Source organism: Benincasa hispida, chromosome 2, assembly GCF_027475165.1.
Source record: "Benincasa hispida cultivar pf3 chromosome 2, pf3_genome.v1.1, whole genome shotgun sequence".
NCBI lineage: Eukaryota > Viridiplantae > Streptophyta > Magnoliopsida > Cucurbitales > Cucurbitaceae > Benincasa > Benincasa hispida.
Genome location: NC_143479.1, coordinates 6,890,615 through 6,991,762, shown reverse-complemented (window position 1 = coordinate 6,991,762; position 101,148 = coordinate 6,890,615). Strand labels below are relative to the sequence as shown.

General features: G+C 32.0%; 4 protein-coding genes, 1 long non-coding RNA gene and 1 pseudogene across 13 annotated transcripts; 4 read left to right on the top strand and 2 right to left on the bottom strand.

Moving 5' to 3' along the window:
* Positions 1-5,323: 5,323 nt before the first annotated feature.
* LOC120071426 (putative xyloglucan 6-xylosyltransferase 5 pseudogene) lies at positions 5,324-7,627 on the top strand (annotated as a pseudogene). The gene has a single exon (XR_016527797.1). The product of XR_016527797.1 is annotated as a putative xyloglucan 6-xylosyltransferase 5 pseudogene (transcript).
* A 7,304-nt stretch (positions 7,628-14,931) lies between these two features.
* On the top strand, positions 14,932-24,639 carry LOC120070862 (zinc finger (C3HC4-type RING finger) family protein). Of its 3 annotated transcripts, none has more exons than XM_039022755.2 (18): positions 14,932-15,332; positions 16,379-16,480; positions 16,674-16,756; positions 16,859-16,943; positions 17,025-17,111; positions 18,588-18,649; positions 18,817-19,010; positions 19,150-19,210; positions 19,589-19,766; positions 20,382-20,420; positions 20,544-20,605; positions 20,690-20,726; positions 21,458-21,507; positions 21,744-21,813; positions 22,215-22,290; positions 23,657-23,736; positions 23,821-23,889; positions 24,275-24,639. In XM_039022755.2, the coding sequence occupies exons 1-18, from the start codon at positions 15,264-15,266 to the stop codon at positions 24,332-24,334; spliced, it is 1,464 nt and encodes a 487-aa protein (XP_038878683.1). In that variant the 5' UTR covers positions 14,932-15,263; the 3' UTR covers positions 24,335-24,639. The 3 variants fall into 3 exon arrangements, with proteins under 3 accessions (XP_038878683.1, XP_090166692.1, XP_090166693.1); XM_090310566.1 differs by having other exon boundaries at positions 14,977-15,332; positions 23,639-23,736; XM_090310567.1 differs by lacking the exons at positions 23,657-23,736; positions 23,821-23,889; positions 24,275-24,639 and adding an exon at positions 22,534-23,160 and having other exon boundaries at positions 14,980-15,332.
* Positions 24,640-26,290: 1,651 nt separating this feature from the next.
* Positions 26,291-33,078, top strand: LOC120071221 (Protein kinase superfamily protein). Of its 2 annotated transcripts, none has more exons than XM_039023352.2 (4): positions 26,291-27,642; positions 28,856-29,290; positions 30,803-31,447; positions 32,376-33,078. In XM_039023352.2, the coding sequence occupies exons 1-4, from the start codon at positions 26,476-26,478 to the stop codon at positions 32,757-32,759; spliced, it is 2,631 nt and encodes an 876-aa protein (XP_038879280.2). In that variant the 5' UTR covers positions 26,291-26,475; the 3' UTR covers positions 32,760-33,078. The 2 variants fall into 2 exon arrangements, with proteins under 2 accessions (XP_038879280.2, XP_090166690.1); XM_090310564.1 differs by having other exon boundaries at positions 26,328-27,642; positions 32,371-32,414.
* Positions 33,079-43,358: 10,280 nt separating this feature from the next.
* On the top strand, positions 43,359-43,715 carry LOC120071218 (uncharacterized). The gene has a single exon (XM_039023347.2). It carries the CDS (start codon positions 43,359-43,361, stop codon positions 43,713-43,715), a length of 357 nt encoding a protein of 118 aa, XP_038879275.2.
* A 1,160-nt stretch (positions 43,716-44,875) lies between these two features.
* LOC120071217 (actin binding protein) lies at positions 44,876-63,245 on the bottom strand. Of its 5 annotated transcripts, none has more exons than XR_016527491.1 (17): positions 62,637-63,245; positions 60,624-61,327; positions 60,326-60,547; positions 57,118-60,251; positions 56,851-56,971; positions 53,810-53,881; positions 52,880-52,978; positions 52,656-52,697; positions 52,218-52,306; positions 52,075-52,125; positions 51,897-51,978; positions 48,732-48,826; positions 47,770-47,841; positions 47,235-47,351; positions 46,491-46,559; positions 46,329-46,395; positions 44,876-45,855 (listed from the first exon to the last, which is right to left on the bottom strand). XR_016527491.1 is itself a non-coding variant. In XM_090310561.1 (17 exons), the coding sequence occupies exons 1-17, from the start codon at positions 62,707-62,709 to the stop codon at positions 45,704-45,706; spliced, it is 5,253 nt and encodes a 1,750-aa protein (XP_090166687.1). In that variant the 5' UTR covers positions 62,710-63,245; the 3' UTR covers positions 44,876-45,703. The 5 variants fall into 5 exon arrangements, 3 of the variants coding, with proteins under 3 accessions (XP_090166687.1, XP_090166688.1, XP_090166689.1); XM_090310561.1 differs by having other exon boundaries at positions 52,226-52,306; XM_090310562.1 differs by having other exon boundaries at positions 46,329-46,390; positions 52,226-52,306.
* A 16,333-nt stretch (positions 63,246-79,578) lies between these two features.
* Positions 79,579-81,076, bottom strand: LOC120071927 (uncharacterized). Its single transcript, XR_005480377.2, has 3 exons — positions 80,885-81,076; positions 80,098-80,571; positions 79,579-79,719 (listed from the first exon to the last, which is right to left on the bottom strand). It is a non-coding gene; the product is annotated as an uncharacterized LOC120071927 (long non-coding RNA).
* Between the last annotated feature and the right edge of the window lie 20,072 nt (positions 81,077-101,148).

Here is a 101,148-nt window from a genome sequence, read left to right as displayed (position 1 = left end):
ACCCCTTATAAGTTGTAGGCAGGAAAAAAGCCTAGTATTACACATTTTCACATCTGGAGTTGTCCAGCTAAGACTACGCCTTACATGCCTAACAAAAGAAAATTGGACTCAATAACTATTTAGATGCTATTTTATTGGGTATTATGAGTGCTCTCGGAGTTTCAAGTTTGTGATCCCACTTCTAGATCATTGGTTGGGATGAAAAATGCTAGATTCCTTGAGGATGTTGTGTTTGGGGGGTAAGATAACATAAGAAAAGTTGTCTTTGAAGAGGAATTAGTTTCTTTTTCTAATGTGGTTATAAATGATGTTCATGCTCAAATTTCTTACTTCATTATTGAGCCAATTATATAACAAGATAACATTGAAGTTCCTGTTGTTGAACCCGAAGTTCGAACTCAACAACTTCAAGAAGTGCCACTAAGGAGATCCACTAGAGAAAGAAGAAGTGCAATTTCAGATGATTATATTATATTTCTTTAAGAACATCAAGATGATGTTGGTGTAATGGAAAATAATCCAATCAACTTTCGACAAGCTCAAATTCTAGCTCTCAAAAATGGATAAGTGCTATGGAAGAGAAAATAAAATCCATGAAAGACAATGATGTTTGGGAACTTGTTGAATTGTCATCAGGAATGAAACCCATAGGTTGTAAAGAGATATCTAAAACCAAAAGGGATTCACATGGTAATATCAAAAGATACAAGGCTCGTCTTATTGCAAAAGGTGTTACTCAAAAGAAAGACATTGATTACAAAGAGACTTTTCTCCAGTTTCATCAAAATACTCTTTCAAGGTAATCATGGCACCGATAGCTTTCTTTGATTTAGAACTACACCAGATGATCTAAAAATTGACGAGAAGGTTTATATGGTGCAACCAGAAAACTTTGTGTCTGATAATTCAAAGTCAATGTTGTGTAAATTGAAGAAATTCATCTACGGTCTCAAGCAAGTCTTTCGTTAATGTTATCACAAATTCCATGAAGTGATAACCTCCTTTGGTTTTGAGGTGACTACAGTGGAAGATTATGTATATCACAAGTTCAGTGGGAGTAAGTCAATCTTGTTGGTTTATATAAACATGCAACGGAAGAAAATAGGATCATTAAGCATTCTAATTCCTCAATTTTGACATTAAAATAAGCATGTTCATGGGGTATCAAGAGGGTTTCATTACATACCTTTGAAGATCCTCTTCAAACTCGAAATGCGGTTGCAATCTTCTCCAATTCTTGTTGTGGACCACTACTAGATCTTCCCTACTATTCTCTAGGAGCCTTAGATTGAGTTGTAAGACTCAAAACATGCTTGAATTTAAGGAATTGGAGGAAAGGTTTTCTAGTTTTTCAGCTTGTTGAATAACAACTTCTTCAACCTTAAAAAACTCAGCAATTCAGCAATTGTCTCAGCTTTTTCATTCAATCAAAAGTGGTTTTATTATATGACTCTTATGCAAATTGATTACTTCAAGTGATTCCAGCTACTCCTTGAATTTGGAAGTGGAATTATGTATAAGAAGGTGACTAACCTTCTTGCTTGAAAGTGAGAAAATCTCACATTTGGATTTTCCCATTTTTCAATATTCTTTTTCTAAAAAAATTTTGAATTGATTTTCAAAATCATTTTTTTTTTCTAATTTTAATTCTTTAATTAAAATTAAATTTTATTAATTTTACAAAAACTAATTCATTTATCAATTTTTCGAATAAAATTAATAATTAATAATTAATTAAACAATTTAATTAATTCTATTGATTTTATATAAGATATTAAATTAATTTTTCATCAAATCCATCACCATGAATCCCTATTCATGAAATTAATATTTAAATCATATTTATATATTAATTGATTCACTAATTACGTTTAATTTCAAAATTAAATGTGTAATTATATCACATATAATTATTAATTCCCTTGATTCGAATTTGAACGTTTCAAATCAACTTATCACGCTATTCTAAGGCTAATCCATTTGTGAGTTAGTAGGGGACCTAATGAGCCTACAGATCATGGACTCCAACGATCCAAGATTAATTGGCTAAATTCTTTACAACGAATTAACCCTCATTTGTTAACTACCGGGTCACTCCACTAAAGCCCAGTAGTTGCACTCTCGTCACTGTAGATATATTTTTTCTACTTGATATAACCATAATTAATAAGTTAACCCTTCACAGGTTGTTCATAATAACAGTTAGGTCAAAATGTTGTTTACCCCCAAGATTACATCTTGTTCCTTAAGTTCTACTGATCCTCTAATGAACAATTTGTTTATGATCCAATCAACAAACAGAACCTCTCTCAGACCAATGAGAGGGTAAGGACCCTTGTTCAAGATCCGAAGCCAACAAGGGAACAACCTCTCTACTATCTCTAAAAGTGGATAGGAATGAATTTCTTCTTGCACCCTGTGTCCCTAGGTATCTACCTAGTCTTACCCCTGAAATGGGAGGCTTATTGAGTCGGCGTTGTTGAGCCAACCCTCACCTATGCAAATCTAAGGATAATCCCGAATAAAAGGAGTTCATAGTTAGCTCAGGATTAAGTTACCTAGGTCATCGCTATGAAATATTCAGTCTTAGACAGTAAACAGCGTTATAAAGTAAGAGTGACTTATTTCTTGGTATAATCTTATACAAACTCATTGCATAGGATGCCCCCACTTCTCATGTCACCACATGAACGGATCAGGATCACTTCGTTTGTAGCACTTTACAACTCCTTGTAACAACTACCGAGTGAACCGCATCCAATAGTGTTACTAGAATAAGGCATCCAACCTTATTTGTATACTATAGATCATTGTGACTATTTACTCAAACATGATCCATTTTTATATCTCTACATAAAGTTCAAGTACTCATATAATAGTCATGGAGCTTTTAGTTTATTGGATTTATTTCTAAAGCGAAATAAACAATTCATATATTCAATAACAACTTTATCGATTTACAGAATGAGTTTATTGTTTAGAAATCACGAGTTTTAGAACATAAAACCCAATAATTAAGAGATTTCTCAAAAAGAATTTTGAGATGAAGGATCTTGGTGATGTTTCTTTTGTATTAGGAATTGAAATACTACGAGATCGTTCTCAAGGTATTATGAGATAGTCACAAAAGAACTACATTGAAAAGATTTTGGGTAGATTTGCATGAAAGATTGTGCACCAGGAGATACCCCAGTCGCTAAAGGTGATAAATTTCATTTAGGTCAATGCCCCAAGACCATACTCAAGACTAAGGAGATGTAGAAGATTCCCTATGCATCGGTTGTTGAAAGTCTAATGTACGCTCAAGTATGTACGCATCTAGATCTTGCGTTTATAGTTGGAGTGTTAGGCAGATATTTAAGCAACCCAGTGATGGATCATTGGAAAACAGCCAAACGGGTTATGAGGTATTTACAAAGAACAAAAGATTATATGTTCACTTATCGAAGATCATAAGTATTAAAGATTATTGGGTATTCTGATTCCAATTATGTTGGATGTCAGGACACTTTGTGATCCACTTCAGGCTATAACTTCATATTGGCTGGAGGAGTTGTATCTTAGAAAAGTGTTAAACAAACACTTATGGCTTCTTCTACCATGGTTGCGGAGTTTATAGCATGTTATAAGGCGTCCAATCATGGAATATGGTTGCGAAATTTTGTCACTGGGCTTGCGGATAGTGGTTGGCATAGAAAGATCACTAAAATTATTTTGTGACAATAAATCGGCAGTGACATATTCCAATAACAACAGAAACGATACAAAGTCAAAGCATGGGACGTGAAATTTTTGGTTGTTAAAGAAAGAGTTCATAATGGTCAAATTTTGATAGAACACATAGAAACAAACTCTATGGTGGCAGATCCATTGACTAAAGGTTTACCACCTAAAGTTTTTCATGAGTATGTTGTTCATATGGGTGTTATTCACTTTTCTGATTCTATGGTTTAGTGGGAGTTTGTTATCAAGGATGTTCTTTGACTTTATTTTGTTTATTTTCTATATAGAATAAAATTGATGGTTTATGCCTGATTATCTGAACTTGTTTTTATCATGTATGTGGTTTAGCAACAGTGGTTTAGCATAAAGTTTTTAATAATGATCTCACTAAGGAATTTTGACCAATTGGAAATAGGCATAATCTAGATTACTTTGCATGTAGTTTCCATGCTATCCATCCATTCTTGATCTGTCATTGAATGTATTGGAATTGGTGATCAAGGAATGCTTAGTTACAAGGGTAGTGACGAAACTTGCCTTGATTTTGTGTTAATACAGGAGATTGACCAGATTGGACTAAAAGGGAATTCTATTATTGAAATAACTTGTTTATACGCGCTTAAGGTTTATGTGATTTAATTATATTAGGTACATAGATATACTCCAAATGGGAGACTGTTAGACGTACTTCAATAATAATAATACGTTTAATTAAAGTATGAGTTATGTATGTGGATTAATAATTTATCATATTGGATTATTTGATTAGATCGAGCCATATTATTTAATCTAATTAATTAAGGCCCTAGATTCCTAATTGAGTATGGACGTAATGGATAGAAGTTCATTCCTAGTTAATTAGGGTTTAATAGTAACATAATTGAACTAGTATATAAAGAGACGTTAAGGCTATGGTCCACGATATACCAAAACAATAAGCACTCAATTTTTCTTGAATCTCATCTAGAGAGAGATCCCACTAAGGACATTCAGAATTTTTGTTGAGAAAGACTATAGTATCTTAAAGTCATCGTCATCATGAAGCTATCATCAATCTCAATGGAATCCAATATGTTATTTATTCTTGACAATTTGGCATGAATGATCATAAGGTTTATCTATTCAATATAGATCTAAAGTAATTATGCTAACAAATAGTTCAATTAGGTTTTCATTAAACCCTAATTAACTAGGAATGAACTTCTATCTATTAAGTCCATACTCAATTAGGAATCTAAAACCTTAATTAAATAGATCAAACTTAAACTAATAAAATAACTCAATGTGATAAAATACTAAACTACATACATAATCCATACTTTAAGTTAAAATGAAACAAGTCTAATAAATTTTTTTATATGACTTTATAAACTAATAATAGTAATTTTTATTTAAAGAATATTGTCCGAAAAAAATCATTTAAAGAATAATAATGAGCCACCAACTAACGATAAAAAGTAATGGTAAGATTAATAGAAAGTACTGAACTAATTTGACGTTTGGAAGTATAATTAAAGCTAAAATAGCAAAAAATATATATATAAATATATATATATATTGTAAATAATATATGGGAAAAAATGGATATCCTGGCAGGGTAGAAATTTTTCCTAAATTAAAAAAAGAAAAAAATCCCAATAATTATTACAAACAATGGATCCAATACAAATCAGACAAATGCACATGATACTTACACAAAATCCTTTATTTTTAACTTTATTTTTTCCATTTTTTTCCATAACATTAAACATCGAATCATTCAAAGAAGGGCCTTCAATCCAGAGACAGTCGGTGCTGTTTGCTGAGATAACTCTCTTCTTCCTTTCTTAGCTGTTCCTCAACCATTACCCCAATGAATTGACCATCATTAGCCATTAGTCTATATCCAATACCATTACTGCTCTATTCTTCTCCCTCCATGGTTGTTTGTTTTTCAGTTTCTTCCCATTTTGGGCTCCATCTCTTCGATCTCCGATCTTGCTGACATTATTGAATTGAAGGTGGGAGGAAGAAAGGTGGAGAGAGCTGTTGGATAGAGGGAAATAACCCATTTCCCTCATCACCCATTAGCTCCAAATCCTTGTAAGAGGGTAGAGAAAGAAGAAGTGACTATTTACATCTTTTTTGTATACCAGTGTTGAAACTTTGTAGAGAGAAAAGGGAGAAGAAACATGGGACTAGACAATATCTCAGCTCAGAAGAGAACCGGCAGTGGAGGAAATAGTTTACCCACCACTGCTGCCACCGCCAACGGCAGGAGAAACCGTTCCTTCCCCGGAATTCCCCGTGGCCGTCAGATCCAGAAGACTTTCAATAATATCAAGATCACCATACTCTGTGGTTTCGTCACCATCCTTGTTCTTCGTGGCACCATCGGTATCGGCAACCTTGGTAGCTCTGAGGCTGACGCTGTAAACCAGAATATCATCGAAGAAACCAACCGGATCCTCGCTGAGATTCGATCTGACGGCGACCCCAACGACCCGGATGATCTTGCCGAGACCCAAATCAACCCTAATGTCACTTACACGCTAGGACCTAAGATTGCGAACTGGAATCAGGAACGAAAGGTTTGGCTCGATCAGAACCCGGAATTTCCTAATTTTGTTAATAAAAGAGCTAGGATCTTGCTTGTTACTGGTTCTCCCCCAAAACCCTGCGACAACCCAATTGGGGATCATTATTTGTTGAAAGCAATCAAGAATAAGATTGACTATTGCAGGCTTCACGGGATTGAAATCGTGTACAATTTGGCTCATTTAGATAAGGAACTTGCTGGGTATTGGGCCAAGTTGCCGTTGATCCGGCGATTGATGCTGTCCCATCCTGAAGTTGAGTGGATTTGGTGGATGGACAGCGATGCATTATTTACTGATATGGTGTTTGAGATTCCTCTGGAAAAATATGATAACTATAATTTGGTCGTTCACGGGTACCCTGATTTGATGTTCAACCAAAAGTCCTGGATTGCACTCAATACAGGAAGCTTTTTGTTTAGGAATTGTCAGTGGTCTTTGGATTTGCTGGATGCTTGGGCTCCAATGGGACCAAAGGGTCCTATTAGAGAAGAGGCTGGGAAGATCTTGACTGCAAACTTGAAGGGAAGGCCAGCATTTGAGGCTGATGATCAGTCAGCTTTGATATATTTATTGCTTTCTCAGAAAGATCAATGGATGGATAAGGTGTTTCTTGAAAATTCATACTATTTGCATGGTTACTGGGCTGGATTAGTCGATAGGTATGAGGAAATGATTGAGAAGTATCACCCTGGATTGGGCGATGAAAGGTGGCCATTCGTGACACATTTTGTCGGTTGCAAACCTTGTGGTAGCTACGGAGACTATCCTGTTGAAAGGTGTTTGAGTAGCATGGAGAGGGCTTTCAATTTTGCTGACAATCAAGTTCTCAAGCTGTATGGCTTTCGCCATAGGGGCCTTTTGAGCCCCAAGATTAAGCGGATCAGGAATGAGACAGCCACTCCATTGGAGTCAGTTGATCAAAATGATATTCGGCGGCATGTTCTGCATCGAAGCAATGCTCCTCCCACCAAGTGAGCAAATCACCTCCTTGTGTGATTTACCTGTAGGTGATGGTGTTATACATCAATTCGTGGCAGATAAAGGCTGGTAACAGTTCATACCCAAGTGCGTCTTTCTTCTCTTGTCGTTCTGATACTGCTTTTGAGGAGGATAGAGTATAATTCTTTCATTAACTTAAAAAGACAGTGTTTCAGTAATGAGTATAGGTACTTTATTTCCCTCTCTTCACTGTTCTTTTTTTTACGTTTGATCTTTTTTTGAGGAGTTGAAACGTTACTATTCTTGCTATGTATTTAGACTTGATCATATTGATATCAATATTATGCATTCAAATCTAGGTCAGAACTTTGATATTACTGAGAAAAGCTGGTCAGCATATTATAATTCCCAAGAAAGAATCGTATGGCTTTGATAGTTGAAGTTCTAATAGCTGATACTTTGTTTAACTATTACCTAGTAATGATGTAAGGATATGGATTTGTAGCTACTATTTAGAGTATGTTTAGAGTTATTTTGAAATGGTTAAAATCACTTATGAACGTACTAAGATTGCTTTTGATTGATTAAAGGCATGTTTCATAGTGATTTCGAACATGACTAAAGTGACTTTAACCCTTACAAAATCACTCTCAAACATGTTCTAAGGTCTTAGGTTCCTACGAGAATGATGTTGGATATGAAATTTTTGTTCTTCCCATTGATTTCTGATATTGGGGAACTGCAATCTTTGTATATGGTTTTGCAATGTTTGATCTAAATGATGGACCCTGGCACAAGTTTGGTTACTATGGTTGTAAATCTTAGCTAGTACATTGGTGTGAATTCTGGAAATCCAATTTGATGATTGGTTTTGGATGAGATGCGAGAAAATTTCCCCCCTGAATCCTAGTGCAGAACTTGGATATGATAACAGAAGATTCACTTTGCAATTAACCTTGGCTTTCATAGGATAAAACAGCATCTCTGGTGAATCCTTTCTAAGGAGGGTATGTTTCAAACCAACCGAAACCACTAGTGCTGGACCTTCTGCACTTTCTTGTGGGAAAAAACTGGATATCTGACGTGTTGTATATGTCAATTTTTCAAGGCTTGCAGTTCCTCAGCTAAAAGACCCGGGATTGCATTTGTCTGTGTTTTAGAGAACTGTGGAACAAGGTTATTGTGCGTTAAGGGTTTGTTGGTTTTTTGATGTTTTATATTCGTTTGGTCTTATTTCTCTTTACTACAGTCCATTCATGTAGTTCGACTTCTTTTCGTTGGTTTTTTTTATCCCGTGTATTCTTGCATCCTTTTGCAATGAAAGTCAAGTTTTCTCACTAAACAAAAATGGAAAAAACTTAGGATCAAAATCAACAATATTTTTGAGCCAGAACTTAGATCAAACACAAATTTCCTTTAGTTTCCAACTACCAAACACAATCTTTGTGTCACAAAATCATCTGCCAAAGTAAGCTCACCCACACTCAAAAGAATATCTGCAGAAGTCCTACATTATTTTTTAGCCTGCTTTACACAGTATCTATCAAGGTGATTGAAATAGAGTATCCATTACCTCAATGTGAACAAAATCCAAAGTTCAGATCATATCCATATATCTAGAAAAATACAGGGAACAAAATCCATAGCCTAAAAGTGGGAAGATGGAGCATAAAACTCTCCTGCATGGTGTGGCCCGTTCACTTATTTATTTTCCCTCGACAGTAGGATTAGGTGACAAGTGATCGAACTTTCAACTTTAGCTAAGGTGGTAGATGTATTATCTAGTGAAGTACGTGTGGGATTGGTACGTCTCAACCCCATTTGGAACACATTTTGATATAACATTGAAATACAAGCTTTTGAAATGTCAAACAAAGCCTAGGCTGCAACTGGAGAAAGGCCTGAGTATGAGATATTGATAGAGGAAAGCTGATATGATAGGGTAAGGGCGTAGGCATTTGGGGCGGCAAGTCATATCCCAATTGGCATTAGCAGCTTGTTTATTATAACATTTGGCTGAATGTGGATGAGAAAGATAGCATATAATGGAATCCCAAGGGGCAGGTTTCGGCGGCATCAGTGATGTGGCTTCCCTCCGGACCCCGCTGCTGCCCGCTCTGCCAACCGAAGGCATATTAGGCGGCAACTACGTTTCTTTGAAACAAAACAAACCTTTCTTCTTATTTCTTTACTACTTTTTATATTCTTGCTTTTTGTTTATCATTTTCGTCGTTATGTTTTATTCAAAAGATTTGGAAATTGATTGATGATAGTTGAATTATGCCAAGAAAGAAAATAATCTTATCTTTTATTATGTATTTTTAAATGCCTAATCTTAATCTTTGTGCACAACCAATACAAAAAGTCCCTACTAACATTTTGTTCATAATTTTGTGAAAATATATTCACCTACTGATTTTTATAAAACTTAACTTTTGGAGGATTAAATTTAAAATTCCTTGTAGGTACAAGGACTAAATCTAAGATTGTTAAATCTAAGATTGTGAAAAGTATAGAGACTAAAATTGAATAATTGAAATTACATGGACTAAAATGAAATATGACTCAAATGTACTAATAAAATATAGGGAATTTTTCACCTGTAGAAAAAATGTCAAACTATTTACATAAATAGCAAAAAAAAATACTAGTATACATTAATGGACTTCTATTAGCATCTATCAGTAAAAGACTTTTATCCGTTTCTATCATTGATAGACATTGATATACTTCTATCAGCTCCTATCAAAGAAGATTGAAAGTTTGTTATTTTGTATAAATAGTTTTCTTTATTTTTTTATTTTTGAATTTTTTTTTAAAATATACGTAATTGGTTGTTGAAACTTTTTTTTTTAGAAAGTTATTTTAATTATAGTTGAAGTGTTCTATCTAACCTCACGTGTGTCTTCTGCAAATAATTTCCAAGTTTCAATAAAAAAAAATATATGAAGAGGGAAGTAATTCAATATTTTCACTTAGTTTGATATTACAAGCACTATATCAGTTAAACTATACTCATGTTACATTTTATTTTAATTAAAAAATATTGTACATATCATTTATAACATCATTTACATAATTAATATTTACATATTCATGTAATTTACACGAATGATGTTTGCAAATGAATTTTATGTATGCATTTTAATTTTTACGCATAACTTGTCATATCAATTTTTATATTTTTAAGAGAAGTTTCTCATTGTGTTTTTTGGACATCAAAGTTAAAGTGACTAAAATAATTTTTTTAAAAGTCTAGAAATATAATTGAAATGTATTTCATTTCATCAATATATATTTTGTACGATTTAGCTTAGTTAAAATTCAGTTAAATTGTAAATTTAATCCCTATAATTTTGAGAAAGTTGGAATTTAGTTTTTATGATATAAAAGTAAAATTAATTTTATAAACTCCTTATAATTAGTTCAAGTAGTAGATACTATTTATAAGAATTTTATTCAACTATAAATAAATAAAACTCAACAGAAAAAAGGAAAGAAAAGAAAAAAGAAAAGGAAAAAAGGACTGTTGTCCTATTGGAGAGTTTTTTTTAAAAAAAAAAAAATTATTGGAGAAGGTGAGGAGTTTAAATAATTAAATGCAGTTTGGATGATGAATTTGAGCAAACACATGTTGGATCGGCTACTCAAAGTAGATCATATGACGATTGACTACAAAATCTTGTATCAATGTAGTGTTATGCCGGATACAAATGCCTAAGTCAAGATCTTATCAAAGTAGCATCGATTGTCGAATATGGATAGTGTTAACATATTTCATTACGACGTATTCTTCTATTTATAGGTTTTTCTTATTACAATAATGTCAGAAGTATATCGTATATCGACTATAATCATCTAAAAGATAAGTACATATATGGAGACTCTTAATTAGTCTAAGTGGTTACCGCATAAAGATTTTTGGACTTAATTAAGTTCAAATTAATTTTTATCTAGTTAGATTTACTTGACAACAAAATATAATCACTCATTCTCCTTTACATGTTAAATTATAAATTTAGTGTTTATATTCATAATTGTATTTGATCTATAATTTTTAATAAAAGCACAACTTGCCTGATTTTTCTTTTTAAACATAATTGTAATAATGATGTTTGAGTTTTTTTTAGAAAGGATGAATTAGATGATAATCAAAAGAGGCCCTAATGCCACTGAGCTTTGAGTTATGATTATGTTATATACATGTTGGCTAATTTATCATTATATATAGCAATTAACTTTTACTTTAGCATAGGCTCACGTGCTTACAAAAATAGACTTGTTTTTTTTTTTTTTGGACTTATTTGTAATTTCTCTCTCCAAATATATTTATGTTATCTTATTCATTTAGATACATATAGATTCAGTACATGTTTTTTTTTTTTTGAAATCGTGTACTCATTTACGATTTAGCAACTCCATATTTGTAAATAAAAAAAAAAAAGAAAAAAAAAACTGTCTTATTTTTGTCATTAGTTGTTAAAATAATATTATTTTTTAAAAAAAATCCTTTCCCATTATTGTTTCCTTTTGTCCTGCGAGATATTTTTTTAAAAATATTATTTAGCTAATAAACCACATAAATTATGTAGAATAAAATGGTAGAAAATTGGTTAGTTTAGTTGATATTAGTTTGTCAAATTGAAATTAATCCATGCTTGATTAAGGGACCTTCATTATAACTAAATTGATTTTGGTATATGTCTTCGATCAAAAAGTAAAATGTTTAAATCTTTCCACTCTCCATATTGTAACTATAAAAGGTTGTGTGAGGTGTTGAGTTGAGATAAGATATATGAAATTCATATGTCTGTGGAGTTTACATGTCGTTTGGGGTACATAGTTAGTTGGTTTGAGTTTATATGTCTATGTTTGGGGTTTGCATAATTTAGTTCATATGCTTGGGTTTATCGTACAATTTGTTGAACTCTAAATAATCTACTTTTATTGTTACTATTTTCATCTTGAAACTTTTTTAGTTAATAATTATATCTATCTTTGTTTGAATGAAGTACGGGTGGTAATTTTTTTTTCTCATTGAAAGCTTTTCTTTCTTTCTTTCTTTCCTTTTTTCTTTTTTCTTTTTTCTTTTTTCTTTTTTTAATGAATAACAATCGATTCACTATATTTCTTGTAGAAATATGGATAAATAAAACGATAAATCAAAGATAAATTAAAACTTATGATTCCTAATTTTTCTCAATGAGTTTCACCATTAACTTATTCTTTTTATTCTTCTTCCTATTGTTGCTCCATACTTTTGCTCTGTCATGTTTTTTTTTAATTTAATATCCCTTATCATCTTAGTAGTAAATGAAATGCCACCACATTTATTCAACAATTTTACTTTCAATTATTCCAAATTTGGAGAATCAATAAATAACAAATATCTATTTTTCACTAATTTTTGCTAGAAAATTTCCAAGAAAAAAGTATCCATTTTGTGTTTTTTTTTTTTTAAATATATCTTATATACTTCAACTACATACATACTTTTCCAAATATTCTTAACACTCATTTGATATGTGAATTCAATTAAATACAGTATATTTTACAAATTTCTACGTATAAATATTGCACTCAATGTTGACAAAACACTGTTATTTACATAATCAATAACCCTACAACATAATTTAGTGGTCACCAGTCTTATAACACTCAGAAGTGGTTGTCAAATTTTCGTTGGAATTTATAGTCAGAGATGGTTGTCAAAGCTTGAAGTTGGTCGCATGAAAGTGGTATGGGAGTTGGTTGCCTAAATTTGTCATTAGAAATAGTTGTCGAAGTCCAAAGTTGGTCGTCGAGGTTGCTCACTCGAAGGTGGTTATCAAAGTTGATCATCGAATGTGATTTTCATTAGAGTCTATAATTGAAGGTGGTTTTCAAACTTGGTCGTTGGAGTTTGTTGTCAGAGGTGGTTGTCGGAGCCTGAAATTGGTCATCGAAGTTGGTCACACGAAGATGGTCGTCAGAGTTGGGTTACCGGATGTGTCATTAAAGGTGGTTGCTAGAGCCTGAAATTGGTCGTTGGAGTTGGTCGCGTAAAGGTGGTAGACGAAATGGGTCGTCAGAGTTGTCATCAGAGGAGGTTGTTGGAGCCTAGAATTGGTCGTCGGAGTTTGTCATCAGAGGTGGTTGTCGGAGCTTGGAGTTGGTCACTGGAGTTGTCATCATAGGTGCTTGTCATCGCCTGGAGTTAGTTCCCGAAGTGTGACAAATAGTCGCCATAAGTGGCCGTAGGTGAAGCCGTTTAAAACATTGGAAGAAGATAGAGTTTGGGTGAGTTAGTAAAATATACCAACATTTAAAGTTGGTTGGCCAAACATTAAGTTGGTATATCATACCAACTCGACTCAACTCATGTTGATGAGTCGACCACCCCTAAATATAATATATAATAAGTAATTTAGATTTAATTACCTATTTGTTTATTTTATTACAAGGTTGCAATCCATTTTGGCCACGTTTACCACACTGAAAACATAATAGATCAATGGGAATAGAAAAAGTGGACCTTATTTGATTACTTTTGGTATTGTTTACTCGTGTTTTGCATCTGTATTGACAAATAGGCACCACATCCAAATTTGTAATGAAATAGCGCAGTCTGATTGATAAATAAAAAGTATTAAATCTGATTGTACCTAAGAATTATGTCCTATCTAGAGATGTCCAATTTTCCCATGGGGACGGGTTTCCTGATTAAGTGGGGGAGGGAGTGGGGAAAAAAAAATCTCCGTGAGCTAAACGGGGACGGGGATGGGGAATGCATTCCTCGTCCCTGTCCCAATGAGTTTTTACATATTTATTTAATATAGTTATCTAATGTTATGTTATTATTATTATTATATAAATATTACATTTAAATTTCAAATTTGATTATTTATTAGGAATGCATTTCAATATATTTGATTATTTATTATGAAAGATAATGAGTAATTTATCTTTAAATTCAAATTGTCACGTTAAACTAACAATAATAAACAATTTAGCGATAACGTTAATTATTTAATTAAATTTTGCTCACGTTAAATATTTAAATTAATTGGTTTTTTACAAAAAAACAAAATAATGGGAAAAAAATTCCCGCGAGGAACCCGATCCCCGTGGAGAATTTCATGGGGATGGGGATGAGGAATGGCATCTCCGGCCTCGATCCGTCCGTGGACATCTCTAGTCCTATCATTACCGTTATTACTATAGTTACTATTACGGTTACCATTATTGTTACCGTTATAGTTGAAAATTATCAATTTTGATATATTTACTATTACCATTATCGCTTGACTCGTAGAGGTAAAGGTAATATTAACAATAAATTTGACAAAATTTATAATTTTAAGTAAATGCGATAAAAATCAATCTAATTACGTTAGCGATTCAAATTTATTACAATTGATCTATCATCAAAATTTCATTACGATTACACAAATTTTTATTACGGTTTAGTAATCGTAGCCTTAATTCTATAATTGTGATCAAACCTTATCCATTAAATATCGAGAGTATTCTTTCAACTTTTATAGTTTTGAAAAAAGAAAAACAAAAAATGCAATAAAGTTTTGATCATTAACTTTGGTCATAATTTTCCTTTTTTTAATTTTTTTTTTTTTTGGTCATAAAGTTGACAGAAGCTTCTCCACATCTTAGATCTGTCAGTATACAAATGGCTAAAAAATTGGGCAATTTCATCCAACGGCCCTATTTAACGCTGTCTGAACCAATCTCTATACTCGCAGCTTTTAATTTCATTACACAAACTTAATTATGATTTGAGGAAAATAAAATAACAAAATACCTAAAAATATTTCAGCCCTTAAAAAATTCGTCTCTCTTCTCACAGAGAGGGAAAAAGAGAGAGAAAAACACGTAGTAGAATCTGGTCCTTGTGTGGACGAAGGATTCAGGGACGAACACGATGGTCATTGCAACTTGCTCTTAAACTCTCTCTATCTTTTGGCTTCAAATCTCTTCTCTGGCGTTGAATTTCGTCTCAGAGAAGAGTTGAAGCCTGTTTCTGCAATGGCTATGCCCGAGCCTTCGTCCAGTTTGCCCATGGATTCTCTCGGCGACATCGATGACTACATTTGGGTTAGTTGCTTTTTGGTTATTGCTCTTTCTTCTTCTTTCACTGTCTATGCTTTAGTATTGCTGATTAAATGTGTTTGAAGAGCGAGGCGCTGAGTCTTTGAGGTTTTTTTTTTTTTTTTTGCGCTACATGCATATTTTCTTGTTTGCTGCGAAATTGAGGTGGAAGCTGAACTATTTCTGTGTTGTCTTATTGTTTAATGCTCGGCGAGTGAGAAACAGGCGGCGGGAAATTTGAAGGATGTATCTGGACTGTTTTCTTGTTTGCTGGATCAATTGTCTTATTCTTTAAGCTGAAAACTTCAACTTCATTAAAGAAAGAAAAAAAAGACGATTATTTTTCATTTTTTTCTATCTCGGTTTAATTGAATGTCTAATCGTTTCGTTTAAAGTGTATGCTATCTGTGAAGAGTGTATTGGGGAAAAAGAAAAAAGTGAATTCAAGCTTGACTTGGAAAGAACTAGCAAACAAGTTCATTCCTAGTTGTTTTATTAGAACTCAAGGAGACAGTTGTATAACCTGTAGGTCATGTTCAACTTTCAACTAGTAGTTGATTTATATTTTTTATATTTTTAAGCAAATCATTCATCGTTTATTAACTGTTTGATTGACAATGAATTGAGGGAAAAGGGAAAGAGAGAAAAAAAAGTTCGGGTCATAAAGTTGTCTACCATAAACTTGTTTCAATGTGAAAGAAATTGTAGGATATATCATACATATGAAAGCTATCAATCGCTCAACATTGAGCTTGATAATTATTAGAAAGAATGAAATGGTGAAACATTAGATTTAACGGCTAATGTAGATTTTATGGCTAGCTTCCTTGACCCAACAAGTTCATGACGGCTGATGCCTGCAATTTTCGGTCAAAGAAGATAGGATTTAAGCCAGCTGCTGAATGAATGATCGAAAAGCTGAAAAATTATAACAATTATCTTCTTTTAAGTATTATACTGGAAATGAGAACTGAAGGCTAACAACAATTCTTTTCTGTTGATGATTTAATGCGTGTCTTGGAATGTGATTGGTGGCTGTCAATTTAATGCAGGCGAATGAAGGAGAGGGTTCATTTCCATGGGACATGTTCAGTCATGTTTTTGAATTCGTACAAAATGGGAATCGAGCATTTAAAGATAATCACTTTGAAGAGGTGAATTTCTTGGCTTCGTGCTTAGTCTTCATACTCTAAGAGAGTAATTTTTATCTTCAAAGCATGAATTAAACTATCAAGTTCCACATATGAGCACCATGCCATAAAGCAGGGCATTGTGTTGTCTATATTGCTTGATCAGTTTTTTATTCTCAGCATCTGAAAATAATATAGAAGTTTATTTTTGGTTTAGGCAATCAAATATTACTCGAGAGCTAATAACATCAAACCAGGAGATCCAGTTATTCTCAACAATAGAAGTGCTGCGTATATCAGGTTTTATTTATTTATTTATAGTGGTTAAGTTTATTGTAACGGATGTATTTTTATCATTCTTCAATATCATTCATTCATTATATCTTTGATACCAACAAGCAGGATTAGTCAATTCCTGAAAGACAGACCACCAGCTGCTTCCGAATATCGACCATTGAATGGGTTGGATCCTACAGTACACGCTGAGGTAATTCTATTGGTTAATTGCTTTTCATTCACTTTTATTTTGAACATTGCTTGCTTTGTTAACTTTTCAACAATGTTTCAGCTTGCACTAAAAGATGCTGAGAAGCTGATGGACCTATGCGGTAAATCAGTGAAACCATATATTCTGAAGGCTAATGCTCTCATTCTCGTAAGAATATCTAATCATTTGAAACCTCTAAAGAAAGATTTACGTAACTTCCAAACCAAAACAACCGAAGGAAAATTTTCAATTGACATATCAATATTTCTGTGAATAGGAGGCACAATATGTTTTTTCTAGAATATCATGGAAATATTAACTACATGTTGAGTATGTCACAACATGGTGAGGAATAAATAGAAAAAAATAATTATTAAAAGAGAATAAGGGGAAAATCTACTAAAACAAACATCTAAAAGGAATAAAGTACTTGGAAAGAAAATTAAAATGGGGAAAATTTCTACTACTATGAGGCCGACAAACTTGTCAACATTTTTGTTTGTAAATTGCATATATGCATTTATTCAGTCCCATCCATGAAGTTTGTTGCAAGTGGAACTCACCCACAGTCTCAGTTTTTTTTTCTTTTTTTTTTTTGCCTGAACAGTCTCAGAATAGTTGATATAGCTTTTTTCCAGCATCTCTCTCTATGCCCTACAATTTTTTATTTTTTTTTAATTCTTCATTCTCTAATTTGATCTCTTTGAATGTGTGTGTGTGTGCATGTTTAAGCATGATGTATATGTATATTTGCATGTATCTGTCTCCTCTCTCTATCTCCCTTCCACCCCATTTTCTTTATTCTGAATTTTCTCTCTCCTTGATTTATCATGTAATCTATCTCTCCTTGATTTATCATGTAATCTATCTTTCTAATATGGACATGAGTATGAAAAGTCTATGTTAGGTACCCGCTCCCCTGCAATCAAAAATACCCAACAACAAGCCAAAATATCCAAAACAAAGTACCACAGGTCGTTTATTGATCTCAAGAGCAGAAAGAAGTCTGATTACAAGACTGAGAAACAACAGCAAAAGGACCTAATCTGAAAAACAATAATGGAAATACTTGCAAGAGAAGAAAGATGCATCTAGCCAAATTCGAGAGGGTTGGGACTCTCCTCTAAAAGCCTCGCTTTGCTTTTTGCCCAAAAAGATACCCCTCCCCCTCAATCCCAACATTCCTTATATGGTAAAACAGTGGTCCCCTCCCCTAACTAATTCTCACGTCCCACTTCCTCTACAGGTAGAATGTTAGGGGAATTCCCTTTTTTGCGCTTCCTTTGGTATGTATGAATCACCGATGGTCTGACAGTCTACTAGTTTGTTGAAGTAACCGTTGAAGTCTCATCAATCAATTCAAATGATTTTTATAAAATTTCAAAATTTCGGAGCATATTCCCTCAAATTTTTTATTTAGATCTACGTAAATTAAAGACCTCTATATTTTCATCAACATTTGATTCTTTGAACAAAATTCACTAGATCTTTATAATAAAAGTAGAACAGATTAACTTCAACAATTATCTCTCTTTAGCCTCTCTCTCTTTCTCTCTCTCTCTCTATATATATATTTATTTATTATTATTTTTTTAATTTTTCAAAACTACGTTGAATGATTATAATTTCATTTTGATTATGCAGCTAGAAAAATATGACATGGCAAAGGATATTATTCTTTCTGGCCTTCAAATTGACCCTCTAAGGTAATATATTCTTGTTTTTATATAGAAATGTACATATAATTTCATTTTAATTATGATGCAAAAATGAAGAGCATCCAAATGTTGTAGCACATATAGAAATGTATGTCATTTGATTGGAAGTCCTTTTTTGTGAAATATTTTTCCCGTTTGTTTCTTGTAATATGTAGCAATCCTCTTCAGGCTTCTCTTCAGAGATTGGAGAGAATAGCTGCTAGTATGATGGGAAGGGGACGCCATGGGCTACCAGATCGCAGTGATGACTTTGATTGCACCCTTTGTCTTAAGCTTCTTTATGAACCCATCACAACTCCTTGTGGGCATTCTTTCTGCCGTTCTTGCTTATTTCAGTCGATGGATCGTGGTTGGTGGTTTTTGTTTCCTTTTCTTTATTGACATTTCAATTTCTATAGATGACATATGTTTTTCATTTTATTATTATTATTTATTTTTGGGGTGTAAGATCTTAGAATCATCTTTCTGATGATTGTATTAAAATATAGGTAATAAATGTCCGTTGTGCAGAACAGTTCTTTTTATCAGTTCAAGAACATGTGCAATCAGGTAAGCTGCTTATCTAACAGTAGTAATCAGAGCACGGTATTGCAGTCCAAGAAGCAGCCACGCCTGGTTTCTTTCTACCCATAAAATATGTGCTTTTGTTATGGAAAATGACTAAAACATGAATAGAAGTCCTTAGATAAACTTAGCTGTTGTTATTGACTGTTGGACATAAAGATTGCTAGGCTCGATGTGCACATGCAGGCTCCAGCCTTCTTATAGGTGCACATGTATGCTTCTTGTTTGTAGTGATACTATATGCAGATTAGTGTAGTGAAGATGAAAATATCTCATGTTTAAGTCTAAACATTATGGTATTAATTTGTTATCTGGTTCGGTTGATCTCTCTTTTTTGCATGACATTCAGTTGGTTTTTACCAGTGTTACACTGAGCAACATTATACAGAAGAATTTTCCAGAGGAATATGCTGAAAGGAAGTTAGAACATGATGGTTTGACAAACGCTGGTGTTGATTTAATGCCTCTTTTTGTCATGGATGTTGTTATCCCATGTCAGAAATTTCCACTTCACATATTTGAACCGCGCTACAGACTTATGGTGAGTTGGTCTATGATTTTTATTTTGATATCTTAAACAGAATTGCCTGCTTAAAATTTTCTCCACGAGCCTTTAGATATGTGCCAAGGTGCTTTTGTGAACTAGTCAGCTCTTTTGGTACCGCAGGTTCAAGCAAATAATTTGCATGGTGATTGCTAGAAGATATGTGTTTCTATCCAAGATAATGAACACCATAAAGTTCTTCTCTATGCATGTAGTTGTTATCCTTCAGGGTGCGGCTGTTGTCTCTACTTGTGTTTTTGTTTTTAGGATAGATAAATAAGCCTTTTGAACTTATTTCTCTTTTTATCCTGAAACATGCCGTATAAACTTATTTCTTGTGATGATCTTGATATCAATACTTCCATGAGACCTTCGTGCATCTACTGACTTTACAAACTTTATCTCTTCTTCTCTCTCATGAAAGTTTCGAACTCACTCTTTTTTCTCTGATGAATATTTCCTTTCCTCTAAAAGGGTCTCTCTGGCCATAAATTTCTCTTTTCTTTGTGAGTTTGTTTTTCTTTAAATTAGCAATCATGCAGGTTCCGTATTTCTATTTCTTATGTTTATCCTATTGAATTATTTAAGCCAATTCCGTTAACTAAATAACAGGTCAGAAGAGTAATGGAAGGCAATCATCGTATGGGAATGGTAAAAACTGTTATTTTATTTTATTTCTTCAAGATTTTCCTGATTATCTTCTTACCTTAAGGCATAATAAATTTCTTAAAGTATTGACTTTTACTTTTGTTGGCTTATATGTTCGTCATCTAGGTTATTGTGGATTCTACAACTGGTTCTATTGCTGATTTTGCATGTGAAGTGGAAATTACGGAGTAGGTGTCAGTCATATACTTTGGGTCCTCGTATCCCTTACTTGAAAGAGAGCATCACTTATTGATTTTGTTTTTCCTTATCAGGTGTGAGCCACTTGCGGACGGACGTTTTTATCTAGAGGTTAGGCATCTATTGTTATGTGATTTTATCTTTGTTTCCGTAACCTTGGTGGCTGAACCAATATGGTGTACTAGACACTCTCTTTTAACATTACTATCAGTTATTTCTATAAATTTATAGGGGATATCCATGACATATGTCTTTCAAATGCTAAATTAAATATTTATTTTTGATTTGTTGTGGCCGAAGATGTAACCATAAGAACTACCTTTCATACTTTCACCATGTGATTTAGCTATTTTTCTTGTACCTATGCAAAATTTATAATTTAATTGTAAGGAGCGGCTTTGTTATGGATGGTCGAGAGTCATGTGGCTTTGAGATTGAGTAGTGAAAATTTTATACGGTGTTGATAACAGTTTCTCATGCCTTAATTACAGCATTCTGATTCGCCCCACTTAGAAGTCAATAAGTCATACTACTGCGAATTGGCTGGATTATTATCCTACCATTTTCCATTAAGAAGAAATCCTACTATTTTTCTACTCAAATCTTGTAAACATAACCTGACGATGACATAATCATCATGTAATATCTATGTGCACAATTTTGATGAAGTAATTAGACTCCTTTCAGAAATTCACCCTGAAAGGAGTAAGGATGCCACAATTTCAAGTTATACTTTCTTCCTGCTGGTTGTCTCTATAGAAGCATACATGTTCAATGAATACAATTGGTCCGGTTGTGTTTTCTAATGCTTATGGTATATTTGCTTGCAAAAACTTGTGCAGATTGAAAGTCGTCGAAGATTTCGCATTATTCGATCTTGGGACCAAGATGGGTTAGTTTGCATCACTTTGATTTTTTTTGCTCATGCTTGAATATGGTTTTCTGATTTACCTCTTGTTTCTGTACCTCGAACCCCCCACCCCCCCAAGAAAAAAAAAAAAAAAGAGAGAAGAAAAAGGTCTCTCGTTGGAAAAATAAAATATGCTAGCTAGAAGCCAAAAAAGGCAAAGAAGTTATGGAAAATTTCCAGTTTTAGTAACATGTTTTTTTTTTTACTGCTTCATCCAGGTATCGAGTGGCAGAGATTGAATGGGTCAATGACATAATTCCCCCAGAAGGGACAACAGAGCGAGAAGAAGTAAATTACTGAAAGTTTGGCTTTTCCATTTGCTTTATGTGTTTCTTTTTGCATCAAATACTTTTTATTAACAAAGAAGCCAGATGTTGAGCTCACGGCTGTATGCCCAGGATCTTAATATTCCATAACGAGCAGGTTGCCATTTTTAACCCATAGTAATTTATCTGGCATGAATCTGGCATTTTGAAAAGCTAAATTATAGGGATATGATGTAAAGTGCAATTAATTGTCTTTCCATGATCAAACTAGGTATTTATTTACTAAACTCAGTATGTCTGGTACATAGGGTTTTATATTTATGTACGTCTTTGACTAAAATGATTTTTATGTGTTCTACCTGCTTTCCCCTTCTTTGTTGATTCCTCACTCGCAAAGTCTTATATCTGTATGCCTCTTTGCAGCTGCAGGAAATGACAAATAACGCAGCAGAGTATGCTCAATCATGGCTAAGGAGGGCAAAAGAAGCATCTAGACGAGGTATGTGAGATGATATTCGATTAGGATATAAAATAATCGATGACTTTAGTAATTGTGCTACAACATTTGGATGCTCTTCATTTTTGCATCTTGAACCTCAGAAAATTTCCAATTGATCTTTAATACCAATAATTGGACAACTGTCTATCAATTTGATTCTCATTTGGCCTAACATAACTTGTCGGAAATTTTTGAGTAACTTTCACATTGAATTGATCTATCCCACATCGGTTGGCATTCAAGTTGAAGGTCACATGTTCGAGACTCCCTAGGTGTACGAGTGGATATTTTTCTGGAGAAGAGAATGGTATGAGACGTAACTTGGACCTCGGATCATCGGATGGACCAATTGGGAGTCTTTTCTCCTACTTGTTCATGCAATCAGTTAAGGTTGTAACTTAGACATGGGCCCAAATAGAGTGGGCTTGAATAGAAAACCTTTATATTTGAGCTCTCTCGTATTAGCCGTTGCTTTTGAAAGAAATGGTTTATTTGGTTAACAATGTCAAGGTAAAGAAAAATTGAAGGAAAAGCTCTCATCCCTGTACTGTGTAAGACTCTTACATACTGTTCCTACCCAAAATCAAGAATTCTCACCATGTTATTAGGAGTGGTTCCTCGAGAGGCTTGCCTGCCTTGGAAATTTTGGCATCCCTTTAGGAAGTTAACTACCATTGCAGCTAAAAGTCAATGTTAGGACATGACTTTCAATGTGGATGACACATCATAGATACATGAAAGTTCGCCAAAAGTCGGGTACATTTACATGTGAAAGACAGATGAAAAGGAGATGTAATTGTTTCTTAGCACTAAGAATGCTAATTTCTAATTTTTATAAATAATAGAATATGAACATGATCTTAGCACTAATTTCTGTAATATGAACGCTAATTTCTTAGCACTAAGTCACACGATTTAGTTATTTAGTATGTTCTTTTTTCCATACATGTACCTGCCAACAGTACTTGTATTTTCTTTACTTTCAAAAAGATCAGTTTACTCCAAATTCATCTTATCTTCTGATGGTTCCCATCTTTCTCGCTGTCTCAACCAACATGATAATTATGATTTCGTCAGTGGTTAAAGCTTGTGAAGAACCCGGGTACCAGCTCCACTTTTACGAATTCAAAAATAGAAAACTTTTCTGCTTGTTTATCAGAGGATATTGCATTTTGCGCAAGTGATTCCACATACTTTTGTGATGCACTGTAAATTTTTTGTTTGATTCAGTGGTCTTTCCCTTGCCTTCTCACATACATGATAGCATGCCAAAATAAACGATTAGGACGAATCTGATCTCCTTTTTTTCCCTTCATGCACTCTTTTTCTTGCAATAAAATTTGGCCAGTAATGGGATTTTTGACAGATCCGATAAAACATGATCGACTTTTTAATGTGGAAGCAATGATGCCATCATCACGAGATCCTGAACGGTTTAGCTTCTGGGTAGCTTTTCCATCCACTCTCTCATCAAATTTATTCATGGACTTTCACATTCTTAAAGCTGATTGTAATCTCTTACTGATGCAGCTTGCTACCCTTTCAAATCGGAGGCCCCTGGAAAGATTGGAACTTCTACGACTGACAGATACAAGAGAGGTACCTAAACTCCATTTGCCGAAATAGAAACTGCAAGTTCTGACCTCGCCAGGTCAAAAAAATTTTAGGACTAGTTTGAAATGACTTTCAAAATGCTTAGAAATCTGTTGTTAAGTGCAAAAAAAATGCTTTTTAAACTCAAATGTCATTTCAAACAAATCCCTAACGGTACACTAGTGAGATAAGAGAACATTTTGATTGGCGTTGGAACAGCTGAATCTATCCTTTGAGTAGCAAATTCAACACCTTTCTTAACCCCCTAACTGTTCTCGACCTTCTTTCTTGGTGTTTTGTAGTTCGCCGAAACATCATTAATCTAAACTCTTGATTCTTTTGGTGACCTTCGCTCTATTTTAATGGCTATCATTTTGGTATTGACGTGCAGAGGATAAGGCGTGGACTTGTATATCTCAAAGCAGAAGAACAGAGCTGTCAGATGCAGTGAGTTGTAATATATGTTGGTCAAAGTTTCTGCAGATTATGATTGACCATTAAGAAGTTGACATCTCAAACTCAACATTCTTTGGTTCATATCAATACACATATTTATCATATCATAAAATTCTTCTCGAAGAAAATTGTTGTCACAATATGTATTAATGTACCACTATTTATTTGAAGCTTTTATGAGAATCTAATCGTTCCTCTATCTCCGAACACTAGATAAAGGGGGAGCTTGTTGTAATTCTAAGTCAATTCACAGGAACATTCAAAACAACAGAATATATATAGTATTTATCTTCTTTTAAATTTGTCAATGCCAGCTACTTTTTTTTCCTCTTGTAATTAATTAGGGTATTATAGAATGTGATAAAAACACTACTTCTATTTGAATATAATTTTTTTGCACTTTTTATATATATATATATATGTATGTATGTATATATATGTATGTATGTATATATATGTATATATATGTATGTATGTATTTATTTACTTATCGCAATATTTATATATAGCATCAGGGTTTTTCTCTAAAGGAGGTATTATATTGGCATACACATTCAAAAATTATAATAATGTTGTTGAATAAAGAGGACTTTTGAAGGAGTTGGTGTTATTTGTTAGTGTTGTGCATTATCATAACTTTACTTGTGCTATTGCTAATATATATATACCAATAAATATAAATTTGGTATCTTTGGTTTTAAAAAAAAGCAAGAGACTTGGGAGAGTTTTATCAAATTATATACATAATTTAATTATAAATTAGGGAATATCAAATTATAGGGATAATTTAATTATAAATTAGGGAATAATTTTTAAATATTTTCAAATTATAGGGACTAAATTGTAATTTAATCTATTTTATATAAAGAAAAAGTTGACTTAAAAGTTTTTTCAAATTACATTTAGAAAAAGACTATTGATTGGATAATGACCCTTAGAGTTAGTTGGTAGTTATTCCAATTTCCAACAGAAAAAAGAGAAATCCTGGGGCCCACCGCACTACTTGGTTTTTTCTTATTTTATCTTTTACTTCTTAGCATCTGTCTTTCCTCCCGTTTATCCATTTCTTTTTTTAATTATTTCTTTTGTATTAACTTTGTCGTTTTATAACTTTATTTCAAGTAGTATTTATCTTTGGTGAAGTAAAAGTTAAATCGATCAAAACTATATATATATATATATATATATATATATCGAATTTCGTCTATTTTTTAATCACAAATGATACATGATAAATCTTTTTTTAAAAAAGAATCTTTCTAATGAAAGAAGATGTAGGAAAATTATTACACCAATTATTGCTAAAAAAAATTTATATACACCAACTAAATAAATTTGTACAAAAAATTGTAATTATTACGAAGACAAATGTTAATTTATAAATGAAAAAGTACTATTGAGACCAAAATTAACACACAACTAATACTTAAATATAATAGTAATGATAGGAAGAAGGAGGCTAAACTATCATTTTCGGTCCTCATATCATGAGTTTATTCGATTTTAGTTCATATATTTTCAATTTTCCAATTTTAATTCTCGTACTTTCAATAAATCTTAAATTTGAATTCTCAAAATTAATTTTTCAAAATGGACATTATAATAATCCAAGAAAATCAAATGTGTGGATATATTTTTAAAATCTATAGTAAAAATGTTATAAATAATTTTTTAATCAACAACAAATTAGATTGGAGACTAAATTTAGGATTTATTCAAAATTACAAGGACTAAAATTGGATAATTACAAATAAAGGGACTAAAATTAAATAAAATTAAAACTTTAAGGGCCAATATAATATTTTAACTAATAATAATAATAATAAAAGATGATTAAAAATAAATAAATGAAAGGAAGGAAGAATAATATGGATGTGCATGAGAGGTTTGCACGTAGTTCACTTACTTGCCTCCAACAAACTCCAAAGCTATGGCTAATGGGTGTCGTCTCTATGTAACGCTCTTTCTTTCCTTCCTTCCTCTGTTTCTCTGCAACTCTTTCCTTTCCATTTTTCTACCTTCCGATTCCCATGCCTATGTCCCCTCCGCCCCCACCGCCGCCGCCGCCACCACCACTCCCACTCTTACTCTAACCATAAAAGAAAAATTCTCCCCCCTCCACTTCCGGCGGTGCCCATGGGAGGAGAACTTTCTAGGGCTCCAAACCCTCGAATCCCTTTCTCCTCCCTCCTCCTCCTCCTCCTCTCCCTCTCCGCCGCTCTCTCCGCCGCCAAAAACCCCTCATTATTCCCTCCCTTCTCCCCTCGCGACGCTTATTTAATCGACTGCGGCTCCCCGTCCCAAACCCGTCTCGACGACGGCCGGATTTTCAAATCCGATCGCGAATCCACTTCTCTCCTTTCCACCGAAGAAGACATTCAAACCTCCGTCGATTCCATTCCCTCAAACGCCGCCGTTTCTCCTCTCTCTTCTTGGTCATTGCCTTTATTTCAATCCGCCAGAATTTTCCCAGGCGATTCCACCTACACTTTCTTCATTTCTCAACCCGGCCGCCATTGGATCCGCCTCTACTTTTACCCTCTTCCTCACCCTAATTACAATCTCTCCGATTCCGCTTTCACCGTCACCACCGATACCTTTGTTCTCCTCCATGATTTCTCAATCAAACCCAATCCCAAAATCGTATTCAAAGAATACCTAATCAACATTACAACCGATCGATTCTCCCTCCGATTCAAACCCAAGAAGAATTCCTTCGCCTTCGTAAACGCCATTGAAATCGTCTCCGCCCCAGATCCTCTGTTATCCGATTCCGCCAACTCTGTTTCTCCGGTGGGATTTTTCAACGGATTGTCGAGTATTGCTCTGCAAATTTGCTACCGGATAAATGTGGGAGGCCCTGAACTTGTTCCTAAAAACGATACACTGTCAAGAACATGGGAAACGGATGATGCTTACAACAAATTTCCACAGGGTTCTAAGAATGTTTCTGTGGCTTTGGACTCCATTAGATACCCTGGAAATGAAATGACACCATTGATTGCTCCGAATTGGGTTTATGCAACTGCAGAGGATCTGCAAGATCCTAAAACGACGCAAGTAAATTTCAACATGAGTTGGAGTTTCAATGTGGAACCGAGTTACTCGTATTTGATCAGACTCCATTTCTGTGATATTGTGAGCAAAGTTCTTAATAATTTGTACTTCAATGTCTACATCAATGGGTTGATGGGTATTGCAGATCTTGATCTCTCTCAGCTCACTGGTGATCTTTCCACTCCTTACTATAGAGACCTTGTTCTCAATGCCTCTGACATCAAGAACAACACCATCATGATTCAGGTTTTTCCTCTTGTTCAGTAATTTTTTGGTTTTTGAAAATTAGCTTATTAAAACTCCTCTTACTACTTTGATGAGTATAAATCTCTCTTTGATAACAATTATAACGCTAATAATTGTTTCTTTGTTTTGTTCTCGTTGAAAACTATGATTAAGAAAGGTTAGTTGTTTGTACATCCCACCAAATTCTCCAATCATAATTTATTACTAGATAAATTCCTTCTTTTTTTAAAGAAATATTTTAATTCTTTTTGTGTGTGACGAAGGTAGAATGCATAAATATTAGTTCATATTGGGTTATTGTTCTTCTTATTGTGGATTGATTTTTTTTTTTAAGTTAATTGAATTATTAGTCAAATTCTAAAATTAAAAACTACTTTTTTTTTTCAGTTTTCAAAACTTTGTTTTTAAAAACATTGATAAAAATTAGGTAATAGAACGAGAAATTTAGAGGTATAATATAGACTTAATTTTTAAAAACTAAAAACTAAACCAACACTAAAAGGGAGATTGATTTTTTGGTTTTTAGTTTTTGAAAGAAAGTCTATAAACATCTCTTTTACCTTTAAATTTTTATTTTGTTAGGTGCTTTTTACTATTATTTTCAAAAACTTAAACACTAATCCAAAAGTAAAAATATTACTAGAATTTTTCATTGATATGCCATATTGCTTTTTCAAAACTAAAAAAAAAAAAAAAAAAAAAAAAAAAAAAAAAAAAAAAAAAAAAAAGAAAAAAAAAAGTAGTTTTTAAAAACTTATTTTTGGAATTTAAATTTTGGTGGGAATTTGGTTTTTTTTACTTGAAAAAGATGCAAATCGTTATAACAAATCAAGAATAAAGACACTTAATTTTCAAAAACAAAAAATAAAAAATGAAATAGTTATTAACATGGCTTAAGTTCTTAAAAAAAACTTAAAGAAAGATGAAAACCATGATCAAGAAATAATGAGAAAACCAACCTAGTTTTTAAAAACCAAATGGTTATTAAATGGGGTCTAAGCTTTTTAAAAATTGTTTTTGCTTTTAGAATTTGACCAAGAATACGAATATATTTCGAAAACAGAAAACTAAAAACGAAATATTTAGGCCCGTTTGATAATCATTTGATTTTTGAAAATTAAGTCTATAAACACTATTTTCACTTCTAAATTTCTTCATTTATTATCTAGTTATTGGCATTGATATGGGTAAAATAAAACACATAAACACACAGGTTGGTCCATCAAATTTGGATTCAGGGCTTCAAGATGCAATCCTGAATGGAGTGGAAATCATGAAGATGAGTAATGATGCACAAAGCTTGGATGGTCTGTTTTCAGTGGATGGGACATACATGGGAGGTTCAAGATTTGGCACAATGAAGATTGTTGCTGCTGTGGGTCTTGGAATGGGAGCCATTTCCATTGTATTTGTTGTCATAATATTCTTGAGATGGCAGAAAAGGCCTAATGGATGGGACAAGAGAAACAGTTTCTCATCATGGCTTCTTCCTTTGAATACTTCAAATCACACTGCCAGTTTCTTCTCTTCAAAAAGCAGCTCCAGAAGATCATCCACCGTTTTTAGCTCCCGAAGGAGCAAGGCTGCCTTCTCTGCCATTTACTCCAATGTCGGTCTCGGCCGTTTCTTCTCCCTCAATGAGTTACAGGTAATATTCTCCAACATAACTCAATTACGTACCTAAAAAAACTTCTACTATTACAATACTATGAATTGTTTTTCACTTTTAAGATTCGTATTTGACGATCATGTTATTTGTATAGTACTAGAAAATTTTTTACTAGTTTAAAACATATTTCTCAATCTAGAGACTAAATATTTTAATCTCTATCACAACGATATTGTTGGACTTATACATTTTGTCTCTAAACTTGCTTTTAAGATAGTATCTGTTTAGTCTATCTACTTTGAAAAGTTTTAATAGACTTCAATCTAAAATTTTTATACTAAACCATTTTTATAACAAATGAGGTTTCAATTTGTTGTCTCATAGATTTTTGTTTTTAATCTATCTATTTAAAAAGAATGATGTGATGCGTTAATTTTATAAACATGTTGTCCGACATAAAAAGAAAAATGTTGTAAATTTTGTCTCTTAAATTTTTAAGGAGGTTTATTTAGTCTATCTACCTTAATAAGTTTGAATGGACTTTATAACAAGTGATGTATTCAAATTTTTGTAATTTTGTTTCTAATTTATCTATGTAAAACTTATGTGATGTACTCACTATATTATGCATGGTTTATGTGATAGTGGTAATTTTATATAAATTGAAAGTGTGTTTGAGTAGGTATAAATTTAAAAATTTAGAGATTAAATAGATGCAATCTTAAAAAGAAAATTTTCATTCGGACTAAATAGTTATAATCTTAAAAACTTTAGATTTATTAGAAGCTTTTACAATGATTTGATTATCCATACAATCTTTAAATTTCAAAAATCAAATTTACATTTCCATTTGATAAATATTTTATTTGGAATTTTTACTTGTTTTCTCTCGATTTTTCTGTCATTATTTTCACTTTTATTAAATAATCTATGAATTCTCAATCCAAATCTAGAAACAAAAACTATTTTTTTTAGGTTTCAAAAGTTGCTTGATTTTTTAAAACATTTGTAAAGTTTATTAGCTTAATTTTCAAAAATCAAATTATTAGCAAGCGTGCTTAAAATACTTATTTTTCAATATATATATATATATATATTTTAAAAAAATAACTCTAAACTTTAACATTTGTTTGGAACAAATATTCCTAATCTTTTCAAATTTATAATATTATCCTTATCCTTTTATAACTATTTCAAATTGGTAGAAATCATAAAAATTGAGACTTAAAATGGTAACGAAATTAAGTTTGGAAAAGAATATGTTCACTAATCATTTTCACTCCAAACTCAATTTTTCATCTAAGATTGATATAAAAGTCAAATCATAATCATCGAAACATAGCTCAACTGATATATATATGGATGTATTAGTGACTAAAATATCTATTATGTTATGGTTGTAAATTTTCTACCTCTATTGTTGGTACTAAAAAAGAAGGGTTAAATCATAGTCTAAATTCGTAATCTAAGGTTTATAAGTTAAAATATTTAGAAAGATTGGTAGTTTCCGTTGATATATTAAGCAACAGAATTGAATGTGTTGGGTTACAGGCTGCTACGCAGAATTTCGAGGAGAAAGCAGTGATCGGCGTCGGTGGATTCGGCAAAGTCTACGTCGGAGCGTTAGAAGATGGAACCAAAGTGGCGATTAAACGTGGAAACCCTAGTTCTGATCAAGGCATTAACGAGTTCAGAACTGAGATCGAAATGCTCTCTAAACTCCGCCATCGCCATCTCGTTTCTCTAATCGGTTACTGCGACGAGCAATCCGAGATGATTCTGGTTTACGAATACATGGCCAATGGCCCATTTCGAGACCATTTGTATGGCTCTAATCTCCCTCCTTTGTCCTGGAAACAGAGGCTCGAAATCTGCATCGGCGCTGCCCGTGGCCTTCACTATCTCCACACTGGTGCGGCTCAGGGCATAATCCATCGTGATGTCAAGACCACTAACATTCTTCTTGATGAAAATTTTGTCGCCAAAGTTGCTGATTTTGGGCTTTCTAAAGCTGCCCCATCCTTGGAACAGACCCATGTGAGCACTGCAGTCAAAGGAAGTTTTGGTTATCTTGATCCTGAGTACTTTAGACGACAACAACTCACTGAGAAATCCGATGTTTACTCATTTGGGGTTGTTCTTTTTGAGGTTCTATGTGCAAGACAAGTCATTAATCCCACATTGCCGCGTGAGCAGGTTCTTAATCTAACTCTTCTTCCACCCCAACCCTAAAGTTTAAGCTGATAGGTTACATGAATTCATAATTGTTAAGACTCTATGTACAAAAATTTAAGTTGATAGGTTACATGAATTCATAATTGTTAGACTCTATGTACAATTTGAAAATTAGTACAAACCTAACCTAACCATGAATCTATGGACATCAATATTCTCAAACTTTTGGTCTCTCGCATGTTTGTCATAGGGTTGCTAGTGATATGATCGCCTTTTCAGGAGAATGAGTGTTTTTTATGGTTGGCTGGGGTGAGTGCTGTTCTTTGTTTCCTGTGATATTTCGGGGTAGAGAGTTGTTAGATATCATATTTCTCTTTGGGATTCGATCTTGAACACTTTTTATAGCTATTCTATAAGTTCTATTACGTATAGTTGGAATCCTTTCCTTTAGAGGGATTCCTCTATCTCTTGTATGTGCTTGGTTTTTTGTATGCCTTGTGTTTTTTTTTCTTCTTTTTTTTTTTTTTTTTTTTATTAAATAAAGTCGTTATTTCTATAAAATATATATATATTAATTAGGGGGAAAATAATTTTCAAGATGCTTAGGATTTGCTTTGGATTTAGATTAAGTTTAGAGGACGAGCTGCGAGACCCAAGTTTAATGGGAGAAACTAAGAGGCTTGACTAGTAGGTAAACTATTTTAAGTCTCTACACGATTATCCTTAATTTGCCAACCTATATCTTCACCTCAAATACAGTTTTCTCAAACTAGACCTCTAATTTAAACTTTAGGCTTATTAATCATAAGCCGAATGTTGAATATGTGCCATAAACGCCTTCTATAGAGTTTGAATATAGGACCTTTTGTTTTAATACCATTTTGAGTTGTTGGACTTGAAAGTCATAGCTCACAGTATATTTAATCATTTATTCGTATTCTTAGCGCAGGTAAATTTGGCAGAGTGGGCAATGCAGAATTACAGAAAAGGAAAGCTAGAGAAGATAATTGATCCTCAAATTAGCAGCTCAATTGTAGAGGGGTCACTGAAGAAATTTGTAGAAGCAGCAGAGAAATGCTTGGCTGAATATGGGGTTGATAGGCCAAGCATGGGAGATGTTCTATGGAATTTAGAATACGCTTTGCAGCTACAAGAGGCAGTGTCAGAACTCGAGGACCCTGACGAAGACAAATGTGAAGGCCTTGTGGCTTTGGACACACCAAATGACAATGAACCAAAAGGAGGTACAAGTGCTTCTGTAAGTGATGATACTTCTGAAGTTTCAGTTAGTGCTCCTTTGTTTTCAGAAGTTCAAAATTTTCAAGGAAGATGATGGATTTTTACTTGGGAGTTGTTAAATTTTAACAAACACCCTCTTCACTGATACATTCTCAGCTTGAGAAGTTGGTCAGAATTAGAGTCTTGACCACCTAAAATGCCAGTTGACTGCCAAATCAAGAATTTGAAGTTTATACATCTTGTTGTGTAGATTTTTATCACTGTTTTTTCTTTGTTTCTTAATTTATTTTAATTTGTTTTCAATCAAGTTTGAATCTTCTGCCACTTTCTGATCCTCCTCTGTGTATATTTATCTTCTGTTGTCTCAGTTCATAAAGATTCCTAGAAGGTAATATCAGTATCATTTTTTCATCCTTGTTTCTTGAATATATGCCATCAAGTTTCAATACGGAGACACGGCCTTACTTGAACAGGATTTGTTCTATAGATTGTATAACTGTGTCCTTGAGTTCTAAATTTCAATACAAGACGTATTGTCTGGAGGAAAATTATATATTTCATTATAAAAGACGATGAAATGTGAATTCCCTTTTCCTTTTTTTTTTTTAATTGCTTTTTGTCCCAACTAATATTTTGGTGCAGAAAGCCACCAAATTAGGCAAAACCTGGGAAAATCTTGCTCTCATTCAGGCATGCCACAACATGTAAAGAATTTGGTGGGTGTTGGATTCATAGGTAATGGCTCCAAATTACTTTGTAAGTTATTGGATCTTGCATACCTTAGTAGGATAATGACTCCATTGCATTTTATGAAACGCAACCTTGTGTTTCCTTTCTTCTCAATTCTGTTATTACATATACCCTAAATTGAGCTTTTGCTATTGGGCTGGACCATCTTGTAATTGATGCCCAAAATTGGATTACTTGTCTAATCAGAGTTTTGAGATTGTAGCAAGAGTTTAGAGAATTGGAAGGAAGTTTGAAGGATTTTTTTTTCCCTACCACTACTGACTGATTGAGGGATTTGAATCATACACCTCGTGGTTATTTATACACTCGTATGCTAATTGAGCTATGTTTCCGTTAACAAATAAAGTTGGAGTTGAAGTTACTTCCAATGAAGTTATAATAGGGTATTTATAAGAAGAATGACCAATAGTTTCACTTTTACTTTTAGGATGAGAGTAAAATTGAGTTTTCGTAATCTTAAATAAGTTAGGATTTGATCTTATTGGTCACATCACCATTTTGTTAGATAATCAATGGAAAAGTGTCGTGGAGGTCGAAATATTTCCAAACTCAAATCTCAGAAGTTAAAATGTTGATATGAAAAACTCATGGACTAAATTGTTATCAAACTTTCTCAAAAATCAAAAGTATTATTTTTTCTAAATTTTTTTCAATCTAGCACTTTACGTTTTAATATTCTTCAATGATAAACTTACATGTCACGAATATTGATACTTAGTATGTCTAAAAATTAGTTGGGAAAATTTACAATTCTTTAATTGAATTTCTCAGTTGGTAGGAATTCATTTTTTTTTTCTTTTAGGTGTCGAATTCCTCTAAATTTTTACCATTAGGTAATCTAATTTCTCTTCAAATTTTCTTAAAGTATGGCATAAACATCGTGTAAACTTTATCATCAACTAATTTTAAGATTTCACTTATTTGAAGGGTATAGTTGAAAAATATTAAAATACAAGGGACTGAATTGAAACTTTTTAAATAAATATACATCAAATTGAGAAAATACTCCAACAGTGTATATATATGTATATATATATATATATATATATATATAATAATTGAAAACATAACATTTAAAAAAAGAAAGAAAATAAAACTTATCAATTATTTCATTGATTTGAAAACACTGTTTTTTATTTTCGTTTGAAAACACTTTCTGTAGCAATTATTGATTTATATAATTTTTATTTTTTTGCGATGATTGATTTATATAATTGAAGATTCAATTAATTGTTAATTTAAAAATTATAGCTACCATTGATTGAAATATGTATTTAAAATTTTAAATTTGTTTCCACGCTATCCACCTCTCTTCTGTTTATTTATTTATTTATTTTTCTAAGCTTTTATTATGCTATAATAGACTACTAGCAGTGGATTCAAAATTTTATAGAATGCTTGCGTATTCATTACTAGTCTAGTTCTGGAAATTAGTTCAGCATGGAAAAATATTACACACCTTTAATAAAGATTATTTTAATTGATTTATGAATAAAGTTTTTATTTGTAATCCATACAAAATACCGAAGTAAATTTGTTTTTTTTTTAAAAAAAAAAAATGCTACAAGTTAATTTCAAGTTTTTTTTACAAACATCAACAAGGGAACTAAACTATTAAGGGCGGTTTGTTCTTTGGAAATGTAGATATCTGGAATTTTACATGTCTGTAGATGTCTGACATCTTTAGATTACCATATTTATTTTGTAGAAGTATTTTTACAGATACTTGGGAATATTTTGATAACTGCATTTGTTTCGTAGGATTTCGTAGGATTTCTATTCGGTAATGTCTTAAATTTACATAAAGTTCAAAAAATACCCTTACGACTATTTATTAATTTATATTTAATATGATATAATTTGAATTTATATAATATTTTTGCTTTTATCTATTTGAATTTCTTTTAAAATTAATACAATTTATATTATTTTTATATGTTATTTTTCACAACAAAATAATGTATCATAATTTAGAATTTGTATAAAAATAAATATAAATTTGAATATATTGCTAAAAAAATAGTAAGAATTACGATATAATTAAAAATATATGATATACAAGTTGACAGTATTTCTTTTAATTATATAATACAAATGAAGATTAATATATGTATGTAAAATGAAATAAAAAAGAATGACAAAAATATAAAATGGGGATGCCCTCAACTCGGGAATCTGAAAAACTCGTGTTTCAGAAGGGCATCTAAAACTCATGCCCTCCATTCTTGCATTTTAGGATATCCAGAAATCTTCAGATGTTGAGGCATCTTACAATACCTTACAACAAACAAAATAATTTAGATGTTCACTTCATGAAAATCTAAGATACCCCGAAATGAATTGTCCCTGGAGAGTTTGTAAACCCCTATAAATAGCCAAGGAAATTCATGAAGGAAAATTTTCACCCAAATGTTCGAGTGCTTTAAATGTGGTGTTTTTCTTTTTAGTTTACTTAGGGAAAATAGATTAAGCTAAAACGTTGTTTAGAATGAAGAATATTAACAAACTTCATAGTTACTGATATACTTGCATCTCAATTTACTTTTTTTTTTGGGTAATAATATCAATTCGTTGAATAGGTTGCATTAGATAAAATTGAGAGTAAAAGAGATCAAAATAATAAAAGTGAGATTATTTAGATTAGGTTCTAGTGTATTCACATAATAATAATAATAATAACAATAAATATAAGTTTTGAAGTCAAACAAGGTATTAAATTCTTTTTAGTCAACGGTATAAAATAAGCAACGGAATTAATACGAAATGATAAGTTTTGAAACTTACTGCCTGTTGAGTTGACTAAAAAAAATGTTTTTCAAAAAAAGTAATTTTTATTTAAATTCTTAAAAAATAGTTTAAAGTAATTTTTAAAATGTTTCAAAAGTTATTTTAGGTGATTATTACTTAATTAAATTTTCATAATAATTTATTTTTAAAATCAAATACTTGAAAAATTAAAGCAAATGCATTCCTAATTTAAATCATCAAAACTCAAAATATTGTAATTATAATACTTAAAAAATAGTATAAAATAGTAGCTCTTTTCTCATTGCAATGCTTAAAAATACGAGAGATCTCTAAGATAGATTATAACATTATGTGACCATTTTGTTTTTTACTTTTTTCTAAATTAAGTCTATAAATACTCTTTTCACAACTAAATTTCTTACTTTGTCATCTACCATTTACCAATATTTTCTAAAATCAAATCAAATTTTATATACTAAAAAAAGTTGTTTTAAATACTTATTTTTGTGTTTTGAACTTGTATAAGAACTCAACTCTTTTACTTCTTAAATATGTAAACTAATGTAAAATTGAGGTACTTAATTTTTAAAATTCAAATGGTTATCCAAAGTTATATTCGATAATATGTTAAACAGATTAGTTCAATAATCAAAATTGAGAATATTAATTTTTAAATTTACAATAATTGATATAAAAATTTAATTAATTCATTCAATATATAGAAGGAGGAATAATTAGTTCCTTTAATTATGGTAAGAAATGGAAGGAAAAGTTATTATTTGTTTTTTTTTTTAATTTCTTTCATAGGCTCTTTGATGTTATTTACTTGTGAGTTATGAGCAATTTAAATTATAATCATTGATACGAGTGAATTTGAACATATTGATCAAAGGTGAGAAAAAGACCAACAAGATAAGTTGGAGATAAAGTGATTGATCAAATAAGTCCTAACTTATGTAAGATAAGAAACTTCATCTCATCCTAATCTTAAAGGGTCGTTTGGTTAGAGGATTTTTGTTTTCTACTTGGGAATTGGCTCGGACATACAAAACTCATATTTGTTTCATAGTTTTCAACACTTTTCCTGAAAATAAGCTCCCAGACATCCCCATTTACCATAGACAAGAGTTTTTTATTTCCTTCCACAATTGTGGGTATTGCACTGATGGGTTTAGAAAAAAGAAAAAAAAAAAAAGCAACAGGAAAAACGATTTAGGCTTTTGCAAACAAAATAGTCTGGCCTGAATAGACAAATACCACTTACTTCTTTCAGCTGGAAATTGATTCTATGTGCTAAAAGTACAATCCTCGTGAAGAAGAATCTTCACCATACACGTTGATGACCCTGATTAACTTTGAGCACTCACAGAAAAGAAAGAACTTTAATGACTAACAAAATCTTTCTTTCATGTAGAAAAAACCGAGAGAAGAAAAAGAAGAACAAAGCAAAATGCTGCCGAAATTCTACAAGATTGTTGAGGAGTTGAAGAATATGAGCAAGAAGATGAAGAAGATGAAAAGGAGAAGAAGGAACACCAAAGATTTACGTGGTTCGGCCAAACTTAACCTACATCCACGGAGAGAAGTTGATTATTGGAGCTACAAGGGTTATACACAGATAAGTTTCTGTCTATTTATTCTCTAGTTGTAATTTTTCTCTCTTAAGTGTACAAGTATGATTATAAAAAATATTTATAGACAGTCTTGTATAACTGAATCAACAACCTTTGAAGTTGTTTTTCACTGCTTTAATAACAATGGGTTTCCTCTTTTCCTCTCTCCATATGTTATTTCATTATATATATATATATATATAAAAATTGATATATAGTTAATTAATTAATTAGGGAACTTTTTAAATATAAAAAAAATATTTAAAAATATTTATACTTTATAGCAAAAGATTCTAAAAGTGCTTATACTTTTGCTATAAAGTGTAAATATTTCTTGGATTTTTTTATTTATAAAAATTTTCCTAATTATATTAATATTCATCGAACAAAATTAATATAAAATTTATTTTAATAAATCGATAATAATCTATAAAAATATTTACTTAATTTATTTTTACAATAAAATTATATTAAATAAATGCTAATTAATTAATTAGCTAACGATGTCTTGAATATATTTAATTAATAAATCATGATTAGTTAAATTTAGTTACTAAAATATTTATTATTTGATAATAATAATTGATTAATTATTGTTTTTTTTATAATCAAGCAATTGTTTGTAGAGATCAATTTTAACTTGATCTTTCATTATAAACATATAATTATTATTGATTATTTATAATCAGTTAATTGTTTATTGTGCTTAATTTTTTTTATTTCGTTCATTATTAACATATCATATTTATAAAAAAAAAATTTAGTATTCTTTATTAATATTATTTTTATTAACATATCATATTTTTCTCTCATTTCTTACTTTATATATTGTTTATTAAAATTAAGATTACTAATGTTGAACTTATTAACTATACAAATATTAAGTATTAATAATTAATACGAAATTAAGATATTTTTAAAATAAATTACTCAATTTTTAAATATTTATAATTAAAATTATCATTGATTCTTAATTAATTAACTTTTTATCGATATATTGAATGATATTTATTTTTTAGTTAATTAATCTACTATAATTATATAAGATTGTCATGTTTAATTTCGTAAATTAAATACAAACATAGTCACATTTGATTCCTAAACATAATTTTTTTTTCATAAAATTCTATTTTTTATGCACAACCAAACACAGTCACATTTGATTCCTAAACACCCTATTTCAGGCATCATATTCTCAAGTATTCTTTTAAAACTTTGAACCAAACGACCCTAAGAGGAAAAGGATAAATTGTACTTATAAATATATTATTATAACTTCATTAGAGTGAACTTCATGACTTTTTTCTTTACTTTGCATATCTTTTTCTAAAAAATTATAAATTTACAATTATTGCCACGTGAAGATAAAATAGATATCAACCATCATAAATATATATGGTTTATTTTCAAATATAGAAAAAATAGACCAAAATATTTATAAATATAGCAAAATTTCACTGTCTATTTACGATAGACTGCAATAAACCACGAAGACTACTATTGTATCTATGATAGATGCAGATAGTAGTCAATTCAGTCAATCGTAAATAAACTGTAATATTTTGGTATTATTTATAAATATTTTCATATATATTAATATGTTGACAAAATTTTTAATTAAAACAATAATAATCGTGGATAATGTTTAATTTATTTCGTTAATATTTTATTTGATATCAATATTTTTTTATTTTAACAATTTATTTGTATTAAGCAATAATAAAACATTACATAAATTAAACATTTTAATACAGGATTTATTGGAGCAACAATCATTAAAGTAAAATAAAACTACATCAATTAAAAAGTTTGCTTTTCTTTTTATTAGTAGAAGATAGATCAATTGTATTTAAATATGTTATACTATAAAAATATTTTATTTAAATTAACATTAAATAGAAAAGTTTACTTTTGAAAAATATACTAAAATTAGTCCTTTTGCTTTGGAAAACTCATTCCGTTTCCATTCTTATACTTTCGAAATATCAAAATTTAGATTTAGTTTGAGATTTTTGTAGCTTCTAAAATAATTGCATGTAATTGGGTTTTTAGAAAAATCAACTGTGTCAAATGAAGTGAAACAATATTTGATAAATTTTAATTTTAAATTCCAAAATATTAGTTACGATATTTGATAAATTAATTCTACATTGGTGGAATTTAGTTATATGAATCAAAATAGACTTATTATTTCAATTATCTTCATATTAGTTAATTAAGTTATAATAAAGCATTGAGTTCTTTTAAGTTTCTTTTTTCTTTATCGAAATTGATTAAATAATTATTATTATTTTCGTGCAAGAAAATATGTCTCATAGTGGAACGACTAATAAAGGAAAAAATCATAATAAACTAGCCCTAGAGATTAAATATAAAATTTATTGAAAATATAGGGATCAACTAATATTTTGACAATAATAAAAAGTTAGCGTGACCTACATAATAAAGAATATGAGAATGAGTTTTATTACTTATTTCGAAGATCCCCATTTTTTTAAGGAGCGATTCTTAAATTGTATTACAATTCCAAAACATCATCATAAAAATTAAAAAGTTTTATTCTAATTCCTTTTTCTTATTTGTGAAAAGTAAATGAATTCTTAAAAAGTATACCTATAAAGAAAGTAGTAAAGTGAAGTATGACAATAACAATAATATACCAAAATTGTTGTAAAATCAAACAATATGTACACAAATTAGCCCTAGGGGTTGGGTTGTCCCATGTTTGGTAATCAACTATATCCATAAAAAATTATGTAATTAAATTAAGCAAAATAAAAATATACCTAACTTCTTTTTTTTTTTTTTTTTTTTTTTTTTTTTTTAAATTTTAAAATTTGTCCTTTTGATAAGGTGAGATCTAAATCTACCATCCACCATCGGAACATAGGTCAAAAGCGTTTTCTACCAAATTAACTTTTGCATCTTCCATCATCACCCTCTTAATTATTCCCCTTTTTAACGAATAAAATAGTTATTCAACAATGTCTTTCATTTATTCCTCTGTCATTACATTACGATCTTTTATCGAATCTCTATTTCTCTTTCATTGTTCGGACCTGTTTGGAATGACTAGAGAAAAATGTATTTTTCGAAAAAAAAATCAATTTTATTTAAACTCTTTTGATAAAAAGGAGTTAAAATGCAATTTGAGAGTATTTCAAAAGCTAACTTAAGTGGGTGTCAAAAGTTTTAGTTTTTTTCTAAGATGACTTGTTTTCAAAATTAAACAATTAAAAAGTTATACCAATTATGTCATTCATCTTATTTGGTCGGAAGAAATGATTCATCGAAATATTAAATATGCAAGAGCCTCCTAAAAAACTAGTCTTTCAACCTTAATTAACCAAACATATTAGTTTCAGTTCCACGATAGAAAATAACAAAAAAAAGAAAAAGAAAAAGAAAAAAAAGAAATACAGTACAATTTAGCTAAAGTATTATTGATTTTTTTTTTCATATAGATTAAATCATATAAGGTTATAATTTTAAAATTTATGCATCTTTGATAATGAATATAAGTTATATTAAAAGAAATAAATATAAACAAAGGGAAGGAATCTTCCACTTTCTTGGAGTTTAGCTATAGTCTTGGCTCCATTTATCGAATCACTTTAATAAATGGATAGAGTCGATGGCTTCTTCTCTTTTTTTCTTTTTTTTAATATAAATTATTTTTCTGAAGATAGGATTTTGATGGCTTTATTCAATAATTTTTTCAATGTATTTCTGTTGGGATCCACTTTATTGATGATGGCTGCGATCTGGCTTTCAGTTAAATTTATGTTTAATTACTTCATTCAAATTAACATCTAATTAATATTTGAATTTTTGAATCTTCCCAATCCTGTTTAATTAAATCTTATTTTATCCACATTTTTTATAATGATTTACATCTTTTTATAAGTATAATGGTTGAATTCTTTGTCAAACTTCAAAAACAAAAACACATTTTCCAAAGTTTTTTTTTTAATTCTAAAAATTTGCTTGATTTTTTAAATCATTGGTGAAAAGTAGTGTCCATATACTTAATTTTCAAAAACAAAAATTATTACCAAATTAGATCTAAGAAAACAGTTGCAATTCATATTTAAAACCCACAAAATCTCACCAAAGCCACCTAAAAAAAAAGTTATTCTTGTCACAAAATCTCACCAAATTAGCCAACAAAATTATCATACAAATTTTTTTAAATGAATAAAGAATAATAGAAGAAGACAATAAGAAAATTTGCTCAATTTTAGTGGAAAATTCTCTACTTCTATTTTATTCTTACATTTTGCTCTTATTTATCAAATTATGCATAAATGGTCTTAAAATAAAAATCGATCTAAATTATTTGCTCATGAAAGCATAGGACTCAATTTATCTAGCTTAAAGTTTGGTGGATAAATTAATTTTCCCCCTTAAAAAATAATTTTTTTTTTTAAAAAAAAAACAAGATTCATAGACGAAATTAAATAGCCTCTAATTTTCATAATTAACGATAATGACATTGATGATGACTTGTGTTATGGGTCATGGTTGATTGATAGATGAAGCATTAGGTAATCAATCTCTCTCTTTATCCCTTGGTTTCAAAGTCCTCCCAAATCATAATTATTAAAAATTATTTATTTTTATTTATAAAAAAAAAAAGGTTGCGTAAAACTATTATAAACAAATGGGAGAAAAAGAGTGGATTAGAAGCAATTCAAAAGAAGGAACTCAAAATTGAATCATCAAGCAAAGAGGATGAACTGAAAGCCAATTCTCAAGCCTAAAGGAAATTCCAAAAAGCTAACTTTTTTTCTCCTTCCCCTGTTGCTTGTTTAGGTATGGAAGAATCAACATCTTCTTCATATGCTAAATAATGCACAATCACAAATCACTTAATTAATTAAACCCATTTCATTCCCAATCCCAAATCCCAAAACCCATTTCTTCTTTGATTCAATTCAATGGAGGAACCCAAAAAGCTCATCAGATCATCAATTTACAGTTTCCTTCAGAATTATCAGTTCTTCACCTCCATTGCAGCTGTTCTTGCATTTCCTTATGCCATTTCTCTTCTTCTTTCACAAACTCTTCTTCTTTCTTCTTCTTCTTCTTCTTCTTCTTCTTCTCTTCTTTCATTTACTTTTGATCATTTGAGAACTCTTTTTGGTGCTGCTGGAATCCCCATTTCTTCAAAATTCTTCTCAATTTTCATTCTAAAACTCTCTCAAACCATTGCTTCTTCCATCTATTCTCTGCCATTTTCTCTCACTTTCCTTTTGATTTCAAAAGCTTGTGTAATTCAAGCTCTCAATCACCAAAAACCCAATTTGGTGCCTTCATTTTCTTCCATTCCATCCCTTTTTAATCCCCTGTTCTTGACCCATCTCTGCAATTTGTTCATATTCATCTCTGCAAATTCAACAGTGTTTTTTATGCTATTTTTCGCCTTCAATTTTCTCGAGGAATTTGGGTATTTTTCCCCCAATTGCCTTCTGTTGGTTTCTGTTCTTGGGGCTTTTCTGTATTCAACTGCAATTGCCAAAGCCATCATAATTTGCAATTTAGCATCGGTTTTGTCGGCCATGGAGAGAAAAGGAGGATTCATGGCGATTCTTAAAGCTTGTGTTTTGATTCAGGGGAGAAGCGCCACGGCGCTATTGGTGGCTCTTCCTTTTAATCTGGGAATGGCAGCCATTGAAGCTCTGTTTCAGTACAGAATAGTTCGAGTTTACCATTCCAGAGGAAAATTGGGGTCTTCCATGGTGGTGGAAGGAATGTTCGTTGCTTATTTGTACTCTGTTTTTGTTGTCCTCGACGCCATTGTTAACACCCTGTTCTTCAAAAGTTGCAGAGTGGGATCTCGAATGGGTGTGGAAGGCAAAAGCTCTTTTAGCTTTTGGATTGCTGAGAAGGAGAATGAAGATTTCCCCCATTTGAAGGGATTTGAAGAACTTCCATGAGAGAAAATTGAATTGAAACAGAGACTCTCTTGTTAATTTTTACTCTGGGGAGTCGGGAACAACTCATGAGCTTGAACAAACAAAGGGAAGGGAATGGGAAAGAAAACTGCAAAAGAACTATGATTTGTTTAGTTGCTTAGAATCTGCCAACGATCAACTTTTTAGCCATTTCTGAGCTCTGCATTCAAATTACTGTTTCTTTCAAGTTGTAAATAATCGAATCCTTCAGGTCATTGGGAGAGGTTTATTCATCTATCTGGGTTAAGTTCTCTTTTATCTTTTCTTTAGTGTTCTTGGGTTTACTCACTCGTTTGTTTATATTCAAAGATCGTCATGCTTTAAGAAATTATGTAATAACTACAACTCGTATATATTCTTATTCCGTATTCCCTTCTAATACTGAGTGTTCAGAGAGAGAATTTTAATCATACATCATCTTATTTCATAAACCACATAATGCTTAAATACTACAAATATGAGAAATTTCCTAATTGATAAGTATTCTATTCCAGCACGGTCATAATACTCTTAAAACGTTACTATAATGGCAAAAAATGAATTACGTGTATGAAAAAATTTTCATTTGAAAAAGTGCTACAAAATCCACTAAAATTATCATTAACCACAACATAACATGTACATATTTTTCGAGGCGGGGTCAGAGACCTGTTTTGGGTCCCCAGTTTGCCCCACCCCGATTAGGGCGGATACCGTGGGAACCCGACCCTACAGGGGTTTTTACCAACCCTAGATATATCATTTTTTTTTTTTCATAGAACACATCATTCTTAAATGCTTCTTACTGAAGCACCAGAAATTTTTCAGTTAATGACTTGAATAATGGACTGCAAGTACTCCATTCACGAAATGGCCAGTCACAATATTCTTGGAATGTTAGAAAAAAATCATAAAAGCAAGTGCTACAAAATCCACCAAAATTTTCAATCACTTGAACCGATTCTTAATAATGAGCTCTGGTGGACAATCCTTGTCTCAAATTTTCCACTACAGACAATCAAGGAATAAAAGCAAGTCACATCATGCATGTCTGCCTACAAGTTGCTCCCATTATGGTAATGGTGGGAACAAAATCAGGACAAAAAATGGATGAATGAGTCTTCACTTTTTATGTCGAGGAATAAAAATGAAAGAAACAAAGAGATTTCAAACGTGGCCTATATTTTCGATTTTTATGTTACAATTACAGTGGTGGGGGAACCCGTCTTTCTAATTACTCTGAATCTGCTCTATACAACACCTGCTATGACGGGTTTGAGTCAAAAAATCTACAAATAAAAGGGAGAAAAAGGAAAAATCTATTTTCATGTTACATCATCAAACAAAAGAACAAATTTTACATTCTAATGTATGGAATGGTTAGAGAGGCTCTGTACACGGTTTCATGCTACGGCTGGACTTGGAGGATGCAATTCCGACGCATTTGTTCTCTGCCCAAAAAATTTTATGCCAAATGCATACGTTGTCAAAGCCGAAACCAAATCACCTACTTTTAATCAAAACACTGATCTAGGACTGAAAATACTCTTCTGAAAAACTCTGCCGGAGGAGCGAAACCCATAATCAGAATTGCAGCTACCAGCATAGAGAATACCTTTGCTTGGCGAAGGTAAGTCAGTCAGCACCCAATATTATCTCCATGATTGATTGATCTGTCTATTCAAGAGGGAAACATTTGTTGAGTTGGGGCGTGATTTTGTTGGGGTTCAAGTAGTAGCCGGTCAGATATGTACAAATAAACAAGCTGGCCAACTCAAGAGTTCTGCAGGCATATCAATAATGAACAGACCATTGTGTTTCATATCCACATTCATCGAGGGCTTTCGCACTGCAGAACGTATCTCAATAGGATGCGCTTCGAAGCTGGTCACACGGCATGTTTCCCCTTGGCCGCAAGGTGACAACTGAGTCGCCAATATAGGACGAGAGCTCAATCTTCTCCCATGCTAAGGAGAACTCACGTATATCACCTATTTCACACTCTTCTTCGTAAGGCTAATTCCTTTGGCATTCTCCATTTCGGCTTCCTTCTCGGCCTTTTTCTTTTCCAATTCGGCCTGTTTGCAGTTTTCTTCGTGGGCTTTCCGAAATAATCTCACGAAGTTCAATAGTGTCACTGTAACTGCAGCCCAAATGGTGTAGAATTAACCATGTAAATATCACAAACAGCAAGAATATTTTTTTTTTTTTTTTGGTCTAAAATACACACAACCCCCCAAACATTATATTGCTGTCCGATAGAAACAGTTTGAGGTTCATAACAAGGACATGCATGTATTGTCGCAAATTCATGTTCATGATTCGACACCTCTCCTTCCAACTAGATGGGGGGAGGGAATGGGAAAACTAAAAAACATTGCATAACAAAACAAATAAAAGCCCTGTTTACAATATTTCCTAGCCAAAGAGTCTTGACCAAACACAAAGTGAACCAGCTTTTCAAGAGAGAAAAGTTAACTATAAGTACGCATGATGATAATTATGAGAGAACAATAATTTGGAAGAACTGAGGCTTAACTCGATTCAAGTATGTCAAACATATAAACATGTAGAAAGAAAGAAGATGATAGCACGACCATAAGGATCATAGCGTACCCTGCTCAAATGGACAACGAGCCGGATCCTCACCAAAATATAGTGCAAGTGCATCTGCATTTCTACCCTGTCCACCAAAGGATAGAATAAAAAATAAGATCACTTTCTTTTCCTCAAATCATTCAATGACACTCAAAATAGTAGTGGGATATAGAAAATTACCACAGTAGAGTATAGATTTGTCACCGATGCCACCTCTGTCTCAGCACTAGCAATAAATCCTTTCAGCGTCTAATTATAAGACAAGTACGGAAAAAAATTGTTGTTAGGGTGCAATATTTTTCTTGGCTAAGATTCAAGTTTTAGCACGATATTGATTTTGCTAATTTAAGATATCATGTCATAGCTTGATTGCTGAAGTATGGTCTGGATCTCCATCAAAAGATTTGCTTCAGGAGATCTTTGAATTGATGATTTATGGGTAAAGAGTGAGATGTCAATCAGTTGTGTGAATCCAATTCTCTTTCCTGATATACTCGAAATTCGGTGGAGATTGCAAATAATTGGTTTTTTCTTTCCTGATTTGATTATTTCAAGATTTTATAACATGTACTAATAACTTGGAAGTTCGAAAATGTGATTCTAAGTTCAATTTCACAATCTGAAGTATGATTAAACAAATTATTAAAATGAAATTTTGATGTATGATTAATGATTTCAAGTGACAATTGAGAACATGGTTTTACTGGGATTATTCTTTACAGTAAATCAATTTAGGACAAAATGCATGTTGATGGAGATTACTCCAGAGGCATGTAACTGTCAATCAAAGAAAATTGAATCAAGTTATTTATTTTGTTCTTTCCGGTAAGCAGAGAAAATGAAAAGGCAAAAGAGTCAAAAGTTGATGGAAGAACAAAAGTGCAAAACTGTTCTTGGGTAGAATATATGAAAGGGCAGATGTACCTTGCGAAAAACTTCAGATACTGGGCCATCACTCTCAGAAGCAACAAGCTCCTGCCTGACCTTTTCTAACCCCTTAATTATAGCTTGCATTTCTTCTGCTAAAGACTTCAATTGTATCTTCAAAGAGAGAAAAATATGATGTTAAGAAAATCCAAGGTCCAATTGTCTATTAATATCTAAAAAATCTTTCGCTTGCTTGTATCTTCAAAGAGAGAATAAAAAACTTTCGCTTAATGAAACTCATCAGGAGCAAAGAGAAGAAAATTCTTCAGGAACAAAGCAAGAGAATTCTTCAGAAACAACGAAAATAGGAGGAAGATTGCAGGCCATTTCTTGTAACGTTCTTTCTGGAGTTGTATTCTCCTGCTAGTACCTAAATTGAAATGCATACTGAAAATTTCTTGAAATGTTTTGTGTATTTCATTATCCTTGATGAAACTTTTTGTTTCTTATAAATATAAATGTGTAGATATTGATAATTAAACCAAGTAAGAAGCGTTGGGGGGAAGTTAAAAATAAAAATAATGATCTGTACCTTGGTTGCTGGCTCGAGGCTACCCAGGTCCAAATGAAAATTTAGAAGAGCTGGTGTCTTTGAAGCCAGGACCTACCAAATTTGAGATTACAAACCAACCTTAAGCTGAAGTATAGAAGGATTTACCTCCTTCCAGAGATGCAAGCTGATAAAAGATCTATGCACATACTACTAAAACCATGAAATCTAATAACCCATTCATCTCTTAAAACTCTTTACATCGGAACAGCATGCATGAAGAGGCCCACATGTGCAATATATTGAAACTTCTTCAGGCATTCTGCTAGTTTCATGCTTTTAGGTATTACTTGCTTTAACATACTGTGATGCATCGAAAGAAATCAATCATTCACGCTCACCATTCCCTTTATGACTACCACCCATCACATTTTAATGTTTTTGGGTTATTTTTAAAACTCAAGGACACGGTAGTACGGTAGTACAACCTATAGAACAGATCATGTTCAAGTAAGGTCGTTATTGTTTTTGGGTTATTAAACACGTCCAAGCTCTGATATCTCAACATAAATCCCAGTTCCCATGAAGATTTTAATCTCATATCAATATATTCATCTCTTGAAAGGATTTAAGTAAATATCCTTTAGACATCTTTTTCGGAAGGGTGGTGGTATCTGTCTCTTGTCCCTTTTGACCCACATCTTCTACAAGGGTTTGAACGGTTCTCATTTTTTGTGGTTCTTCCTCTCCTCTTCGGCTGTAATTTACACTTAATTTCCTCTTAATGGACATGTCAACGAGAAGAAAAATACAGTTAATTTGACCAGCTTCAGTACTCATAGAGACAGAGACATGCCTCACGCACTAAATAATCTACATATCATGTAAAATGTGAAAATATAATGCACGTGTAACTCCTCTAATCAACCAGGAAGGAAATAAACATAATAACCCACTAGAAAGGGACAAACAAATTTAAGCAAAGGGATAATCGAGAGTAAAACCTTGCAAAGATAATGCATGAGTGTCATCTTATTATTAGAAGCACGTGTATCAGCAAGCTTTAAAAGACTGTCCAACTTGAAGCCAACTGCAGCACCTGTAAGTTCATATTTTATAGGTATATTTCATTAAACAAATCAAGAAAATGGGCAAAGTTCAAGTTATTCAATCCCTTCGACATTGCCAAGAAGTTTTGGGGAGATGAATGACAACTAGACCATGCGAGCATTCGACCCGACTGGGATGAGCTACTAAACTTATTAGCCATTCATTGAACATGTCGTGATTATATAAAAAATAATAATAATAATAAAACAAATTTTCAAAAGAAAAAAGTAAGAAAAACAAACCATCAAGCAGCAGCAAGATGGAGGTAAGAATAGTGTTTCCTTTTCAATAATTTGATTGTTTTCATGTTCCTTAGAACAAAGATAAGCCATACACTACGGATAACCAAATAGGCCAACCATTAGTAAATAAATGCACAAATCATAGCATGAAAGGATACAATATGTAAGTTAAAACCGATGTAATGGAAATATCGAGATCCAAGTTTTACAAAAATATCGATGTAGATAGAAAATTTAGAAAAACCTATGGAAATTTTGAAAACTGTTTGCTATAAACGAAACTTAAGTGTAGCTTAACTAGATGATAATCAACCATTTTTAACCACGCATATATGTGTACTAAAATGTGAGATGTCGATACTGGCTGAAATTTGGGGGAAAAAAATATGAATACTTGAAATGGGTTTGATTTATTAAACAAGATTTTAATTATTATTTCATTAAACTATAATTTATTTCCATCTAAAAATAATGGAGGAAAGTTTACTTTTTTAGCCTTGAGATTTTGGGAACAGGTACATTTGGTCCTCAAAGTTCTTTTTTTTTTGGGGGGGGGCGGGGGGAGGTATAAGAGACAATTTCATTGATAGAATGAAAATCCAAAGATCCAAAAGTACATGGGGAACCAATCAAATGGTATACAACAGATGTTTCCAATTAGCAATAAGGAAAGAAAAACTATGGCTTTTCAAAGCCGGTATATCTTTACACCAAAAAAAGCATAAAAGATGGCAGATTCAAGTAACTCCTTTGATGCCTTGTATTCATCATGAAAGATACGAGTGTTTCTTTCATCCAATATCTTCCATAAAACAGTTACTTTTAAGTCCATTTGGTCCCTAAAGTTTTAATTTAGCCAATTTAGTCCCTCACTTATGAAGAATAGTTTTAAACCTATTGTTATTTTCTACCTTGCTTATATATTGTTATTATTGTTTTAAATATTGAAAATGACATTTTTAAATATTAAAAATAAAAAAAATAGTTTCTCAACCTCTCTCTCTCTACTTTCCTCCCTCCACCAACTCTTCCTCTTCATCTTCCTCCTTTTTTGTTCGAAAAAGTTTCCTTGACCTATCTCGAGGGTCCTCTTTATTTCCATTCCACAGAATGTCTTGTTGCTCCATTTTTCCCTTTAAATTTTCAACTCCCTCATCATTTGCTAATGGGCTATTTCCCCCCTTCTTTGTACTAAAACATTGAGAGAGAAAACTGTTGAGGGGTTTTCGTTGTTGTGCATAGTTTTCGTGCTATGAGATTAAGCAAAATCATAAACCCAAATTGGTCACAGTAGTTAAATTTTAGTCCATAAGCCAAATGTTATAATCTCGGAGATAGTGATTCCTCTGTTTTCAAGTTGAAATTATAGCCTATGTACGAAGTTCAACCACAACATCTTCATTTCTCACAAACACGTCAATTATCCCTCTCTCATCTCCAACCGCAATACATACTTGCTTTGCCCCCCAAAATCCCTAAGTAACAAAATACTGATACAAGTAGCACCAGACTCCAGGTTCACGGCCAACAAATGGAACCTCCGACCAAAATGGACTGTTTTTGGAGGGATGGAAGAACGGGAGGAAGATGAAGAGGGAAGGTTGGTGGAGAGAGGAGAGTAGAGAGAGAGTGAGAAACTATTGTTTTTACTTTGAAAATGTCAATCTCAGTATATAAAATAATGATGATGATGATAATATATAATAGAGGTATAAAATAACGATAGAGACCTTTTAAACCTATCCTTCATATGAGGGACTAAATTGGCCAAATTGTAGCTTTAAGGACCAAACACACATGTTCCCTAAAAACTCAGGACTAAAAAGGTAATTTTACCTGAAAATAAATTACAATTGATCATCATATACAAAAATATATCAAATATTGGTAGTTAGTTACAAGATTAGACGAGATGATAGATTGCAGATGTGATATACCAAAATAATATTTAAACTTAACGTATAGATATATAAGTGAAATAGAAACTAGGCTCTGAGAACAATAAGAGAACTGAAATTTGAGATTCAAGTGTGAAAGAAGTGAGAATGGAAATTCAGAGAAAATTAACTAATATCATGATAGGTGATAAAAGTAATAATTTGAAAATAAAATATAGTTTTAAAAAAAAGGCAGAACAATAAAATCAAAAATTAAAATACCTAAATAAAATAGGATAATTAATTAAATAAATGAAAATCAATTAAATAAAGTGTGATGTGAACTGTGAGGAAGACCGGCGTGGAAGGAGAAAGCAGAGAGAGGAAGGAGAGGAAATGAAGGAGTCTTTGCAAAAAGTTTGTCCTACATGGGTGAGGTAAAAAAGGTGGCTGCCATCTTTCCCTATAAATTTGCATTTTCCTCCACCAGAATCTTCATTGAACTTCTTGGGCCTAACTAATAAAAATGGGCCTAAGCATGATGAATATTTAATTTTTCTTTTGTTTTGAAGTTTCGTGAAGTATATCAACGAAATTTATTTTACAAAATGTCAGGATTTCGTTGATATTAGGGGAAATCAAATTTTCCCTTAGTCTGAGATGTTGAGGTACTCGATAACGCAACATGTCCCACATTGGTTATAACATAATTTTAGCACATTTAGTCAGTTCCACGAGACTGTAAAACTCAAGTTTATCCTAAATAAAATAATAATAATTTCCCACCACAAAGAATTAATCATTCAATATTTGTATTTATACGCAAGTTACGTGCATATTTCCATCCAATTTAGGCATCAAAATTGATGAAAATAGCTAAAGATGAATTTTCCATAAACAAACAGCATATTCCAATTCCCCCAAGTAATTAAGACCTTACCCCTTGCTGTTCCTTGATTCAGTGTATTCCCCAGATAAAGAATTTTCTTCATGATCTCCTTCAATTTGGTAGAATTCCTAACCTAAAAGGCAGTAACAGTTAATTTTAGCAGGCGGAAGCATGAAAGGTTAGAGTGAGACCAAAACCATGGCAAGATTTTATTCTCCATAGTAACAACCTCATCACATGCAGAGTTGACAGTATTCAAACTCTTCTTAAATTCTGTTATCTGCAGAAGGGAAACAGAGATGCCAGCGTAAAAGATATAGTTCAATAATCAACAAATATTAAAACAACAAAATTAGTTTAAATTGAAGATACCACCAAACCTGAGAGCCGAACTGTATCTTAAAAGAAAACACTCTCATCTTTGACTCTACTCGAGGCACTTTCATCAGCTCCAAAAAATACTGATACAAAAAATAAGACAAATGGTGCATTTAGATTAACTTTTCAAGTGTTTAATTTTGAAAATAAGTCATTTTGGAAAAAGTTGAAGTATTTGGCAACCACTAAAAATAACTTTTCGAGTGTAATTTAACTAGATTTTATCAAGAGTTTAAATAAAAATGAGTTTGTTGGAAAACATTTTTTTTCTCCCATCAATCCGAACAGGCCCAAAGTAAATAAATGGCTTTCAACCATGATAATCAGACAAATACAGCCTAAATCTTAACAAAATAAATAAATGGCTTTTTAACCATGATAACCAGAAGTCAATAACTGAAATTTAAAAATTCACCAAAGCAAACAGAATACCTGTTCACACTTTCCAAGGTTATCCATATCACCAGTGTATCCCTAGATAATAAACAAAAAATATGTCAATACAATATCCAAATAATAAAAGGACGAAGAAAAACTGAAAAGAGATAATAATAAGTCACAACAAAATAATTTGTATTCTGAGAAACTATAAAAAGTATCCATAGTCAAGCTTATTTCTTCCATCAGCCTCTAATTCCAAATATTTTGAAGGTCACCTTAAGAAGTTCCATCTCCTCCTTCGTAGGACAAAATTTTATGAGATTTTCCACCTGATCAACGTCCAAAACTGACTCATCCATTGCTAGCACCGCAGCCTGAGATATCACACATTAAAAGCTAGACTTTTCATCAATTACACTCACCATTATCAATAAAACACATGACTAATGTCAAAAACAAGTACTGTTAAAATGGGAAAAGAAAATGCATTTATCAATTCGGTTTCTCCAACTTAGCACCATGCTTCTCATGTGACATTTGTCTACAAGAACAAGATGTAAACTTAAGACTATGCATGTGCTAAACCTAGTAATCTTGAACTAGAGACATCTAGTTATCTTACAGTTTTCCAGATACAAACTTTTATTTAGTTAGCATTCATACTAGTACTAATACATTCTTATTGTGATATCAGAGATAGTTACAAGTTTGAGGTGATACATTGTCTTAAGCAGTCTATTCGGGCTTAATTTAAGATATGATGTTTGTAACAGGAGGATAGGTGGTTTTCATACAAGGAACATGGATCATCCTAGCCTGCACAAGTTTTGGCCGCAAAGTTCACAAGCATCTTTTATAGCTTGCAATAGAACTCCTGCTTGTTTTTCTAGCCATGGAAGATAAAGAACCACAATAGATAGTGACAGTAGGACTTGGGCTTGCTCCCTCTAGAGAATTTGACAAATTTTGGTCGTAAAAAGTCCATGCGTGACATGGAAAACAATTCCTACGACAGTGGAAATAATTTCTATGCATGCTAGACACATGAAAGGTAAGAAGCAACTTTGGTCATCATGACAATAGATTGAAATTATGGTGTTAAGTATGCACAATGTTCAATGTCTTTGCAGATGGTTTCAAACGTACCATGAAAACCTACTAACAAGGGTAAAGCATGGTTTCATTTAGTGTGTCTGACATCTTACCATCATATCAGGAAGTGGCATCTTTACTTTGGTAAGCATAATTTCGGTGTTATTAGCTCTCCTGAGGTCAATCTGCATAAAAATAAGTATTATTCAAAATTCAATAATCATGGTTAGCTCAAGAAATATCATACTAGAAAAGAAGCTCGGTTATCCCCTGCACTTTGACTAAATTGTGATAATGACATCTAACTCAGTCCGAAACAAATGGTGTCATAGCTATTAATTCCGACTGATTTTGCACCCACCTGTGAGCACATTTGACTTCTTACTATTCTACCATACTAAATTACCCTAAACAAAACTCTGATACAAAGTTGAACTCGGTTTAGCTTTCAAGTTGGAATTTTGATGTGCAGTATTTTCTTAAGATGTTAATTGAACCAGAAACATCTGGAAGAGATAGTTTAGTTTTCCAGAACTCCTCAATATCCTTAAATAAGTTGTCCTAAACTATGCTGCCTTAATTGGAGTGATCCATACTTCTTTGTCTCAAATAAGGAATCCAGAACATGTTTCCTTTCTAATCAAAGAATCCCATTTCCACTCCTACCATCTCTCTGCCCATACACATTAATCAATATAATTTAACATCCAAATTCCAAAGTCCTCTGAACAAAATTAACTATGATAAACATAGGGCCCCTAAAAGCTAAAGCATCACTCTAATAATAACAATACTAATAAGAACGCTATCCTGGTCATTGATGGGGGGCCCTTGGGGAGTTGAGGTTGGGGGTATCTTGGAGGAGATTCCGGATAAAGAAATGGATACTCATAATCACCTGAATCAGATTCAGAATCATACACAAGCAGACTATGAGGAATCGGTCTAACAGTGACTGCAAGTTGTCATTGGATTGGAACATGATTTTGAGCATGGTTTGCAGGCTGAAATCCCCTATTTTGTCCCCTTGGAGTAGTTCTTGCAGGTTCTTGATTTCAAGGAGGGGGAATGCCTTTCCTTCTTTGCTGTCTTTTAGGTTATCTTCTGTTTTCATGTAGTTCTTGGATGTTGACAGCATTTTATAGTTCTTGAGGTTGGTTGTTAGAAACCTTCCCGATTTCTTGAGTTAGATGTTCGATGGCTTTTTGCATTCCTCCCATGGATGTCTGAACTCCAACCATGTTCTCAATTAGTTCTCCTACCAAGGTTTCAACATATATCAGCCAGCGATTGAGAGTAGGAAGGGAAGAGGATTCAGATGCATCAGCATCATGAGGTGGAGGGTCATTGGTTTTGCTGTTTTCCAAGCCATCAGGTCCCTTTCATTTTTGGCACTCTGATACCATTTTATTGTAACATACACAATAAAATGCTGTCTTTTAGGTTATCTTCTGTATTCATGTAGTTCTTGGATGTTGACAGCATTTTATTGTTCTCAAGGTTGGTTGTTAGAAACCTTCCCAATTTCTTGAGTTAGATGTTCGATGGCTTGTTGCCTTCCTCCCATGAATGTCTGAACTCCAACCATGTTCTCAATCAGTTTTCCTACCAAGGTTTCAACATAAATCAGCCAGCGATTGAGAGTAGGAAGGGAAGAGGAAGAAGATGCTTCAGCATCATGAGGTGGAGGGTCATTGGTTTTGCTGGTATTTTTTCCAAGCCATCAGGTCCCTTTCATTTTTGGCACTCTGATACCAGTTTAGTGAAGGCTCAAATCTTGAAGAGTTCTTGAAGTAGGATTATATTCAAGTGAAAGATGTGAACTACAATGATAACTTTATACAGGCTGGTTAACAAATGAGAGGTGCTGGACATACAATAACCAGAAGCTTACTAGGGAATAAGACTTAACCACACGGTAAAGCTAAAATGCGTGGAAAAATAGATAATAGTTAGCCAATTAACAAAATAGGAAAATCCCCAAAAGGCCCCTACATCATATCCACATATACAACCAACAGAACAACGCTAAACTCTTTATAAAAAGACAGAATGGTCTTAGGTTCTTTTCTTCAACCCAAATTTCTCATTCAAAATGTTCATGCTTTGTTTCAGAACATACAAGGACTGCAAAAAATGGGACTTCCCATAGTGGGGGATTCTCTTTGGAAATTGCAAACCTTAGTCTCATCTGAAAGAAAGAACAAAACAACCCAAGAAACACTAAACAACTCTACACTCCTGTACTGCACAATCTAACGAAGTGTAGAGAGTTTTGAGAGAAATATTGTGTAAATGGCACTGGCTAAAGACTCATATAACCAGCTAATAATGCACAGCTAACGTAGTCACTGAGTCACTGTAACATACACAAGAAAATAAGGCTTATTCCTTTCTCATTATACATGCACATCCAAAAGAACACATTGATCCTGAAAAGTATGTCAATCAAAAAAGCCTACCTCTATCCCAAGCTAAACTACAACTTCTGAATATCACTTAAAGAATATATATTAGAAGATAATTAAATGCAATTCGTTAAGGAATGCAGAATCTCAGTAGGCACCTTCATAAAATTGATGTTACAATTGCTTAAATATGAGAATGGCAAACTGCACACATCACTTTATTTCCTTTAGGTCATTCAGCATATGGAGATTCCCAAGTACTACATAATTAGCAAAGATCACATTGCTCACCAAAGATGAGATTAAGAATTTATGATATCTGCCAAGAATTAGAGTTCCGCGTCAATCTATAATGGTTGATAAACTTTTTAACAAGATGCATTTTAGTTCTGTTCTGCATTCCACAAAGTGATGGTTTTCTAAACTCAAATGAATTTTCTGATACCTTGAGAAATGAAGAAGATATAGGAACTGAAGTTAGTCATACTAAATTTTGAGCTATTGTTTCAAATTCGTTTAAATCATTTTCTCCATTCCTTCAAAGGATACAGCCCTTTAAGTCACACCGATTGGGCGATACCAACCATCAATTAGAAACTCTCCACTCTGAATGTTAATTGTGTCAGGTTTTCAAATAATTCGTAATCAATAATAATGGAGAGATGCATATTATATAAATATTAATCCTTAAAGTACTTCCCATCATAAAAATGATAGTTCCAACAATAGACTATCTAAAAAATTACCAGGTGAACTTTGTCAGTTTTGGATCCAACAGACTTCCTTCGCCCTCCAGATTTTTCAGCAGGTTTAGGGACAGTTGCAGAAAAGAGAGTCTCTAACTCAGACACATCAAACTCTGGTGCACTGAGGGGAGGAAGAAAAAAGAAGCACCAATATAATATGCAAACAGCATAAAAATTATAAAAGTACTGAGAAATATCTTCTTGAAAGGCAGAGAGTAAATTTCAAATTCAAATAAACAAAGAGAATTAAAAGAGAATTCATAATACATTTGAGGCTCGCCATATCTCTGTAGTTCTTCCCACAAGCTCCCTTGTAGAGCCCTTGTTACTTTGCTCCAATGTAGAGGTTTCAAGGAAGACCTTCGAGGTGCTGTAGCTGTTGAGCGTGTTAACCCACGCCCTCTCCCAGAAGACAAACCTCTTGGATCAGGTGGAGCATTTGCTCCTTTCGCGCCAAATGGTGGAGGTGGAGGAGGTCCAACACCGGGAGGTCTAGGAGGGGCTGGTGCTCCACGACCTCCACCAGGAGGAGGTGGTGGTGCTGGTGCTCCACCACCCCCGGGCGGGGGAGGTGGGGGAGGGGCTCTACCACCCCCGGGCGGTGGAGGCGGGGGAGGGGCTCTACCACCCCCGGGCGGGGGAGGCGGGGGAGGGGCTCCATGCATTGGAGGGGGTGGGGGGGGAGGGGCCCCATGCATTGGAGGGGGTGGTGGTGGGGGAGGAGCCCCACGCATTGGAGGAGGTGGTGGGGGAGGAGCCCCATGCATTGGAGGGGGTGGTGGTGGGGGAGGAGCCCCACGCATTGGAGGAGGTGGTGGGGGGGGAGCCCCATGCATCGGAGGAGGTGGTGGTGGTGGAGCCCCATGCATTGGAGGAGGAGGTGGTGGTGGTGGTGGTGGAGCACCACGTAGTGGAGGTGGTGGTGGAGTCCCATACATAGGTGGAGGTGGTGGTGGAGTCCCATACATAGGTGGAGGTGGAGGTGGTGGGGGAGCCCCACGCATGGAAGGTGGCAATGAAGGAGCCTCATGCATTGGTGGAGGTGGAGGTGGAGGTGGAGGTGGTAGAAGAGCCCCACGCATCGAAGGGGGTGGAGGTGGAGGGGGTACCCCCTGCATTGTAGGGGTCAAAGGAGGAGTTGCACCGAACATTGAAGGTGGCAGGGGGGGAGGTGGTGGGGGTGGGAGTGGGGTTCCATACATAGAAGGTGGTGGGGGAGAAGGTGAGGGAGGTGAGGCTCCATACATGGAAGGTGGTGAGGGAGGAGGTGGCGGAGGTGGGGCTCCGTACATGGAAGGTGGTGGGGGAGGAGGTGGCGGAGGTGGGGCTCCATACATGGAAGGTGGTGGAGGAGGAGGTGGCGGAGATGAGGCTCCATACATGGAAGGTGGTGGTGGAGGAGGTGGCGGAGGTGGGGCTCCGTACATGGAAGGTGGTGGGGGAGGAGGTGGCGGAGGTAGGGCTCCGTACATGGAAGGTGGTGGGGGAGGAGGTGGCGGAGGTGGGGCTCCATACATGGGAGGTGGCAGGGGAGGAGGTGGTGGAGGTGATGCTCTCTGCTTTGAAGGTGGTGGAGATGGTGGAGCTGATGCTCCATGTAATAAAGATAGTGTTGGAGATGCACTATGCATAGGTGGGGGTGGGGGTGGGGGTGGGGGTGGGGGTGGTGGAGGTGGTGGGGGTGATGCTGTTTTCATTAGAAATGGTGAAGGAAATGCCCCATGCAGAGGTGGGGGTGGGGGTGGGGGTGGGGGTGGAGAAGCACCATGCCCTTCAGTAATAGGTGGGGGTGGTGGAGGGAGTGGAACAAGTGCTTCATGTTTCATAGAAGTTGGGGATGGGGGTTGTGATAGTGATATCCCCTTATGCGACGAGGCAAGAAGAGCTGAAAGAGATGACAAAACAAGTACAGGAGAAGTACTTACAATATTGTTTAATGTAGATGTCGTGCCCACAGAGGAAGGTAGGGATGGAGGTGGGGGTGGAGGAGGTATAGAACCAGTCACCGTTACAGTAGAAGCGGAAGAATATATTTGGTCCCATGATGGTTGGGTTGAAGAATGGAGCAAAACGCTATTCTGCCTACTGGATGGAAGGGCAGGGGGAGGAGGAGGGGGAGGGGCAGGGGTATTAACTGCCTTTGGTGAGTTAATTATGGGTGGCGGTGCTAGAGACGTGGAAAGTGGTACAGCAGAGTACATTGTCCCTATATGATGAAATGAAGTGGGTGGTGGTGGAGGAGGTGGAGGAGGTGGAGGAGGTGGAGGAGGTATTGCATTTTCCCCAGGAGGTGATGGTAAATATGGAGATGGAGGCTTTGTGGGGAGGGGCGGATGTGGTACTTCAAGTTGTGTATCACTATGTGATGCTTTTAAAGTTTCAGAAGAAGAATCTGTCTCCTCAATTGACCCAACTGGAGATGATGGGCCAAGCATGAGGTTTCCAGGTGCTGAGTGTGAAGGCCTCACAGAATCCACTTTATAGTTTTTTTGTTCAGTAAAAACATCTGTAGCAACCAGAGAATCAAGGGTGGCAGCCGCCTTCGTTTTGGAATTTGCATTTACATCCTTTGGTGATGCAATACTTGCCAAAGCAGCCGGGGCACTGTTATATCTTGAAGGTGGATAGGAAACATGCATAGAATTCATATAGGAGCCTTTGTTAGGAGGGATCCACCTAGAAACTGCATTCGGCTTTGCTTGTTTTGCAGAGAAACCTTGGGTCTCTTGTTGTTTGACTTTCTGTTTGGCTAAACCCATATCAGTGGTCGGCTTCCCACTTGAAATAGGCTGTTTCTTGGGAATCGGTGCTTGCAATTTTTCTAGTTTTTGTCTAGAACCATCAGCACTAAACTTTTTCTGCAGAACCTTGTTTTCCAATTTCTCACGTGTAGTATCTCTTCCATCATCCTTTTCTTCTATATCTTCAAATTTCTCGGATGCATCATCGACCATCCCCTGAACTTTCACATTAGTTGGGACATTAGCAGCAACCAAGAAGGAATTTGAATTCATATCCCCATCATCCACAGCAATGTCTTTAACTGCATTGAGACCAGAATATATATTTTCATCCAGTTTGTACTTCACATCATCCACAGTAATGTCCTTCACTGCATCAAAATCTGGTTTTTTATCATGCTTAAGATTTCCATCGTCAGATGCACAATCCTGGAATGCAGGAGGATCAAAGTCCTCCTTCCAGTCTTCTTTACGGTTTACATGATTGACTACTTGAGGATCATTGGACCCCTTTGCTTCCTGCCCATCCATTACATTACTGAAGATCTCTTCGACCTCAAAAAATTCTTCAGGAGAAGCAGCTCCAGTTTCATTTCCATCTTCATCATCGAAGGAAGTGGTGAGACTGGGGACAACAGCATCAGCATCCAAAAAGAGTGCCTGACATAAATGCAATCTTGGGTTAACTTTTATAACTTCACAAAGGCGCATTCACAAAAGAACCAATAAGTTACCTCAACTTTGAAGTCCTTGGGATACTGGTCCCTCGCATCCCATAAAACATCAACTTCATCACGGTTCAGCATCATAATGTTTGATCTAACAAATGCTGTGTGAAACATAACTCTAAACATCATCTCCTCGTGTACAAGATCTTCATCCATATGGATGCATTCAAGAACTACGTCCCCTTGAACATGGCAATGAATATCAATTTTCACCAGCATACACTCTGCCTGTGGTAACAATTAATAAGAAAACTTAAATGTTGGTTTACTTCAGCTGTCAGATTTTGTGTTGCTGAATCATTACCTGTAGGTAGTTGCGGATATGTTTTCTTTTGATTGGTGTCGAAAATAAAAGCTTTGAAGTTCTATTGGCTGGTGCTGAGGGGTCTTGACCATAAACACGCACAACAGGCCTACATCCTTTTCCTCCATCAAAAAGAGGTAGAACTCTTAGTATTAAACAATCCAAAACTAAAGGTGTATCCGATGGAGGCCAATCAGAACCTAAATTTCTCCTGGAAATGTATTGAAGATATCTCAGCTGGGAAGGCTGAGGATTTAAAGGAGACAAAAGATGGAGAAGTTCCTTCGGAGCTTGCTTGTAGACCATTTCAAGAGTCTTCTGCTCCCCACTGTATTGTTTCCTGTACAAGAGAAGACCAGCTAGCATGAATGCAAGAACGGGCCATCCTCCTCTTTCACAATGCATCAATAGCACATTCTGTTGACCCTCCAGTGACAACCAGCTTTCACTTGATCGAAGGAAGTGGTGAATCATCTCCAATGGCAATAAAGGACACCCCTCATATTGCCGAGGATAGTCCATAACTGTCATGTCATACTGAGTCAGTACATCAGAAATTTGGCTTCGCCTACCACCTTCTCTGAAGTTGAAAACCATGAATGAGGCATCAGGAAAGTGACTCTGTAACTGTGCTACAATGCCATCCAAGTAGACCTTATATTCTTCTTCTTCCAACACTTCCGTGGAGAAGCAACAATCGAACACTGAAAACAAATAGTAAGCATAATAAGTTTCCATGTGCCACCACTGAAAACCATCTCTCAAGTTGCTATCAAAATATCCATATTGACAGGTAGGTAAAAAAGAATATGTGATTGGAAACCAATCCTCGGCCTAACTCAATTACAGAGTGGTGTAGCACGATGACTATGTAAACTGGTGCAGAAATGCATCCACATCTAAAAGCTTCTATTTAAGTGGGTCCCATTAGACATGGATTCCATGGACAGTTAACCGCATACATAGTGATTAGATAGATAGAAGAACGGGGGAGATGGACCACAAAACAATTAGTAGCTCTCTTCAAGAGAAACAAATATGCACAAACAGCAAGCTGGCCTCTTGTTCCTAACAATGAAATTGCTAAACTAATGGAGTAAGCATTGATACAGAGAAAACCTCGTAAACAGATTGAACGTTGAACCTTCTCAGGACAGACAAAGCCTCCTATGTTAAAGAAGATACTAACATAGGAACTACATAATCAATATTATGTAGCTATCATTATTCAGATCTGTAAAAGCAAAAGGTTGACCACCTCAAAATGTGGGTTTCTCCTTCGTTTGTTAAGCTTTGTACTTGCCATTCATTCAGCTCATTTAGGTGATTTTCACTTATTATTTATTGTATTCAGTTTCTTTTTCAACTCATATCCAAAAAAAAAAAAAAAAAGATATTATTATTACTACTGTACGTTTCTCTAGCACCATGAATCATTGAGTTGAAGTCTAGAATCTTCCTTCTATAAGTATAAATCATTATAGATTCTTGCTCTAATAAGCATTTGATTTGATATATCAGCAGCTCCCTCGGCAACCAAACTCATATTCCATAAGAATCACACTCACACAGGTAATGCATTAAAAGCAATGAGTGCAACCGAGAAAGAAAGCGTGTCAACGGGGATAGGAAGTTGATTCCATTACAATCCACAACTCCTCAGGTCAAAGAGCATAGAAGTAGGGGGCAAGAATAAAATCCAGAAGGAATTAAGTACACGAGACACTCAGCATCAGAAGTATTGCGTTACGAAGCAGCTAAACCTAGACTTCAAGGGTTTATTACGGCATTGTCCCAATTGACATTAAACGTCGAGAATTGAGCTTGCATAAAGCTAGAAAAAAAAAATAAGCAATCACCCAACTACCCACATAAACAAATGACACGAAAAGTTTAACATTCTGCAATAGCTAGGCATTGCGATAAGCTCCATAAAAGGGAGAAGGAAAAAAAAACACACAACAACGCAACACGAAATTAACAGGAAAAACAAAAATTAAAAAGGAAGCGTACCGTAGACTCTCTCGGAGATCTCAAGAAGCCGATCCGGCGGCTTCCTGTAAAAGAACCTTCTGAACAGCGCCATCGGATGGCGCTGTTTCTTCCTCGATCGGATCCAAACCCGTTGTTGAATAAAACACTAACCAGATCAAAATTGACCACCAAAACAGAGCAGATCTTAGAATTAAACGGTCCGATCACAGCCAAAACCTTCGAAATTTGGCCCAAATTCCACAAATTCAAAGCCCGAGCGAGATTTAGAGAGCTAAAAAAACAAAAATCCCGACTACTTTCCGGCAATTAAACCCCAAACGTGAAGAGGGGGAAAAGTCCAAAGGAAAAAAAAAACGAAAAAATCAAAATTAAAAAAGAAAAAAAAGAATGGAAGAAGAGAAGTTGAAGAATTGGAAATGAGATTGAAAGAGTAGAGAGAAGTGACAGTAGGGCAGAGAGATTGAAGGGAGAAAGAAAAGAAGAAGAAAAATAATAAAAATGGGGTAAAAATTAAAAAAAAAAAAAAAAAAAAAAAATGAGGGAGAGAGAGAGAGAGAGAGAGAGATGGAAAGGACTTAGAATTATTATGAATGTTCAGAAAGGGGTTAATGTGACATGAGATGAGATGAGGGAAAGAAGGAAAGACGTAGTAGAGTGGATAAAAAGAGAAACGATACTTCTCTTCTCTTTCTTACACACCGAACCCCTTCAACGTCCACTACGACAAATTTTGCTTTTCCCGCTGGCACTCCATCGATCTCTTCCGCCTACGTGGCTCCCACGTGGCACTTCTTTCATTCTTACTTTCACAATGGATTTTTTTCCTTTTTTCTTTTCCTTTTTCTTTTTCTTTTTCCTTTTTTTAACCTTGATATTGGTGTTTTTCATGAGAATGGTTAAATCTGTTGGGAATTTGAAAAGTACAAGGGAAATACAGATATCAATAAAATATGATATAAATTAAATTAAATATAATATATATGATAAAATAAATAAAATAACAAATTATGGATTTCTCCACTTTCTCCCAACTTTTAGGAACTTGCCCAATATATGTCTTTCAAAACCCACAAAATGCTACTATTATTTATAGGTAATTTGGCAAGTAGGGGAGGATGGCAAGTAGGGGAGGATTACATGGTCAGCATCTAATCGAGATCTATTTTCTATAATATTTATAATACTTTCTCCTAGATACCCATTATATATATGAAATATGTCTCATTAAAACCTTATTATGAAAAAAAAAAACTCATTGGAAAAAAAATCATAGTGAATGAAAAAGAAAATACATATTTCATGTAATCTAATACTCTTAAAAATAACGTAGTATATTTACTTCCCCTCGTGGAAACATCACTTGAGATCTCCAAGTTGCTGTATGTCAATGTTGTGCACCGATTTTTCAAATGTTGTTGTAGGTAATGACTTTGTAAATAAGTTCGTCAGGTTATCCTTTGAACAAATTTGTTGTATAGTGATGTCACAATTTTCTTCAAGATCGTTAGTGTATAAAAATTTTGGTGAAATATGTTTTGTTCTATCTTCTTTATTTGGGATATGCATGTTATGTTGTTTTCGTATAATATCGTTGGAAGATTTTTACTAGAAGAAAAACCACATGTTCCACGAATGTGCTAAGTCGTTGATCTTAGTCATACACATTCTCGACTAATCTCGTGAATTACAAGAATTTTAGCATAATTTGAGGAACTAGTTGTTATGGTCTGTTTCACCGATTGCCATGATATAGCAGTTCATCCACATGTGAATAGATAACCTGTTTGAGATAGCTTTGTGTGGATCAAATTAATATCCAGAATCTACATAACCAACCATATCAAAATTCGATTTATTTGAATAAAACAAACTCATACCAATCATTCATCGGAGATAACGGAGTATATGCTTAATTTTGTTCCAATTTCTTTTAGTTGGAAAATAACTATATATTGCTAATAAATTTACTGAAAATGCAATATTTGATATTGTATTATTAGCAAGATTCATAAATGCACTAATTGCATTAAGATATGGTACTTCATGACCAATGAGTTTTTAATTATCATCTCGAGGTCGAAATATATCTTTCCTCACATCTAATTAATAACTTCCATTGGAATGTTCAATAGATGTGCTTTGTCCATATAAAATTTTGTCAATACTTTTACTGTATAAGTTGACTGGTGAACAAATATCTCATATGCTAAATGCTCAATTTGCAAGCCAAGGCAAAATTTTGTTTTCCTTTCTTAAGATATTCTATTGGCTTTGAAAGCTCTTCATAAATTTTAATTATATTTTAAGTTGTCGACATATACCGTTCTAAATAGCAAATCCTATATGTTATTTATTTATAAAAACACATGGACATATTGGATTGTTTTGATATCATATCCACTAAAGCGATTGTAGCACATTCGTCCTGATTAATTCAATCCATATAGCGATATCTATAACTTTATTAAATACAATTCCTGATTATTTGATTTATATGTTACAGGTATCTTAAATTCTCATGGGACTCTCATCTAAATATCATTATAAAGAGATCCATATAAATATGTCGTGACTACATCCATAAGATGCATGTCCAAACTTTTATACACAGTCGAGCCAATTAAATATCTGAATGTAATTGCATCCACCGTCCAAGAATACGTCTCCTCATAATTAATATCGGGTCTTTGTAAAAAAAATATTGTGCAACTAGTCCTGCTTTATATCTCGTGACCAAATTATTTTCATTTATTTTTCTTACAAATACCCTTTTGTATCCCATAGGTTTGATACCTTTTGGTGCTCAGACTACTGGTCCAAAAATCTAACGTTTTAAAGGTGAGTTTAATTTTGCCTCGATTGTGTTTTCTCCACTAAATCCAATATTTTATATGTCGACATTCTTCAACAGATTTTGGTTCAAAATCCTCATTTTCAAATATAATATCAAGAGCAACATTGTACGCAAAAATGTTGTCAATGACTGCATGAGTTCGGTTCTATCTTTTTTCTATCATGATATAGTTGATTAAAATCTCATTATTATCTTTAGGTATTTCACTTTCCTCACTGGTCATGTCAATGATTTCTTTATGGTATTTACATCCTGAACCAAGTTTTATTGACTATTAATTATTTTTCTTTTCCGATGATTTTTATCTCTAGAACCCACTGGTCTACCACGCTTCTGGCGTGTTCTAGGCTCATTATGACAACTTGCTATATTGAGATATCAATTTTCGATAGAACATTTGCAGCTAGTAAGTGTGATTTAGTTACTTTTTTTTGCATCTATAAATGCATGCATGCAAAATAACATATCCTCATGCAGATGTATGGAGCTTAGCTCTCATAATTAATGGTCTAGCAATTAACTGTGAACGTTTTATGAATGCTTATGTTAAACCATTTTGTATATGAACATGAACTATAGGATGCTCAACACCTATCCCGGTTGACATACAATGATTATCAAAACTTTGGGATGTAAATTTACCAGCATTATCAAGACGAATGGTCTTAATTGCATAATCAGGAAATTGTGCTCTTAATTTAATTATTTGAGCATATAATCTTGCAAATACAAGATTTCGACTTGATGATAAGCACACACATGTGACCATCTACTGAATGTGTCTATCAATACCATAAAATATCTAAATGATCCACTTGGTTGGTTAATAGGTCCACGTATATCACAATGAATTCGTTCTAAAAATGCAGTGATTCAATCCTCGCTTTAGCTAGTGATGGTCTAATTATCAATTTTTCTTTAGAGTAAGCATCACATGATAATTCATTAAATTGGAGAATCTTATGGCTCTTCAATAGATGTCCATTTGAATTCTCAATAATTCTCTTCATCATTATAGATCCCGAATGACCCAATCGTTTATACCAAATTGTAAATATGTCTGGATTCATGAACTTCGGGTTCATTGTTGCATATGTTTCTAAAATGATGGAAATCCTAAGACACGACGAAAACCAAAACATAGAACCCAAATGTATTTAAAATTGGCATTTAAAATAGAACAATTTTGCATTGGAATAAAATAGAAAAATAGATTAAGCATGCAATTCAAAAACATAATTATATAGGGAAGAAATCTTACCTTGCAAACCTTTTGACATTAGGAATTTTCTATTAAGAATTAGGATTGGGCACCAACATTTGGAGTTCTTCCTATTTTTGCATGAAAATTGAGGAGATGAGAATTGTGGGATTATCCTTTTTTTTTTTTTTTTCCCATTTGGAATTGGTAGGAAGAGGGAAGACAAGACAATAAAATGCATAAAGTTTTGAATATCGATCAATTGATCTTCTATGTTTTTTTTTTTCTTTTGTTTTGATAAGAGATAATGGGAGAGAGAGGGTGGATGTGAGGAGACATGGGATTCATCCTACTATCCCACATCTCTAGAAATTCCCCTATGTGAGGAGTTACATTTTATTTAATTAAGATTAAATAAGATTATTTATTTTAATTAAATTAAATAAATAAAAACGAGAACCATTTAAATCAATTTAAATGGTTCCTTCTCACATAACATATGATTTTAATGTGCATCTAATGTGCATTTTAACCTATAGTCTCGATTTAATCAATTTAATTAAATTTAAAATTCAATTAAATTCTCTAATTAATTAATCATCCAATTAAATATCACATATTTAATTTAATTTTCTCATTTGACTTATATTCAAATATATTTCTCTCATTTAACCTATAGTTTCAATGTGCATTCAATGCACGTGGTTTTTAACCTATAGTTTTCAATATGAATCTTATTCATATTAAATTAATATTTGAACTCCTTTCAAATATTTCGTTCTCTCATTTATTAATTTGGAATCACATCCAAAATTAATAATAAAGTCAAAAATTAAAATTCATGTTAAAATGTATCAACATACATTAAAAAATTCTCAATTATTAATTTGAACATTTCAATTTTAATTTAATAACATATTACCTCAATACCCTTTACAGGCTAAGAATGGGACCTAATGGACTTTAGATTAGAAACTTCAATGATGTGAGATCGATTGGCTAAACTCATTAACCAAATCAAACAATATTCATTAATTGTGAGTACACTATACTAAAGATCCACAACTGTGCTCTTCTCACTACATATATGTTTCTATGTCCACGGATATAGACCAATAACAGCAAGTTAGTCCTTCACGGGTGTTCATAACACCAACTAGGTCAAATTATCATTTTACCCCTAGGTTACCTCTATATTCTTAAGTATCAATGCTCCTCTAATGAACAATTTATTTATGGTCCAACCGTTAAACATAAACCCCTATCGAGCCAGTGAGATGGTAGGGCCCTTTGTTCAAGTCCTGAAAACACCACTTAAGGGAACACTCATCTACTTACCCTGAAATCGAAAATGAGTGAAATTCATCTTGTATGATCATGTTCCCAACTACCCATTCGATCTTACCCCCAAAATGGTAGGCATATTGAGTTGGTGAACTGGCTATTTTCACCTATACTAATCAACGAACAATTCATCGTGAACAGAAGTTCATGATATACTAAATAGTAAGACTAAGTTGCCTAGGTCATCCTATTGAAATCGAAATCTAACTAGCCAATGGAGTTACATCTAGTAGTTACTATTTCACGGTCCGATCTTGTACAAACTCATTGCCCATGATACCCCATTCACGTGTCTCCTACACAAAGGCATTTAATCACTGCGTTTGTATCAAACACAAAGTGGGTCGTATCCATAGTATTACCAGGATAAAGTACCCAACCTTATCCCTATACTATAGACCCTTTAGGCTGTATCTTGAACATTGATCCTTATATGTCTCTACATATGGTTAAAGACTCTTAAGACAGCTTATGATGTTAGTTTATTAGATTTTAGGGTTAATAAGACAGAATTAAATAAAATATCAATAACACATATTGACAAAAGCACTATTAACTATTTATTAATGACGATAATTTAATTACATTTACTATCTATGAGTTTTAGGACATAAAACCTAACAGTTTCAATTATTCGTATATGAGTATAATATAATCCAAAAAATAAAGTAGGCAACTCTTCCAATATACGTTTTTCATTTGAGGCAGTAGATATGATATATAAATATTCCACATTATTCTTGAAGGGAATCAAATATGAGGATTTCCATGAGTTGCGGAATGATCGTTCCAAAATCCATTTGAAATTGAACACTAGCAATTACAATCAAGAAACGAAAACTTACAGGTCATGCACAATACGAAATTACAACATCCTTTACAATGAGATTAAGGGATGAAGTATACATACCTTTGAAGGCTCGTGCTTCGAACTCCTTCAATCAGGAACGCTCGTTCAGTCTCCAAGACAGCAATACACGAACGCTTGAACACAACAACCACAATACAACACGATCAACAACAACCACCACACAAACAATGCAAGCAAATGAATGGCTTCCAAAACCTCAAACTCAATCGAGTTCAGTGAAGATACCACCACAATGGTTACCTTGATATTCTCACTGTGAGAATCCAGAAGTGTGGGCTCTATATGGACTCGGTTAAAAGATGAGACTGGATGAACAACAATCGTGTAGACGATTGAGCAAGTGGGAGATGAGAAGTGTCTATCGTGTAGATGAATGCTCAATCGTGTAGAAGAAGGCATCCTATCGTATAAACAATGCCCTGCGATCGTTTAACTACTACTAGCTGAGTGAGCTATCGTATAGTGACACTCTATGATTGTATAGTCTCTCTAGCAACTATCGTTTAGTGAAACGATTTCACTTAATAGCAATTTCTGCGAGTTTCTTTCCGAATCAAGCAACTCTTCTAAATTTAGGAAAACCTTTTTATTTTTATCTCACGGTTACCATAAAACCACCAATAACTTCCCACTCAATTGGTTATTAGAGAAAAATATATAATTTTCCAATAATTAATATTATTATAAATATATATGATAACCAACTTACCATATTATATTTATAACTTATAGTTTTAATATTTCATCTCATGAAACATATAAACTATAGTTATTTTTCTATTTTATGGTCCTTGATGTAAATCTCATTTACATTAATCCTCCATTCAATGTATCTCATACATCACATCGATCATATCATATATAATCGAATTTCCTTTTGTCAATTTGAACATTTCAAATCAACACCGAGAACTGATTATCAACTTTAATCCATTGAGCTATCAAGGGGACCTTGTGAACCTATAACTTGAAGCTCAACGGTATATGTATAACTGACTAAACTCTTTAGCAACGGGATCCTCCACTAAAGATCGACAACTGCACTCTCCTTACTACAGATATATTTTGTGTCCATATCAACCAATCAATAGTGCAATAACCTTTCACATATCGGTCGTAAGTACAGTTGGGCCAATTAACCGTTACGCCCCTATAGTTATATATAACTCCTTAAGTACCACTGATCCCTCTAATGAACACAAGTCATGGTCCTACTATGACTAAGTCCTCTCTTCCAAAGAGAAGTTGTGGCCACTATGTTCAAGACCCGAAATCAGCCCTTAAGGGAGCAATCTATCTACTTACCACTGCTTCGGGAAATGAGTGAATTCTATCTTGTGTAACTGATAGAACTTGTCTAATTTCCAGCTCCCAAATTAGACAAATCCCCAATAAGGTAGGCTTGTTGACCCATACTAATCAAATGACTGCCCTCAAAGGCAAGAGTTCCAAAAACACTCAGGATTAAGGTCATGTTATCAATGGTCGTTTAGTGCGATGTAAGTCTCGAGTATCAACAGCGTTATATAAAGAGACTAGTCATCTCGTGGTCCGGTCTTATACAAACTCTTTGTATAGGACACCCCCGCTCGCATGTCTCCATATGAATGGTCAGGATCTACTATATGTAGTAGTTCACAACACTGGCAAACCTCTACAAAGTGAGTCGTATCCGTAGTATCACCAGGATCAGATATCCCTCCTTAATCCTTATATTATAGAAATTTTTTAGGTTATCACTTAAGGCATGATCCACTTGTATATCTCATATACATGCTTACGTTTACATACAATGACAATGGAGCTTTGTTTATTGGATATGAGTAAATGCCAAATAAAACAACTCTTATTTTAATCATAACAATGTATACAATTTACAAATTACGAGACTCCGGGTGAATTAGAACATCAATCCCAGCAGTTTTTACTATCAGTCTCAATATGATAACCATTGTAACGTATATCTTTAAAACCAATGAGACATTTGGAGCAATGAGTTAGTTATTATAGTAGGTTATTATAGTTTGTGTTTGGGATGTAGATTATTTTAATTTGGGCTATAATAGTATGTGTTTGTGGTGTAAACTATTTTAGTTTGGGTTATAATAGTATGTGTGTGAGGTGTAAACTATTTTAGTTTTGAGAAATAAATTGTAAACTCTGTAGTAAATAATAAAAAAATGATGAATATAAAATAGTAAACACTGTAGCAAATAGGGGTTTTGAAATAGTGTTGACTGTAGCTAATTGAAAGTTTTGAAATAGTTTTTACTGAAGCAAGAGGTGGTTATTATATTTTGATGATAACCCTTACCCCAAACGCCCCATAAGTAGATTTCTCTTTGATTGACTAGAGAACAATGCATTGTCAATTGTAAATTTTGTTCCTATAGGCAAAATAATATTGCTTTTCCAAAGCCTTCAATTGGGTTCGAAGAATCTGATATCGTATTGACTTTTGCTTCCAACATTGTCAGTTTAGAAAAATATTTTATGCTCGTAAGTAATGTATGTGTAGTTGCATTGTCTACTAGACATAGATTTTCTTTAATAATTTGTTAGTCACCCAACATATGAAATGATTCAGGTTTCTTCATTAGAATAAAATAATTACAATAAGAAAAACAAAAATTGGAATATACAAAGGTTAGCATCTACTAAAAGAAGAAAAAAGAACATTAAATCTAGATATTTTCAAATTCGAAATGAAACACTTGATGTTCCATCAATTCTGCCGATTTTCTCTTCAGGAGATCCAAAAAAGTTTGCCACATCCAAATTTGTTATATAGGATTGGTCAAATATGTCACTATCCTCGAGTGCAAAATTTGCTTCCACATTTTTCTCTTTATCCTTCCGGGAGGCTTGATAAAAATTAACTAAGTGTTTTGATGTACGATAGGTACGTGACCAATGCCCAGTCATTCCGCATCGGAAGCATTTATTTTCTACACTTTTTGAACTCTTATCTCATGGGGCTTTTCCTTTGTGGTTCGTCATTTAGTGTGGTTCCTTTGAAATTCGAATAATTAGAATGACCACCATGAAAATAATAATTATTTCTTCCTTTGCCACGGTCATGATCATGACCTTGACCATGATTATTATTAAAATTCTCAACATTCGCTTCGGGGAATAATGTCTCCCGTTGGTCGAGATTCATGATTTTTCATAACTCGTTATTTTGTTCGACAATAATAATACAAGAAATTAATTCAAAATACTGTTTAAAACTTCTTTCTCGGTATTGTTGCTACACGAGCATATTTAAGACATTGAATGTAGAAAATGTATTTTCTAACATATCAGCATCAATAATTTTCTCTCCACATGATAACAAATTTGAACTGATTTTAAATAATGTAGCCTAAAGTGTATCCACTCATAACAAGCTTTAGGAAGTTTATTTATTTATTTATTATGATCATACATCTCTTTCAAACTTTTTCACAAGATACGAGAATCTTTTGTTGTAAGATACTCTATTATCAACCCATCGTGGAGATGAAGACGAAGAAAAATAATAGCTTTTGCTTTGTCTTGACTGGATGCTGTATCTCTTTCTTTAATAGTCTCTCCAATATCCATAGCATCCAGGTGAACTCTGGCATCAAGCAACCATGACAAATGATTATTGTTGTTAATATCAAGGGCGACAAATTATAATCGTGTGAGATTTATCACGACATCAATATCATAAAATATTGTATATATTTTATAAATTCAGTAGATAATAAATATGCAAAAATAACATTAAATTTATTAATTACAACAAAGAGGAAAAAAAACTAACATGCCTTTAGAAGATATCATTAGAGGAAAAACGACAGAAGCTCATGCTGATAACGTGTTGTGAATTTGAAGAGTACAACAGGAACACACATGCCAATAAAATATAATATTAAATAAATAAATATAATATAAATATATAGAGTAAATAAATATTAAAATAAATTAAACATAATATATATAAATATATATAATAAAATGAATAAAAAAAGTAAATAAAATAACAAATTATGGATTTCTCCACCTTCTCCAAACTTCTTGGAATTTGCCTAATATGTGTCTTTCAAAACCCACGAAATTCCACTATTTATAGGCAATTTGACAAGTATAAGATGGATTACATGGACACTAATAATGAGTATTTACAAGACGAATAGACAACACTTTGAAAAATTAGGGATATGATACATGCTCAATGGACACATCTAATGGGTATTTATTTTCTATGATATTTATACTAAAATCACAATTTTACTCTTGATCTTTTATGTTTAAAATTAATTGGCTTCGGGATTTTAATACATATCTTATTGGTTTTTTGGTTTTTGTTTGATCTTTAGACTTTTAAAAGTGTTTAATAAATGGAAAATTTTCACAGATAGAAAAATGTCAAACTATTTATAGGAATAATTGATAGACATCAATGTCTATCGGTGATAGACTTCTATCAGTTTCTATCACTAATAGAAACTGATAGACTTCTATCGACTTCTATCAAAGAAGATTGAGAATTTGCTATTTTGTGTAAATGTTTCCATTATTTTTCTATTCTTGAAAACCCAACTGATAAATTCTCAAAGTTGTAGGTTTCGTTTGACAAACATTTGATTTTTTATTTTTGGTTCTTTTTTTTATTTTTGATTTGTATTTTAAAAAATTATGTCTCTAAACACTACTTCTACTTCTAAATATAAATTTTAAAACCTAAAAAAAATAGTTTTTAAAAATAAAAATAAATAAATAATTTGGCTAAAAATTTATTGTACTTAAATATGCATATGATTGTAAGAAAATTAGCTTAATTAAAAAAAAAAAAAAAAAAAAAAAAAAAAAAAAAAAAAGCTATCAAACTATATGTTCATTTCTCTTTACCAACTAATTTTTGAAGTTTCAATTTTGTGTATAATCAAACATTTATATCATCGGTATTTTTTGAATCATAGGTAAACTAAAAACTAACGTGAAATTTCTTAACTTTATTATACATGAAATTTAATTTTGGAGCTAATACAAAATTTTTGAATATGACAGAAAAATTGATGAATTTTTTAGACGTGAATTTTAAAGATGAGAGACGGAACTTTAATTTGACTTTTCACTCTATATTTGTATTAATTACTATAAGATGATTGGAAATTACTGACATTTTTTAAACTTTAAAATTATGTAATAAAATAATGATTGGAACAGTATACTAACTTCTTTGTATTAGAAAACATATTATTTGTTCTTTCAATATATTAAATAAAGGGGGAAAATGCTAAACTATACAAAAATGGGAATTTTTCACACATAAAAAGAATGTGAAATTATTTATAAAAATAGAAAAAAATACTGATAAATATTGATAAACTTCCATCAACCCCTAACAACTCTATAAAAAAGATTAAAATTTTACTATATTATGTAAATAGTTTTTCTTATTTTTCTATTTTTGAAAATCTCCCTATAAAATATATCTGACTTTATTATTAGTTTAAAAATATATTTATTCATTCAAAAGATATAATATTATTTATGTTTTTTCATGATTGTTTTAAAACTATCTAAGATATAGTGTGACGATTACCTATAGCATAATTTTGGATCATTGCACTATTTGAAGTCACTATCGTATATAGAGATCTCATTTAATCCATGGGACTAGAGACCTGTCCCGAATGAAGCAGGGAATCCCGACTAGATGAGGAATGGGGGAGGGAGCGAGGAGATTTTTCTCCCCAATGGTTAAACAGAGACGATGACGGGGTTTACGTTCCTTAGCCTTGTCTCCGCCCTGCTTAATTATTATTTATTTAATTATATATATACATACACCCATAGTAAGTTAATTAGGCATCAGTAAAGTGAGTTTTATTTATTTATTTATTTATATTGACGGCATGTGTGAGTTTTTGGTTTTAAGAAAAGTTACGATATGTATTATATATAGAGAAAGCAGTTGTAGATTTAAATACGTTGTTGTAATATTTAGAATTTGACTTTCAGAATTATGGAAAGTAAAAATTTAATTATATTTTTATCCATGGAGTATTATTGATTTTACCAAAAGGTTTTATAATGTTTTAATTAAATTAAGAATGGTATATTTCACAAGGCGGAGATGAGAATCTTCTCCATCTATGTCTACCATGGACATCTCTAATCGTTTAGTTTTGAGTCTTAATTTTTGTTTGAAAATTTAAAGAATTTATAGTCTAATTGTAATTTTTGAAATATTTATAAAGTATGAAATGTAATATTGCAACTTAAAATAAAGAAGGGTATTTTTTTTAATAATTTGCAATGTATTTTTCATGATTTAACCACGAATTCACCATGGTTGAAATCATTGTTATAATTATATTATTAAACAATTTTAAAAAGAAAAAAAAAATCGATATACATCTCAGCTCGAAAATTAATGCATATAAAGAGACTATTTATAATATCTTATTCACTTATTTAATAGCACTCTTTATTTTATTTTCCTAATTTCTAATGGTATTATTATTTCAAGTTCAACTACAATGCATTTTTTTTTTTTAAATTAACCCCATTTAAAAGTAACGTTTAGGACTCTTTTCAAATTAAAAAAAAAATTATTTATAAATATAATAAAATATCACCGTCTAATATAGTCTATTACTAATAAATAGTGGTATTTTACTATAATCGAAAAATATTTTCGATAGTTTTATCATTTAAAATAATTATCTTATTTAAAAAAATAAAAACAATATTTTAATTTTTAAACTTTAGAAAATCAGTCTCCCAAAATTAATTCGAACTACAATCGCAGGTTATAAAGCACCACTGTGGCAAACTCCCTTTTTTTTATGTTTAGGGGCATGTATCACTAGATATTTAATATATGACTACATATTTTTATATTTAATAAAAATAATAATATATAATTGTAAAATGACACAATGCGAAGAGTTATGTGCCTCTCACTCCTTCATAGATCCACCCTCGAGATTAGTATTAAAAAAACTAACAATAAACTAATATTGTGGACTATTTTTAAATTCAAATGAACATGAATTAAGAGTGAACATCTAAAATACAATCATACCAAGTATTTAAATAAAATCATAATTAAAATTTAAAAGAACAAGGGAAAAAAAAACATCGTTTTCTTGTTTATTTATTATTTGATGATTCATTTTTAAATCACTTTATATCTATATTTTAAAAAATCTCATATAAACCATAAATCTATCCAATAAACTTTTAACTCTAAAAAAAATACCTAATAAATTTCATTTAAGCTTAACAGTAATATATGTAAACAATTAAAAATACAATTTTAAACATCTATCAATTTTTTTTCTTTATTTACTTCAACGATATGTGAACATAAGAATTCCAAACAAAATTATCCTAGAAAAAAAAAAATGTAAAGTAATTCATCACGGTTACGACATGTCGTTGATAAATACAATAATTGATGTTAATTTTATATATTTAAATGTTTAACTTAAATTGTAAAAACTAAAACATCACCATTTTTATTTTTTTTAAATGACAATATAAATCGGTGGGCCATATGCCGGAGCTAATTGATAGTTAATTTGGGTTGGTGGAAGATAGATTATTGTTGAATTCCAAAAAAACAAGGCAAAGACAAAAAGATAGATTATTGTTTTCATTTTTTTTTTTTAAATTATTGCGAGGCTCAATCAATAATTTAATGAGACGCATAAATGAGTGTTGCATGATTATATACCAAGCTAAAGATAAAATGATATACGAAGTGTAAGATGGAACAATTCAACTTTTAATTTTGATTTTGATTTTACAAGTTTAATGTCAACTAAACTATGTAATTATCTCTCTATATGTGTTTTTTATTTTTCATATCTACAAGTGTCTGGATCAGCTTACCCACACATTGACTAATCTCACGAGACACCTAGTCCAACTCTACAACACTTGAGTGTCAAGAAAAACTGTAAGATATTAAATCCTAAGTAGGTGACTACCAATTAATTTTAAATAATGTGACAATTGTTATTAATTTTTTATTTTTTACATGTTATAAGTTTTTTTTTCTTTCATTTTTTTTCTACATCTTTTTTATATTGATAGAATACACTTTTGTCAATAAATTACAATCACAATATAATTTTATCAAGTTCAATCAACGTGAATGAAAGACTCATATATTTTAGTTGAGGATAGACACATTAATAATGGAGTTATTTTACATTTGTATAATAGTGCCTAAAGGAAGTCTACTATCACTAATATTATTTTACCAATTAAAATTATTGAATTGACCTTTTCATCATTTCCATGTAAACGTCAATGTTGACATTTATATCATTTCATTTAAACTGTTAAATTTTGTTTATTTTTAAAATATCAATTGAAATGAAAAGAATGGACCACTTCAATCGTTATGGTCCCCATGATTTTATTATGATTACTATTTTTTTCTTAACTAAGACCCGATATAACAAAAAAAAAGGAAAGCAAAAAATAAATGTATCTCGCTATATGTAATAGTTAGTCATGTATTATAAATTATGGAGGAAGACGATTCGGTTTTGTTAAAGGAACCAACTTTTGGTTGGAGAATCTTACATTGAAGAATTTTGAAATGGAAACCTTCTTTTATACTCCAACCTTGGACTATGAGTTTAGATTCCAATGAGTACTCGTGTTTTGGAAAGAGTGAGGACACCCACATTTTATTTTATTTTTTTTTAATAAAAATAAAAAAGTTCACCATTCACAATTCTTATTTTATGTTTTCCGTTTGTCGAGCATTCAGTCAGAAAGAGTGTGTGTTTCGGTAACAGAGCATTGATTTTCTTTTTGGATTGTTTTATCCTAGGGACGAAGTGACAATATTTATGACCTACTTGCAGAGAGGAGCTCCACGATTTAGCCTATAATTTGCTTCTGTTCTGCAGGTTCGTTTCTTTGCTCGACTGCCGTAACCTGACTGTTTGCTGCTGTCCTGTTCGTCGTCTGAGGGACTTGATGTTGACGACATATTTGGTTCGATTTGATAACCAAACCAAATCGAATCAAATTTTCTAATATGTGAAATTGCGGTTTGATTCGGTTTTCGATTTGATTTTGGTATTTTATGATTCATATCGGTCCTGTTCGTCGTATTAAATGATTCATATCGGTTTCAAATTCAATTTTCTAAATTGAAATCGAGCCGAACCGAATTAATTCAGTTTCAAAATTTCTTCAGACTAGATCGAACCACATTTTTCGAGTTCACCAAATTTTTGATTCAGTTTGATTTTTAGAAATGGTTCAACTTTTGTGGTTTGAATGGTCATCCCCATTATAAATCAATAAATAATAATGATAAACTGACTAAAACATTAAATTTAGTATACATCCACTTCAATAAAAAAGTAGAAGATTCAAATCACATACTTTGTTAGTAAAAAAAAATCACATGCTCTTTAATTGTCAATACATATTATATATCAAATAAATTACGCTCGTTTTGGAGTTTAAATTAATTTCATGCTCTTTATCATCTCATATTATTATTTTATTTATTTCCTTTACTTTATGTAGGTAAATGAATTTTTGAAGCAAGTAGATGGGAACTTAATGTTGAATTCAATTAAACTCAAATGTGAAAACAATTAACACACATGGTTAATGATATGATAGTTAAATCAACTAAAATACATATGGTAAATGGATGAATGCTTGAATATCCCAAATAATTTTCAATGTTCTCCAATTTCAATACAGTATATTTTTTAATCTGTCTTTTGATGTTATACGAACTCGTTTAATTCCTAAGAATTAAACAATAAAATTAGAGAATGTGTTATTTTTCTTCCTCGAATCAAGAGCACGCACAAATTGAGAGATGAAGAGAGGAGTGAACTATATTTTTTAAAATGTTTGTGTCTATCACATGTATTTAAAAAAGTAATTCCATCAGGTTAGTTTTTAAGTTCACAAAATAACACGAAGATCCCTCAATTTTTTTCCAACTTCACATAACACTGCTCAAACTTATATTTTCCCATGGTATGGGAGGAAGGGATTTACACCCGATAATTATCCCTTCAATACTACACTAATCATCACCATATGTACAAGATAGCAGTTACCAATTACTTAAATTATATGAATCAATATTAAAAATCAAAATGTCACTACAATTATTTTCACATTTCTCCACGCAAAAAAACGTCGGACAAAGTATTAAAAATGTCGGGATAGGTTATGCCGATGCATATTTTTGTATCGGTAAAATCGTCGTCGTATCTATGTCGAGAGAAGTTCCTCCTGATGAAAACGATTTTCGTCGGATAAATACCATTTTTGGCAACACAACTGCTTGCGTCGGTATATGCTTTTTCCCAACAAAATATAATTTACGTCGGGAAAAGCATAGTCCTAAACAACAAAATTTCAATTCAATATGTAGATTCCTGCCCACATTTATTTGCATCGACATAAGTTGTTTATAACTTTATATATTTTTTTATAACAATTAAATAACCAATCTTTTATTTACTTAATATCTAATTATGAACAAACAAAGAATAATCTTCAAACAAATCAATCGAGAATAAATATAACAAAAGTAAGCTTATATATTTAAAAATAAGACTAATATTCAATACACAAACTATAAAATTTTACGAACAAAAACTGTATATACAATTATATTTGAGTTTTTCTAACTTCTTACAAATCCCATATACCAAAAAAAGTTTAATCTTCCATAAGCCAAAATACTAAAAGCCAAAATAAGTGAGATACTAAACCAAACTAAGTAGTCATCTCACAAAATCTTCTTGCAATCTCCAAAAAATGATCTTTAAGAATTTACACGAACAACCTGAAATAGGAAAAACAAAATATTTAAAACGGTTATGAGGAATGATCCCTCTCTCAAACTACAAACAAGTTGTCAATGTTTATAATTAAAACATGAACACCATAAATAATGATTTTACTATCTAATAAGTGATTAAAATTGTTATAATTAACATGTGAACCCCTCATCACATTACAAGCAACATATACAACATATACAACAAAGTAGCAACAAGTATACTAAAATACAAAGTGGTAACAAGTACACTAAAACACACATATTTAAAGTGGCTACCATAACTGCATGATAGCCACAAAACAAACAAATGAAGGATCCACAAAACAACCAAATTAAGTTTATAAATCTACTAACCAAGAACTAAAAGTTTTCATAACGTACCTAGTTGTTCGAAGATTCATCTCCTTGCTTTTGTTGCGCATCTAACTATCTTGTGATTTCAGTCAATTGATCTTGAAAACCCAAAACTATTGACTTCAACATAACATTTTCCTCCTTTATGCTTGCCACCTCTGCCTCAAGCTTTTCATACTTATTCCCAATAACTTTCTCAATTTGTGAGGAAGATGTAACTAAATTGGGTTATGTGCTTCATCCATCAACTCCTAAAAAATGTTTGAAGTATCCCTTTGTTCGATGTTCTAAGGCATTTCATCTCCAAAGTCTTCTTCATCTTCATCATATGCCCCTTCTCTCATCGGTTCTTGCAAATCATTTAAAAGATTGAATAATTTATCATCATCATTGTGGGCAGTAGGTTCTTCCCTTAATCCATCATCCGCCGAAGGAGCTAAAGGAGTCCTGACTCTTTGAAATTGAGCTAAATTTACCGGTTCTCCATGATAAATCCATTAACTATATGAAGGAGATATTCCATTAGCAAATAAATATCGTTTTACTCCATCTAATGTTTGCAATATTGAATCTGACAATTTTTACACAGACATCTCGTTTTCCCCTCTCTATTTACATGACACTTTTCCACTTCCATGAATTTTGCAACTCCGTCAATGTACTCCCTTGAGAATCTATCTACATGCTTAATCCAATTCTTATTCATCGTTGAACCAAATGAATAAAGCATGTCTAAGTTTTGGCTATATGAAGGATATTTTCCATTATCTCTAAGTTTAGGTCTTTATGATAAGAACGAGAGAGAAATCACTACCTTTCTAGTGTCCCTTCTTACTTTACAAAAGGGTCGTCTGCATCAAGCATGTGACAAGAACATTAGTAAGGAAAAATGGTCAAATATTTACGATTGTGAACCTTTATCGATAAAAACTAAATAAATGAAGCTAAAGGGTCAAATGTTTTCCATTTCCTAATTTTACTAGAGTTCTTGTTAAACGACTCTTTACTAGAGTTTTTTTTTTTTTTTTTTTTTTTTTTTTTTTTTTTTTTTTAATGATATGATATCAAATTTACATTTACCAATCAACTTAAGTTTTTTGGGTCAATTGATGATTTAACACTAGCAAGTAAAAAATGTGAAATTTAATTAATTTTCTTTAAACATCCTTAGCATTTTCATAAAACTTAAAGCATATTATATCCATAAAAAGGAAATATTAAACTCCAATCTTAATAAATGAATCTTATGTACAAAACTAAAACCAAAATACACAAATAATTCATCATTCATTATATCCATCCATATACAAACCAAAGATAGAATAACAATTTTATTCATAAACAAATCTATATCCTAATTCAAATCTGAAACAAAACCATTTATCTGAATAATAACACAAACACAACCTACAAATAACATTTATTTAAAAAAAGAGCGGTAGCCATTTGTATAAAAAATGGAGGGAGAAAGAGAAAATAACAGGGAAATGAGGAGAGATTTTAATCGGTGAGGGACTTAAAAGAAAGGGAAACAAAATGGGTGGGGAGGGTGAGCGGCTGAAAATCGAAGAAAAAAAGAAAAAAAAGAAATGGAAAAAGGGACGGAAAATGGGAGGGGAGGGGGCTGGGGTGGGGGGAAAAGAAAAGGAGGGACAGAGGGGAGGAGGCTGGGGGGCGGAGAATGGGAGGGGAAGGACGGAGAGGGAAGGGGGCTCGAGCTCGCGCTGAGGGAGAGAGAAAGGGAGGGACGGAGGGGAGGGGAGGAAACAGAAAGGGAGGGGACGGAGGGGATCGCCGGAAAAGAGAAAGAAAGAAGAATGGGGGAGTGGGGGTCAGTCGGAGGGGAAAAGAGAAGGAAAACGGGGAAAATGGAGTGGGGATCGCCGAAAAAGAGAAGAGAAAGAATAAGGGGCGAGTGAGGGTCGGCCGGAGGGGAAAGAAGAAGAAGGGGGGGGGGGGGAGGTGGAGTGGGGATCACCGGAAAAGAGAAGAGAAAGAAGAAGGGGGAGTGGGAGTCGGTCGGAAAAAGAGAAGATAAAGGAGAAGGGGGAAAAGAGAAAGAGAAAGAAAAAATAAAAAGAAAGGAAAAAAAAATTGGGGTGAAAAGAAAAGTGGGGGAAAAGAGAATATGGGGTTTTTAAAGACTTTCCCCAGTACATATTTTTGTCAGGAAAAGTTTCATTTTTTTAAAAAAAATGTGCACGTTACTCTATTTTGGCTGACGTATTAAATTTTCGTCGAGATAAATACGCTTATGCCAACGAAAATGAATGTGTCGGCAAAAAAAAAAATCGGAACAGGTAAAATTTCTTGTAGTGTGTCTAACACTTAGTATTCTCGATATTTTACTATTCGAGTTTAAAAATTATGAGGGTATATATATATTGAATCATCAATCTTTAAAATGGTAATTAATATATTTGTCTCTATCAACTTATCTATGTTTAGGATATTGGATTTTATATTTAATCTTGCTTTTGATAGATAATATAGTTAAAATCTTGGGCAAATTGCAAAACCACGCCCCTAAAGTATAGTGGCAGTTGCAACTCTACACCCTCAAACTTTTAATTGTAAAAAATGAACCCTCAAACTTTATATTGGTAATTAGTTTTGTGCAATATTGTTTTAACAAAATAATCCTATTTCAGAAAGAAAATCAAACTATATATATACAGAAATGAATACTCGTATATCATGGAGGAAAAGAAAATCGAGAATATCAGGAACTTAAATAATAATAATAATCTCGACCGATATATGCCATACGATACAATTTTCACAACTTTTATATTTTATAGGACAATTCTACGAGCATCACTTTTGGGATTAATAATTAACGGTATAATAACATTTTTTTAAATTACAAATATGTCAAAATTTATTAAGACCAATACGTTGGGATATTGCAACTGCTCCATTTTTATTCCAACTATATGATGAAATTAAAGTCATTGTTTTTTAGAACAATTAAAGTTAAATTTCATTTATTGAACTAAATTAAATACGTAGACAAAATTTATAATTTTCTATATCTTTTTTAAAGGGATATATATATATATATATATATTAGTACAAGAGATTGAACCTTTAACATCTATGATTGAAGGTTATGCTAATAAGAATGAGACAAGCTCATTTTGATGAAGGGATATTTTTATACATCTTAAAAGCGTGTATATTTAGTGTATTTGATAATACTTTTAATCAAATTTTAAAGTTACCTTCGTACTTTAGATAATCTATAAATGATAGACCATTCACGGGTAATAGTCTATCAATGACAGAAATCTATGGTTGATAGACTTAGCTATATTTGTGATTTTTTTAAAATGGTGTTATACATTTGATTATTATTCCTAAAAATACTACACAATGCAATTATCCTTTAAATTATTTAAAAGTTTACATTATGCTAAAGAAATTGACCCATTTTGAAATTACATTTCTAGAAAGTAACTATTGAACACAAAAAAAAAAAAAATAGAGTTTAAATATATTGTTTTTGGTTATTAGTTTTTAAAATTTAAGCTTACAAAAACTTCTACCATTTTTAGATTTTATTTTTTGTCGTATACTTTTTTACTGGTGTTTAAAAAAACTAGCTGGAAAAAAATTGTTCTTAATTTTTTTTTTTTTTTTTTTTGAATTTACCTAATAATTAAACTCAGGTACATAAAAATATATGCAAGAAAATGTGAGAAATTTGTGAAAATAATTTTACAGTGTATTTTCTTGTGAAAATTATTGTTGTTGTTTAACTAATTTCAATCCATTTAAATTTTAAATGATTAAATTTAAACTTCATAGAAAGCATAAAGATTAAGATTCCGTTTAGAGTTGCAATAGCTTTTAAAACAATTTACGAGAATTATGCTTGTAGTTTTTAAAACAATTTATGAGAATTATGCTTATAAAGCAGGTAACAACGTTCAATAACTTTAAACTAGATTTTATGTAACTTAACTATAAAGATTAAATTAAACATATTATACAATATGTATAAATTGATATTTGATATATGAATTTTATAAGTTAATTATTTATAGTTTTTATAGTTTGAATTACAAATTACAATTTATATTTATTTAAATTATGGGATAAATTCACATGAAAAACCACTGTTATATAAAATTGAAACCATGATATATAATTTTAATTTGAGTATTTTAACATAAGTTCGTTTTTAAAAAATATATGATTTAGACTGAAAAATAATTTATTTGATCTAAATTAATGGTACACGTTTAGTAAAACAATTGTTATAAAAATGTTAGAATCATTCAAAATTTTAAAATGAAATAGACACAAAAGCAACGAATATATATACGTTATACTATGGTATGTAGGTGATTTTGAATGTACGAGGATAATTTTTTTTTTTTAAACATAATTAAAAATCTCGGACAATTGATTTTGACCTTCCAAAAACAATCCCAAATAGAGTCTAAAATTTGAAAATTGAATGTAGAATGTATAACATAATCAAAACAAAATGAAATTTGACATTTTAAATTTCAACCTATAATTTAAGGATCTTTTATTTTAATATTGTATTTGACAAAATAATTAAAAAAATACAGTGCTTTCGAAAATATTTAGAAAAATGTGGTAGTTTGGCATATCTCATAATATCGAGTCTTTGACTCTCAATCAAATGAATGGAACAAAACAAGCAAATCAACTAAATTAAGTCGAAGTTGAGAGTTCAAAACTCAACCAAAATAGGCCGAGATTTCAAAACTCGACTATTTGCACCATTCGCACCATGAAGTCTCAACTTGAATGATTATTATATATAACCGGCAACCTTAAAGTTACTCGAAGAGACCTTTGGTCCGTTGGATATTGTCCTTCGTCCAGGACTTATGCTCCCTTTTCAGTCCTTTGTTTGAGCCCCATCATCTTCAATTTTGTTTTTCTATTTCCTCCGTTTTTCTCTTTTTTATATATCATATTTGAAGATTAATTTTGAAAATAAAAACTTAAATTTTGTGACATGGAGATTTAATTTTAAATAATAAAGATACATTTTGAAATTAAAAAATAAAAATAAAAATAATTTAGATCTTAGCTCAATATTAACATAAATTACATGTTAAGGAACTATCGTATTGAATCCCTCGATTTACTTATATACTAAAAATATGTATATATAAATTATTTAGGACAAAGTTCGCAATCCAGATTTTGTTTTATGTTTTCAAAGTCACTGAATTTCGTGAATATGTGTTTGACAGATAACCTGAATTCTATTTCTAAAAGTTGTTTTCAGATTTTGTGATCCAAACAGTGTAAATTCTGAAAACAACATAAATATTGTATCCAGATTTTGAATTTTAAAATTTAAAATGCATAATTATATTAAATAAAGTTAAAAACATTTAGAAATATAGTTTATGTCATGTTATAACTTAATTCAAAATTTTAAAATTTTGAAATATTTATTATGTAATATATTATAAATTAGGTTAAATTTTAAATTCAATTTCCATGGATTGGATAAAGTTAAATGTTAATCCGTATGGTTTTAAAATTTAGATTTTAGTTCCTATGGTTTGATATAATTTCATATATAGTCTTTATGGTTTGTTAATTCCTTTTAAATAATCCCTACATAGGGACTATTTATAAACCTTATGGGGTAAATTCTAATTAATCACAAGACCTGAACTCTAACTACTTTCGGGGCAAAAAATTTTCAATTTTGGTGGGATTCTTTTCCACTCCCTTGCAAAGGCAGGGTTTTGATAGTAGGAACATTATGCCAATTGAGCTACACTCTTGTTGGCAACTGCAGAGTTTTTTCTTTTAATTAAATAATATATGTTTAATAAACATAATTAATAATTAAAGTAATTTAATTTAATTGTCATATATTTAAATAAATATGCATCTGAATCATATTCAGTTGCATATCTCTCTCATAATCTATAGGTTTAATATGAATATCATTCACATTAATTTTAACTTATAACTTTTAATATAAATCTTATCCATATTTTTTTTTTAATATAGCATTCTCTCTCATAAAGGTTAATTTTGATTTTTTTTTTTTTTTCTTTTCAAATGTTATATATTGCTAAAAAGAGGGAGGGACCTCATAATCTAAGGTCAAGGCACAAACAAAATATAAAAACACAAAAAATACTGCAACCCAGTTACCAATCCCATAAAGGAAACACCAACTAGACATAGGGTAGACAATAAGTATCCAGCAAATCTGAAACAAACCAATAAATCATTTCCAAGATGGTTATCGATAACTAGCTTCATCAAAGTCTCGTAATTAACTTTACAATATTTCTATGTAGATTAATTGTATTCATACAATTAATCCACATCCCCTTCATACAATTTGAACAATTCAAATTATTCAAAGCTTTCTATTGTTGTTTTAACCGTTTGAATGAGTAAGGGAACTTAATGGACCTACAGATTATTAGTTCCAATGATTCAAGATTAATTAATTAAGGGTAATGCTTGAGTGGGACATCTAAGTGTTTTTCATTAATTAAACTTTTTAATTACATTAATTAACATGCATTAACTGTGAGTCACTCCACTAAAGCCCTATAGTTGCACGTTAAAGATCCACAACTGCATTATTCGGATTGTAAAATGTTTTATGAGTCCCTTGATTAACTATTATGAGTAAGTCGATCATTCACGGATGTTCATAATTAAATATTCAGTAATTAGATGTTTCACAATTTTAGTTTGAAAATCGGTTAAATAATTAGGATGATGATGCATGGGTGAGAGTGATCCGAGTCACCGACTCAAAACCAAAACAAAAGGAATCATACACTTCCACTAGGGATTCGATCCCTCAAACTGCCATTCTTAATCAATCTCCATGATGTGGGACAATACTCAATTTTCAGATATTTATAATTAAAATATTATTGGTTCTTAATCAACCTATTGTTATCAATATTGAATGATATTAGACAACTAAAGTAATCTAAAGTTCAAAGTTGACTACGACAACTAGCTCGAAATTGACAACATCCACCTTGTGGGATACGTTAAGTTTTTATTTTAATTTTATTTTTTTTAAACGAATGGAAAACATTAAATTATTTGCATTGATATATACATTTTAATTTACATTTTATTATTTTCCCATTATGAACAATATTTTAAAATATGGAAGAAAAGAGATACTCTATTTTAATAAAAATACACATCGTTTTGATGAAGTTTAATATTGTAACAACCCAACTTTTTAAGACTTCTAGGCGCTTACTACATGTATAAATCTCAAAACGATTCTCTCATAAATTTTAATTAAAATAAAAAAATATTAAATAATATTTAAATAACTGAAAGTTTTTTGTCAGTGTCCCCCTATTATAAAAATAAATTTCACAACATTTTATAAATAGAAATTTACACAATAGAATTTTAAGTTCAAACATCAAGACTGAAATTTAAAACATCAAAACATGAAAACGCGAGCGGAATCATCTCTCCAGTCCTAATGGCATAGTCACGAATTCCTTCTATCATTTACCTTTTGCGTTCTTGTCCTGCCTGAAAATATAACATAATAAAGAATAGGTATAAAATACTTAATAAGTATAACCCCATTACCGGGGTTAGACTATGTATTTATGTCCAATAAATGCAACTTTCTAGTGAGACATGCAAAAACCTTTACTAATCCTGGACGGCCATATAGTGAAGAATATAACCCGACCTTGTGGAAAATAGAGTATCTTACAACAAAAGATCCCCGTATCTCGTGAAAAAATTTGAAAGAGAGGTATGATTATATATATATATAAGAGTTGTTCTTCATAAAGCTTGTTATGAGTGGATGCACTTGAGGCTACAGGATTTCAAATCAGCAAGTGATTACAACTCTGCATTATTTAAAATCAGTTTGAAATTGTTATTATGCGGAGAGAAAATTACTGATGTTGATATGTTAGAGAAGAAATTTTCTACATTTCATGTCTCGAGTATACTTCTGCAGCAGCAATATCGAGAGAAAGGTTTTAAACAATATTCTAAATTAATTTCACGTCTTCTCGTGGCTGAACAAAATAATGAGTTATTGATGAAAAATCATGAATCTCGACCAACTGGAACGACACCATTCTCTGAAGTGCATGATGTGAATTTTAATGATAATCTTCATCGAAGTTGTGGTCGTAGTCGAGGTCGGGACCATGGCAGAGGAAGAAATAATTATTATTTTCGTGGTGGTTGTTATAATCATTCAAATTACAAAGAACCACACAAAATGACAACTACAAAGGAAAAGTCTCACGAGATAAAATTTCAAAAAATGTTAAAAATAAATGCTTCCGATGCGAAATGACTAAACATTGGTTAGGCACCTATTGTACAGTAAGACACTTAGTTAAACTCTATCAAGTCTCCTTGAAGGAAAAGAAGAAAAAATGTGGAAGCAAGTTTTGCATACAAGAATAGTGACATATTTGATCCATCCTATATCACAAATTTGGACGTGACAGACTTCTTTGAATCTCCCGAGGAGAAAATTGGCAGAATCGATGGAACATCATATTGGGTTTTGTGTCATAAAACTCGTGGTTTGTAAATAATAAACTTATTCTGTAAATCGATAAAGTTGATATTGAAATTTTGATTCAATAAAGTTGTTATTGAATATATGAATTGTCAATTCCATTTTATAAATAAATCCAATAAATTAAAAGATCCATGACTATTGCATGAGTATTTTAACTTTATGTAGAGACATAAGAGTGGATCGAGTTCAGGTAAATAGTCAAAATGATCTATAGTATACGAATAAGGTTGGGTGTCTTATTCTGGTAACACTATTGGATGCAGCCCACTCTATAGTTGTTACAGTGAGTTGTAAAGTGCTACAAATATAGTGATCATGATTCATTCATATGGTGGCATGAGAAGTGAGGACATCCTATGCAATGAGTCTGCATAAAATCAAACTAAGAAATAAGTCACTCTTACTTTATAACGTTGTCTACGGTTTAAGTCTAACTATTTCATAACGATGACCTAGGTAACTTAACCTTAATCCTACGCTAACTATGAAATCTTGTTTATTCGAGATTATTCTTAGATTTTCATAGGTGGGGGTTGGCTCAACAGCGTCGGCTCAATAAGCCTCCCATTTCAAGGATAAGACCAGGCAAGTAGCTAAAGACATGGGGTGTAAGATGAAATTCACTCTTACGCGCTTTCAGGGATAGTAGAGAGGTTGTTCATTTGAATGCTGACTCTGGGTCTTGAACAAGGGGGCCCACCCTCTCATTGGCCCCAGAGGGATTCTGTTTGTTAATTGGATCACAAACAAATTGTTTATTAGAGGATTCGTGGAACTTAAGAAACAATAGGTAATCTCGGGTAAAACAAATATTGACCCAGCCATTATTACGAACAACCTGTGAAAGGTTAACTTACTAATCATGGTTATATCAAGTGGACACAATATATTTACAGTAAAGGGAGTGCAACTACTGGGCTTTAATGGAGTGACCCGATACGTATGAGGGTTAGTTTAGCCGATTAATCTCGGATCGTTGGAGCCCATGATCTGTAGGTCCATTAGGTTTCTTATTAGCTCATAAACAGATTAGCCATAGAATATTGTGATAAGTTAATTTGAATCGTTCAAATTGTAATTAAGGGAATTTGTAATTGTATGTGATATAATTACACATTTAGTTATGGAATTAAACGAAATAAGAGAATCGATTAATATTCAAATATGATTTAAATATTAATTTCATGAATAGAAATTCATGATGATGGAATTAGTGACAAATTAATTTAATATTTGATATTAAATTAATTAAATTTCTTAATTAATTGTTAATTTTATTAGAAAAAATTAATTATTGAATTAATTTTGTAAAATTAATAAAATTTTCAGTTGTAATTAAAAAATTGAAAATTGAAAAAATAGTTTTTATTTTGAAAATTAATTTCAAAATAAAAAGAAATTGAAAATGGAAAATCCTGTGGATTTTCCCACTTTCAAGCACAAGATTCACCAAATCCCACTACAAATTTGAAGGTGGGGCTAGCCATTTTTAGAGGCAATAAGATTGCATAAAGACCCAAGATAAAAATACACAGAATTTGAGTGGAAAAGTTCATGCAACTACTGAATTTGCTAAGAGTCTCGAGGTTGAAGAAGTTTTCTTCACCAAGTTGAAAAACCAGTCACCTTCTCCTCTCAATTCCCTCAATCCTAGCTTGTTTTGAGTCTCACAACTCAATCTAAGGCTCCTAGAGATTAGAAGGAAAGCTCTAGTGGTGGTTCACAACCAGATTTCGAAAGGATTGCAGCTGAATTTCGTTGAAGAAGAAGATCTTCAAAGGTACATGTATTGAAACCCTATTTTCATTTGATGAGCATACGGGTTTTAGACCTAAAATTGATGAATTATAGTGTTCAATGACTTTGTTTTCTTCCGCTGCATATTTATAGAAACAAACACATCAAATGTTTCATTTGACTTTGAAAATATCAAGATTTAATGTTTTTCTTTCATTTCTATGTCTTTTTCTCCTCTTAGTAGATGTTAACATTTTTTATATTTCAAATGTTTTTTTCCCTTATTGTAATTATTTTCTTTTAATGAATAAACCTAAATCATTTTCATATGTTGGGGGATTAAAAAATGATTAAAGAAGATCTATGTCTGGCAGACAGTGCAACTATACATACAATACTTACAAGTAGAAAATATTTTTCCAAACTGACAATGTTGGAAGTAAAAGTCAATACGATATCTCATATCAGATTCTTCAAACATGATTGAAAGTTTTGGAAAAGCAAATATTATTTTGCCTAGAGAAACAAAATTTATAATTGACAATGCATTGTCCTCTAATCAATCAAAGAGAAATCTACTTAGTTTTAAAGATATACGTTGCAATGGTGCTTATTATCAAGTCGAGAAATCCACTTAACCTATCAAGTGGACCATTTAGATATTTTATGATATTAATAGACGCATCCAACAACTGGACACATATGTGCTTATTATCAAGTCGAAATCTTGCATTTGCAATATTACTTGCTCAAATAATTAAATTAAGAGCATAATTTTCTTATTATATAATTAAGACTATTCGTCTTGATAATGCTAGTGAATTTACAAACTTTTGATAATTATTGTATGTTCATTGGGATAGGTGTTGAACATCCTATAGCTCATATTCATATGCAAAATGGTTTAGCAGAATCATTCATAAAATGTTTGCAATTAATTTCTTGACCATTGATTATGAGATTCCTACATCTGGATGGGGACATGCTATTTTGCATGCAACGTCACTTGTACGCATTAAGCCAGTAGATTATCATAAGTATTCGCCATTACAATTAGTTTATGGCCATGAGCCAAATATTTCTCATTTGAGAATTTTTTTTGATGTGCAATATATGTTCTAATTGTTCCACCACAACGTAGGATTCTAAAAAAAAATAATAGGAATATATATTGGATATGATTCCCCCATCAATTATCAAATATCTCGAACCTCTGATACGTGATGAATCTACTGCACGATTTGCTGATTGTTATTTTAATGAGACAATCTTTCCAACATTAGGGGGGAGAGGGGAATTAATAAGTTGGATAAAGAAATTACACGGAATACATCGTTATTGTCTCATTTGGATCCCCGTATAGATCTATGTGAACTTGAAAGTTCAAAAGATAATTTATTTGCAAAATATAGCAAATCAGTTATCGGATGCATTTATAAATGCAAAAAAAAGTAACCAAATCACATATACCAACTACAAATGTTCCATAAAAGACTGATATCTCAACACAACAAGTTGTCACTAATGAGTATGGAACACACCAGAAGTGTGGTAGACCAGTGGGTTCCAAGGATAAAAAACCTTGAAAAGAAAAATAATTAATAGTAAAAACGACTTGGTTGAGGATGTAAATACCCATAAAGAAATCCTTGACATGACTAGGAGGAAGGTAAAATACCTAAAGATTATAATGAGATTTCAATAAACTATGTCATGACAGAAAACAAATGGAACTGAACTCATGTAGTTATTGACAACATTTTTACATATAATGTTGCTATTGATATTATATATGAAAATGAGGATTCTGAACCAAAATTTGTTGAAGAATGTCGACAAGAAAAGATTGGCTTTAGTGGAAAGAAGCAATCGGGGCAAAATTAAACTCATTTTTAAAACGTCAGGTTTTTAGACCAGTAATCCGAACACCATAAGGTGTCAAACCTATGGGATACAAGTGGATATTTGTAAGAAAAAAATGAAAATGATGTGGTCATAAGATATAAAGCAAGGCTAATTGCACGAGATTTTTCATAAAAATATGGTGTTGATTATGAGGAGACATATTCTCCGATGGTGGATGCATTACATTAAGATATTTAATTGGCCCGACTGTATATGAAAGTCTGAACATGCATCTTATGGATAGACATGACATATTTATATGAATCTCTTAATAATAATATTTATATGAGAATTCCATAATGATTTAAGGTACCTGAAACATATAAATCAAATTCTCGGGAATTGTATTCAATAAAGTTATTAAGATCATTATTGTTGGGGTTGATGCCCTAAATCTTGTAGGATCCTATAGTTTGTAAGTGTAATGTACAAACATCTTATTTATTTAATAAATATGTGTTGTTTTATTTTTTTTAGTTGCATTAATTATAAACCAATAAACTAACATCAAAGGTTATCTTGTACTTTAAACATGTATATAGAGACATGCAGGTGGATCATGTTTAAGTGATAACCTAAATGGTCTGTAGTAGATGGATAAGATTGGATATTTTATCTTGGTGACACCATGAGTACAACCCGTTTTATAGATGTTACACTTGTTGTAGAGTGCTACAAATGATCCAATCTTGATTATTCATGTGGAGACATGTGAGTATAGATATTTTATACAAAGGAGTTTGTATAAGACCGAACCACGAAATGTCTAGTCTCATTATATAATGTCGTTCATAATAGAGACTTACATTTCACCAGGATGATCATAGGTAACATGACCTGGATCCTGAGTGAGTTGTGAACTATTGCCTATGAAGATGATCATTTGATTTGTATAGGTGAAAGTGGCCAGATCACCGACTCAATAAGCTTACCATTTTGGGGATTCATCTGATTGGGGAGCTGGAAACACGACTACACAATAAGAAATTCGCTCATTTCTTAACGTCGAGGTAAGTAGATCAATTTCTATCTTAAGAGTTGATTTCAGGGCTTGAACAATGTAGCACCACATCCTCTCTTGGCCCAATAGGGGTTTGGTCATAGTTTGATTATGATTTATTATTCATTAGAGGTATCAGTGGAACTTAAGAAGTATATGTAACTACATGAGCAAAATGGTAATTTTGACCCAGTTATACTTATGAGCAAATTGTGAATAGTCATCGTATTGTTGATTGATTATATCAAATGGACACATAAATATATATGTAGTGCAAAAAGTACAGTTGTCAGTCTTCAGTGGAGTGTCCGACAGTTAACGGATGGTGAATAATTGAATTAAAGAGTTTAATTAATTATTCACGTACCATTTTGAGCTCCAAACTATAGGTCCATGATATAATTACAATAATGTATTTGATACATTATAATATAAAGTTTATTTGAGAGGAAATAAATATTTGAATGTGATTAAAATGTTAATTATATGAATTTGATTCATAAAATTAAATTTAATATAAATAAGATTTATATCGAAAGCCATTAGTGAGGGAGAATTGAAACTATAGGTTATATTATATTTGATACAATATAGAAACTATAGGTTATATGTTATATTTGATATAATATATAGTTTAATATATATCATATGATAAAGTAGTTATCATGCATCTTATATATTAAATGATTTATTAAATAAATTAATTATCTATTTTTTAAAAAAAAAAATCAAATTTGGGAGGGAATTGTAATTCCCTCCACCTCTCCACCTCTCCATTACATGATAATGGGTGGTTAGTTTTCTTATTTTGCTTTCTCTAATGTGAAGACACACAAAAGACAAAGAAGACAAATACAGAAAAGCTCTATGAGATCTTATCCCTTTCCTCCTCCTCTATTCTACTTTCTAAAAATCCCTCTCATCCAAAATAACCAAAGCTCACAACTTTCTGATTCTCATCTCAGAGAATACCAAGATAGCCATTGTGGTGGTGCCCATTGTTTAAGGGAATTCGGAATTCCATTGAAGAATGATCTTCAAAGGTAAGGATTCTTAAACCCATTTATTCGTCTGTTTTATTTTTTCAAACATGTTGTAATTTATGAATTAAATGCATGATCTTCTGTATGTTTTCTGTAAAATCTAAGTTATGTGAAAATTGGGAAATTTGAACGATCTGCCTCCGTTTCGTTCAAGGACCTTTAACCGGGATCCTTCAGTTATATGGATTAAAACAATTAGGACTAATGTGATATAATCGGCTGAGTGGATATTTGTTGAAAGAAGAATATCAAAACAATCTAATATGTCTGTGTGTTTTTATAAATAAATCACAGACGAGATTTACTATTATAATTGTATATGTTGACGACTTAAATATGATTAGAACTCTTGGAGAGCTTTAAAAGATATTAGAATATCTTAAGAAATAACTTAAGATGAACAATCTCGGAAAAATAATTTTTTACCATGGCTTGCAAATCGAGCATTTAACAGATGAAATATTTATTCACTAGTCAACTTATACAGGAAAAGTTTTGAAAATATTTTATATGAATAAAACACATCCATTGAATATTCCAATGGAAGTTCGTTCATTAGATGCGAGGAAAAATATATTTTGACCTCGAGATGATAATGAAAAACTTATTGGTCCGGAAGTACCATATCTTAGCACAATTGGTGCACTTATGTATCTTGCTAATGATACAAGATTAGATATTGCATTTTCAGTAAATTTATTAGCAAGATATAGTTTTTCTCCAAGTAAAAGACATGACGCAATTAAACATGTACTCTGTTATCTTCGATAAAAAAATTGAATGAGTTTGTTTTATTCAAATAAATTGAATTTTGATATGGTTGGTTATGCAAATTTTGGATATTTATATGATCCACACAAAGCTATATCTCAAATAAGTTATCTATTTACATGTGGATAAACTGCTATATCATGGTGATCGGTGAAACAGACCATAAAAACCACTTTCTCAAATCATGTTGAAATTCTTGCATTTCACAAGGTTAGTCGAGAATATGTGTGGCTAAGATCAATGACTCAGCACATTCGTGGAACATGTGGTTTGTCTTCTAAGTAAAAATTTTCCAAACAATTATACGAAGAGAACACAACATGCATATAACAAATCAAATGAGGTTATATTAAAGGAGATAGAATAAAACATATTTAAAACATATTTCACCAAAGTTTTTTTACGCTTATGATCTTGAAGAAAATGGTAACATCACTATAAAAACAAATTTGTTCAAATCCTGGCAAGTTATTTACAGAGTCGTTACCTACAATAACATTTGAAAATTTGATGCATAATATTGGAATGCAGCGACTCGAAGATATCAAGTGATGCTTTCATGAGGGGGAGTAAATATAATGTATTCTTTTTAAGAGTATTAGGTTATATGAAATATGTATTATTTTTCATTCGCTACGAGTTTTTTCCTAAGGTTTTAACGAGACATATTTCATATATATAATGTGCATATAAGAGAAAACATTATAAATATTATAGAAAATAGGTGTCCATTAAATGTTCATGCTTAGTGTCCATTGACCATGTGTCATGTCCTCATTTTTTCAAAATATTGTCCACGTGTCTTGTAAATACTCATTGTTAATATCTATGTAATCCGCCTTCTACTCACCAAATTGTCCATAAATAGTGACATTTTGTGGATTTTAAAAGATATACCTTGAGAAAATTAAAAAAAAAAAATTTTGGAGAGAGTGGAAGAATACATAATCTATTATTTATTTATTTTAATGTTATATTTGCATCTGTATTTCGTCATACTCCTCAAATTAACAACACAATTGTGGAATTATTAGGATGAAAGAAAAAGAAATAAACAAAACGCCTTCCACGTGCAAGGTCGTGTGAACACATCATGCTCATTGTCAAATTGTCAGTCATCGATTTAAAAAGAAAACAATAATAAGTAAATAAATAACTTTGCCTACAAAAATGAAAATAAAAACAACCACGTGCTTATCACGTGACTGCACTGCGGGAAGACAAAATTTCGACCACGAATAGGAGAAGTAGGTCCCTCTGCCTGTAAACGACGTGGATTATGGTCAACGTCAAAACTGAAAAGTCAACAAAATGGACGGTTAGATGAGAAAAGAAAGTGATCAGGTACGGTGGGGACCATGGAATGATTGAATCCATCAAGTCCGTGCGTGGCATGTGAGGACCCCCTCCATCGTCATAATCATCCTAATGTGGGGGAATGATAATTGAGATCACCGTGGTTCACAGATCCCCTATGCCTAAATTTGTCCACTAAAACGACGTAGTTTTTGTAAGGTGACCAATGCTCGTACGTGGTTCGAATCCCTTTACCATATATTTTTTTTAAAAATGTCAACAAAGTCCTTAAGCCGTATTCAAAAAGTCATAAATTCTTTCATGGTAAATTCTAAATAAGACAATGAGCTGTTTAAAACAGAAAAATAACAAAATATAGCAAAATTTTAGAACTATCAGTGTCTATCAGTGTTTATCAACGTCTATCATTCCTAGTTATAAAATTTTGCTGTACCTTGTAAATATTTTCAACAATTTTACCATTTGAAATAATTTTCATAAAACAATTAATAAACTTTAACCCATACACTATTAAATTTAGTTAGGTCAATTTGATCATTATACTATTACATATACTTTATCTAACAAATAACGATGTAAATAGTAAGATCTGTTAGGATGGATTAGAAAAAATGTTATTCAAAAAGTTAATTTTATTTAAATACTTTTTTTTTTTTATTAAATTTGCTTAAGACAAGAACACTTGTGTGTTTGATAACATTTTCTCAATTGTGTATTTATATGCAAGTTTGTTTGGTTTGTTATATATAAAAAGCGTTTGTGTTTTTTTCTTTTTCATTAATGTCAAATTATTGTAGAGAACGACGTAGAATAATATGAATTCATAATTTAAAAATAATTGTCAGTGTAGTTAGTTGTCTGTGTACAGAGTTAGTGGTATTTGAAGTTAGTCATTGGTGGTCGTTCACTCGAGTTGGCAGCCAATGATGGTTGTCAGAGAAGGCCAGGTGAAATTGGTGGTGATGTACGATGGAGTTTGTGTTGTCGATAGTGGTCGGCGATGAAGGTTGTCAGAGATGGTTATTGAAAGTTCCACCAGAATAGGTTGTTGACGGTAGTGGTAGTGGACTAATGAATGTATTTTGGTACCTTTATTAATTTGTATTAAACATTCAAAAATCACTTTTTTAAAAGTTGATTTCAAGGATTTCTCTCAAACCAACTTATTTTGTAAGAAACGATCCGAGTGGTTGCCAAATAATTTAACTGTTTTTTAAAGATTTTTTTAGAAAAAATAAACATTTAAAAATTTAAATTAAACATGCTCGTGATTATGAACTATAGAGAGTTTTTCATTTGATAAAAAGAATATACTGTACTATAAAGAGTGGTGATTTTCTAATAATGTATTAACTTAGGTGGTAGGTATACTGGGTAGAATAAGAAAAAAATAACTATAGAATGTGTCCATATTTTGGGATAATTAAATTAATGTAACAGTTTGCCGTCCAAACAAAGTCTTATTACATGAGATGACCCCCGAAATTGGCCCTGTCGTGTCTGACTTTTTGTGCCCCTCCCTAAATGTAATAGTACATTCAAAACCCTTTTTGTTTTTTTTTTTTCCCCTTCTATTTTTTCATTGAAATAATTTTAATTCATTATGACTTTCTTCATCCACGGCTTATAAAAGCGATTTCTACGTAAAAGGTGTGTAGACACATTTTACGTAAATATTTTATTTATTTTTTTTTAAAAGAAAAAAAATATTAGCCTCCATATTTTTACTAATATCAATGACTATTTACAATTTAATCTTCACCTACGTTATATATATATATATATCCCTCTTCCATGCACATTCTATCTCCTCCACAATTCACACTCATTTCTTCATATTCCCTCTCTTTTCTCTTTTCTTTTTCTGACAATGTGAGTTGCAGACAGTAGATGATGGAGTTAGGCGAATTGATGGCTCGACACGAGATGAAACAAACGACTTAGAAAAAATCGATGGTGCAAACAACGTGGGACGGATTGACGCTGACAGGTTAAGCAAATTCGATCGACAGCACGACAGAGCGAGCAAACGATCGACGACGATGGGAGAAGGATTCGTGGCAATCGTGGCTGAAGAAGAATAAGAGATGAAGATTGTGGGTTATGTATTATAAACCTCCATATGAAGATGGACTTTGTGTTTTTTTTTTCTTCCTATTTTTATGTATACTGTGATATACATATGTACCTTTTTTTTTTTGGTTAGTTTTTGTATGAAATTTGATATATACTGTAGTATATGTATTTGTTTATTTGATACAAACGAGTGTTTTTTTTTTTAATTTAAACTTATTGTATTATGATATATATACTGTAATGTAAATAAAATTTATGAAAATTTATATACTATGGTATATTTTATATATTGGTTTATATTGTGATTTATGTCAAGCATTGAGTCAATCTCTAATTTATAAACTGTAGTATCTTTCATATATTGGTTAGAATATTTTCAAATACCTAACAAAATATTCTAAGGTATATTTAAAAATAACCATTAATTCGTAAAAAAAAATAATAAATTGATATGTGAAAATCAATAAGATTTCATCAAATGCATTTTTTTTCAAATTGAAAAATAGAAAAAATTAAAATAAATACATTTTATCTCTCTATAATGAACATTGTTTTCCATCATTAAAGCAGCTTTGAAAATAGGATATATATATATATATATAAAGGTAAAACTGTGCAAAAACAATAGGTCTTTTTGGAAAAAAAAACCAAATTTAAAAACATTTATGAGAAAATAACGGTCAAAGATAGGTTTCTTATTAAAAACCCATTTATAAAATATTAGCTAAAGATAAAAATCAAGAACTATTAATTTTCTCAAATTGGAAAGATTTTAATACTTTTTGCACATTAAAAAAAAATATTGAAAAACCACCCATGTGTGGCCACTTGCAATTTCGTTTCATTTTCGAAATTTATGTTTGCTTTCTTCTAAACTTCATTTTTACGTATCGTAAAAAAGAAAAAAAAAAAAAGAAATTTGAATTCTTAATCCAATTATATATATAAAAAATGTTTTTACTTTTTTTAATTTTAAAAAACTTACTTAGTTATTAAAAACATTGATGGAAAGTGAATCACAAAACAAATAAACTTATAGGTATAAATAATGTTTATGAGCTTAATTTTCAAAAATCAAATTGTTATCAAATTAGACTTTAGTTTTTTCTTTGAAAATTAAGTTTATAAACAATATTATTCACCTCCTAATTTATTTGCTTTGTTATCTATTATTTAGTATTTTTTTAAATATAAACCAAAATTTGAAAATTTAAAAGAAAAAAATAACTGATTTTTTTCTTTATATGGATATTAAAAAATTGAATATGATGATATGAAAAATATGATGGTTGGTTCCCAACTTCCCATTCAAAGAGGATGAACACCTTAGGTGTTGTATGAGTTGTACCTATCTTTGTACAATTCAATATGATGGTCGATTTTACAATTTGTTATTGACAATAAATTATTTCTGAAAACAATGAAAAAAAAAAAACATATTCAATCATATTACAAGAGGTCATGAGAGTTTAGACTCCCGACTAATTTAGGTTAGAACGTATATACTTTCAATAAAAAAATGTCAATGATTCATGTCTCTCATCCTATGTTGTACTTAAAATAAATTTTGACGGTTGAGAATACAATCAAAATCTTATATTGACTAGATAAAAAGATGATTGTGAGTATATAAGTAACAACATCTATCTCCATTGGTATGAAACAATTTTAGGTGAAACAAAAAACAAAAAACAAAATCATAAAAATTTATACCCAAAGTAAAAACTATCATACCTAAATATATATGGAGGGTCGTAGTCTTAACATACTAGAATTGCAGTAAATTTTAGATTCCAATTTTTTTTAAAAAAATATTCATAATAGTAGTTGATTTTATTTATTTTGGTCATGGTAATCATACATTTACCTAATATTTATACTCACCCAATACCTACCAAAAGTAAACCTATACCTAGATTAGTAGTTAAGACATTTTACTATGCAATGTGTAGACATATTTAAAAGTGTGATATTCATCCTCGTTTTTAAACAATAAATAGCAATAATTCTGCAGACACGAACTTAACTTAATTGGCATAAAACATATATCTAGATTTAAATTTCCACCCTTACAAATTGATGAACTAAAAAATCACAATTACAAAAATGGTCATTAGTTGTTATAAATATTTTATGCAATAAGATCTTCCACTTTTAATTTCAAAGTTCAATTAATTTCATATATATATACATAATGTGAAATTGTGATGTGAGAGATGCAATACTTTGTTGTAAAAAGAGGAAAGGGGGTAAGGGAGGTCCATTTTTATGTGGCTAAGACATTTTTGGGAGATTGCTTCATTTATCATTTGAGAGATAGGGTGGGCCCTCCATTTTTCAGAGCATTGCAAAGCTTAAGAAGTTCACAAAGAAACAGAGCAACAAATCTCTTCTGGTTTCTTGCTGCCAATTATTTCTTCCAAACAAATATTGGCTTCCAATTTTGTAATTTATGTCAAATATGCAAATATACACTTTGTATATATATATATATACATTGAGTAAAATTGTCTTCTTTTTTTTTCTTTTCTTCTTTCCTTTCCTTTTCTTCTGGCATGTCTGAAAAATATAGAGAAGTCTCTGACATATTTATTTGTTGTTGTCTGTTTGGATGATTCATTGAATAATTGTAAGCTCATAAATAAAGTTCATCCATATAAACA

Bases quoted from the DNA above. Each gene is read 5' to 3' on its own strand.
- LOC120070862 (XM_090310566.1), top strand. From the start codon at position 15,264: ATGGCTATGCCCGAGCCTTCGTCCAGTTTGCCCATGGATTCTCTCGGC. The intron at 16,944-17,024 runs GTAATTCTATTG...ACAATGTTTCAG, and splicing joins ATCCTACAGTACACGCTGAG to CTTGCACTAAAAGATGCTGA. The intron at 20,421-20,543 runs GTAAAAACTGTT...TTCGTCATCTAG, and splicing joins GCAATCATCGTATGGGAATG to GTTATTGTGGATTCTACAAC.
- LOC120071221 (XM_039023352.2), top strand. From the start codon at position 26,476: ATGGGAGGAGAACTTTCTAGGGCTCCAAACCCTCGAATCCCTTTCTCC. The intron at 27,643-28,855 runs GTTTTTCCTCTT...ATAAACACACAG, and splicing joins ACAACACCATCATGATTCAG to GTTGGTCCATCAAATTTGGA. The intron at 29,291-30,802 runs GTAATATTCTCC...GTTGGGTTACAG, and splicing joins TCTCCCTCAATGAGTTACAG to GCTGCTACGCAGAATTTCGA.
- LOC120071218 (XM_039023347.2), top strand. From the start codon at position 43,359: ATGGCGATTCTTAAAGCTTGTGTTTTGATTCAGGGGAGAAGCGCCACG.
- LOC120071217 (XM_090310561.1), bottom strand. From the start codon at position 62,709: ATGGCGCTGTTCAGAAGGTTCTTTTACAGGAAGCCGCCGGATCGGCTT. The intron at 52,698-52,879 runs GTGACCTTCAAA...TTTATTATCTAG, and splicing joins AGGAGATGGAACTTCTTAAG to GGATACACTGGTGATATGGA. The intron at 47,842-48,731 runs GTTTTACTCTCG...CAAATTTGGTAG, and splicing joins TCATGCATTATCTTTGCAAG to GTCCTGGCTTCAAAGACACC.